Raw genomic sequence first — 144,179 nt, 5'->3', positions numbered from 1 at the left:
TCATTGTCTGTAGAATTGACCAGCATCTGCTGGTTCAATATGAATATGTTGTATTCACTCTTTCTAAGGTTATGAGCACACATTTTGATGGTATGAAATGGTACACAGATAGTCATTTGAATCCAAGGTTGTGTTTTCGGGTGAGGGGTCAATACTTACTGCGGCACCTTGGTGGTATGTAATTCCTCACAGCAATAATGTCTTGGAGATCTGGTATGACATAGCAAGTGACTGTTAGATCTCAATATTTTTTTTCTAAGCGAGTGAAATGAATACTTATTTTCTGGAGAGTAATCAGAGAAGCAGTGGAAATACCAAAAGCCAGACAGCATGAATCGGGAAGGTGGCTACACCCTTTCCAGCAATTGGAAACATATTTTTCTTGACCTCAGAAAGAGCTCTACCCCCTTTTCATGATTAGCAGATGGGGGACCAATCAGTAAAGGGGCACACTCGTTCTCAGTCTGGCATTACCTTTCAATATCAGACACCCTAGAAGCACACTTCACCTAAGCATAGCCTGAAGACAGTAGAGTACAGCAGTTGAAACGTCGCCATCAAAAAGACAACCGAGACAAAACCCAGAAAATCACCCCCTGAGGGATCAATACTTACTCTGGCACCTTGGCAGTATGCAATTCCTCACAGCAATGATGAGTTGGGGATCTGGTAATATAGCAAATGTCTTTTGGATCTCAATGTGTTTTATTTATTTTTCTGAGTGTAGTGAGAGATGTTGCTCCCTCTCCACCATAATCCAACAATGGCCACCGGTTGATGAAAGTTCTTGTATTTATGATTTTATCTGCTTAATGCTATTTCCTGAAATATCTGAAGTCATCATACTCATGGAAATTCCTTTAACGATATCAATATCATCAGTGGCGCAGCGAGGGGGGGGTTTTGGGGGATAAAACCCCCCCTAGTGCTCAGAGAAATTTTTAATTTAATCCACTTTTCTTAATTGGATCAGTAATACTCATAGCAAAGTGTTAGGAATTATCAAATATCCCTATTAAAGCCGTAAAACTCGCCATTTCGAACCATTATTCTTAAAAATTTTCTGGAGGACAACCCTTCAACTCCTGCTTACCCAGGCAGGTATACAACACCCCCCCACTCCTAAGTATTACTTGTGCCTAAGACCCTCCCTAGCCTTAATTCTTAGCTGCGCCCCTGAATATCATACCAATTATGGTATTCATTTAAATATGAGTCCAATCATAGAATTGGGTAAAATGCTACACATTTCTTTGCTAGTGACTTGTGATGTGCTGATTTTTTGCTATAAAATTGCCAAAAACCTATAGCAATCACCAATGAAAATAATATTACAGTTTTACCAATTTTTTCCTTACCCTGGCCAGCAAATTTGAGTTTGAAACGATCCTTTATTGATCGAAAGAACTGTTTAAGTGGGGAGGAATAAAACCACCTAGCAATGGTAAATCCGACATTTAGTGCACTAAGAAATGACTTGGGTTATATAAAATGATTTCAATAGTTTAATAAAAATTAAAAGCCAAGACAGGAAGGAAAAAAAGTGGAAAGTAAATATCTCACTATAGGAAAAATTAGCCACTGTTTGACATATCCTGGAAACAGTGAGAGCCTGGCCTGGCCTCTTATTTGAGTAGCATTACTGATGGTGAAGGAAGTTAGAAATTCTTAGCTAGGCGACATTGCTAGGCCAAAGGAGAAAATCAGTTAAGGAAAATTATATCTTGATTGATAGGACCATTTTCTAGGGATTTTAAAGCATGCTTCTTATATCATGCCTTAGGGGTATCAGAGGAAATTATAATTAATTATTCATCAGCACCAATTGAATTGTAGCTGATCAGCTTTAAAAATTAAAAAAATAATCTCTTATCCTAAAAATCCTGAAAAATATGTATTTTTCCCATAAAATCTTCATTTTTAAAATTAAAATTTATTGGAGTTGAGGGATAAAATTGATCAATTAGTGAAAAAATTAGTGGCAGCAAAATAAATAATATATTTTTCTTGACCTCATCCTTTATAATTACAAGTAATTTGTACAAGTCCAAATAAATTTTTCTATTTGCCTCATTCAATTCGGAAAAAGCTTTGGTACACTAATCTCCACCTACATAGGACAGTTAAACTATTAATATAGCAATAGTTTCTTAATGGCACAGATCAGCACAAAATATAGCTCACATGCTCCTTTTCCATTTCAGCATGGGGGAAAGGAACCTGAGCTTGATAAATAGCTCAAAGAAAATTAGGAAAATCGCACCACTACATGATTTTTACTCAATAGTCCAAAATCACGGTTGTTCATAAAATGGAATGAGATGCTGTTTAAAAAAAAATTCTGCATGAAACTCAAACGCAAGCAAAATATCCACGGAGGCAAAAATATCATAAATAGGTACATGCAATTGTTGATGTTGATATGTTTAACATAAGTTATAATAAAATATCCCTATATATACATATATATAACTATTTGCCAGGACCATTGTCTCTAGTCCACCTAATAGTATGGTATGGTATTTCGAGTAGGTGACCAACAGCTGAGATCATTTGCGCCATGAGAGAAGGGTATAGAGGGAAGGGTGATGAGAAACCTGGCATGAGCATTGATGAAGACTTCTAACGAAAGGTGCCAAGTGGACGTCCCATCTGATGGACAGAGTGTTGCACTTGAAATATCCTCCACACAACACTCAAGCTGGAATCAGACAATCTTTGAAATTTCTCTGCCACTGCCGGAATTTGAACCCGAGCTCACCAGGTGGGAAGCCGACACTCTAACCACCACAACAGCCGCATTCCCTACACCAAACAGTCCTTCAGACGTTTAACATACCCACACTTTCATAGACCATCGCATGTCAAGTGATTTAGCGGACTTTATTGAAACACCAGAGCAGAAGGAAGAGAGATGCACTGTTTTGGATGACAACTTGGGAGGATCCACCAACACAGTTTATGGTGACGCCTTTATTTATGGAAAATGGAGATATGCAAATATATTGCTACATCCCTTTTTGAGGGAGCGAACATTTTCTCTTGAGCAATGTGTGCCAGAGCGGGATCATGGATGGATTGCAGCGGAGGGAAGCTCATATCGACAGGAACTTGACTAGGTTCTCGTGGATGAGCCGTGGACTGATGGTGCCGTCGGCCGTGTAGCGCACGCCCTTGTCACCAAGTACGCCGTACTTGACTATGATGACGCCGTCTTCCGTCCTCTGCTCCACGCGGTACTTTCAGAAGTTATGGCCCTCCACCACGTTGAAGAACTTCTGACGAGGGTCCTGTGGGGTGTGCACGAGGTCCGCAGTCCTGTAAACCATGTAGGGTGCGACGGTGTTTGTCAGTTACGTTATCCCTGCTGTTTTTACCACTCCTTCCACAACTATGCACTTTTAATTTTTTTAGATACGTCTGTAGATACACCAGTTTTTGCATTCAATTCCATGGCCACGTCTTGTAGCACTATCGGAAGCTGAAAATTCATCTTCGAGTCCAAATATAACGCGCTGCTTCAATGGCCAAACATGACAATAACTAAAAACTCGTATAATGAAAGCGAAATTGCGTACAGTCGAGTAATCATTGGTAGGATTGGATGATCACTAACTGAAATCTCCGAAATTTTGTCTAAACTTAGGGAAAATTTTCCATCAATTCTCGAACGACATGCTCAATGCGATTCATGCTGGAGGCGGCACAAGGGCAGTCGAAAATAAGGTATCAGCTGATGAAATTGGCGCGAATTTTTCCCGCCCCTGAAATTTTTTTATCGAATCAGTTTCACTATATTTCATATAATATCATCCTTTGCACGACACATATTTTAGAAGACTTCTTTACTTGACTAGACAAACGGATGTCTACAACGCTAAAACTTATTCACTTAGAAGACATCATGTTAGAATATGAGAAATTTTCGACAAGATGACCGGTAAAAATATTATCGAAAGTCCCCACCTTCCCTCTAGGCGATACTCAATTTTAAGCGATCTTTTACAGCAAATTTTAAAATAAAACGTCAAAGAGACATTTAGGGCTAAAATATTATGTGAAGAGGTTTAGTATTGTGAATCTGGCATCAAAAAGCGAAAAACCAATGAAATACTCTGTACTCCTTCCTGCATTTTGGGTAAACACGTATTCACACTCAGGGTATTTTCGTTATAACGAAATATCTCTTACGATACGAGTAAAATCTTTATGACTATTTCATGGTTAATTTTGTACTGCATATCACTACATTACCTTGTTGAAGCGTACACGTATATATAAAAGGAAAATTGCACTTTGCGGAGTTACCTCTCAATGCCTCTTGCTACTTGTTTGAAGGATCTTTATATACCCAACTTCACACTGCACTATTTTGGCTGGTCCGGTGTCTCTCCCTTGGCGTGTGACCTGCTGATTGTCATGAATTCTGCCTGGCACCCCATGTCTTTCAAAATTCTCTGTACAATAGTTGAACCAACCACGTCGAGGGTAGAGCGACTACGACCAGCCACCTTTTGCCACTGTTAATTCATATTTTTTTCCATTGACTTTTAGTCGTTGTGTTATAGATCTATAGAATGCGTATGTCAGGTACAATAGTGATATCACATGCGAACTTTTTTTTTTGTTTTTGACACAAGGAATTCTTTTGTAATGAATTTCTGTATTCTAAGCTAGTTTTTATGGATCTTGTAAGTTCCTTTCAGAAGTGGGAAAAATGATTTCAACACAAGAGATAGATAAAAGAAGAATTCAGTTGATTCGGCTTAAGATAAAAAATAGGCGCTGCGATTTCAACGCACATTTTGGAAAGGAACTTACAAGATAGATAAAAGAAGGCGGTGTAATATTCTAACAAATATTACCTTTCATTGATGTATACAAATCATTGATTAATGATATCTTGGATTCAAGAAATTCATTTATTTTTCATTTTGTGTATGTTTTCAAAATTTAAAAAGTAATTTTTATACCGGGACAGGCATTACTGGCACTATATATATGGCCACTCTGAAGCATTCTTTTATTTTACTTTAGGCTTTTAAGGAGTTATCTATTGGCTGGTCCAACACATATTCCCTCTTTGAGTGACCTTCACTTTCAAATGTCTCCCTGACGAACCCACATTCAAACATCACCCAATATTGCGTGTACATCCAATGGATCTATAAATGTCATATGACTCTCTTCCAGCCACTTGGCAAATCTCTGCACAACTGAGTGATTTTTTTACGGTGTATCAATTTTGTGAAAGAGTCCATTTAGTAAAACAAGACTTGGAATTTTCTCTAAAAGGTGCATGTTTGAGTCCTTTTCGATGTTCTTAATGCCCTCAAATGCCACAAGGCATAACATTGTTTCCCATAGGCAACATGACTGCTGATTCCATTATCAAATTCTCGCAAAATATTTTCACCACTCGCAGGTTACGTGGGAGCAGTGGCGTAGCGAGGGGGGGGTTTCCGTGGTTAAAGCCCCCCCCAGAGCTCAGATATATCTATAAATATTTATAAATATTTCATTCTAATCCATTTGACTTAATTGGATTGATATTACTAATAGAATAGTGTAAGGATTAATCAAATATCCTAAAGAAAACAGTAACACTAACCATTTTGAACTGTTTATCTTAGAATTCCGCAATTTCATAATCTCGCACCTACCGCTTATCCTGGTGAGTATTCCATACCATCACACACCGCAGTATTGGTTGCACCTAAACCCCTCGATCCTTAATTCCTTGCTGCACCCCTGCGTGGGAGCAGTGTACCTCATACCTATTTTTACTTTTTCAATTTTAAACAATAAATAAAATGAAGAAAAGAACTTGCATTGAACAGAAGAAAAGCATTTTAAGTTCACATCATATTTTTTACCTTTCATTCTTATGTGGAAACAATTGGCCAGTAGATTGTGCTTACATGTGAACTTTGTGCGTACACCACTCTCCCTTTCCCAAGTTCTAACGGCTGATCCAGTTTCATTAACCTCACATGAAATTGATAAATTTTGTAAGGACTCTAGATTTGGTGGTATTAGGCTAAAAATAAAATTAGGTCAAGAACTCTTCATCACTTCCTAGTTCAATGATGGCATCACTTCTGGAAAATGCCTGATTTCTTCTGTGGAAAAATTAGGCCAAAACATTGCAAAACCACAATTGTAACTTTTTTATATCATAGTTAGCATTGTCTTGTATATGCATATAATAAATTTAGATTAAAATATCTTAAACTTAATTATTTTAGTAACTTGATTATTTGTTATAACAATAAAAGTATAGGTAGCTCAAAATATCATTTGTGCCCCCCCTTTGAGTTATTTCTGTATCTGTTACTGGCCCACGCTATGGAAACCTACCCGCCACATGTGACAAAAGCGCTCAGTGCATGGCAGGGAGGGTGTAATGTTGCGTTCGCAGCAGCCTGCCGTGCGAATGTACCAGGTAGGTTCGCAGCAGCGAAAGGGTTACTGTTCCTTGAATTCGGCTAGGACTCTAAGCCTGGTGAATTAGGATTTAATTCAAGTTAGGTCATGATCTAAAGAAAACTTCCTGGTTCTATGCTGGAATTGCTTTCAGATCAGAAGAGCTCTTTTCTCCCATGAAAAAAATAAGCCAGTAGATTGTGCTTAATGCATGCTTTGTGAGTACAGCTCTCTCCCCTTCCAACTGCAGATCAATTTTCATTAACTTCAAATGAATATTTAAAATTCTGTATGGGACCTAGTTCTGGTAGGATCAGGATTTTATTCAAGTATATAGATTTTATTCAAGGGATAACAACTCTTGTAATGAATGATGTATATGTATATTTTTATTAATACTGTTATTGATTTGACTTTTACGTTTAATTTGAAGTTTACGTATTGTAATGAAGATTGGCGTAAGGTTGCATAGGGGGTTGTTGCAGGATGAGAGGGGATTTTTTTTATGGAAGTCATTAAGAAAATATCTTGGAGGAAGGACAGAAGGAAAGAAATTGTATTTTTTATGAAATAAATAGGTTTTGGAAGGAAAAATTGTCTGACCTTACAATCTACACAACTTCCTGCTTCTATGATGGCATCGCATTCAGATGTGCCTGATTTCCTCTGAGGATATAGTAAATGAAATAAATAAATGGATTATTACTCCAAAAAGAAAAAAAGTACAAAATAGAACTGATTACATACAAAGAAGTAACTTTAGGTAGTCATTAAGGAGAACCTGTTTTAGGGCTACCTTCATTTACAAAAGGCCATGCTAACATAGAAACATTTTAGACACAGCATTTGAATTAAACTAGGTACATACATGCATTATATGGTATTACATCAAAGAAAAATATCCTCCATACTTTGCATTGTGAACAACCAAGACTGTATATTTTTCATAATTAAGTTATTATTTTTTTGATTTCAGACATGAATCAGGTAGTAAATTATACTCTTTTGAGCCTATAACCAAGAAACAACGTTTATATAGTATAAGGTTAGGTCTAGGGAAAGAAATACATGATCTTTGTAGGGTGAAGGAAGGACGGTTGTATAATAATAATAATAATAACAATAACGATGGCATTAATTTAACTTCTCATGAAAAATCGACGTAAAACCTTGTAAATAAAAAGATGTCTTAAGGGGAACAAGCTTTTATTGCAAAATAAAGGAAAGGAACTATTAAGACAGCTCTTTTGTAAAATCACTCCAATAAATCTTCTTTGCAGACCAACAATGGATCTTACAGAATTTTATAAGCTGCACCTCAATGGAATACACCGTAGTTTAGCCTGGTATTTACTAGAGTGTTATAAATGAGTATCAAAAAATATTGAGACATATCCATTTTGCTCATTCGGTTCAGTACTACTTATAGAATAAGGTAAGGACTAATCAAATATTCCTCAGAAAGCCGTAAATCTCGCCATTTTGAAGCATTATTCATAACATTTTTCTGGGCAAATCCTGCTTACCCTGGTGGGTATGCAATACCCCACGCCCGCAAGTATTGGTTGCGCCTAAAACCCCCCCCTAGCCTTCATTTTTAGCTTTTCCCCTTGCTCTAAGGGCAAACAATCTGAACACTCATTCATGTGACAACCCATTGAGTTGCAGTGCAAATCCCAGTCAGTTATATATGTACCTATAACAAATATTGTAGCAAATGTGTTTAGTTTTAATTACGTTAATTTTTAATTTATTTGCTTCTAACCTATTCCTAAGGTCAACCAAGTCAAATTGCATATTGTTATTTACAATATCCCAATTTTCAATATCATAACTTAAGGCAATATCATCAGCAAAGGCAGTGATGTGCCCTTTAACTTCATGATTACATAAGTCATTGATATAAATCAGGAAACGAATACTTCCGTAGGAATTGTTATTATTGATAGATTCATAACTATGAGTTAAGTATTTCTCTAAAGCGTCCACCATTCCCTTTCTAGATAATAATCCAAATTTATTTTTATTGGGGAAGTGTTTTTTTTTTCTAGAAATTTGAGCAACCTGTTCTTAACAAGCTTTTCCAGTATTTTTGAAAATATTGATAGCAGTGAAATAGGCCTATCATTCTGGATTAATAAACTGTCACCCTTTTTATGAAGTGATTTGATTACTGCTTTTTTTAGAACTTCTGGAAAAACACTATTTGTAATACATACTTAAATTATAAATATATACCAGAGTAGGCGCTAACTCATCAATGATTAATTTTTAAAAGTTTGCTCCTGATTTTATCAAAGCCGGGTGATTTATTCCAGGGAAGGGATTTCACTAACTTAGTTATCTCATCTGGAAGTACCGGCTCAATAGATAGGCTAGTAGCTCATGTTTACATGTGTGTTTTTTGCATACACCACTCTCCCCTTCTTCAGTTCTAACAGCATATCAGGTTCATTAATCTTACATTAAAATGTACAACTGTGCAAGCATTCTATGTCTGTATGTAGTTGTTTGTAATCAGTCGCAACATGCCTGAACACCATTCTGGCAGTGGTTAACAAAAGATATAATAGTCAAATAACACTTTTACCAATTTTTTTGCCTCAAACTTTCAAATAAAGATATTCGTTACCAAAAAGAAAAACATTGTGATAAAATGTAGGTAAGCAGAAACATGTAAAAATAACACATACAGTCAGGGGTGCAGCTAGGAATTAAGACTGGGGTGGGGTTAAGGTGCAACTAATACCGGGGGGGTGTGAGGGGTTTGGATTACCCATCAGGGTAAGCGGTATATGCGAGATTAATACATGGTGGAATTATAAGATAAATTATTCAAAATGGTGAGTTTTACTGCTCTCTGAGAGATATTTTATTAATCCTTAAATTATTCTATAAGTAATATCAATCGAATTAAGTAAAATGGATTGAACTCAAAAATTTCTCTGAGGACTGAAGGGGGGGGCGGGGTTTAACCTCTAACACCCCCCCATCGCTGAGCCGCTGCACACAGTAGGATTTCCCTTCTAATTAAAGTTATGGAAAGTGCATTGTGGCACCACTAATTTTGCAATCATGTTTGTGTTTCAAGTTAAGTGAAGAGCTTGAGTAAATTTTGAGTTTATATCACTATCCTCAAATATTTGTAATATCCTGACACTTTGGGTCTCACCTGCAAAGCAAAGCCCTCGTGCATCATCCTTTCAACCAGTGGCATAACTAGGAATATACTTTTGGGGGGGAAAAAGGGGACTGGGGGGCTACCCACCCCCAGTAAACAGGGAGTCCAGGAAAATTTTTTGAAAAAAGCCTGGAAAAGCATTTTACATCGTTTTGGCACTTAAAATTTAATGTTCAGCAGATGCAGTTATAAAACATAATATGTAGACAATTGTTTTAAAAAAATTTCTTTGTGCATACACCACTCTACCCCTCCCTAGAGCTACTGATCAGGTTTCGTTGACCTGGCTTGATTATTGAAAATTCAGAAAGGACTCTAGGTATGCTGATAATAAGATATAATTCCACTCTAAAAAACATCTTGGATCTATGGTGGCTTTGTTTTTGGGTAAGGCCTGATTTACTCATTGTCAGTGGAAACCATAGGCAAGTAGCTTGTGCTTTCATGCTCACTTTGTGCAAGTATCACTCTCAACTTCCCGAGTCCTAACTGTATATCAAGTTTCATCAACCTTTAATGAATATGCAATATTCTACAAGAACTCTATGTCTGGTTGTCTTCCAATTTAATTAGATTTATATCAAGAACTCTATAAAACTTCATCGCTTTCAGATAAGGCCTGATTTCCTCTGTAGATAGGCCAGTAGCCCCTGCTTACAGTCTAGCAGCTGAGAGTTGTCCGATGACAGGCAGAAGGGAAAAGGGGAAGGTTGCCAGGTAACAAAGGGAAACGCCCACCTCACATGTAAACAATAGGCTTCGCTTAAGGCAGAAAGGATGATGAGTGTGAAGGACCCAATGGAAGAATCCTTTGTTAAGGAGATTCGAAGAAAGTGCTTGATTTGGTGGCTCAGACTTATTTCGGTGCTCCATATGCATGTGACAACGTTGTATGACTGGGTGAGGGTGTGAGGCATGGGCGTACCAAGCGGGGGGCAGCAGACCCCCCCCCCCCAGAAGAAAAAATAAATTCATTTTAAATTGAAATTTTTGTACAAATTTCCTTCAATTCGAAGAAAAGTGATATGAGAATAAAACAGGTAATCAAAATAAAAATATTTTAAAAACCAATGAAGCACTGTTATAATGTTTTTGAAATTTTGGTTTCATAACCTTTTCTGTGTTACAACTTGCAGTGGTGCAGCGCGGGGGGGTTTTGGGGGATAAGCCCCCCCCAGAGCTCCGAGAAATTTTTAAGTTTAATCCATTTTACTTAATTAGACTGATATTACTAATGAAATAGTCTAAGGATTAAAAAGTATCCTGCAGAGAGCTGTAAAACTCACCATTTATCTTAATATTCTGCAATTTATTAATCTCGCACCTACCGCTTATCCTGGTGGGTATTCCATAACCCCACACACCCCAGTATTATACCATTTTTCTGAACTGATGGCGGCTGACCTTGAGCGTACTCGAAACCCACCCACCCTTCTACCCATTCACAGAAGAGCGACAGGAGAAAGTGTGGAAGAGCCCACAGTCTCTCTCCAACCTCCGTGCAGTGCACATCACTCTCCAGCTAGCAGTGTTGCCAAGCCCAATCTTATGAGATCGTACAGCACTCTTTCTGCCGCCCCGAAAGTACCGTCATTCCCAAGGCTGGCAACGCCGGTCGGCCGAATGGAGGGGAGCGGAAGTGAAATGGGAAGGGGATGGAAGGGAATGGAGAGGTGGAAGGGGCAGCGCTTCTCATTGGCTAGTTTCTATTTTCCACCCAGCCGCCGTCAGTTCGGAAAAATGTTATAGTTGCACCTAAACCCCCCCAGACTTCACTCCTATCTGCGCCCCTGATAACTTGAACAACCATGGCCGGCCCCCCAATTGTTTTGATCCTGGGTACGCCATTTGTGAGAGGTGCATTTGGGGGACAGCGATTGGCGACAAACCGTTCTGGTGCAGGGTGATCCGCCCCTCCTTTTGAACTGCCATCGGACAACTCTTGCCGGCTGGACAGTATATATGTACTTTGTGCATAGACTACTCTCTCCTTCAGGAATAGAAACTGCAGATCAAGTTTCATCAACCTTACAGGCATATCTAAAATTATGTGGGTACTCTCGGTCTAATTGAAACAAATGTTCAAGAGCCTAATTGACTTTAGTTAACTAATTGTAGATTATAGCCCACTGCAGTGCAATTACTACTCATTAAGTATATAACTCTTCCATTGTTCCTTCGCATGAAATGTTACATCCTGTAGTTCACAATAATATTGTGTTCCTTATATTTGAAATCATTAAAATAATCCTCTCATTTCTGTTACTTATCGGTTGGAGCCTATTAAAGGTCATGATGTTTGTTCCACTAAATGGTAATAGTGATTTTGGTCAGTGGGGTAGCCAGGAACTTGCTTGGGTGGGGGGATCCAAAACCAGGGTGGAAAATGTTTGACAAATGGAGAACTTATATGAGGGTATAAACTAATTTTAAACATTTCATGATTGCAAAAAAACTCCATTTGTAAAAGAAAACTGTTGTAAATGTATGAGTTTTTCAACATGGTTTTATTTTGTGGTGCAAATAAATAATTGTTCCTTTTCCTTCTGAATATCAAATAAATGCCTCATTGATGATTTTAGATTAATTTTAACACTTCTCCTAATCGACAAAACTTCATTGGTAAAATTTCTTTTGTAAATTCATGATCTTTCACCCTTAAATCCAGCTTCAGAAGATGCCTTTGATCGAGTGGCCCACTAATGACTGGCTACCCGCCTCCTAAGATAACACTCTGCTTGTGCCACAATTCATAGACTTTTTCTCAAAACAACAACCCCTTATTCCACTAGAAAGAGAGACCGCCACGTGGATCTTTGAATGTTTCTGTGAAAAATTTTGTTTATCCACATGACTCTGGATTCCCTTTACTGACCCCTACAGCACCTTCCCCTCCATTTCCCTCCTCACTATTCCCTTCGCACCTCTTCCCCCTCCTCACCCACTCTACAGTTCAAAAAGATTTGTGAATTGAGTGCACAACTCCATTTGGACCTTTTTTGTACCTTCAAGATGATGTGGTAACATCGAAACTAAGATCTTAAGTTTATAATGGTGGAATATAGCATTTGTTTCTTTCAACAGTCTTTTGAATCCTTTATTCTTCCTCAAAAGAGCTCATTAATGCGATAACTCTATGACAGTTTCTCCTACCTCCCTTTAGATTTTGAATAATTTTCAATATCCAGTCAAGGATTCTTAGACATATTAATTACATTTGCAATGAACAAGATTAAACCTATTATTTTAATGGGATGTAAAGGGCTTGGAATATATGGTGCTTAACCTTGCTTCGATTAAGTAAACAAAAAAACTTGGGCCATGTTATATAGATGGCAAGTGATACAATCTTTTTCTTTCCCTCAATGCACTACCAGTCTTATGCAGGAGGAAATCCTTTCTCAGACATTGTTTTGTGATTCTCTCATGCTGCACCTTCCTGGCACTAGGCTCCACATACTCTGGTGGCATCCACAGGGACCTTTGGGCCCCAGGGCAACAACCTCGGTCGGTCTGGTGGCTATCTCTGGTGGTGGTGGTACTTCAAACTAAAATCTCCACAACTGGGTGTAAAAATCATTAGCATTCATCTGAGACAGGCTTTATGAGTTCTAGTTCTTTGTTCAGCTTTAGTTCATTCAAGTGAGATATTCTTGGTACATATTTTCACACCTTAATTTTATAAAAAATGTCACAATATGTACTCTCTGTGCATTTTAAGTTTTCAATGCCTTGCCTTGCTTTAGGCAAGTCCTGCAAGAATGCAACTTTCTCCATACAAACCTTAATTTTTGGAATTCTTTAAGACCATTGTTTCCTTATTTAGCAGTTGAGCTTGAGCAAATGTGTTTCCCTTCATAGCAGAATGATTTCAGGCAGTTGGAGCACAATGAAATTATATAAGCCATTAATTGCACTGGACAGAAATAATAATGTTTGGAAAAGGGTGTTTTTTTTGCCATTGGCTGCAGCTACTTTTTATTCATTCATACCTGTATTTTATGATGGAGCACAAAACTTATCTGGCTGAGAAACTTTATTGTCTGATACAGCATCATTGTCTCTAGAATTGACCAGCATCTGCTGGTTCAATATGAATATGTTGTATTCACTCTTTTTAACACTAGGAGGACGGGAGTTTTGCGCTACCTAGAAGGACGGCTAGGGGTCATTTGACCCCTAAAATGTATTATGGAATAAAACGCCCAATTTTCAACCAATATTCAGTTTGATCGTAATAATTGTTGAATCAGTTAATTAAAAACACTATTTAACATTATTAAATATTATTTCCATCGTCAAAAATCAATAACAATTATTTTAAAGAATCATGAATTGAACCGTATGTAGTAGTCGATTGCAAATCAAATAATGAAAATTCATACACTCAATTCAAAAGTTGTGTTACATATTTAAACAATAGGGGTACTGGATTTACAAAATTTGCATTAAAATTTTTAAAACTTATTACTTTGTTGTAAATCTCAGACAGACAGTATTTTTTCAGCGCTGTTTCCACAAAATATTTTTTTGACCTGAATGCGTTCATTGGACGATTTATTCATCTACATCTAAATCTACACACTAACCCGCAAGCCGCTTAAAAGCGTTTGGCAGGGGGTGTTAAGACACCAGCCATTTGCACATGAAAAGGAATTTGGAAAATGGAAAGGAAATTGGTGCAATGATTCAATTTGATGGTATATATTTGGCACCTTTTTCTTTTTTGTGCCAGTGGAGATATGGCTGTTGGATTTGGAGACGTGTAAATAAATTTATACATGCTATCCATTATACCTACTCCCGCTTTGTTTTTATTATGAAATAGGATGGTCTCTGGTATTCTATTATTATTCGTTTCGGAAATGGTGTCGTCTGAGATCATGCTGCTGAGTGAAAGTACATTATTGTTCTAGTTTGCCTGATTCTATGTAAGAGTATGGCCTAAGGTATTTTTGAACACTTGTGTTGAATGGATTAAATGGCTATTTTAGGGGTCATGGATATTTGTGCGTCACGCCTGTATTTTTCAGATCGTCCATAAAAGAGAAGTTTTCCATTTTTTTATGACTTCCTGCCAGCTGGATGGATGGAAAATATTTGTTACAAGTTACATTTATTCCTGAATTCTTGTATGTTACGGTCACTTTAGTAACTATTTATTTCCCCAACGTTTGATTTGATAGCCAATCATCATCTTTGCCACAATAAGGAAATTCATTTAGGCTGTATTTTCATTTCACATCTGTCAAAACTCAATACTCGATTCCAAATTTGTCTGGTTTATTTGGAATTTACCTCATAAAAGCACAACTTTCTTCCTCAACTCGCTACTGATATACATGCAAAAAAATCTACAAACGAAAACGCATTATGGTAGAATCTTCTCTAGTTGCATTGGAGGTAAATAGAGCTGGAGAGCATTAGAAAATTATACAAAAGGACAAAATTTTCAGAAGTAACACTAATTGCCGTTCGAAAGGCAGGGACTCAACCACCAACCGTATCCTGATTCGTATCTTCCATGAACTTGCAGTAATGCTTCTTCTTCGACCTGACCTACGTGCGGATTCCAAGGGTAGGATTTACAGTAGAATTTTACAGTCAATCCAATTCCTCCGCTCTCTCAAAAAGAGACAGGATTTTTCCCCAGGACGCAGCGTGCAGTCAACCCGCCCCAAACCCTGACGGGGTCAGGTGGCACTAATGCTGGACACACGGCAAAGGGGCTAGGTCAAGTGACAGTGCCGTCAGGCCAGAAAAATTAAAGTTATTCGTAAACCTGATGAGTCGATATTGAAAATAATATCTCTAAGAGCTCTGAATCTTGGAAGACGGAAAACAATTCTTGGGATGCGTGACAATTTTCCGGTCTGGGTAATACAATAATCATTGAACAATAAAAAAAACAAAATTAAAATATCATAATTAAATGAATTTACGCAAATCAAGAATTGAAAAGGTTTTATTTCACTTTGCTGCCCAAAAAATATCGAATGATTGTGCACAACAAGTCGCTATGCCTAGTTTTGCGAATACAGATATGAGCCCTTGGGATGAAAGTGGCATTGAACCGGGTACTTACAGATTCAAAATGAAGCAAATCATCTAGCACACTAGCCTCTTGCTGGTTATATGACATACATGGCACTTAAGTGCCCACGGGCAAGAAAATAGCGCGAAAACAAGTTGTGGGTCAAATGACCCCTGGCCTTGGTATAACACGTCATAAAAATTTAAAACAAAACAGAATTGTGAAATTTTCACTAATTTATCAAAATATTGACCAAAATGAACAAAGTCAAAAAGTTTCAAAATTAAAAAAAATATTTTAATAAGAGAAAAATAAATTTGAATTCTGAAAATGTGTCAAATGACCTCTGCCGTCCTTCTAGTGTTAAGGTTATGAGCACACATTTTGATGGTATCAAATGGTACATTGATAGTCATTTGAAGCCAAGGTTGTGTTTTCCGGTGGGGGTTCAATACTTACTGCGGCACCTTGGTGGTGTGTAATTCCTCACAGCAATAATGACTTGGAGATCTGGTATGACAGAGCAAGTGACTTTTAGATATCAATATTTTTTTTCTAAGGGAGTGAAATGAATACTTATTTTCAGGAGAGTAATCAGAGAAGCAGTGGAAATACCAAAAGCCATACAACATGAATCGGGGAAGGTGGCTACACCCTTTCCAGCAACTGGAAACATATTTTTCTTGACCTCAGAAAGAGCTCTACCCCCTTTTCATGATTAGCAGATGGGGGACCAATCAGTAAAGGAGCACACTCGTTCTCAGTCTGGCATTACCTTTCAATATCAGACACCCTAGAAGCACACTTCACCTAAGCATAGCCTGAAGACAGTAGAGTACAGCAGTTGAAACGTGGCCATCAAAAAGACAACCGAGACAAAACCCAGAAAACCACCCCCTGAGGGGTCAATACTTACTCTGGCACCTTGGCGGTATGCGTTTCCTCACAGCAATGATGAGTTGGGGATCTGGTAATATAGCAAATGCCTTTTGGATCTCAATTTTTTTTATTTATTTTTCTGAGTGAGTGAAATAAATTGGAGTGCCACACAGTGGCGGATACAGAAAAAACTCGAGGGAGGGGCGCAAAATATATCTTGAGTTACCTTTACTTTTATCCTGACAAAAAACAATCAAGTCGCATGTAGAGTTTGAGACAATTTTAATAAAATTTATTACACACATATTAAATGCAATGCCATCTTATGATATAAAAAGTTATAATTGTGGTTCTGCAATGTTTAGCAATACGGGTGGCCCCGCAAAGGGGGGGCGCGCCCCCTGCGCCCCCCATCTGTATCCGCCACTGGTGCCACATTCAAAAATCCCATGTGTTCCATTTTTCAAGATATTATGGTGTGGGCTAGTGGGAGATTTTGCTCCCTCTCCACCATAATCCAACAATGGCCACCGGTTGATGAAAGGTCTTGAATTTATGATTTTATATGCTTAATGCTATTTCCTGAAATGTCTGAAGTCATCATACTCATGGAAATTCCTTCAACCATACATATATTGTACCAATTATGGTATGCATTTAAATATGAGTCCAATCATTGAATTGGGAATAATGCTACACATTTTTTTGCTAGTGACTACTGATGTGCTGATATTTTGCTATAAAATTGCCAGAGACCTGTGGCATTCACCAATGAAAATACTATTACAGGTTTAGAAATTTTTTCCTTACCCTGGCCAGCAAATTTGTATTTGAAACCATCCTTTATTGATCGAAAGAACTGTTTAAGTGGGGAGGCATAAAACCACCTAGCCATGGTAAATCCAACATTTAGTGCACTAAGAAATGACTTGGATTATATAAAATGATTTCAATAGTTAAATAAAAATTAAAAGCGAAGACATGAAGGAATCCAAGTCGAAAGTAAATATTTCATTATAGGAAAAATGAGCCACTGTTTGCCATGTCCTGGAAAAAGTGAGAGCCTGCTCTTATTTGAGTAGCATTATTGATGGTGAAGGAAGTTAGAAATTCTTAGCTAGGCGACATTGCTAGGCCGAAGGAGAAAATCAGTTAAGGAAAATTATATCTTGATTGATAGGACCATTTTCTTGGGATTTTGAAGCATGCTTCTTATATCATGCCTTAGGGGTATCAGAGAAAATTATAAATAATTATTCATCAACACTAATTGAATTTTAGCCAATCCGTTTTAAATCTTTGAAAAATCAATTATCATATAAAATCCTGATAAATATGTCTTTTTCCCTTTAAAGTCTTCATTTTTTAAATTTCAATTGATTGGAGTTGTAGGATGAAATTAATAAATTACTGAAAAAGTTAGTGGCAGCAAAATAAAAAATGTATTTTTCTTGACCTCATCCTTTATAATTACAAGTCATTTGTACAAGTCCAAATGAATTGTTTCTAATTGCCTCATTCAATTCGGAAAAAGCTTTGGTACACTAATCTCCACCTACAAAGGACAGTTACACTATTAATATAGCAATAGTTTTGTAATGGCACAGATCACCACAAAATATGGTTCACATGCCCCTTTTCCATTTCAGCATGGGGGAAAGGAACCTGAGATTGATAAATAACTCAAATAAAATGAGGAAAATCTCACCACTATATGATTTCAACTCAATAGTCCAAAATCACGGTTGTTCGTAAAATGGAATGAGATGCTGTTTTTAAAAAAATTCTGCATGAAACTCAAACGCAAGCAAAATATCCACGGAGGCAAAAATATCATAAATACATGCAATTGTTGATGGTGATATTTTTAACATAAGTAATAATAAAATATCCCTATATATACATGTATGCCAGGATCATTGTCTCCAGTCCACCTAATAGTATGGTATGGTATTTGGCGGAGGTGACCAACAGGTGAGATCCTTTGTGCCATGAGGGAAGGATATGGAGGGAAGGGTGGAGAGAAACATTGCATGAGCATTGATGAAGACTCTTAACGAACGGTGCCATCTGATGGGCAGAGTGTTGCACTTGAAATGTCCTTCACATAACACTCAAGCCGGAATCAGACAATCTTTGAAATTTCTCTGCCACTGTCGGAATTTGAACCCGAGCTCACCGGATGGGAAACCAACACTCTAACCACAACAACAGCCGCATTCCCTCCACCAAACAGTCCTTCAGACCTTTAACATACCCACACTTTCATAGACCATCTCTTGTCAAGTGATTTAGAGGACTTTTTTGAATGAGCAGAGTGGAAGGAATAGTGATGTACTGTTTTGGACGACAACTTGGGAGGATCCACCAACGCAGTTCATGGTGACGCCTTTATTTAGGGAGAATGGAGATATGCTAATATATTGCTACATCCCTTTTTTAGGTCGCGAACATTTTTTCTTGTTGAGCACTGTGTGCCAGAGGGAGATCATGGATTGCAGCGGAGGGACGCTAATATCGACAGGAACTTGACAAGGGCCTCGTGGATGAACTGTGGACTGATGGTGCCGTTGGCCGTGTAGCGCACGCCCTTATCGCTAAGAACGCCGTAGTCGTCCATGATGGAGCCGTCTTCCGTCCTCTCCTCCACGCGGTACTTTCAGAAGTTATGGCCCTCCATCACGTTGAAGAACTTCTGACGAGAATCCTGTGGGGTGTGCACGAGGTCCGCAGTCCTGTAAACCATGTATGGTGCGACAGTGTTGCAGTTACGTTTTCCCTGCATTTTTACCACTCCTTTCACAACTATGCACTTTTAATTTTTTCGGTTACGTTTGTAGATACACCAGTTTTTGCATTCAATTCCATGGCCACGTCTCTTAATAGCACTATCGGAAGCCGAAAATTCATCTTCGAGTCCAAATATAATGCGCTGCTTCAAAGGCCAAGCATGACAGTAACTAAAAACTCGTATAATGAAAGCGAAATTGCGTACAGTCGAGTAATCATTGGTAGGATTGGATGATCACTAACTGAAATCTCCGAAATTGTGTCCAAACATAGGGAAAAATTTCCACCAATTCTCGTACGACATGCTCTATGCGATTCATGCTGGAGGCGGCACAAGGGCAGTCGAAAATAAGGAATCAGCTGATGAAATTGGCGCGAATTTTTCCCGCCCCTGAAATTTTTTTATCGAATCAGTTTCTCTATATTTCATATAATATCATCCTTTGCACGACACATATTTTGGAATACTTCTTTACTTGACTAGACAAACGGATATCTACAACGCTAAAACTTATTCATCATGATAGAATATGAGAAATATTCGACAGGATGACCGGTAAAAATATTATCGAAAGTCCCCCACCTTCCCTCTTGGTGGTACTTAATTTTAAGCCATCTATTACAGCAAATTTTAAAATAAAAGTTCAAAGAGACATTTGGGGCTTAAATATTATGTTAGGAGGTTAGTATTGAGATTCCAGTATTGAAAAGAGAAAAACATATGAAATACTCTGTACTCCTTCCTCCATTCTGGGTAAACACGTATTCACACTCAGGGTATTTTCATTATAACGGAATATGTGTTACGATACGAGTAAAATCTTTATGACTATTTCATGGTTAAAAATATACTGCATATCACTACACTACCTTGTTGACGCGTACACGTATATATAAAAGGAAAATTGCATTTTGTGGAGTTACCTCTCAATGCCTCTAGCCACTAGGTTGAAAGTACTATTAATGTAGTGACATAGACAACTTAAAGATAGCAGGTGGTGATGGAATGCAACTTTCCTACGATTGCTCCATTCCATCCCACCTGCCCGCTTTTGCATCTCTCAATAATTTTTCCTACTTGGCTGAAGGTACTTAATTTTTACAATGACAAATAGTACAATACAGATAAAATATGGCATGGAAACATCTACTATTTGTGTTGTTCTCATGCCATGTTTTTTATGCTTATTACATTTTAACAACCTTAATATGTCGAATTGCATCTGTCGTATTACATACTGAATAGTGTAGTTAGATCATCTATCTGACAAATGAAATTTGCCATTGGAACACGTACTTTGTGTGCTCTAATATCGTGTGTAAACTGTGTATGTTCCAATTTCTCTGTACAATTTTCGAACCACTCCCTGTCGTGGGCTGAGTGACTGTGGCCACCTTTTGCCATTGGTAAATCTCATTTTTTCTGCTAAAACTTGTAGTAATTTTATTCTAAAATAAATTCCACAGGTGCAACTGCCGCAAAACTTGCAAATTTATTTTATAGTAAATGGTAAAGCAAATTTTTTGCAATGAATTTCTATATTCCAAGTTGCTTTCATGAATCCTGTAATTTCCTATGTGAAATGAGAAAAAATTTTTGAACGCAGCATTTGCAAAAGGAACTTACGAGATTGAAAAATGAAGCCGCTAAAGTCTTTTAAAAATTACCTTTTATTGATCATGTTATTAATAACCCTACAAACAGGGAAAGCATCAAATCTGTATTAAATTTGTATTTTGAAATCCACAACATCCCAGTTATATCTAGATTTAATCTCTTTCATAGGGGTTGCAATGTCCTCTTTTTGTCATATTATATTTAGACTAAATACATAAATTATCTCCTGCCACACGTAGGATTTTTCAGGAAATAAGTATGGATATCAGTATCTGGATTTTCGAGTGGTGCACTACAGTACATATTAAATATATTGAGGCAGTTTCCCCCAAGAGAAGACCCTCTTGTCACCATCATAAGGTCTACTTATCTCACCACTTATAGCTCAAATGAGAATTAGCTTTTCAAGCACCCAAGAAATAAACTCTCTTATTGAAATACACAAGCCTATCAAAAGAAAATTAAAAGAACCTGTCATCAGGTGTCTTACAGGGCATAATATGAAGGTCTTTGTAATGCAGCATTCAGGTCTTGACGAGATTCACACAATCGAGCTCAGAATTTTAATTAACTCAACTAGCTTTTAATGTGCCCTTATCACTTCTGTGCTCAATTTGCTCAATTTTAATGTGCTCGATGGTAAACCACTCAACATTACCACTGCCAAGAATTCATCTTCCAAAGGAGTACCAATATCAGATAGTTGCTGGGCGACCGACATAGCTTTCGTCACATATTCTTCCATGCTGGAAAAGCAATCTGATTTCACTCCGAACAGCATCCGAAGAAGCCCAAGGTGCCAGGGCAGACCTTTATCCTCGTAGGCGTTTTTCAAGTTCACCCATGCTTCCCTTGCCGTAGACGCATTCCTCACATGCGTGTATGCCACTGGCTTCACCAATTTGGCATCTTTTTGCCCGAGCTCTCCTCTCCTTTGCCCTGTCCATATTTACCACTGCACCCAATGCATTTGTTTCGATGCAGTCCCACAGGTCTTCAAGCATTAAATACATCTCCATCGTGAATTTCCAGTTGCTATAATTGGACATGCCTTCCAAGTTTTCGATCGCGGGTAGCGAACCGTTCCCCACCTGGCTCATCGTGAACTTTGTACTGAAAAATAGCTAAAGCGCTCAAACACAAACTCAAACCACCAAAAAAAAAATGTGGTCAATGTTTCAGTTTGGTCAATGGCTTTGCTAAGATGTCCGCTGTCATATCCTGGGTATTTAAGTAATTCAATTTAACAACATTTAATTTGACAGTTTCTCTCTCAAAGTGATAACGAATGTCAATGTGTTTCGTTCTACTATGAAACATCTAATTCATACACCATTTTTGGGCCGACTGGTTGTCATTGAACAGCACAGCTGTTTTCTCTTCCCCCAAAATACGTTTATACAGGCTGTGAAGGAACATACACTCTGTTGCTGTAGGAGGGAAAACAGTTGTGCTGTTCAATGACAACCAGTCGGCCCATAAATAGTGTATGAATTAGATGTTTCATAGTAGAACGAAACACATTGGCATTCGTCATCACTTTGTGAGAGAAGCTGTCAAATCAAATGTTGTTAAACTGAATTACTTAAATACCCAGGATATGACAGTGGACATCATAACAAAGCCACTGACCAAACCGAAACATGAAATTAACCAGCAGAAAACAAAAGAAATATAGATTAACTATACAATTTAACACTAATATTCTGTATTCAGAAGTGGACTCATCAACTGCATCCTGTTGGATGCAGGGGTAATTTTGGGGGAGTGTCACAGGGGTTATGATGATAATTTTTAATTTTTATTTGTTTAATAGTTTTTTATACTCTTAGAGGAGTAAAGGGAGTGTATATGCAAATGATGGCTACTAAGTATAATAGAAGTTATATGTATTTATTTATTGCATTTATGCTGAGCATAGTACTCCCTACCGTAAAAAAAACCCCTCTCTCTCATGGGAGGTATTCCTTACTCATCGGACCTGGGTCATGACCAGATTTGATGCTGAATCTATCCCTGGTTGTATGTACTCAATGGTTCCAACCTCTGCCTCAATATATCAAATGGGATCTGAAATAAAGTTACATAAACCCTCAAGAATTTCTAGGGCCAGATCAAAGGTCCGGGCCCTGTGTCACTCACCAACCCACAGCCACCCACCAAGCATGAGCCTTCTGCCAATATATGCCTATCTCTTGCAAAAAAGCTGCATACCAGCTCATTAATAACAACATCATCTAATATATCTAAGACTATCTGAAAAGTAGTAAAATGGGAAACAGAAAAAGTAAAATAACAGCAATACAATATCTAAAATATGTTATAATCGCACAACAATAACAAGTGTCCAAAAAATCTTGGACATTTTCAATGATTACTTTGCCCAAGTAGGTGTTAATGAAACTCCCAAACAGTACCCACTAGCACAGGTACTTCTACATTGGTCACCAATTCCTCCTCTATATATCTAGAACCTGTTACTAAAAATTAAATATTGAGGATAATCAATCAGTTAAAAAATAAGTATTCATGTGGCCCTGATGGTATATCTGATGCTGTTATAAAATGTTATGCCACCTTTATTGCTAAACCACTGACTGAAATTTGTAATCTTTCCCTAAGTGCTGGTCAATTCCCCTCCAAATTTAAAGTTGCAAAAATTAAAGCTCTGTTTAAGAAAGGAGAGGAGGAAAACAATGAGAATTATAGACCAATTTCCTTACTTTCAGGTTTCTCCAAAATTTTGGAGAAGGTCATGTATCTGAGATTGATTTCCTTTTTTGATAAATCTTCTGTCATTGACAATCATCAAATTGGCTTCAGAAGGAATAAGTCCATTAATGATGCCCTTTTCTCATCTACAAGGAATATATGGAATGCCTTGGATAGAGATATTCATGCTGCAGGTCTTTTCATTGATTTAAAAAAGCTTTTGATACAGTTAACCATGGAATTATTTTAAAAAAATAGAAACATATGGTATAAGAGACAATGCAAAGGACTGGTTTAAATCATATTTAACAGATAGGTCACAATATATTGAGATGAATTCATCTGTATCAAGTACAACTTCTGTTATTTGTGGAGTTCCGCAGGGCTCCATTCTTGAACCACTACTATTTTTAGTCTTCATAATTGATCTACCTGCAAATGTACCACTCTCTCATACAGTGGCGGATACAGATGGGGGGCGCAGGGGGCGCGCGCCCCCCCCTTGCGGGTCCGCATGTATTGCCGAACATTGCAAAACCACAATTGTAACTTTTTTATATCATAAGATGGCATTGTCTTTTACATGTTTATAATCACTTTAAATAAAAATTTCATGTACTCTGCCTGTGACTTGATCATCTTTTATTACGATAAAATTAAAGACAATTCAAGATATATTGCGCCCCCCCCCTTGAGTTTTTTCTGTATCCGCCACTGCTCTCATACAATACTATTTGCTGATGATAATAACTTAATTTTTAATAACCATAATCCCATTCAGGTAATGAACGAGGTAACAGAAACTACACAAAATTTGATGAACTGGCTCACGGATAATAAGCTATCTTTAAATGTTAGTAAAACCCATTATTTAAACTTCAATCTCAGGAAAAAGTTAATAAATTTTAATCCAATAATTAACAGTTGCCCCATAAAAGAACTAAAGGTTACAAAGTTTTTAGGTATTTCGATTGACTCTAATCTTTCATGGGAGGAACATATTAATAAATTAACTAAAAAACTTGCACGAATCTGTTATGCATTCTGTGTACTCAAGGAGATCACTTGCATTCAGGTATCGAGAACTTTATATTATGGCTATGTGCAGGCACTTCTCAATTATGGTATTCCCTTTTGGGGCTTCTCTATCTTCCTTCCAATATTATTTAAAATGCCAAAAAAGATTATTCGCATAATAACTATGTAATTCTAATAATAGAGCTCCCAGCAAACTTACTTTTGAAAAACTAGAAATCTTACCTCACCCTTGCATATACATTCTTGGAACAGTGTCTATTATTAACAAAAATAAAGACATGTTTATTAAAAATTGTGACCTTCATAGTCATAATACGAGAAACCAAAATGCATTCCATGTAAGTCAGCACAGAGTAAATAAAATGATTAAAGGGATAGATCATCAGGGAATACTTATGTACAATAAATTGCCTGCTTATATTAAAAATATCATAAGTTCCTTTAAATTCAAGTGTGCCGGAGACGTCACACGGAGATTTCCCGGCATTCATACTTACCCATCGTGTTTTCGGGTACTTGAAAATTTTCACTTTTCATTTAATCGCAAAAATAGATATCGTCGTTTAAAAATCTAAAATCGTGAAATATGTGCTCCAGGAGTGCATAATAATCTTTCGATTTTGGCAATAAAAAATAATAGGAAACCACCCTATTTTCCCTTTCCCTTCTGAAAATGAAATAAATACTTTAATATGCTCTTTTTCCTTGGCAGTTTGAAAGTGACCGCTGGAATTTTATCCTCTCCTGCATAACCCACAAGAAAGCTACCTTCTAGCCTAATCTGCTATGCACTAAAGGCAACCTCCCATGCACTAAATTCATCTGATTTTACTCCAAGTGTTCTCGAAGAGATTTCTTTGCCTGCCTGCCATTTAATTCTTCTCATCCTCAAAACCTCAGATGAAGTAGAGCCCAGAACATCATATCTGTCACCAGAACTGGTGGGTAAAAGTAACAGAAGCAGACAAGATATAGTGGAATGGCATCCTATGAGTATTGAAAGAACAGATAGATGGCACTTTTCCACAGGTTTATTTCCAAAAGTACAACATTTTTCAACCATCAGGTCATTATCAAGTACAAATTGATTGTACTTGATAATGACCTGACCGTCAAACACCCCAGTCTCATGCAGGAGTGAACCCTTTCCCAGCTGTTGTTTTGTTATTCTCCCATGTAGCACCTTCCTGGTGCTAGGCTCCACGTACTCAGGCGGCATCAACAGGGACCTCAGGGTCCCAGGGTAACAACTTCAGCCAAGAAGCTATCTCTGGTGGTGGTCCTTCAAACTAAATGGGCCACCGCTAGGTTTAAACATCATTAGCATTCACCTACAATAGGCTTTAAGACATATCCCAGGGTTCTAGTTCTTTGTCCAGCTTTAATATAATCAGGTGAGAAATTCTTGGTACTTATTTTCATACCTTCATTTTAGAACAGATGTATCAAAGTATTCAGGAAGCATTTGAAATGGGATCGGGTTGGTGTGGTGGCTAGAGTGTTGGCTTCCCACCCAGCAGGCTCAGGTTCAAATCCTGGCAGTGGCAGAGAATTTTCAGAGACTGCCCGATCCCTGCTTGAATGTTGTGTGGAGGACATTTCAAGCACAACACTCCGTCCGTGGGATGGGACTTTAAGCCTTGGTCCCCATGGCAGCATTCATTAATAGCGGGCTAATGCCGATGCCCGGTCTCTCTCCACGCTTCCTTCCATACCCTTCCCTCATGGCGCAATTGACCTCAGCTGTTGGTCGCCTCCTCAAAATACCTTACCAGCATTTGAAACTCTGCAATGTCTTACCTTGCTTTAGGTCAATCATTCAAGCATGCAATTTTCTTCAAAGAAACCTTGATTGTTTGATTTAATTATCACATTCTGTGTGGAGCATGTCAATTGATGTGTTCCCGTCCACGTCGAGATATGGAGCACGTCAGTGGCGCAGCGAGGGGGGGTTTTGGGGGTTAAAACCCCCCAGAGATCAGAGAAATGCTTAAGTTTAATCCATTTTACTTAATTGGATTGATATTACTAATAGGATAGTGTAAGGATTAAAATAATATCCCCCGGAAAGCCGCAAACCTCACCATTTTGAACAATTTATCTTTAAATTCCGCAATTTATTAATCTCACTTCCGCTTATCCTGGTGGGTATTCCTTACCCCCACACAGCGCAGTATTATACCATTTTTCTGAACTGACGGCGGCTGACCTTGAGCATGCTCGAAACCCAAGAAACTGCAACATCCATTACGAACATTCACTATAGTGTGAGTTCGTTGCCGCTGGTGGAGAAGTTGCGAGGAACAGCAAATTATGAGACTTGGGCCATGGATATTGAAATGTATCTCATCCATGAGGATATCTGGGACTTCAAGAGTGAAGAATTGTCTGCTAGTGCCACGGCAATATTAAAGAAACTAGCTCAAAAAGTGAGAGCAAAAAATTTATATGCTTCTCAAGTCTGGACCTAAAATGGAGGTGATAGGTCAGCAGATGGCCTACGATATGTGGATGCATCTGAAGGCCATGTATGAGAACAAAAGTGTTAACCGGCATATTGCTCTTATCGATCAGTTGTTCGATGTTAAGTTGGTGAATTTCTCTGGCATGGAGGAATATGTGAATAAGCTCACGGAGATAGACACTAAGTTAAAGAGCATGGGGAAGCAGATAGACGACGAACTCCTCGCAGTCCTGATGCTGAGAGGCCTGACAGAGGACTACTGGCCGTTCTGGATGGCTGTGGAAAACACCACGACGGACAAACTGAAGGTGGAGACAGTGAAGCAGAAGCTGCTCCAAGAGAGATACAGGATGTCAATTGACATGAAAGTGTCAGCTGTTGCTTTTGCCACAAAGCAAAAGAGCAATAAGAGCACCTTTCAGTGGTTTGGTGGGGAGAAGTCTGAAACAGGCTGACAAAAGAAAACGGGATTCAACATAAACAAGGTCAGATGTCATAAATGCCACGAGTATGGGCATTTTGCCCATGATTGCCCAGATAAAAGTGTGAGTAAAAATCTAAGTGCTATGAGTTATCAAAATATTCTAATTCTAAGGGTAGAGAGAAAGGTGCTGCCTGGCTCATGGTCATGTCATGTCATGTATGGGCTTAAAAATGGTATATCCACTCTTGTTCGTCTGTTCACATGACGAGGCATAGAGATTGGCTGACTGATTTGTATTCTAATGCTGGTACAGATATGCAAAACACTGTAGCAAGCAACAAAAAGATTGGTGTCGCAGGCAAAGGGGTTGCAGTTGCAAGACTGAGACAAGGTTGAATGCTAAACATTTCCATTGTATTTCATGTGCCAGATTTGTCAGCTAATTTATTGTCTGTAAGTTGCATAACAAACTATGGGGCCTCAGTTTTATTCACTGACAAGGGATGTGAAATCTATGAATCTGTTCACTTAAGTGTAAAGGGAAATTTAATGCAACAGGTTCTGTTGATGGCGGTGTGTACACCTTGGATGTCAGTGAAGGCAGGGAAATATCTGAAATTATGCTTGATAAAAATTGTTTTGCTACAGTATTTCAGAATTAAAACCCCCTTGAGTTGTGGGATAAAAGGCTAGGCCATTTAGGGCACAAGAATTTATCTCTCTTGGAAAAATTAGGTGATGGCATGAATTTGAGCCATCAGCTATTCAATTTGAGCCATGTGTGAATCCTGTGTAGAGGGTAAGCAGTGTAGGAAACAATTTCCTGTCAGCAGTCCTCGTCTAGAAAAGAAATCTAACGTGCTAGAATTAATTCATTCAAACTTTTGTGGACCAATGGACCCCCTCTCAATTCACAGTGATAGGTATTTTTCAACATTTATTGATGGTTTTACCAGGAAAACGCTTATTTGTTTTTGTGGTATATCGGGGCAAATCAACACGACCATTCCAGTGCCAGCGTGCAACTGCCAAGATGGCGGCAACACCACATTTTTATTCCAGGAACAATTGCCTGCCGTGAAGCGGCAGGATCAAGTGACAAACGTAATACATCACACTCCTCCCTTCCCAAAAAGAGAGGGAACATCCCAACCCGACAAACAAGAGACTAATTATATAATACAAAGGAATTAATTACATACACAGAGGAACAGCTGACATTAGCAAAAAAAAGAAAGAAAGAGAAAAAAAAAATCTCAATGATTGACATCACTCCCCCCCCACCAATGCTCACACATTCCACATTTCTTTTACTTTCCTTGCCCTTTTAGGGTACCGTGTTTGCATTTCCTGAACACATGGTTCACTATCCCCCCCTGTTTTTTTTATTGAGTCATTTTGCACACTCCCCACATTGTCACAACCCTTTCCCAACCCTGTCTGCCAGTACCCCACAGGCTCTGAACTACCACTTCTGCTGCAGCTCATAGCAGTTGCCTTCCCTGGAACGATTAACTCACTTTTCATTTCACTCGAAACCTGAGTTTCCTCAGCCCTACCTATCACCCCAGTCCCCACTTCCCTGAGCTGATCAATGTGGCGATGCCACACACTTCCATCTTTTGTCTCCACCCTGTAATTTCTTGATCCCAGCACTGACACAACAGTAGTTTCTTTCCACTGTCTTGCTCCTCCTCTGGTGTAAGCTGTAGCCCACACTTTGTCACCCACATTGAAGGTCCTCAGTTGGGTAGAGGTGCCATGGGACCTCTTTTGGTGCTCCTGCTTCGTGGTGACAGTCTGATTGATGCTGGGTTTGAGAAGTGATAGGCGTGACCTAAGAACCCGCCCAAACATCAACAGACTGGGTGGCTCCCCTGTAGTGGAATGAGGGCTTATTCTGCAATCAAACAGGAACCGTTGTAAGGCAATGTGCAAGGGTACATTTGAGTTTACTAGGGTCTTTATCTTGCTTTTGAAACACTTTACCAGGTTCTCTGCAGCCCCATTTGTAGCAGGATGGTATGGAGGGGAAAACCTGTGCCTAATCCCATTCATAGAGCAAAAGTTCTGAAATTCCCAAGAGGTAAATGGTGTGCCATTATCACTCACAATTTCCTCAGGTAGCCCAAAGATTGCAAACAGAGCTCTTAAGTGACCCAAAATTTCCTCTGAGCTGCTATTACTCAGCTGAAAAACCTCTGGCCATTTTGTGGAACTGTCAACTACCACAAGAAAGACTTTACTCATAAACGGACCAGCTAAATCTATGTGTAAGCGTACCCATGGTTTATCTGGCCTTTCCCAGCATTTCAAAGGGGCTTTATTTGGGAGGGGTTTATTTTCTGCACATGCGGTGCATGCCCGAGCTAACGCTTCTAAGTCCTCATCCAGCTTAGGCCACCAAACATATGACCTCGCAACAGACTTCATCTTTACAATGCCCTGATGACTGGCATGCAATTCGTTCAAGATAATGGGCCTCAACTTTTCAGGGATAACAACCCTATTACCCCACATCAGGCATCCCTGTTCCACACTTAGTTCCATTTTTCTGTTAAAATAGGGCTTTACATTCTCTTCCCCCTTTACCGGCCACCCGAACATGCAGTAGTCCAGGACCTTGGCTAATAGGGGGTCCCTTTGAGATTCCTGTCGCACTCTCTTTACAGTAACCGGCAGAAATTCTCTTTCTCCCAACTCAATATATGAGAATTCTTTGATTTCTACCTCCTCCTCTCTAAGTGGCAACCTCGAAAGTCCATCCGCAACCCTATTTTCCGTGGCCTTTATGTACTTGATTTGGAAATCATACCCTTACAAGATTATTGCCCAGCGCTGTAACCTGTTGGCTGCCATTTGGGGAATACCTTTCTTTTCTCCTAAAATGTAAAGCAGGGGCTTGTGATCTGTTCTCAAAGTAAATTTCCGCCCATATAGGTATTGGGTAAATTTCTTAACCCCAAAGATGATTGCTAGAGCTTCGCGGTCAATTTGTGCATAATTAGTTTCCACTTTGCTCAGTGATCTTGAAGCAAAAGCAATGGGGCACTCTAGTCCATTTGTATATCTCTGAATCAACACTGCCCCTACTCCATGCGGAGATGCATCGCATTCTAAAATGATAGGCAAGGAGGGGTTGTAATGTGCAAGGACTCCAGCTGAAGCAATAGAGGTTTTAACTGACTGAAAAGCCTCCTCACACTTCTCAGACCAATCCCACTTGGATTCCTTACATAGCTCATGAAGGGGGGCCAACCTGGTTGCTAAGTTTGGCAGAAACTTGGAATAATATTCAATTAGCCCCAAGAATGCCCTCAGCTGAGATACATTTCTAGGTGGTGGACATTTAGTTATTGCCTATACTTTGGAAATAGTTGGGTGCAGGCCTTCCCTGTCAATTTTGTGACCCAGATATTCCACCGACATTTCCATGAACCGACATTTACCTCTATTGACTTTAAACCCTAACCCGCAAAGCTTGTTCAGCACCCGGTCCAAGTTTTCCAAATGTTCCTTGTCATTCCTACCTGTTACAATAATGTCATCTTGGAAAGAAGCTGCTCCCTTTAATCCCTGCATGACTTGGTCCATTATTCTTTGAAATATTGCTGGAGCAGAAGCAACTCCAAAGGGAAGTCTACAATATCTAAATAAGCCCCTGTGGGTGTTGATTGTACAAAGCTCCTGCGACCCTTCATCTAGAGTGAGTTGCTGAAAAGCCTGGGCAAGGTCGATTGTTGAGAATTTTTCTCCCCCTTCTAATATTGCAAATATTTCATCAACCCTTGGCAAGGGATATCGCTCAATTTGTAAATTTGGATTGAGAGTAATTTTAAAATCCCCACAGATCCTAACACTGCCATCATTCTTAGCCACCGGTACTATTGGTGTGGCCCACGCACTGAAGTCTACAGGGTGCAGGATTCCCACCCTAACAAGCCTGTCTAACTCTTCATCCACCTTGTTTCGGAGCGCAAATGCTAATGCTCTCGGAGGGCAATAAACCGGTTTGACGTCAGGTTTTAGAATTAAAGCCACTTCACCCTTATTAAACGTGCCCAGTTCACCTTCCCATAATGCGGTAAATTTCTCTAGCACCCTCTCCAACTTGGGATCTCTGACACCCAAATGCATTACTGGTATGGTCACTCTTAAAATTTTTAGCCAATCCCTCCCCATGATTGGCGGCCCTCCATTTTTGACGACAAAGAGTGACAATTCATATACTCTACTCTTGTGGCGGACCTTTACCCCAATGGTGCCCCCTGGTTTTATAAGGTTGTTGGAGTAAGATTTAAGCCGTATGGCTGTTCTTTGCAGGGGCAACTCTGAGAAATATTTCTGGTAGCAGCCCTCCGATATTGCTGAAATGGCCGAACCCGTATCAATTTCCATATCCAGCTTGACCCCCTCTACTAAGATTGCCACTTTAAATGGCGCATCCCCGAGTGCAGAATTAATATTGAAAAGTGAGGGGAACTCTTCGCCATAACTCTCACCCCTAACAGAAGAAACCTCTAAATCAAAAATTCCAACACCCTTTTCTTCCCGCTCATAACCCTCCATACACCCTTCAGAAATCTCACTATGAAATACCCTTTTTTCGTACTCACCCAAGTGATCCTGTTTGCACATTGCCTTTAAATGGCCCACCCGTTGACATCGATCACACCTAGCACGCCGAAATCGACACTCCATTCTTGTGATGTGCTGATTTTTTGCTATAAAATTGCCAAATACCTGTAGCAATCACCAATGAAAATACTATTACAGTTTTACCAATTTTTTCCCTACCCTGGCCAACAAATTTGTATTTGAAATCATCCTTTATTGATCGAAAGAACTGTTTAAGTGGGGAGGCATAAAACCACCTAGCCATGGTAAATCCGACATTTAGTGCACTACGAAATGACTTGGGTTATATAAAATGATTTCAATAGTTTAATAAAAATTAAAGCGAAGACATGAAGGAAAACAACTGGAAAGTAAATATTTCATTGTAGGAAAAATTAGCCACTGTTTGACATGTCCTGTAAACAGAGAGAGCCTGCTCTTATTGGAGTAGCATTACTGATGGTGAAGGAAGTTAGAAATTTTTAGCTAGGCGACAATGCTAGGCCTAAGGAGAAAATCATTTAAGGAAAATTACTTCTTGATTGATAGGACCATTTTCTTGGGATTTTGAAGCTTGCTTCTTATATCATTCCTAAGGGGTATCAGAGGAAATTATAATTAATTATTCATCAGCACCAATTGAATTTTAGCTGATCAGCTTTAAAAATTAAAAAAATAATCACTCATCATAAAAAATCCTGAAAAAATATGTATTTTTCCCATAAAATCTTCATTTTTAAAATTTAAATTTATTGGAGTTGAAGGATAAAATTGATCAATTAGTGGAAAAATTAGTGGCAGCAAAATAAATAATATATTTTTCTTGACCTCATCCTTTATAATTACAAGTAATTTGTACAAGTCCAAATGAAATTTTCATATTTGCCTCATTCAATTCAGAAAAAGCTTTGGTACACTAATCTCCACCTACATAGGACAGTTAAACTATTAATATAGCTATAGTTTCGTAATGGCACAGATCAGCACAAAATATAGCTCACATGCTCCTTTTCCATTTCAGCATGGGGGAAAGGAACCTGAGCTTGATAAATTGCTCAAAGAAAATGAGGAAAATCTCACCACTACATGATTTTTACTCAATAGTCCAAAATCACGGTTGTTCTTAAAATGGAATGAGATATGGTTTTTAAAAAAATTCTGCATGAAACTCAAACGCAAGCAAAATATCCACGGAGGCAAAAATATCATAAATACATGCAATTGTTGATGGTGATATTTTTAACATAAGTTATATTAAAATATCCCTAAGTATATATATACATATATATACCTATATGCCAGGACCATTGTCTCTAGTCCACCTAATAGTATGGTATGGTATTTGGAGTAGGTGACCAACAGCTGAGATCATTTGCACCATGAGAGAAGGGTATAGAGGGAAGGGTGAAGAGAAACCTGGCATGAGCATTGATGAAGACTCCTAACGAAAGGTGCCAAGTGGACGTCCCATCTGATGGACGGAGTGTTGCACTTGAAATATCCTCCACACAACACTCAAGCTGGAATCAGACAATCTTTGAAATTTCTCTGCCACTGCAGGAAAAATAAACCTGAGCTCACCAGGTGGGAAGCCGACACTCTAACCACCACAACAGCTGCATTGCCTCTACCCCACAGTCCTTCAGACCTTTAACATAGCCCCACTTTCATAGACCATCTCATGTCAAGTGATTTAGCGGACTTTTTTGAATGAGGAGAGTGGAAGGAAGAGTGATGTACTGTTTTGGACGACAACTTGGGAGGACCCACCAACGCAGTTTATGGTGGCGCCTTTATTTAAGGAAAATGGAGATATGCTAATATATTGTTACAGCCCTTTTGGAGGGCGCAAACATTTTCTTTTGTTGTGCAATGTGTGCCACAGCGAGATCATGGATTACAGCTGAGGGACGCTCATATCGACAGGAACTTGACAAGGGCCTCGTGGATGAGCCGTGGACTGATGGTGCCGTCGGCCGTGTAGTGCACGCCCTTGTCGTTAAGAATGCCATAGTCGCCCATGATGAAGCCGTCTGCCGTCCTCTCCTCCACACGGTACTTTCAGAAGTTATGGCCCTCCACCACGTTGAAGAACTTCTGACGAGGGTCCTGTGGGGTGTGCACGAGGTCCGCAGTCCTGTAAACCATGTATGGTGCCACAGTGTTGCAATAACGTTATCCCTGCTGTTTTTACCACTCCTTTTACAACTACGCACTTTTAATTTTTTTAGTTACGTCTATAGATACACTAGTTTTTGCATTCAATTCCATGCCCACGTCTTGTAGCACTATCAGAGAATGAAAAATCATTTTCGAGTCCAAATATGATGCGCTGCTTCAATGGCCAAGCATAACAATAACTTCAACAGATTCAGGCTTCAATTGGTGGAAGTTAGACATATTTAAGTAAATGAAAGGTCGTAGCACTTTTCCACAAGAATTTTTAATTCGTACAACGCGTTTCAGCTCACTGAGCCATCATCTGGTACAAGACAAGTCTTGTACCAGATGATGGCTCAGTGAGCTGAAACGCGTTGTACGAATTAAAAATTCTTGTGGAAAAGTGCTACGACCTTTCATTTACTTAAATATAACAATAACTAATAAGTCGTATAATGAAAGCGAAATTGCGTACAGTTAAGTAATCATTGGTAGGATTGGATGATCACTCACTGAAATCTCCGAAATTGTGTCCAAACATAGGGAAAATTTTCCACCAATTCTCGTACGACATGCTCAATACGATTCATGCTGGAGGCGGCACAAGGCAGTCGAAAATGAGGAATCAGCTGATGAAATTGGCGCGAATTTTTCCCGCCCCTGAATTTTTTTTATCGAATCAGTTAACCTCTTTTTCATATAATATCATCCTTTGCACGACACATATTTTAGAAGACTTCTTTACTTGACAAGACAAACGGATGTCTACAACGCTAAAACTTATTCACTTAGAAGACATCATGATAGAATATGAGAAATTTTTGACAGGATGACCGGCAAAAATATTATCGAAAGTCCCCCACCTTCCCTCTTGGCGTTACGCAATTTTAAGCGATATTTTACAGCAAATTTTAAAATAAAACTTCAAAGAGAAATTTGGGGCTTAAATATTAAGTTAGGAGGTTTATTATTGAGAATCCAGCATTAAAATGAGAAAAACATATGAAATACTCTACACTCAATCCTGCATTCTGGGTAAACACGTATTCAAACTCAGGGTATTTTCGCTATAACGAAATATCTCTCACGATACGACTGAAATCTTTATGACTATTTCATGGATAAATATATACTGCATATCACTTCATCACCTTATCGTTGTGTACATTTATAAATGAAACGAAAATTGCACTTTGCGGAGTTACCTCTCGATGCCTCTTGCCACTGGTTTGAAGGATCTTTATATACCCAACTTCACACTGTACATTTTTGGCTGGTCCGGTGTCTCTCCCTTGGCGTGTGACCTGCTGTTTGTCCTGAATCCTGCTTTACACCCCATGTCTTTCAAAATCCTCTGTACCCCTGTTGAACCAAACCACGTCGAGGGTAGAGCGACTACGACCAGCCACCTTTTGCCAATGGTTATTCATATTTTTTTCCATTGACTTTTGACTTTTAGTCGTTGTGTTATAGATCTATAGAATGCGTATGTCAGGTACAATAGTGATATCACTTGCGAACTTGTTTTTTTGGTTTTTGACAAAAGGAATTCTTTTGTAATGAATTTCTGTATTCTAAGCTAGATTTTATGGATCTTGTAAGTTCCTTTCAGAATTGGTAAACAATGATTTCAACGCAACATTTCTGAAAGGAACTTAAAAGATAGATAAAGGAAAAATTCAGTTGATATCGGCTTTAGATAAAAGAAGGCGCTGCAATATTCTAACAAATATTACCTTTCATTGATATATACAAATCATTGATTAATGAGATCTTGGATTCCAGAAATTCATTTATTTTTCATTTTGTGTATGTTTTCAAAATTTTAAAAGTAATTTTTATGCTGGAACAGGCATTACTGGCATAAAATATATGGCTACTCTGAAGCATTCTTTTATTTTTTTAGGCTTTTATGGAGTTATCTATTGGCTGGTCATACACTCTTCCCTTCTCGAGTGACCCCCACTTTCAAATGTCTCCCTGACGAACCCACATTCAAACATCGCACCCAATATTGCGTGTACATCCAATGGATCTATAAATGTCATATGACTCTCTTCCAGCCACTTAGCAAACCTCTGCACAACTGATTGTGAGTGATTTTTTTACGGTGTATCAATTTTGCGAAAGTGTCCATCTGGGAAAACAAGACTTGGAATCTTCTCTAAAAGGTGCATGTTTGAGTCCTTTTCGATGTTCTTAATGCCCTCAAATGCCACAAGGCATAACATTGTTTCCCATAGGCAACATGACTGCTGATTCCATTATCAAATTTTCGCAAAATATTTTCACCACTCGCATGTTATGTGGGAGCAGTGGCGCAGCGAGTGGGGGGTTTCCGAGGTTAAACCCCCCCCCCCCAGAGCTCAGATAAATATTTCATTGTAATCCAATTTACTTAATAGGATTGATATTACTAATAGAATAGTGTAAGAATGTATTAATAAAATATCCCTCAGGAAGCTGTAAAACTAACCATTTTGAACCGTTTATCTTAGAATTTTGCAATTTTATAATCTCGCACATACCGCTTATCCTGGTGGGTATACCATACCATCACACACCCCAGTAACCCCCCCCAGCCTTGATTCCTGGCTACGCCCCTGCGTGGGAGCAGTGTACCTCATACTTATTTTAACTTCTTAATTTTTGATGTTTAAACAATAAATAAAATGAAAAAAATAACTGCATTTTTAATTCACATCATATTTTTTACCTATTATTCTTCTGTGGAAATAATTGGCCATTAGATTGTGCTTACATGTGAACTTTGTGCATACACCACTTTCCCCTTCCCAAGTTCTAACTGCTGATCGACTTTTGTTAACCTCACATGAATACTTAAAATGTTGTTAGGACTGTAGATTTGGTGGTATTAGGCTAAAAATAAAATTAGGTCAAGAACTCTTCATCACTTCCTAGTTCAATGATGGCATCACTTCTGGAAAATGCCTGATTTCTTCTGCGGAAAAATTAGGCCAGAACATTGCAGACCACAATTGTAACTTTTTTATGTCATAGATAGCATTGTCTTGTATATGCATATAAATTTAGATTAAAATATCTTAAACTTAATTATTTTAGTAACTTGATTATTTGTTATAACAATAAAAGTATAGGTAGCTCAAAATATCATTTGTGCCCCCCCTTTGAGATATTTCTGTATCTCTTACTGGCCCACGCTATGGAAACCTACCCGCCACATGTGACAAAAGCGCTCAGTGCATGGCAGGGAGGGTGTAAATTGCGTTCGCAGCAGCCTGCCGTGCGAATGTACCAGGTAGGTTCGCAGCAGCGAAAGGGTTACTGTTCCTTGAATTCGGCTAGGACTCTAAGCCTGGTGAATTAGGATTTAATTCAAGTTAGGTCATGATCTAAAGAAAACTTCCTGGTTCTATGCTGGAATTGCTTTCCGATCAGAAGAGCTCTTTTCTCCCATGAAAAAAATAAGCCAGTAGATTGTGCTTAATGCATGCTTTGTGAGTACAGCTCTCTCCCCTTCCAACTGCAGATCAATTTTCATTAACTTCAAATGAATATGTAAAATTCTGTATGGGACCTAGTTCTGGTGGGATCAGGATTTTATCCAAGTATATAGATTTTATTCAAGGGATAACAACTCTTGTAATGAATGATGTATATGTATATTTTAATTAATACTGTTATTGATTTGAGTTTTATGATTAATTTGAAATTTATGTATTGTAATGAAGATTTGCGTAAGGTTGCATAGGGGGTTGTTGCAGGATGAGAGGGGATGTTTTCTATGGAAGTCATCAAGAAAATATCTTGGAGGAAGGACATAAGGAAAGAAATAGTATTTTTTATGAAATAAATAGGTTTTGGAAGGAAAAATTGTCTGATCTTACAATCTACACAACTTCCTGCTTCTACGATGGCATCGCATTCAGATGTGCCTGATTTCCTCTGAGGATATAGTAAATGAAATAAATAAATGGATTATTACTCCAAAAAGAAAGAAAGTACAAAATAGAACTGATTACATACAAAGAACTAACTTTAGGTAGTCATTAAGGAGAACCTGTTTTAGGGCTACCATCATTTACAAAAGGCCATGCTAACATAGAAACATTTTAGACACAGCATTTGAATTAAACTAGGTACATACATGCATTATATGGTATTACATCAAAGAAAAATATCCTCCATACTTTGCTTGGTGAACAACCAAGACTGTATATTTTTCATAATTAAGTTATTATTTTTTTGGTTTCAGACATGAATCAGGTAGTAAATTATACTCTTTTGAGCCTATAACCAAGAAACAACGTTTATATAGTATAAGGTTAGGTCTAGGGAAAGAAATACGTGATCTTTGTAGGGTGAAGGAAGGACGGTTGTATAATAATAATAACAATAACGATAGTATAAATTTAACTTCTCATGAAAAATCGACATAAAACCTTGTAAATAAAAAGATGTCTTAAGGGGAACAAGCTTTTATTGCAAAATAAAGGAAAGGAACTTTTAAGACAGCTCATTTGTAAAATCACTCCAATAAGACATCTTTGCAGACCAACAATGGATCTTACAGAATTTTATAAGCTGCACCTCAATGGAATACACCGTAGTTTAGCCTGGTATTTACTAGAGTGTTATAAATGAGTATCAAAAAATATGTTGGGCATTCATTACGGATGAAATAAAAATTAGATATAGTTTGCCTCATACTGTTTGCAACATTTCCAACATGTTGATGCCATTTTAAACACTCATCCGGGGTTATTCCAAGATACTTGAAACTAGACACCCGCTCTAAGCAGTGGTGCAGTGAGGGGGGGTTTTGGGAGATAAAACCCTCCCAGAGCTCAGAATTTTTAATAAGCTTAATCCATTTTGCTTATTCGGTTCAGTATTACTTATAGAATTTCATTAGGACTAATCATATATCCCTCAGAAAGCCGTAAATCTCGCCATTTAGAAGCATTATTCATAAAATTTTTCTGGGCAACTCCTGCTTACTCTGATGGGTATACAATACCCCACACCCGTAAATATTAGTTGCGCCTAAAAACCCCCCCAGCCTTCATTTTTAGCTGCGTCCCTGGCTCTAAGGGCAAACAATCTGAACACTCATTCATGAGACAATCCTTTGAGTGGCAGTGCAAATCCCAGTCAATTATATACCTGTTACAAATATTGTAGCAAATTTATTTAGTTTTAATTATGCACGTTCATTTTTAATTTATTAGCTTCAAACCGATTCCTAAGGCCAACCAAGTCAAATTGCATTTTGTTATTTACAATGTCCCAATTTTCAATATCGTACTTAATACAATATCATCAGCAAAGGCAGCGATGTACCCTTTAACTTCATGAATGCATAAGTCATTGATATAAATTTGGAAACAAATAGGTCTGTAGGAATTTTTATTATTGATAGATTCATAAATATGAGTTCAGTATTTCTCTAAAGCGTCCTCCATTCCATTTCTACATAAAAATCCTAATTTATTTTTATTGGGGAAGTGTTTTTTTCTAGAAATTTGAGCAACCTGTTCTTAACAAGCTTTTCCAGTATTTTTGAAAATATTGATAGCAGTGAAATAGGCCTATAATTTTGGATTAATAACCTGTCACCCTTTTTATGAAGTGATTTGATTACTGCTTTTTTTAGAACATCTGGAAAAACACTTTTTGTAATACATACTTAAATTATAAATATAAACCAGAATAGGCGCAAACTCATCAATGATTAATTTTTAAAAGTTTGCTCCTGATTTTATCAAAGCCAGGTGATTTATTCAAGGGAAGGGATTTCACTAACTTATGTAATTATCTCATCTGGATGTACCCGCTCAATAGATAGGCTAGTAGCTCATGTTTACGCGTGTGTTTTTTGCATAAACCACTCTCCCCTTCTTCAGTTCAAACAGCAGATCAGGTTCATTAATCTTACATTAAAATGTACAACTGTGCAAGCATTCTATGTCTGTTGGTAGTTGTTTGTAATCAGTGGTTTCATGGTGTCAGAACATGCCTGAACACTGTTCTGGCACTGGTTAACAAAAGATATAATAGTCAAGTAACACTTTTACCGATTTTTTTGCCTCAAACTTTCAAATATATATATTCGTTACCAAAAAGAAAAACATTGTAATAAAATTTAGGCAAGCAAAAACATGTAAAAATAACACATACAGTCAGGGTTGCAGCTAGGAATTAAGACTGGGGGTGGGGTTAAGGTGCAACTAATACCGGGGTGTGTAGGGGTATGGAATGCCCACCAGGATAAGCATAGGTGCGAGATTAATACATGGCCGAATTTTAAGATAAATGATTCAAAAGGGTGAGTTTTACTGCTCTCGGAGGGATATTTTATTAATCCTTAAACTATTCTATAAGTAATATCAATCCAATACAGTAAAATGGATTAAACTCAAAAATTTCTCTGAGCACTGAGGGGGGGGGTTTAACCTCTAACACAGCCCCCTCGCTGCGCCACTGCACACTGTAGTATTTCACTTCTAATTGAAGTTATGGAAAGTGCAATGCGGCACCACTAATTTTGCAATCATGTTTGTGTGTCAAGTTAAGTGAAGAGCTTGAGTAAATTTTTAGTTAATATCACTATCCTCTAATATTTATAATATCCTGACACTTTGGGTCTCACCTGCAAAGCAATGCAAAGTCCTCGTGCATCATCCTTTTCACCAGTGGCATCACTAGGAATATACTTTTGGGGGGGATAAAGGGGACTGGGAGGCTACCCACCCCTCAGTTAACATGGAGTCCTGGAAAATGTTTTGAAAAAAAGCATGGAACAGCATTTTATATCGTTTTGGCACTTAAAATTTAACTTTTAGCACATGCAGTTATAAAACATCACATGTAGACAGTTGTTCAAAAAAATTTTCTTTGTGCATACACCTTTCTGCCCCTCCCTAGAGCTACTGATCAGGTTTCGTTGACATGGCTTGATTATTGAAAATTCAGAAAGGACTCTTGGTATGCTGATAATTAGATATAATTCAACTCTACAAAACATCTTGGATCTATGGTGGCTTTATTTTTGGATAAGGCCTGATTTACTCAGTGGAAACCATAGGCAAGTAGCTTGTGCTTTCATGCACACTTTGTGCAAGTATCTCTCTCAACTTCCAAAGTTCTAACTGTATATCAAGTTTCATCAACCTTTCATGAACATGCAATATTCTACAAGAACTTTATGTCTGGTTGTATTCCAATGTAATTAGAGTTATATCAAGAACTCTATAAAACTTCATCGCTTTCAGATAAGGCCTGATTTCCTCGTTAGATAGGACAGTAGCCTCTGCTTACAGTCTGGCAGCGGAGAGTTGTCCGATGACAGGCAGAAGGGGAAAGGGGTGAGGTTGCCAGGTAACAAAGGGAAACACCCACCTCACATGTAAATAATAGGCTTCCCATAAGAAAGGAGGCAGAAAGGATGATGAGCGTGAAGGACCCAATGGAAGAATCCTTTGTTAAGCAGGTTCGAAGAAAGTGCTTGATTTGGTGGCTCAGACTTATTTCAGTGCTCCATATGCATGTGACAATGTTGTATAACTGGGTGAGGGTGTGAGGCATGGGCGTACCTAGCGGGGGGCAGATGGGGGCAGCAGACCACCCCCCAGAAGGAAAAATAAATTCTTTTTAAATTGAAATTTTTGTACAAATTTTTAGTCGAAGAAAAGTGATATGAGAATAAAACATTTAATCCAAATAAAAATATTTTAAAAACCAATGAAGCACTGTTCTTATGTTTTTGAAATTGTGGTTTCATAATCTTTTCTGTGTTACAACTTGCAGTGGTGCAGCAAGGGGGGGTGTTTTGGGGGATTAGCCCCCCCACCCCCAGAGCTCCGAGAAATTTTTAAGTTTAATCCATTTTACTTAATTGGATTGATATTACTAATGAAATAGTCTAAGGATTAAAAAGTATACTGCTGAGAGCTGTAAAACTCACCATTTATATTTAAATTCTGCAATACCAGGATAAGCGGTAGGTGCGAGATTAATAAATATTTATTAATCTCGCACCTACCGCTTATCCTGGTGGGTATTCCATACCCCCAAACACTCCAGTATTAGTTGCATCTAAACTCCCCCAGACTTCATTCCTAGCTACGCCCCTGATAACTTGAACAACCATGGCTAGCCCCCCAATTGTTTTGATCCTGGGTACGCCATTTGTGTGAGGTGCCTTTGGGGGACAGTGATTGGCTAAAAACCGTTCTGGTACAGGGTTCTCCGCCCCTCCTTTTGAACTTCCATCGGACAACTCTTGCCGGCTGGACAGTATATATGTACTTTGTGCATAGACTACTCTCTCCTTCACGAATAGAAACTGTAGATCAAGTTTCATTAACCTCACAGGAATATCTAAAATTATGTGGGTACTCTCGGTCTAATTGAAACAAATGTTCAGAAGCCAAAATGACTTTACTTAACTTATTGTGAATTATAGCCCATTGCAGTGCAATTACTACGAATTAAGTATATAATCCTTCGATTGTTGCTTCTCATGAAATGTTACATCCTGTAGTTCAAATTAATATTGTGTTCTATATACTTGAAATCATTAAAATAATCCTTTAATTTTTGTTACTTATCGAATGGAGCCTATTAAAGGTCATGATGTTTGGTCTACCAAATGATAAGAGTGATTTTGGTCAGTGGGGTAGCCAGGAATTTTGCTTGGGGGGGGGGGTCCAGAACCAGGGTGGAAAATGTTTGACAAACGGAGAACTAATATGAGGGTCTAAACTAATTTTAAACATTTCATGATTGCAAAAAAACTCCACTTGTAAAAGAAATCTGTTAATGTATGAGTTTTTCAAAATTTGGTTTTATTTTGTGATGCCAATAAATAATTGTTCCTTTTCCTTCTGAATATCAAAGAAATGCCTCATTGATGATTTTAAATTATTTTTAACACTTCTCATAATGGACAAAACTTCATTGGTAAAATTTCTTTTGTAAATTCATGATCTTTCACCCTTAAATCCAGCTTCAGAAGATGCCTTTGGTCGAGTGGCCCACTAATAACTGGCTACCTGCCTCCTAAGATAACACTCTGCTGGTGCCACAATTCATAGACTTTTTCTCAAAACAACAACCCCTTATTCCACTAGAAAGAGAAACCACGACGTGGATCTTTGAATGTTTCTGTGAAAAATTTTGTTTATCCACATGAATCTGGATTCCCTTTACTGACCCCTACAGCACCTTCCCCTCCATTTCCCTCCTCACTATTCCCTTCGCACCTCTTCCCCCTTCTCACCCACTCCACAGCTCAAAAAAATTTGTGAATTGAGTCATAGAGTAAGTATTTATACTTACTCTATGATTGAGTGCACAACTCCATTTGGACCTTTTTTGTACCTTGAAGATGATGTGGTAACATCGAAACTAAGATCTTAAGTTTATAATGGTGGAATATAGCATTTGTTTCTTTCAACGGTATTTTGAATCCTTTCTCCTTCCTCACAAGAGCTCATTAATGCGATAACACTCTGACAGTTTCTCCTACCTCCCTTTAGATTTTGAATAATTTTTAATATCCAGTCAAGAATTCTTAGACATATTAATTACATTTGCAATGAACAAGATTAAACCTATTATTTTAATGGGATGTAAAGGGCTTGGAATATATGGTGTTTAACCTTGCTTCCATTTAGTAAACAAAATAACTTGGGCCATGTTACATAGATGGCAAGTGATACAATCTTTTTCTTTCCCTCAATGCACTACCAGTCTTATGCAGGAGGAAATCCTTTCTCAGACATTGTTTTGTGATTCTCTCATGCTGCACCTTCCTTGCACTAGGCTCCACATACTCTGGTGGCATCCACAGGGACCTTTGGGCCCCAGGGCAACAACCTCGGTCGGTCCGGTGGCTATCTCTGGTGGTGGTGGTACTTCAAACTAAAATCTCCACCACTGGGTGTAAAAATCATTAGCATTCATCCGAGACAGGCTTTGTGAGTTTTAGTTCTTTGTTCAGCTTTAGTTCATTCAAGTGAGATATTCTTGGTACATATTTTCACACCTTAATTTTATAAAAAATATCACAATATGTACTCTGGATGCATTTCAAAGTCTTCAATGTCTTACCTTGCTTTAGGCGAGTCATGCAAGAATGCGACTTTCTCCACACAAACCTTAATTTTTGGAATTCTTTAAGACCATTGTTTCCTTATTTAGCAGTTGAGCTTGAGCAAATGTGTTGTTTCCCTTTGTAGCAGACTGATTTCAGGCAGTGAGCACAATGAAATTATATAAGCCATTAATTGCACTGGACAGAAATATTAATTTTTGGAAAAGGGTGTTTTTTTTGCCATTGGCTGCAGCTACTTTTTATTCATTCATACCTGTATTTTATGATGGAGCACAAACCGTATCTGGCTGAGAAACTTTATTGTCTGATACACGATCATTGTCTGTAGAATTGACCAGCACCTGCTGGTTCAATATGAATATGTTGCATTCACTCTTTTTAACACACTCAATGCGGATGCCTTGAATTCAAGGCATCCCGCGCTAGCCTAGGACGCGGATGCCTTGAATACAAGGCATCGGTCCCATTAGGTTTCTCGGCCCGCCATCTGCCTCCGCGTCTTCTACTAGACCCTGCAATTGTGCCCAGCGTCTCAGTGTGTCTTCTCCTGTGACTGGATACAAGTCGTTTGCTTTCAGCAGATTTTTTGCCTTCTTTTTATTATTATATATTTATTATAATTTTATTATAATATTTAATATTTTCTTTATTAATAGCGCAAATTTTAATAATTTTGACCTATGTATGATTGTATACGATTAAGGAAGACATAATATCTGATATTATTGCAAAATATTTTTTCCGCGTGGCGGTGTGTTATGATAAATTTTCTCAGCATTGAGTGTGTTAACACTAGGAGGACAGGAGTTTCGTGCTACCTAGAAGGACGGCTAGGGGTCATTTTACCCCTAGAATGTATTTTGGAATAAAACGCCTAATTTTCAACCAATATTCAGTTTAATCTTCAGAATTGTTGAATCAGTTAATTAAAAACACTATTTAACATTATTAAATATTATTTCCATCGTCAAAAGTCAATAACAATTATTTTAAAGAATCATGAATTAAACCGTATGTAGTAGTCGATTGCAAATCAAATAATAATAATAATAATAATAATAATAATAATAATAATAATAATATAATAATAATAATAATAGATATGCAGGGTAGGTGGGAAATAAAATACCACCCGCGGACCAAAACGGAACCCAAAATCCAGGCGCGTCTGTTCCCAAATTGGGCGGCATCCTGGTCAGTGTCTGTTCCCATGTTAGGGGCGGCTGTTAAAACACCTGGCAGTAGGTATAAAATGCAACACCCATTTTATGGAGATGAGTAGACGGCATAAAGCCTCGGATGAAAGGTCGCTGCCTGGGGTTCGCCAGGGCACTTCTGGAGCCACTGCTGGAAGTGACAGCACACGAGCCAGTGGTGATAGTGGGCTGAACAGGCAGGCCCCTATCGGGTCACCCGAACAACCGATAGCCGAAAACAGAAGTGGCAACCAAGAACTCGTAGCCACAACTGCCTACTGTGCTTCCCAAGGTAACAGTCTTGGGACCACGCAAGCAGGACGACCCAGAGTACGCCGAAAATGGACTGTAGAAATTAACACGTTTATCATGCGTACATATTATCAGGTAACGTCATTGGAAACAGATCTAACTGGTTATCGCAGTAGCCTCAGGAATAACTTTGTTAATCAATTCCCGCATTGGGCAAACGTCTCGGAACAAAGACTTTCTGATCAGGTTAGAGCTATAATCAGACGAAACCTTATCCCAGAAACAGTATTAAACCAAATAAAAGAGGATATCCAGAGGGAGGCTGATAGTGGTAATGAGAATGATAATGGAATGGGAATGTCAGCCGAAGCCATGACCTTGGACATCAATGCTATAGACCAATCTGTACGTAATGCTCCTGCAAATGACACGGACATCACTGTTAATGAAACATACGTCTGTAATGCTTTTGAGGGGGAAAACGAAAACAGGAACCTGAAAGCTGAAAATGAAGTTGAAAAGGCGATTATAGAATTCTTTGGTCTTCATCCAACAGCAAGGCCCCGGTTACCAAAGCTAAAGACTAGCAAACAAACAGGAGAAATACTAAAATCCGTAAATTCCCTTATATCTAAGAAAGTTAGGCATAATGCATGCCTAGAAGAAATACATTCGATGATTTACTGTGCAGCTATTGCAGTGCTGCGTCTGCATTGCCAAAAAATTGACTCACCGGGAAGGAATAAAAAACATTGCGAGGAACGAATACCCCCGTGGCAGAAACGCTTACAATATAAGATTGCATGCTTAAGAGAAGAAATAGGAAGGTTAACAAAATATCATCAAGGAGTAAGAACAAGAAAACTCCTTAATAGATTGAATGGTGTATTCCAAAAATTGGACACAAAGGATAAAGAAAAAGATCATCAGGAAAAAATTGCCAAGTACTTAGATAAACAAAAACAGCAGCTCATGGTCACCAGCTCTAGACTAAAGAGATACTTACAGAGCTACAAAAGAAGATCAGATAATAGCTCATTTCATAACAATGAGAAAATTTTTTATCAGAAATTAATTAAAGCAAATGAAAAAATTTTGGAGCACCCAAACATTGCTGACCTAGAATCCCATTGGGCGAGTATATGGGCTGACGATGCTGATCTAAGGATAGAAGGGGCAAGTTGGATTAAAGAAGAGAGGAATAGGATGAAAGAAGTTGAAGAAATGGGTGCAATACAAATTACAGAAAATGATGTATCGGAGAGTGTAAGAAACACACAAAGTTGGAAAGCACCAGGGGCAGATAAAATCCAGAATTATTGGTATAAAAAATTCACATCCATCCACAAAAGTCTAGCGTTTGGTCTAAACGAGATCCTTAAAAACCCAGAATCCTCACCAAACTTCCTCACACAAGGAATAACATACCTAAAACCGAAATCCGATAATACAATGGACCCAAATAAATATAGACCAATTACATGTCTCCCCACAATCTATAAAATACTATCATCAATTTTGGCAAAAAAGATTTACAAGCATATCGAGACACATGACATCTTGTCGGAGGAACAAAAGGGATGTAGAAAGAAATCACAAGGCTGTAAAGAGCAATTGATAATCGACAGTGTAATTATGAACACTGCGAAAAAGGCCAAGAGAAATCTATTGATAGCATACATAGACTACCAAAAGGCATACGATTCGGTTCCACATTATTGGCTAAAAGAAATCTTAAAAATTTACAAAATAGATATTTCAATTGTGGAGTTTCTAAACGCAGTAATGAGCAAGTGGCAAACTCAGTTGGTATTGAATACCTCTCAAGGTCAAATTCAAAGTAGTATTATCCGAATAAAAAAAGGAATATTTCAAGGGGATTCACTGAGCCCATTATGGTTCTGCCTAGCTGTCAACCCATTATCAAATATATTAAATTCAACAAAATATGGATTCAAATTAAAAATTGATAGAAATCAGACACATATGATTAATCATCTGTTCTACATGGATGATCTAAAGCTATATGCCCACAATCAGAAGGAGTTAAATTATATGTTGAAATTAACGGAGAGCTTTAGTAATGACATATGTATGAAGTTTGGAATAGATAAATGCAGAAAATTAGAAATTAATAAAGGGAGATACGTTAAAGGGCAAGATATTCTTTTAGATAGCGGAAAAATCGAAAACATGGAAGAACATGAAAAATATAAATATCTTGGCATACTGCAGAACACTCAAATCCCACAGAAAGAAATTAAGGAAAAAGTCACAAGAGAATATAAAAATAGGCTTCAACTTATACTTAAAACGCAGTTAAATAGCAGGAATACAACAAAAGCCATAAATACATTTGCTGTTCCAACTTTAACGTATACATTTGGTGTAATTCATTGGACTAATACGGATTTAGAAGACCTAGATAGATTGACAAGGAAAGCATTAACAAATTACAAATCACATCATCCAAATGCTGCTGTCGAAAGGTTATACATTAAAAGAAAAAATGGTGGTAGAGGTTTAATACGCATTAAGAGCCTACATTACAGAATTATAGATAAATTTCGAAATTACTTTTTCCAGAAAGGCGAGACGACTAACCTCTATAAGTCAGTCGTAAAAAATGATGATAAAGCAACACCACTCCAGCTTAATGTCAGAGACAATTCAATAGATGAAGAAAAAATAGAGGAGCTAGAAGACACATGGAGAAGCAAGCAAGTACATGGCATACATCACAAATTTCTTCATCAGGAATGCGTAGACACCTCACTATCAAATGCCTGGTTACAAAGAGGTGAGCTATATAAGGAAACGGAGGGGACAATGGTAGCCATTCAGGACAGAGTAATTGGTACGAAGAATTATAGGAAATATATAATCAAAGACGGAAGCGTATTAAATGACTTATGTCGCAAATGTAATGCAAAGAGTGAGACGATAGAACACATAATTAGCGAATGTACGAATCTAGTAGGTAATGAATACACCAAAAGACACAATAATGTATGCAAAATTATTTATTTAGAAATAGCGTATGTTACCGGATTAAAAGTGGATCATGAACCATATTACCTTTTCACCCCTGTTACAGTGCTAGAAAATGAAAATTACAAATTATACTGGGACAACACAATTTACACAGACAAACCTGTCCAGCATAACAGACCGGACATAATCTGGATAAAAAAAAAAGAAAAGCAGACCTTTATAATTGAAATAGCAGTTCCGGCTGACCACAACCTTAAGAAGAAATACGAGGAAAAGAAACAAAAATATCAAGACCTCGCAAGGCAAATAAAAACTATCTGGAAACAGGACGTGGTCACCATCATCCCCATAGTAATATCATCAACAGGAATAATACATTCATCACTCAATTTTGGAATTGAAAAATTAAAAATTAAAAGAAACACAATATATAACATTCAAAAATCTGTAGTACTGGATACATGTAGAACAGTTAGATTGTTTTTAAATGAATTGTAACTTGAGGCAGCGTCTTGGCAAGGCCCGACGCTGGCAGACCTCCAAGTAAATCTTGTGGAATAAAGAATAATAATAATAATAATAATAATAATAATAATAATAATTTTTATTGTTCTGTTGGTCCAAGGAATAGAACATAGAACATGGTCAAGAGAATATTACAGATAAAAGGAGATACCAAACACACAAAAAAACGACACAGATCAATTATACATTATCACACATATATTCGTCTAGATTGTAATAGGCTTTGGACAAAAGCAGCCTTCTCAATTCGCGCTTGAAGGTTGCAATGTTGGACTGAGTTTTTACATGCGGTGGTAATTTATTAAAAATAAGGGAAGCTGAGTGATGAGTTCCCTTTCTAGATAAGGCACAGGGTTGCCTTCTCAGGTGAACATCATTTCTGCGCCGAGTGAAATAATCATGAATGGTAGAGCTCGGACAGAACAAATCAGGATACATTTTGACAAATAGTGCACAATAAAAAATAAACAGACATGGTAGTGTCATTATCTTGAATTTAAGAAACAGTGGCTTTCCTGGAGATCTGATGGAAACAGCAGCAATTGCCTTCAAAGATCTCTTTTGCATGGAGAAGGCCCTTGTGGCAGCACTGGTGTTGCCCCAAAATATCACACCATAAGACAGGTAGGAGTGGATTTTAGCAAAGTAAACTAGCTTTAAGATCTCCACAGAGGTGGTGGGGGCAAGTTTACGAATCATGAAGATACCAGATGAAATTTTTTTGTTGAGATTATCAACGTGGAATTGCCAGTCAAGATTTTCATTTAGAGTTAAACCCAAGAATTTAGTACAGTTAGATTGCTTGATTGAATTATTACTGATAGTTCGGAGTAAAGGGCTTGAAGTCGGGGGAGAAATTTTGTTATGGAAGTGGAGAAAAGATGATTTGAGGTCATTTAATTGTAAGCTGTTATTATGGCACCATTGACCTATAGTTGAAACAGTAATTTGAGCAGCATTCGTTACTCCTAACAGCGTATCGCTAAGGTTCAGTGTAGAAGTGTCATCAGCATATAGGGTCACCTTACACATAGGTAGGTGATATTTGAGATCATTGATGAAGATGACAAATAAAAGAGGGCCCAGGATTGATCCTTGAGGGACCCCACAGTTCGATTTGAGAGGGTTGGATCGAAGTGTGTTAGCACCAGCAGCAAAAGTTGTATTTAATTGAACCATTTGCATTCTATTGGATAAGTAAGATTGTATCCAGGCTAGAGCATTGCCATTTATTCCAATGTGGTTGAGTTTAGAGAACAGGATATTATGATTTAGGGTATCAAAAGCTTTCGATAGGTCGAAGAAGATCCCAAGTATTTCTTTCTGATTGGAAAGACCCCAAGTGATATCATTAATGAGTTGGAAAGCTGCAGATATTGTAGATCTTCCCTTGATGAAGCCATGTTGGGAAGAATTCAGCAAGTTAAAATGGGATAAATAATTCATTATGCGATTGTAGAAGAGTTTCTCAAAAATTTTTGAGAAAGCTGAGAGTAGTGCAATAGGTCGATAGTTATTGGCTTCAGTGGTGGATCCCTTTTTATGGATTGGAATGATGACAGCAGTTTTCAGGTAGGTAGGAAAATGACCATTGCAGATAGACAAATTAAAAATGTCGGACAGGGGAGCAGAAATAATCCTAGCCACTAATTTAATGATAGGTATAGGGACTCCATCATATCCTACTGACCAGGAATTAGAAAGAGAGTGGATGATGTTGGCAACCTCATTAGGGGTAGATGGGGAGAGAAAAATTGACGAGGGTGTTTTATCCCAACTAAGAGAAGGTAGATCTGTGTTATTAGCAGTTTGACAGAATTGGCTATTAAAACAATTTGCAATTGCAATAGGGTTCCAAACAGGTAGGTCATTAAATTTGATAAAAGTTGGTCTCTGTTCAAAGTTATTTTTAGTTTGTTGGTTAATAATCCTCCATGCAGCTTTGGAGGGGTTATTTGAAGAAGCAATGACATGGCTATGACGATTTTTCTTGAATTCCCTAATACTGCATTTGTATTTATGTAGAAGAGCTTTGTATTGATTGAGGAGGGATGGATCAGAAAACTTTGACAGTCTATGCAGTTCTTTAACCCTGGCATTCATATTTAGGAGCTCAGGAGGGAATTTAATAGATACTGATAATGAAAATACATGCACTCAATACAAAAGTTGTGTTACATATTTAAACAATAGGGGTACTGGGTTTACAAAATTTGCATTAAAATTTTTAAAACTTATTAGTTTGTTGTAAATCTCAGACAGACAGTATTTTTTCAGCGCTGTTTCCACAAAATATTTTTTTGAGCTGAATGCGTTCATTGGACGATTTATTCATCTACATCTAAATCTACCCACTAACCCACAAGCCGCTTAAAAGCGTTTGGCAGGGGGTGTTAGGACACCAGCCATTTGCACATGAAAAGGAATTTGGAAAATGGAAAGGAAATTGGTGCAATGATTCAATTTAATGGTACATATTTGGCACCTTTTTCTTTTTTGTGCCAGTGGAGATATGGCTGTTGGGTTTGGAGACATGTAAATAAATTGATACATGCTATCCATCATACCTACTCCCACTTTTTTTTTACTATGAAATAGGATGGTCTCTGGTATTCTTTTATTCGTTTCGGAGATGGTGTCGTCTGAGATCATGCTGCTGAGTGAAAGTACATTATTGTTCTAGTTTGCCCGATTCTACGTAAGAGTATGGCCTAAGGTATTTTGAACACTCATGTTGATTGGATTACATGGCTATTTTAGGGGTCATGGATATTTGTGCGTCACGCCTGTATTTTTCAAATCGTCCATGAAAGAGAAGTTTTCCATTTTTTTATGACTTCCTGCCAGCTGGATGGATGGAAAATAATTGTTACAAGTTACATTTATTCCTGAATTCTTGTATGTTACGGTCACTTTAGTAACTATTTATTTCCCCAACGTTTGATTTGATGGCCAATCATCATCTTTGCCACAATATGGAAATTCATTTAGGCTGTATTTTCATTTCACATCTGTCAAAACCCAGTACTCGATTCCAAATTTGTCTGGTTTATTTGGAATTTACCTCATAAAAGGACAGCTGCATTTTGTTGGATAGAGCTGTGCATTTGCTATCACGCCAAAGTCGCCATCGGATTCACTATCTTGGACTTCGTCGCTTCTGTCACACGCGGATGTTGATGGATTGGTCAGAATGTCCTTGAACTGATGTTTACGATTCACTTCCAGACTGATCTTCAATATTCCCTACAGCTATTTGAATGGCGACGATTCTCTTCTCTTGATATATTTCTCGACTTCTTACTTTCTTCCTCAACCCGCTACTGATATACATGCAAAAAAATCTACAAACGAAAGCGCATTATGGTAGAATCTTCTCTAGTTGCATTGGAGGTATAGAGAGCTGGAGAGCATTAGAAATTCATACAAAAGGACAAAATTTTCAGAAGTAACGCTAATTGCCGTTCGAAAGGCAGGGACTCAACCGCCAACCGTATCCTGATTCGTATCTTCCAGGAACTTGCAGTAATGCTTCTTCTTCGACCTGACCTACGTGCGGATTCCAAGGGTAGGATTTACAGTATAATTTTACAGTCAATCCAATTCCTCCGCTCTCTCAACAAGAGACAGGATTTTTCCCCAGGATGCAGCGTGCAGTCAACCCGCCCCAAACCCCGACGGGGTCAGGTGGCACTAATGCTGGACACACGGCAAAGGGGCTAGGTCAAGTGACAGTTCTGTCAGGCCAGAAAAATGAAAGTTCTTCGTAAACCTGTCGAGTCGATATTGAAAATAATATCTCTAAGAGCTCTGAATCTTGGACGACGGAAAACAATTCTTGGGATGCGTGACGATTTTCCGGTGTGGGTAATACAATAATCATTGAACAATAAATAAAACAAAATTAAAATATCATAATTAAATGAATTTATGCAAATCAAGGATTGAAAAGGTTTTATTTCACTATGCTGCCCAAAAAATATCGAATGATTGTGCACAACAAGTCGCTATGCCTAGGTTTGCTAATACAGATAGGAGCCCTTGGGATGAAACAGGCATTGAACCGGGTACTTCCAGATTCAAAATGAAGCAAATCATCTAGCACTAGCCTCTTGCTGATTGTATGATATACATGGCACTAAAGTGCCCACGGGCAAGAAAATAGCGCGAAAACCAGTTGTGGGTCAAATGACCCCTGGCTGTGGTATAACACGTCATAAAAATTTAAAACAAAACAGAATTGTGAAATATTCACTAATTTATCAAAATATAGACCAAAATGAACAAAGTCAAAAAGTTTCAAAATTAAAAAAAATATTTTAATAAGACAAAAATAAATTTGAATTCTGTAAAAGGGTCAAATGACCCCTGCCGTCCTTCTAGTGTTAAGGTTATGAGCACACATTTTGATGGTATGAAATGGTACATTGATAGTCATTTGAAGCCAAGGTTGTGTTTTCCGGTGGGGGGTCAATACTTACTGCGGCACCTTGGTGGTGTGTAATTCCTCACAGCAATAATGACTTGGAGATCTGGTATGACAGAGTAAGTGCCTTTTAGATATCAATATTTTTTTTTCTAAGGGAGTGAAATGAATACTTATTTTCTGGAGAGTAATCAGAGAAGCAGTGGAAATACCAAAAGCCATACAACATGAATCGGGGAAGGTGGCTGCACCCTTTCCAGCAACTGGAAACATATTTTTCTTGACCTCAGAAAGAGCTCTACCCCCTTTTCATGATTAGCAGATGGGGGACCAATCAGTAAAGGGGCACACTCGTTCTCAGTCTGGCATTACCTTTCAATATCAGACACCCTTGGAGCACACTTCACCTAAGCATAGCCTGAAGGCAGTAGAGTACAGCAGTTGAAACGTCGCCATCAAAAAGACAACGGAGACAAAACCCAGAAAACCACCCCCTGAGGGGTCCATACTTACTCTGGCACCTTGGCAGTATGCAATTCCTCACAGCAATGATGAGTTGGGGATCTGGTAATATAGCAAATGCCTTTTGGATCTCAATATTTTTTATTTATTTTTCTGAGTGAGTGAAATAAATTGGAGTGCCACATTCAAAATTGCCATGTGTTCCATTTTTCAAGAAATTATGGTGTGGGCTAGTGGGAGATGTTGCTCCCTCTCCACCATAATCCAACAATGGCCACCAGTTGATGAAAGGTCTTGAATTTATGATTTTATATGCTAAATGCTATTTCCTGAAATGTTTGAAGTCATCATACTCATGGAAATTCCTTCAACCATATATATATCATACCAATTATGGTATGCATTTAAATATGAGTCCAATCATAGAATTGGGAATAATGCTACACATTTTTTTGCTAGTGACTTGTGATGTGCTGATATTTAGCTATAAAATTGCCAGAGAACTGGGGCAATCACCAATGAAAATACTATTACAGGTTTACCAATTTTTTCCTTACCCTGGCCAGCAAATTTGTATTTGAAACCATCCTTTATTGATCGAAAGAACTGTTTAAGTGGGGAGGTATAAAACCACCTAGCCATGGTAAATCCAGCATTTAGTGCACTAAGAAATTACTTGGATTATATAAAATGATTTCAATAGTTAAATAAAAATTAAAAGCGAAGACATGAAGGAATCCAAGTCGAAAGTAAATATTTCATTATAGGAAAAATGAGCCACTGTTTGACATGTCCTGGAAAAAGTGAGAGCCTGCTCTTATTTGAGTAGCATTACTGATGGTGAAGGAAGTTAGAAATATTAGATAGGCGACATTGCTAGGCCTAAGGAGAAAATCAGTTAAGGAAAATTATATCTTGATTGATAGGACCATTTCCTTGGGATTTTGAAGCATGCTTCTTATATCATGCCTTATGGGTATCAGAGAAAATTTTAAGTAATTATTCATCAACGTCAATTGAATTTTAGCCAATCAGTTTTAAATCTTTAAAAATAATCAATTATCATATGAAATCCTGATAAATATGTCTTTTTTCCTTAAAGTCTTCATTTTTTTAATTTCAATTGATTGGAGTTGTGGGATAAAATTAATGAATTAGTGAAAAAGTTAGTGGCAGCAAAATAAAAAATGTATTTTTCTTGACCTAATCCTTTATAATTACAAGTAATTTGTACAAGTCCAAATGAAATGTTTCTAATTGCCTCATTCAATTCGGAAAAGCTTTGGTACACTTATCTCCACCTACAAAGGACAGTTAAACTATTAATATAGCAATAGTTTCGTAATGGCACAGATCAGCACAAAATATAGCTCACATGCTCCTTTTCCATTTCAGCATGGGGAAAAGGAACCTGAGATTGATAAATAGCTCAAAGAAAATGAGGAAAATATCACCACTATATGATTTCTACTCAAAAGTCCAAAATCACGGTTGTTCTTAAAATGGAATGAGATGTGGTTTTTAAAAAAATTCTGCATGAAACTCAAACGCAAGCAAAATATCCACGGAGGCAAAAATATCATAAATATATGCAATTGTTGATGGTGATATTTTTAACAAAAGTTATAAAAAAATATCCCCATATATACATATATATATATATATACCTATATGCCAGGACCATTGTCTCTAGTCCACCTAATAGTATGGTATGGTATATGACGGAGGTGACCAACAGCTGAGATCATTTGTGCCATGAGGGAAGGGTATGGAGGGAAGGGTGGAGATAAACCTGGCATGAGCATTAATGAAGACTCTTAACGAACGGTGCCATCTGATGGACAGAGTGTTGCACTTGAAATGTCCTTCACATAACACTCAAACCGGGATCAGACAATCTTTGAAATTTCTCTGCCACTGTCATAATTTGAACCCGAGCTCACTGGATGGAAAGCCAACACTCTAACCACCACAACAGCCTCATTCCCTCCACCAAACAGTCCTTCAGACCTTTAACATACCCCCACTTTCATAGACCATCTCTTGTCAAGTGATTTAGCGGACTTTTTTGAATGAGCAGAGTGGAAGGAATAGTGATGTACTGTTTTGGACGACAACTTGGGAGGATCCACCAACGCAGTTCATGATGACGCCTTTATTTAGGGAAAATGGAGATATGCTAATATATTGCTACATCCCTTTTTTAGGGCGCGAACATTTTCTCTTGTTGAGCACTGTGTGCCAGAGCGAGATCATGGATTGCAGCGGAGGGACGCTCATATCGACAGGAACTTGACTAGGGCCTCGTGGATGAACTGTGGACTGATGGTGCCGTTGGCCGTGTAGCGCGCGCCCTTATCGCTAAGAACGCCGTTCTCGCCCATGATGGAGCCGTGTACCGTCCTCTCCTCCACGCGGTACTTTCAGAAGTTATGGCCCTCCACCACGTTGAAGAACTTCTGACGAGGGTCCTGTGGGGTGTGCAAGAAGACCGCAGTTCTGTAAACCATGTATGGTGCGACAGTGTTGCAGTTACGTTATCCCTGCTGTTTTTACCACTCCTTTCACAACTGTGCACTTTTAATTTTTTTTGTTACGTCTGTAGATACACCAGTTTTTGCATTCAATTCCATGGCCACGTCTTGTAGCACTATCGGACGCTGAAAAATCAATTTCGAGTCCAAATATAATGCGCTGTTTCAAAGGCCAAGCATGACAGTAACTAAGAACTCGTATAATGAAAGCGAAATTGCGTACATTAATCATTGGTAGGATTGGATGATCACTCACTGATATCTCCGAAATTTTGTCCAAACATAGGGATAGTTTTCCACCAATTCTCGTACGACATGCTCTATGCGATTCATGCTGGAGGCAGCACAAGGGCAGTCGAAAATAAGGAATCAGCTGATGAAATTGGCGCGAATTTTTCCCGCCCCTGAAATTTTTTTATCGAATCAGTTAACCTCTTTTTCATATAATATTATCCTTTGCACAACACATATTTTAGAAGACTTCTTTACTTGACTAGACAAACGGATATCTACAACGCTAAAACTTAGAAGACATCATCTTAGAATATGAAAAATTTTCGATAGGATGACCGGTAAAAATATTATCGAAAGTCCCCCACCTTCCCTCTTGGTGGTACTCAATTTTAAGCCATCTATTACAGGAAATTTTAAAATAAAACTTCAAAGAGACATTTGGGGCTTAAATATTATGTTAGGAGGTTAGTATTGAGAATCCAGCATTAAAATGAGAAAAACAAATGAAATACTCTGTACTCCTTCCTGCATTTTGGGTAAACACGTATTCACACTCAGGGTATTTTCGTTATAACGAAATATCTCTTACGATACGAGTAAAATCTTTATGACTATTTCATGGTTAAAAATTTACTGCATATCACTACACTACCTTGTTGACGCGTACACGTATATATAAAAGGAAAATTGCATTTTGCGGAGTTACCTCTCAATGCCTCTAGCCACTAGGTTGAAAGTACTATTAATCTATTGACATAGACATGATATTGATAGCAGGTGGTGATGGAATGTAACTCTCCTACGATTGCTCCATTCCATCCCACCTGCCCGCTTTTGCATCTCTCAATAATTTTTCCTACTTGGCTGAAGGTACTTTATTTTTACATTTACAAATAGTACAATACAGATAAAATATGGCATGGAAACATCTACTATTTGTGTTATTCACATGCCATGTTTTTTATGCTTATTACATTTTAACAACCTTAATATGTCGAATTGCATCTGTCGTATTACATCTGAATAGTGTAGTTAGATCATCTATCTGACATATGATATATGCCATTGGAACACGAACTCTGAGTGCTCTAATATCGTGTGTAATCTGTTTGTGTGTAAACTGTGTATGTTCCAAATTCTCTGTACAATTTTCGAGCCACTCCCTGTCGTGGGCTGAGTGACTCTGGCCACCTTTTGCCAGTGGTAAATCTCATTTTTTCTGCTAAAACTTGTAGTAATTTTATTCTAATATAAATTCCACAGGTGCAACTGCCGCAAAACTTACAAATTTATTTTTTAGTAAATGGTGCAGCGAATTTTTTGCAATGCATTTCTATATTCCAAGTTGTTTTCATGAATCCTGTAATTTCGTATGTGAAATGGGAAAAATTTATTGAACGCAGCATTTGCAAAAGGAACTTACGAGATTGAAAAATGAAGGCGCTAAAGTCTTTTAAAAATTACCTCTTATTGATCATGTTATTGATAACCATACAAACACAGAAAGCATCAAATCTATATTATATTCGTATTTTGAAATCCACAAAATCCCAGTTATATCTAGATTTAATCTCTTTCACAGGGGTTGCAATGTCCTCTTTTTCTCATATTATATTTAGATTTAATACATAAATTATCTCTTGCCATGCGTAGGATTTTTCAGGGATTAAGTACGGATATCAGTATCTAGATCTTCTAGTGGTGCACTACAGTATTGCTTTTCATTTAACTTTGAGGAACCTTAGGACTTCATTGAGGAATAATGAAATATATTGAGGCAGTTTCCCCCAAGAGAATGCCCTCTTGTCACCATCATAAGGTCTACTTATCTCACCACTTAGCTCAAATGAGAATTAGCTTTTCAAGCACCCAACAAATAAACTCTCTTATTGAAATACACAAGCCTATCAACAGAAAATTAAAAGAACCTGTCATCAAGTGTCTTACAGGGCATAATATGAAGGTCTTTGTAATGGAGCATTCAGGTCTTGACGAGATTCACAAAATCGAGCTCAGAATTTTAATTAACTCAACTAGCTTTTAATGTGCCCTTATAACTTCTGTGCTCAATGTGCTCGATGGTAAACCACTCAACATTACCACGGCCAAGAATTCATCTTCCAAAGGAGCACCAATATCAGATAGTTGCTGGGCGACCGACATAGCTTTCGTCACATATTCTTCCATGCTGGAAAAGCAATCTGATTTCACTCCGAACAGCATCCGAAGAAGCCCAAGGTGCCTGGGCAGACCCCTATCCTCGTAGGCGTTTTTCAAGTTCACCCATGCTTCCCTTGCCGTAGACGCATTCCTCACATGCGTGTATGCCACTGGTTTCACCAATTTGGCATCTTTTTGCCCGAGCTCTCTTCTCCTTTGCCGTGTCCGTATTTACCACTGCACCCGATGCATTTGTTTCGATGCAGTCCCACAGATCTTCATGCATTAAATACATCTCCATTGTGAATTTCCAGTATCTATAATTGGACATGCCTTCCAAATTTTCGATCGCGGGTAGCGAACCGTTCCTCACCTGGCTCATCGTGAACTTTGTATTGAAAAATAGCTAAAGCATTCAAACACAAACTCAAACCGCCAAAAAAAAAAAAAGTGGTCAATGGCTTTGCTAAGATATCAGCTGTCATATCCTGGGAATTTAAGTAATTCAATTTAACAACATTTGATTTGACAGCTTCTCTCTCAAAGTGATAACGAATGTCAATGTGTCTCGTTCTACTATGAAACATTTAATTCATACACAATTTTTGGGCCGACTGGTTGAACAGCACATTGAACAGCACATTGAACAGCACAACTGTTTTCTCTTCCCCCAAAATACGTTTAGACAGGCTGTGAAGGAACATACACTCTGTTGCTGCAGGAGGGAAAACAGTTGTGCTGTTCAATGACAACCAGTCGGCCCATAAATAGTGTATGAATTAGATGTTTCATAGTAGAACGAAACACATTGACATTCGTCATCACTTTGTGAGAGAAGCTGTCAAATCAAATGTTGTTAAACTGAATTACTTAAATACCCAGGATATGACAGTGGACATCATAACAAAGCCACTGACCAAACCGAAACATGAAATTAACCAGCAGAAAACAAAAGAAATATAGATTAACTATACAATTTAACACTAATATTCTGTATTCAGAAGTGGACTCATCAACTGCATCCTGTTGGATGCAGGGGTAATTCTGGGGGTGTGTCACAGGGGTTATGATGATACCCACTAGCACAGGTACTTCTACATTGGTCACCAATTCCTCCTCTATATATCTAGAACCTGTTACTAAAAATTAAATATTCAGGATAATCAATCAGTTAAAAAATAAATATTCATGTGGCCCTGATGGTATATCTGATGCTGTTATAAAAAGTTATGCCACCTTTATTGCTAAACCACTGACTGAAATTTGTAATCTTTCCCTAAGTGCTGGTCAATTCCCCTCCAAATTTAAAGTTGCAAAAATTAAACCTCTGTTTAAGAAAGGAGAGGAGGAAAACATTTAGAATTATAGACCAATTTCCTTACTTTCAGGTTTCTCCAAAATTTTGGAGAAGGTCATGTATCTGAGATTGATTTCCTTTTTTGATAAATCCTCTGTCATTGACAATCATCAAATTGGCTTCAGAAGGAATAAGTCCATTAATGCCCTAATTAATGCCCTTTTCTCATCTACAAGGAATATATGGAATGCCTTGGATAGAGATATTCATGCTGCAGGTCTTTTCATTGATTTAAAAAAGCTTTTGATACAGTTAACCATGGAATTATTAAAAAAAAAATAGAAACATATGGTATAAGAGACAATGCAAAGGACTGGTTTAAATCATATCTAACAGATAGGTCACAATATATTGAGATGAATTCATCTGTATCAAGTACAACTTCTGTTATTTGTGGAGTTCCGCAGGGCTCCAATCTTGGACCACTACTATTTTTAGTCTTCATAATTGATCTACCTGCAAATGTACCACTCTCTCATACAATACTATTTGCTGATGATAATAACTTAATTTTTAATAACTATAATCCCATTCAGGTAATGAACAAGGTAACAGAAACTAAACAAAATTTGATGAACTGGCTCACCGATAATAAGCTATCTTTAAATGTTAGTAAAACCCATTATTTAAACTTCAATCTCAGGAAAAAGTTAATAAATTTTAATCCAATAATTAACAGTTGCCCCATAAAAGAACTAAAGGTTACAAATTTTTTTGGAATTGGATTGACTCAAATCTTTTATTGGAGGAGCATATAAATAAATTAACTAAAAAACTTGCACGAATCTGTTATGCATTCTGTGTACTCAAGGAGATCACTTGCATTCAGGTATCGAGAACTTTATATTATGGCTATGTGCAGTCACTTCTCAATTATGGTATTCCCTTTTGGGGCTTCTCTATCTTCCTTCCAAAATTATTTAAAATGCCAAAAAAGATTATTCGCATAATAACTATGTATTTCTAATAATAGAGCTCCCAGCAAACCTACTTTTAAAAAACTATAAATCTTTCCTCTCCCTTGCATATACATCTTGAAACAGTGTCTCTTATTAACAAAAATAAAGTTTATTATTTTATGTTTGTTAAAAATTGTGACCTTCATAGTCATAATACGAGAAACCAAAATGCATTCCATGTAAGTCAGCACAGAGTAAATAAAACGATGAAAGGGATAGATCATCAGGGAATACTTATGTACAATAAATTGCCTGCTTATATTAAAAATATCATAAGTTCCTTTAAATTCAAGTGTGCCGGAGACGTCACACGGAGATTTCCCGGCATTCATACTTACCCATCGCGTTTTCGGGTACTTGAAAATTTTCACTTTTCATTTAATCGCGAAAAATAGATATCGTCGTTTAAAAATCTAAAAGCGTGAAATATTTGCTCCAGGAGTGCATAATAATCTTTCGATTTTGGCAATAAAAAATAATAGGAAATCACCCTATTGTCCCTTTCCCTTCTGAAAATGAAATAAATACTTTAATATGCTCTTTTTCCTTGGCAGTTTGAAAGTGACCACTGGAATTTTATCCTCTCCTGCATAACCCACAAGAAAGCTACCTTCTAGCCTAATCTGCTATGCACTAAAGGCAACCTCCCATGCACTAAATTCATCTGATTTTACTCCAAGTGTCCTCGAAGAGATTTATTTCGCTGCCATTGAATTCTTCTCATCCTCAAACCCTCAGATGAAGTACAGCCCAGTACATCATATCTGTCACCAGAACTGGTGGGTAAAAGTAACAGAAGCAGACAAGATATAGTGGAATGGCATCCTATGAGTATTGAAAGAACAGATAGATGGCACTTTTCCACAGGTTTATTTCCCAAAGTACAACATTTTTCAACCATCAGGTCATTATCAAGTACAAATTGATTGTACTTGATAATGACCTGACCGTCAAACACCCAGTCTCATGGAGGAGTAAACCCTTTCTCAGCTGTTGTTTTGTGATTCTCCCATGTAGCACCTTCCTGGTGCTAGGCTCCACGTACTCAGGCGGCATCAACAGGGACCTCAGGGTCCCAGGGTAACAACTTCAGCCAAGTAGCTATCTCTGGTGGTGGTCCTTCAAACTAAATGGGCCACCGCTAGGTTTAAACATCATTAGCATTCACCTACAATAGACTTTAAGACATATCCCAGGGTTCTAGTTCTTTGTCCAGCTTTAATATAATCAGGTGAGAAATTCTTGGTACATATTTTCATACCTTCATTTTAGAGCAAATGTATCAAAGTATTCAGGAAGCATTTGAAATGGGATCGGGTTGGTGTGGTGGCTAGAGTGTTGGCTTCCCACCCAGCAGGCTCAGGTTCAAATCCTGGCAGTGGCAGAGAATTTTCAGAGACTGCCCGATCCCTGCTTGAATGTTGTGTGGAGGACATTTCAAGCACAACACTCCGTCCGTCGGATGGGACTTTAAGCCTTGGTCCCCATGGCAGCATTCATTAACAGCGGGCTAATGCCAATGCCCGGTCTCTCTCCATGCTTCCTTCCATACCCTTCCCTCATGGCGCAATTGACCTCAGCTGTTGGTCGCCTCCTCAAAATACCTTACCAGCATTTGAAACTCTGCAATGTCTTACCTGCTTTAGGTCAATCATTCAAGCATGCAATTTTCTTCAAAGAAACCTTGATTGTTTGATTTAATTATCACATTCTGTGTGGAGCGTGTCAATTGATGTGGTCCCGTCCAAGCCGAGATATGGAGAGATCAGAGAAATGCTTAAGTTTAATCCATTTTACTTAATTGGATTGATATTACTAATAGGATAGTATAAGGATTAAAAAAATATCCCCTGGAAAGCCGCAAACCGCACCATTTTGAAACATTTATCTCAAAATTCCGCAATTTATTAATCTCACACCTACCGCTTATCCTGGTGGGCATTCCATACTCCCACACACCCCGGTATTGGTTGCACCTAAGCCCCCCCAGCCTTAATTCCTGGCTGCACCCCTGGAGCACGTCAATTGAAGTGCTCTGCCAGATGGGCCAGGAGCACTTTCTCTGTAGTAGTAGTATTTTGTTTTTTAGGGTGCCTCGACAACTAAGGTCATTTGCACCACTGACAATCTATAAAATCAAAAATTTTAAAAGATACATGAAAAAAAAAACGTTTAAACATTTATAAAAGTTTTGAAATAAAAGGCGTTGTCAGATTATAAAAAGGTTGGAATTTAAACACTGTTAATTAACCCGGTCTCTATTAAAAACTTTATCACTCGGCTGACACTATCAGGGTCGTCTCCTAGGATGTGCCCTAGGTCTCTTCCGATATTCAGCCGATGGCACACAGAACGGTATTTCTCACATTCTGTCAGGAGATGTCTCACAGTAATGGGAGAGTCACAAACATCACATAGGGGTGGAATTCTCTCTTCAGTGAAGAGGTACGAGTGGGTGAGAGCGCAGTGCCCAATTCTCAATGGTGCGATTGCGACCTCCTCCCTGCGATTCCTCCTGACAGACGTGGGCCACACTGAGATTACCGGCTTGATTGCACGTAGTTTATTCCCGGTCAGAGAGCGCCAGGTCTCTTTCCACTTTTCTAAGGCTATCTTTTTTGTAGTCGCCTTCAAATCCTCGTATGGTACCAACACAGAATCAGCAACGTCGTCCTCGCTGGCTGCCTTCACGGCCGAGTTGGCCTTCTCATTTCCAGCAATACCCACATGTCCAGGAACCCACAGAAAACGGATTTTCACTCTTTTCCGATCAAGGGAAAGTAGTCTATTTTGAATTTCCTGGACGATTAGGTGACTGGGGGAAAAACTGGAAATGGACTGCAGGGCGCTCATGGAGTCGCTGCAGACCATAAAGGACGCGTTGCTATACTTAATACCATCCAGAGCCATCTTTATCTGCCTCCGTACATGACTAATATCCACCTCTGTGTCTTCTGATTGTGTGTATGGCCTTCCTCTTTCGAACCGTGTGCGCCGTTTGTAAAAAGCAGTATTTGAAAGGAATTTATGGCGTGGAAACCTCCCTCTATTTTTCTGTCTTATTTTAACAGCCGATTTTGATGGCTTTAATGAAAATCGGGCCTGCAATGAATGTGTTAAGACCATTGGTTCCTTTTCAGTAGTTGAGCAAGAGCAGATGTGTTGCTTTCCATTTTAGCTGAATGATTTTAGGCTGGTGGAGAAATATGAGATTATATCTGCCATTCAGTGCTCTGGACAGGCATTATAATTTTTGGATAAGGGTTTTTTTTTGCTATTGCCCACAGCTGCTTTTTATTCATTCCAATCTGTATTTGATGCTGAAGCACAAAAGCTTTCTGACAGAAAATTTTTATTGAAGTCTGATTCACTGTTATTGCCTGCAGTATTGACCAGGATCTATTGTTTTTTTATGAGAATGCTTTTACCACTTTTTTGAGGCTTTAAGCCCTGAGTTGATGGTATAAATGGTACATCAATAGTCCTTTGAAAATGGGGGAGGACCAACGTTGTTTTTTGGGGTGTTAGGTCAGTAGTTTCTGATGTAGATTTTTTCGGCATTCAGGTACTCAGTAGGGCAGATTTCTGGATTCCATCTCTGTTGTCATTTTGAAAAAACCATTTCCTAAGAATGAGAATCCTGATGCAGTTGCTTGTGCTTTCATCCTGTTTGTTAGTGTAACTACAGAGGGGACATCATGAATCATTGCTTAATATCATATTCAAACCAGGTTTGGATGTGGAACTATAATTGCCAGTTTACTTTGGCTGGCGAAACACTTCGTCCCACCTGAGATTCAAGAGGGTGCATACGAGGTGCAATGCAGCTGTGGGCAATCATACATAGGACAAACCAAGAGGACCATAATAAAGGAACATGCTCCAGCCTTGAAGAATAGACAGGAAGAGAAATCAGCAATTGCTGAACAAGTCTCGTCAGAACCAGGTCATGTTTTGACTTTGATAAACCAAAAATCCTGGCCAAAGAAAAACGATATTTCTGGAGAGTAATCAGAGAAGCAGTGGAAATAACCAAAAGCCATACAATGAATCGGGAAGATGGCTACACCCTTTCCAGCAATTAGAAACGTATTTTTCTGGACCTCAGAAAGAGCTCTCCCCCTTTCCCATGCTTAGCAGATGGGGGACCAATCAGCAAAGGGGAGCACCCTCAGTCTGGCATTACCGTTAAACCCTTTTGCTGCTTCAATAGATTTTTCATCGGTTCCATTATTTTGCCTATTATCCAGAAAAAAATGAATTGAATCATTCATTTGACGTCGCTGAATGTTGCCGCACGAATGGACGTAGTTCCGCTAGAATTTCGAGCAGATGACAGCACCTACGACCGAAGGGAGGGTTTTTTGAAAACGTAGATATTTACCCGCATGTCGTGTTGAAAGGAAAAGTTTTTTGAAAGTCGTGGAATATCCCCGCATGTCGCAGGCAATAACCATAATGTTTTTTGCGGGTATTCCCGCTTGTAGCAGCGAAAGGGTTAAATATCAGACATCCTAGAAGCACATTCCACTTAAGCATGGCCTGAGGATACCTATAGTACAGTAGCTGAAACGTCACCATCAAAATGACTACGTAGACAAAACCCAGAAAATCACCCCCTGAGGGGTCAATACATATACTTACTCTGGCACCTTGGTGGTATGTAATTCCTCACAGCAATAATGACTTGGAGATCTGGTCGGCCCTAGCAGGTGTTTTTTAGATCTCAATATTTTTATTTGTTTTTCTAAGCGAGTGAAATAAATACTTTCATTGGAGTGCCACATTAAAAATTGTCATGTGTTCCATTTTTCTAGAAATATGTAATGGGGTGGGGTAGAGGGAGATGTTGCTCCCTCTCCACCATAATCCGCCAATGGCCAACGGTTGATGAAAGCTGGGGTGTAGCTAGGAATTCAGGCTGGGGGGGGGTTTAGATACAACTAATACTGGGGTGTGTGGGGTATGGAATACCCACCATCCTGCAGGATAAGCGGTAGGTGCGAGATTAATAAATTGCGGAATTTTAAGATAAATGGTTCAATGTGTTTTATGGCTTTCTGAGGGATATTTTATAAATCCTTACACTATTCTATTAGTAATATCAATCCAAATAAGGAAAATGGATTTAAATTAAAAATTTCTCTGAGTTCAGGGGGGGGGGGTTTATCCTCGCTGCACCACTGGATGAAAGGTCTTGAAGGTATGATTTCACCTGCTTAACGCTATTTCCTTGAATGTCTAAAGTCACTCACACTCATGGAAATTCCTTTAACCATGTCAATATCATACCAATTATGGCCCTCATTTAAATACAAGTCCAATCATAGAATTGGGAATAATGCTACACATTTTTATGCTAGCAACTTGTAATGTACTGTTTTTTGCTATAAAGTTGCCAAAGACCTGTACCAATCACCAATGAAAATACTATTACAGTGTTACCAATTTTTTCCTCACCCTGGCGAGTAAATTTGTATTTGCAACCATTTGTTATTGATCAAAAAAACGGTTTTTGTTGGAGGCATAAAACGACCTAGCCATGGTGAATCCAACATTTAGTGCTTTAACAAATAACTTGGAAAATATAAAATGATTACAATAGTTTTATGGAAATTAAAACCAGAGATATGAAGGGAAACAAGTAGAAAGTATTTCATTATGGGAAAAGTTAGCTGGTTTGAATTGTCCTTTTGAACAAAATCCGGGAATGAAATGGTACTGTTCTTATTGGAGTAACAGTACTGATATATCAGGAAGTTGTAAATACTTAGCAAGGTGATATTGCTTGACTTAAGGAGGCACTTAGTCAGGAAAATTATTTCTTGATTGATAGGACCAAATTCTCGGAATTGTGAAGAGCATTTTTTTTATCATGCATAAGGGGTATCCGCAAAAATAATTAGTAATTATTCATCCATATCAATTGGATTTTAGTGGATCAGCTTTAAAGTATTAAGCTTATAAAAATACTGATTAAAAAGTCTTTCCCCCTACTGTGTATTAATTTTTTGAATTCTTAGTCATTGCTTCTTTTTCCTTGGGCTACAACCTTGTTGTGGTGGAAAGGCTTGCACATTCCTAAGACCCCTAGAGCTACACCAATCAATTCTAAATTATTCCCAATATGCCAGATCAGTGGAAGGGTAGGAGCCAGACAAAAGGTAGTTTAAGTGATGGTGTCATGTAAAAAACACTGTTGGAATGGATGTGGGAAAAAAAGTACACAGCATGTAGGGAAGGGTGGAATGATATTGAAAAGGGGGTAGTCAAAGTGGAGGAGAATTCAATTGGCTATGTTGATGTTATTTCTGTAGATAATCGAGCTGAAATAAGTTATTTGAATTTTGGTGCACTTGCTTACAATGTACCTTTTCATGTACTGTTAGTTTTATCGTAATAAGGAGAGTAGTCTTCCGGTGATGGTTTCTTAGGTCGGTGCATTCCTTTTTTTTTCTCTGTTACATGTCCACATTTATCCACTGCCACTTTAATAATCCCAACAGGTTATGGACCCAGGCAGTTGTCAAAAATTGGACTAAAGTCTGTGGGTACGTTTATGCCTAGTAATTCGTAAACATTTCTGTAAAATTAATTTTTTTAGCCTGTGTCACAAGACCATGTTTGGCAAACTAAGTGTTTCTAGTTTGTGTGTTGAAAATGGGGGAAGAAACTTCAATGCCCATTACAAACATTCACTATGGTGCGAGTTTGTTGCCGCTGGTGGAGAAGTTGCGAGGAGCAGCGAATTATGAGACTTGGGCCATGGATATGGAAATCTATCTCATCCATGAGGATATGTGGGACATCGAAAATGAAGAATTGTCTGCTAGTGCCTTGGCGATAGAAAAGAAGCTCAAAAACTGAAAGCCAAAAATCTATATGCTTCTCGAGTCTGGAACTAAAATGGAGGTGATGCGTAAGCAGACGTAAGACTATGTGCTGTACTGTAAGTGCTATGAGTCACTCAAAATCTTCTAATTATAAGGGTAGAGAGAAAGGTGCTGCCTGGCTCATGGTCATGTCATGTCATGTACGGCCTGAAAAATGGTATATCCACTCTTGTTCGTCTGTTCACATGATGAGGCATAGAGCTTGGCTGTCTAATTTTGATTCTAATGCTGGTACAGACATACAAATCACTATAGCAAACAACGAAAAGATTGGTGTTGCAGTTTCAAGACTGAGACAAGGTGGAATGCTAAACATTTCCATTGTATATCATGCGCCAGATTTGTCAGCTATTTATTATCTGTGGGTTGCTTGAAAAACTATGGGGCCTCAGTTTTATTCACTGACAAGGGATGTGAAATCTATGAATCTGTTAACTTAAGTGTAAGGGGAAATTTAATGCAATAGGTTCTGTTGATGGTGGTGTGTACACGTTGGATATCAGTGAAGGGAGGGAAATATCTGAAATTAAGCATGATAAAAACAGTTTTGCTACAGCATTTCAGAATGAAAACCCTCTTGAGTTGTGGCATAAAATGCTAGGCCATTTAGGGCATAAGAATTTATCTCTCTTGGAAAAATTAGCTGATGGCATGAATTTGAGCCATCAGCTAATCAATTTGAGCCATGTATGGCCTGTGTAGAGGGTAAGCAGTGTAGGAAACAATTTCCTGTCAGCAGTCCTCGTCTAGAAAAGACATCTAATGAGCTAGAATTAATTCATTCAAACTTTTGTGGACCAAAGGACCCCCTCTCAATTCGCAGTGTATTTTTCAACATTTATTGATGGTTATATCAGGAAAACATTTATTTGTTTTTTAAAGAGTAATGATTCCGTATGGGAAGCCTTTAAAATCTTCAGAATGAGGGTTGGGAATGAGATCAATGAAAAAATTAAGCGTTTGAACAATGTAAGCGTATGGACAATGGGTCTGAATATGTAAATGATGCAATGCTAAATGAGCTGAAAAAGTGGGGAATCAGGCATGAAACTACCCTTTCATACTCACCTGAGTAAAATAGTCTTGCAGAGTGGGCAAATAGAGCAATAGTTGAGAAGGCTTGCTGTATGCTTCAGGGTGCTAACTTGCCTAAGGGTCTCTGTGTGGAGGTATGTAGGGCATCAGTTTATCTGTAGAATAGGTCCCCCTCTAAGGCTTGGTCAATGCTTTACCAGAAGCGACATGGTCGGGAAAGCGGGTTGATTCGAATCACCTGACGGTTTTTGTATGTGTTGCATGTGAGTATGTTCCAAAACAGTTAAGCCTTAGGCTGAGGGAACATTTTTGAACGGTCTGCATGGTGAGTGTGTGGAAAATGTTTTCAATGTTTTACCAGATTTTCTAACCACTGGCAGCCTTTCCTTAAGATTTTATTGCCATCCTTTTCGCGGTTGCTTGAACTCAGCCAAACCCAATGGCAGAGAGCACAAAGGCGTCTTTGGAGGACTGGGCACCCTCACCACAGGGAGCGCTACCCAGATCATCCCTTCTTCGAGAGAGCGAGAGCTCCCTGCTCTCCACAGTGCGTTCATGATGAAAACAATTCCAATGAATCCTTGCATTTCCTAATCTTGCTGTTGTCCATTAGCCGGGGAAACTTATTTGAACCCATTGGTGTGTTCAAATAAGTTTCCCTGGCAATGCAACGCAACTTTCTTATACTATCAGTGATGGGTCCTTTGTCCCTGCGTAATTACCAAAGGCATTTATTCATGGTCTGTTGTCAGGGGATAGGGTGGGCAGTCCCGGATTATGAGGGCCCACTACTTGCTAGACACACGCCTGGGGTCGACGGAAAAACATCATCCCCGCTTGTGTCCCGCACACAGTGGCAGAAATATTTTGATGCTCCCGCAGCTAAAGGGTCGAAGAAGAAATTTGATCCAACCTCTAAAAAGCATTACATACTTTTTAGGGTATTGTGAAGAGTCCAAGGGTTACCTTTTAGTGGACCCTGATAAGGCTTACAGAGTTAAAAAGTCTAGAAATGTTGTATATTTCAAAAATGTTTTCAGGTCCCCTAAGGAAAGAGAAACCAGAGTTTCTAGCAATGCTGTGCTAATGCCCCTTAGTACCTCAGTGGTGGAACATCAAGATTCAGGTATTGATGTTGTTTTGCCACAATCTAATGAGTCGGATTGTGTAGACCGTAGCACGTCCAGTGAGGGTCAAGGTGAGTGTCAAACAACAAATGTAGGATTTGAGTCTAGTGAGGGTAAATTGGGGGTTTGAAGGAGTCAGAGACAGAGGTGTACTTCATAAGTCTCAGAGAGTTATCGAACCCACACAGTACCCCGATTTCATTCTGTTTCTTACAACCACGGGTGAAGAATCATGACGTGACCCCGTCAAAAGTTGTATGGATCCCCAAACTGTTGGAGAGGCACTCTCTGGGAATAGAGATAAGTGGTTGGAGGCCATGGAAGATGAATAAAAATTTTGAATGGAAATGGAATTCTTTGATTCAATAGGGAGTTTTTGAACTAGTTGACCTTCCCAAGGGGAAATCCACCGTAAACTGTAAGTGGGTATTCAGGGAGAAGAAAAATAAAATGGGGAAATTGTGCGATACAGGGCTAGGCTAGTTGCGAAAAGTTGTAGCCAGAAGTATGGGGAAGATTACAAGGAGACATTTTCTCCTGAAGTAAGTCATGGCGCTGATACACTTTTGATTGCCTTAGCGGTATAGCTTGATTTAGAGATTGTCATTTTGATGTAACAGCTGCCTTTCTAAATGATGAGCTAAGGGAAACTATTTAAATGAAACAGCGTGAGGGTTTTGTCAAACCAGGACCAGAGAGCAAAGTGTGTCTCCTTAAAAGAGCAAGTTATGGACTGAAATTGGCTGAATGGACTGAAAAGCATTTGAGAGAGTGAACTGGGTAAAGTAAATTCTAAAGAAAATAGGTGTAGATTCAGGGATGCCGACTTAAAAAATATATTGGGGGGGCCTGAACCGGGGCCTGAAATCTGAATCTTTCAAAAAATTTTCCCCCCTGGTTTTGGACCACCCCCCCTCCCCCCCGAACAAAATTCCTGGCTACACCACTGGAAGAGGGAGCTCTTGAAGGCAAGGGAGGCTTCCAGAATGCTTCTTAAGTACTCCATGGACACCTATCTTAGTCGGTAGAATACCTACTGTAATAATAATAAGTTATTGCTTAGCCCAGAATTGATTCATCAGAAGAAAGATTTGGTGACAGTTATATTAAATGTATTCAGTGATATATAATGTATTTTCTTGACCTCATCATTTTAATTTCAAGTAATTTATACAAGTCCAAATGAAATGTTATGAGTTTCCTCATTAAATTCAGTAAACTCAGAAAAGGTTTTAGTACACTAAACCCCAGTTACATAGGACAGTTAAACTATTAACACAGGAATAGTTTTGTAATGGCACAGATCAGCACTAAATATAGCTCAAATGCTCCTTTCCTATTTCAGCATAAGGGAAAGGAACCCGAGCTTGATAAATAACTCGAAGAAAAGGAGGAAAATCTCACCACTGTATTATTTTTACTCAATTGTCCAAAATCATGGTTGTTCATAAAATGGAATGAACACCTGTTTTAACAAAATTTCTGTATGAAACACAAACGTAAGCAATTTTACATGGAGGCAAGAGTATCAAAAATACATACAAATTAAAAATATCACCTCCAACAGTCATTGAGAAGGGCATGCAATTTTTTATGCGGCAGTGCAACAATTTTTCAGTAATTAAAGTTGGAATGTGAACCAAATATTACAGTATTTCATGTAGCCTGGTGGATAGAGCCTTCAACACATTCCTTATCTGAGGTCTGCTGAAATGATCTCAAGATGCATAGGACACTTAATACATTCAAAGAAAAAAGTCTGCTCATTCACTTGGGAGTGATTTAAGGCAATAGTTTATGTACCATCCACAGCCTAAAACCTCTGAAACTATATTCCAGGACCATTGTCTCAAGTCCAACAACTAGTCCTTCAGGCCTTTAACATAGCTGCACTTTCATACACCATCTCACATCACGGTTTCTCATTCTTTTAAACCACCCGCATTGCTGAGCATGGCAATATTTTCTGAATATAAAAATGGTGACCAATGCGGGAGAGACGGCACAGGACGGATAAGTGATGTACTCTTTTAGACGACAACTTGGGAGGAACCACCGACGCAGTTTATAGTGACACCTTTATTCGCAGAAAAGTGGGAGATGTGCAAATATGTCGTAACATCCCTTTTGCAGAGTGCAAACATTTCCTCTTTTGGAGCACTGTGTGCCAGAGCGAGATCATGGATTGCAACGGAGGGACGCTCACAGCGACAGGAACTTGACGAGGGCCTCGTGGATGAGCCGCGGGCTGATGGTGCCGTCGGCCGTGTAGCGCACGCCGCGCAACACGCCCTCGTGGCTAAGCACGCCGTACTCGCCCACGATGAACCCGTCCGCCGTCCTCTCCTCCACGCGGTACTTTCGGAAGTTTCGGCCCTCCACCACGTAGCCGAACTTCTGGCGAGGGTCCTGGGGGCCGTGCACGCGGCCCCGGCTCGCCACGCTCACCTCCTCTGCCACCTCGTAGTTCATCTCGGCGGGCTCGCCGCCGTGCACGACGACAGCGTTTTGGTGAGGCGGGTGCCGGAGCAGGTAGCGCCGACGCAGGCTCTTCTGGTTGCGGGCCGCCGCGGGAGGAGGCAGCAGGATGCCGAAGCGTTCGTCCGGCTGCGCCGCAGCGGCCGACACTCCGCTCTCAACGCCCAGCGGCTCCTCGGGAGCGGCATCGGGTGCTGCGCCCGCCGCCTCTTCCATCTCCTGCTGCTCCACTGACATCTGCTCCGACGGCGCAGTGAGTGGCTCCTCAGGAACTGGTGGAGCTTCCGTCTGTTCGGTAGGTTCTTGTACCAATCCTTCGGCTGTGGGTGGGATGGATTCTGGTGAGGGCTGGATGGTGTCAGGTGCGGGTTGGATGTAGTCAGGTGCAGGTTGGAAGGAGTCGGCTGCGGGTTGGAAGGAGTCTGGTGCGGGTTGGAAAGAATCCGGTTGGATGTATTCGGTTTCGGATGGGGTGGAGTCTGGTACAGTCTGAATGTAGTCGGGTGCTGGTTGAATGTATTCGGGTGCGGGTGGGGTGGAATCCGCTGCGGGTGAGATGGTGTCAACTGCGGGTTGGATGGTGTCAGGTGCAGACTGGATGTATTCAGGTTTAGGTGGGATGGAGTCCGTTGCGGGCGGTGTTGGCTCTTCGATGGGCTCGTCGTCTTGAGCGGATGCGTTGTCCTCGAGGTCAGCGAGCAGGGATGTCCCTGCGGGCGGGGCTCCTGATGCGTGCCGCACCCCCCACGGCCCCAGCAGCCTGGAAGGCATGCCGAGTGGTGCAGGGGCGTCGCTGGGTGCGGCATCCCGGTGCTGTGCGAAGCGCGTTCGGGAAGCGACCAGTACAGAGAGGAAATCCTTGCCGGAGAGCAGTGCACCCTTGCGGGCGTCGCCGCTCGCGAGGCGCGGGTCTATTGGCCTTCCGGCGGCCTGGTGTGGCGGCTGAAGCAGCCACAAGGTGCAGAGAACCACCTGCGGAAAGGAGCAGAGCAGTTAGTACCAAGAATCGTACAGAGGGGAATGGGACTGGTATTAGTCAAGTATTTTTTCGATGGGTTATTTTGGAGGATTACCATTGAAAAGAATTCGGGTGTGAGTGGAAATGAACACATCTGCTAAACAGTCATGGTACTCCTCGAATGTATGTATTTCTACGTAAAACCACGATTTTTGAGCCGAGTGCCATGCTCATTATCTGTACCATGTCCTAGATTTAAACGAGTTCAATTTTTTAGATGTAACAGATGTGATGTAAGCGATTCAATTTCACCTTAGCATTATATGTTGATCTTAGGAATGCTGTGGCATAAATATTTGGCATTAAAAGTCGTTACAACTATTGAATACAGCTTTAATTTTACTCTGTATTCTGACTAGGGATAGGAATAGGTTAATTCCTTGCCGTACCGTAAATTTATAGCAAGGGAATATGAAATTTCTTCAGTATTTTCCAGAGGGACATTTTTTTTTGCTTTAATGTTTTTATAGGAATTTCATCACCAATCAAGTATGGGTGTGTTTGACTCCCATTAGAAATCAATCCAATCGGTAGTCATTAAGATCTGTTGTTTACGAAGCAACGTGTTCAGCATTTGGTTACGTATTTCAAAATTTTCATTTTGACGACACATTACGGGGGCTTGTCTCGTCGTCGGAATGAAAACTTTAAAACATGTCGGAATCATTGCGATGATTGTCAAACAAACCTCATTCTAAATAAACCACTTTCAACCACGGGTTGCCTTCCCGAGCGAGGCGGACCCAGTCCTTGGAACTGCGACCGAATCTTTCTCGTCCCGCTTCGGAACGTCTATCGTCCATGAGATGTCGCATCTGGTGGGACGAGGGGTATACTAACAAGGCTTGTAAGGCCGGATTTAGTCGTTTGAAGGGCTGTGGAGAAGTAATCGCATCCGCTAGCCGAAATGCGAAGCCGGATGGTGGATAGAAAGAGGAGCGGAGGTCATTTACGCCTTTAAGGAGCGGTTTGGTTAGCATGCGTGGGGTGGAATGGAGGATATACGGTCGTAGCGGAGAGCAGGTTGTGGATGGGGTGAGCTGGGCCGTTTATTTTTTTTGCGAAAACACCTTGGAAAACCAAATGCTATCTCATTTGTTCGCTGTGTGTCATCGTGAGGTATCATTAATGGGAAGGATGGCGATAAAATCGATCAACCGTGTAAGTAATGAGGAAGTGCTCTGAAGAGTGGGACAAATGATACCTTATGTATACCCAAGGAAGAATAGGGGACAACTTCATTTGGCTAATCATGAGAAATCTTAGTGAGTTATCGTGTAAAAGTAATTGGATTACTTGTGACGATTACTTTAGCAGTAATTTTTACTTCCAAAGATTACGTGCGAAAATCCACAGAGAAAAAATCATTCGCCTTGACCGGGATTCGAACCCGGATCCCTCGATTTCCGGCCGAGTGCTTTAGCCAGTTAAGCTACCGAGGCGTCATTCTTCCCTGTAGAAATTTCTAGACGCCTCGGTAGCTTAACTGGCTAAAGCACTCGGCCGGAAATCGAAAGATCCGGGTTCGAATCCCGGTCAAGGCGAATGATTTTTTCTCTGTGGATTTTCGCACAATTTGTGCATTGCGGGTGACTCCCGTAAAGTTATCACCGTGGCTAGTCCCGGTATACTTAAATTCCAAAAATTACCTTTTTCGAAGTGTAATTTTGATTTGCAATTTTCCCCTTACGGTGATGGAGGAATCGTTAACTTTCATTGTAATCGTTATTTGGTCGTAATCGATGATTACTGATTTCACTTATTTACCTAGGCCTCCGGATTATTCGAGTCCCTGAGAACCATCATTAGCTTGTTTAGGTTCAGCCACCCTTATGTTGAAGCCCACTTATGATGGGTACAATATATGACTTCCATTGTGTTATTACAGCACTTATAATTGCACCTATGTATCGCAAGTGAAATTGCAACTTTAGCAAGTTCTATGACTCAATAATTCCACATTTTTACTCCAGGTTCCGGGTGTTCTCTAGAGTAGACAATTTTGCAAGAAGCAATTGTAACTATAATTTTACTGATTAGATTATAAAATCAGTAATTTGTGCTCGTAGTTAATTACTTTTTGAAAAAGTAGCTGTCATTGAGCCAGGTTACTTCTTCTCAGTACTTTTACCAAAACCAGTAGTGGATAAAGAAAAAAAAACTCAAGGGGGGGCGCAAAATATTTCTTGAGCTACCTTTATCCCTGTCGGAATGAAAAATAAGTCGCATGCGAAGTTTGAGAAAGTTTCATTTAAGATTATGCAAGATAATGATATCTTATTCTATAAAAAAGTTACTATTGTGGTTCTGCAATGTTCGACAATGCAGGCCCCCCATATGTATCCGCCACTGCCAACACTGATCATGATGCATGATGGTCTAATTAATACAATCATCGAAGGTAAAGGACGGGCTCGGGTGAGTTACATAAGAATACATTATAATGAATGTAAAAGAGAAGATATACGTAAATATAAAACGATTACCTGATCGAAGAACTGAGTGAAGATAATGATGAAGGTTTATTTGCATGGAAAATATACCGGCCTGTCCCCCTTTACTCATTACGCTCTCCTCTTTAATTGGCTACATTGCCATTCATGCCATCCAAGAACCCTATTCTCTTTTTCCACCTTCCTTAAGTTATTCTGTTTCCCATGTGACAGATTATTTTGTATCGCATCAAAATGGTGTTGGATTTTTTTCATCACTAAGGAGCCTAAGTCGGATTCACATTTACGTGATCAGAGTGTAGAAATTGTTCAGTATTTTCCAAGACGTTCTGTAGAGATAATTGATATTGCGAACAACTCTGAACATACATTATACACATGATGGTGGATACATTCGCATAATGGTTGCGATTAGTAGAATTGCGAAGGATGGGGTAAACCTTGCAACTACTAGGCTGCTAATTAACCCGCTTCCTTAACTTTTGGGTTCTGTAGATTTATTTTAAACAGTTTTGTTTTGGTAATGTATTATTTTGTGAGTTCTGAGAATTTTGATTCATTCGGCCGATTTTAACTTGAATAAAATATAATTTCTATAACAATTATTTTGAATACGAGTCTTCCACCTTCCATTTCTACTCCACCTTTATGTGTTTGTTGAAAGTCATTGTTCACTAAATGACTTATTATTTTGCTAAATGAATTAATGGAGAATACTATGCTTATTCTAAGAGTTAGGTTTTCCATATGGATGCGTTGTAGGGTTAGTGAGACGCTACGCAAATGGTGCATGCCTTTTTCACAGAGGAGACATCATTCGGAATTAGATGCTATGTGTCGAAGAGAGTGGGCTATTTCATTTGTTGATAATAAGGTGGTGAAAAATAATTGTTGTGACATTACCATTTTATCAAAAAACGACTCAATAATACGAGGTCATGCATGTTGTAACCATCATGAAATATGTACAATTGGTGTATTAAGGGGGGGCAGCCGCCCCCTTAATTTCTGGTATAATTTAAAATATTGTAATCGTAAACGTGGCCCTACAATGAAAGTTTTTTATTTCATTAGATCAACTAACCATGTTTAGATATAAGTAATCGATGAATACGTTTCTTTGCGCATATCGGACCTCAAATGTTGCGAGGTATTTCATACCACCATGGTGCCGTGGAAAGTAATGAACACCCCTGAAAGTATTTCATCCGCCCCTGTCCTACGCTCATAAATCACACGTCACTTTTAGGCAACCGTGATCAGTTCGAATGATTATGCCAGCCTCTCTTCGTCCATTTTATTGTCCATGACATGTGAAAACGGATACTGTCATTTTGACTGAAATACCTATCCTTAAACGGGGAATTTTATGGATAGACTAATCGGAGAGCCGTATTAAGATCCTTATTTTATGTTCCCAATTTTAGATTGAATGCAAAATCTCACACATCTTATCGCGAATCATAGTAGCAGTCAACGCATCCTAGATATCCCAAAATAAAAGAAACACAATTTTTCCTTTATTATATCAGCTAGTATTTGATTCTCGGATTTAATTTAATGCATTATTGGCCCTAGTTTATCGTTGATCAAATAAATTGAAGCGAAAATTATGGCATTAGACGTGAAACCTATTGGAAAAACTAAGTTATTCCTTTCATTGCTTTGCAATGTTAAAAAAATCCACCAAGTTTTGTCCTGGTGCATTCAATTCGCACACAATGATGTTGCTTTGTCAGGAAGACTTTTCACTCGATGAGCCTTAATTTATTTTTATTTATGAGGTTATTTATGGAATTGAGAGCAGAACTATGCTAAAATGTCTGGAGTCCATAGCTTAGAGTGCTCATAGTTAAAGATAGTGTCTTCAACTTCTCCGAGAAAATTTTCTTAATTTGGTTTCATCACGTTATCCTCAGAAGTTATGCGAAAATCTGAATTCTGTACAGTGTTTTCGGCATAAAATTCATTCGCGTGTGATCACTATAACAAAAAAATAATAATGGCGACCAGTGGGAGATCCAGAATAGGGACGGGGGGGCTAGATAGGGGTTGACCTCTCAGCAGTAGCGGGGGTCCGAAGAAAATTCTATCTAGTGTGAATCGGATACCCAAGGGGGGGCTATAGCCCCCTTAACCCCCCCCCCCAATAGATCCGCCACCGATGGCAAGCAATTATTATGGTATGATCTAAATGGGCCATACACAAAAAAGTATCCATCAAATTATTGGTAAGGATTCTTCTAATGGCATATGCAATGGATAGCGCCAAATTAAGCATGAAATTATGGTGGGAAAAGCATATTTCAGATGGATATTTAACTAAACATAAATAAATTAACTGTTCCCTTAATAATAATGAAGTAGCCATCAAGTTTTCCATTTGAGATAGTTTCATTTAAAATATTAATGGACAGGAAACCTCAAACTTACGAATTGAATAGGCAAGAGGTTTAACCCAAATTAAAAACATATTGCAGCAATAGGATTGTATCTTTAAGCCCTTATTGTAATTAATACGATTTTATTTTTGGAGGAAATCATGAAAACCCTCCTTGAGCGATATTACTTTTCTTCGCCCGAAGATGTTGTGAGAAATTTTACATGGAAGTTTGGAAAAATATTTAATAATTTCGAATGGATCAAAGCACAGATTGGTCGGCTGTGCTATGATTTCACGGGCCCGTTTCGAGAGTGAGAGGAGTGACTAAACTGAATAGCTTGTGAGGGTTTAAGTAATAGTGAGAGAATCGCAGAAAACCCAAATAGTATTGAAGGCCGCGCGACGCCGCGCCGGTCTTCTTACAATAGGGTAGTTTCCTTTATCAAAGAAAACGAAAGGCATTGATTGCGATTCGTTACCCACCATTAGTGTATTCATAGTAAACAAATTATTTGGTTTTAGAAATACCGGTTTAGACGAATGGCAAGGGTCAATTTTAACCTCATTTGAAATAGGCCAGATTGGCGCCCATATGATGCCACTCCACGTGATGTCACAGGGACCTAGTTTCTATACGAATAGATAGGAGTTTTACATCGTCTGAGATTACCAATGCATGCACGAGGCACAGAGTTCAGGGAAACATGTCTTAATAATCACCTATTAAAACTGGCTAAGGTCGGAAAGTTTTCCTTGTTTGATAAGGTATTAATAATCCTTATTTAAGCCAAAAGCTAAGCACTTGCGGCAGCGGGAACCAGAACGACGTCACACGGGAGTTTTCCCGGCATTCATACTTACCCGTTGCGTTTTCGCGCGCTTCAAAATTTTCAATTTTCATTTAATCGCGAAAAAGATATCGTATGTGTAATATTTCGAACCCTGCCGCGTGAACGGCGGTGAAATATACAAGAATTGCCACGAGAAAAAATTCCCCTGGACCGGGAATCGAACCACGGACCTTTGGCTTTCCGGGCCACTGCGCAGACCACTACGCTATCCAGGTTTTTTAATTCTCGTGGCAATTATACCGAGGCTCATGGCACTAGGTGTTCTCCCTCGCGTTGCCATCCTTGATGGACCGCGAGGGCCTAACACCTAGTGCCATGAGCCTCGGTATAATAGGGAAGTGCACTAATTTTTTTTTATTGCTGAATTTGAAAGTTTAGCCTAAAAAAGAAACATTAGTATAGTCACTTTTATTTTCTGCATCTGGGGTATGCACTTTAAAACGTTTTGAAAGTCGGAAAATTTCATGTTGCGCTGAAACACAGTGCCTCCATCTTGATTGAGATGTGACGTCACAAGGCAGTAGTCACCAGTGGAGTATCGCTGTATTCCGTCGCCTTCTTTAGCGCGGCGAGAGTTTCCGGGAATCGGTGGAGTTTGCTTCCTAAAAATATCGTCTAGTACCGAAAACATGAATTCAAAATAGAATTATAAATGATTTTTTGTTCCAAATTTCATCTCGACGTCGAAACAAAAGCCTGGAGAAGATATTCATTCCCGTGCCTTAAGCACAAGCTATACGGAATAAATGGTTCAAGGCTGCTCCTGACTCTTACCTATCGATGATATTCTGTTTTGAAGATCATTTTAAGGTATTGTAAGATCAAATTGATATTTATATTATAATAATTTAATTAATAGGTACCTCAGTCACATCAGAAAGTGTGTTGAGTCAAAATATAGCATCTTCCCCGTTGACCTACGTAATTTATTAACTGAAAGTAGTTTGGTTAAAGAATTATGGCGCGACTGTTTTTTTACACGACCGAGCAAAATGCGTACTTTGCCCATGATATGTGCATATATGATAACAAACGATTTTTGTTAAAGTTAATCTTTATTTGTTGAAATTAGTACATTTATAGGTGATACAGATATAAAGGTACACGGCAGGTCGCGCGGCGTAATTTGTACTCCACTGGTGACGGGTTCATCTTGCTGATCTAAAAAATTAGCTACAATACCTCGAACTTTGAAAACTCGCATTATAGGCAGTCAAAGTACATTGTAAGAATACACGAGACCATTATAGCCCAGAATGTACGTACAATGTCGAAATCCTTGGTTTTCAAAGATTGACGTATTTTATACGCCAGCGAGCCCGGTCCAGGGTTATCAACTTTTGTTTCATCCTATTTGTTAGTTGAAATTATATTTCAGAATGGTTCTTTTAGCACTGCTACTGAGGTAAACTGGTAGGTACTGAGTACAAGGTACTGAGGTATGTACTGAGTAAGTAAACTCCCTTTGGAGTATTGTGAATTAAAAGTGTTCGAGATATATGGCATTTTATATTCGCTTTGTGTTCTTATTAATTATGCCTGTACGCATATTGTTGCTTGCCGCGAGCCTTTAATGGTATGTGCTCTTGCAAGAGTGGTTTTCATTTTTAATGTGGAAGTTGGTCAGTATAAGCAAAGAAAAAACTAACATTTTAGCGCACACCAACCCTTGTAGTCATCGTATCTCGGCGTTTGTAATGACACCGCTAAAATACCTAAACGCCATAATGACGATAAAAAAATTGTCTCATGTCAATGATTGCTGCAATTATAATTAATGATAAACTTGACGCCGTATGATCACAATGAAGGCAACAAAAAAATTATGCCACATCGCAGACTTGAACCACGGTCCTTCGGGTATCATCTTTCCTATGACTCGTGCACTCTACCACTACACCATCCGACCCATTAGGAAATTAAGGATATTTTGAATTTATATACATAACTTGTAAAAAGTAACGCATGAAAATTAATTAATTACAGCCTAACTAACGCCCTAATTGAAAAAGATGCAGCAAGGTACGCGGTCTCCCCTTGTTAGCCTTAACGTCTCGCATTTCTATGGAGCGCTGAACCTGTCCTCCTTATTCAAAAATTCAGTAACCATAAATACATCAAAGTTTGGTATACCATTTATAAATCGTTGGAATTTTCCTTCTCCCAACCAAGATTATCTTTTCTTGAACCCATCCTGGACAGCGAACCATTGCAACAACCAGCTAGCTCGGAAATAAGGCTAACATCCCATGATTCTAGTAGCGAAGGGCGAACGTTCCGGCCGGCGTGAATACATACGCAACGAATAAGTCTTGCAGCAAACGTCTGAAATAGGTTTATTAGTTTGACTCGGTTCTTACAAAAAAAGTTTTGGCATGATAAACGGCATTGTGCCAAAATATACCCAGCGAAAAATAAATGCCATCATGCATTTATTAAATATTCAATGTGCTATTCGTACTACTCTTTCCAAACTTGAAGTTGACACGTAAATGAATATTAATATATTACGCAATGATGAAGTCGTTTACTCAAAAGAGAAGCAGCCGCATATATAATCTGAAGATATTTTATGACAGCAAAAAACGGATACCCTCAAATTCTGTAATTTTTCTATGCAATAATAGTGGTAGAACTAAACGGTGTAGAAGCTGCCTTCTGCTACTGCCTTGTGACGTCACGGCCAATATTCAACATGGACACCCGTTTTCGCGGCCTTTGAATTTTTCCATATTTCAGACGGTCATCTCGAATCAAGTATTCACTATTAGGATTTAAACTGTGGTTTTACAACATTATGTTATTCTGAACTCTAATTTAAAAAATGTGTTTGGTGCATTTGAAACACTAGTGCACTTCCCTATTGCCACGAGAATTAAAGAACCTGGATAGCGTAGTGGTCTGCGCAGTGGTTCGATTCCCGGTCCAGGGGAAATTTTTTCTCGTGGCAATTCTTGTATAAAAGATATCGTAATTTAAAAATCTGAAAGCGTGAAATACGCACTCCAGGAGTAATAATCTTTCGATGTAGGCAATAAAATATTATAGGAAACCACCCTATTAGTGTTAATAGGACGCATCAGTCTCGCTTCCAACGGTCTTCCTTCGTGACGTAATGCTCATTTAAAATTTTTCTATCTTCTTAAGAATTTCAGGATGCATGCAACATGATCTTGCCAACATTGGGCATGGACTTCAAATTTGAAAAATTTTCCTCAATATTTTCTCAGAGGGAAAATTTGGAGGCAATTATTGGAAAATGTGTATTCTATAAATAAGCTGAAATTTCAACGTGGTGACGGGAATTTTAAATTAATAATTCGTCCCGAAAGATAGAAAAAATACAACCTGTGGAGAGTGAGGGGTTCCATTTATGAGGAAACGTACAAACGAATGAATGTCAAATTTCAAGATGATAACATAATGATGTTTTTAATTAAATTTAAATAAATTTAATTTTAAAATTAATTTAAATGAAGTGTCTGGGAGTTACGATACCTTCCAATTATCGTGGGGAACACGTACAAGAACACATAATATAAGAAGCATTCTGGCAGCCTCCCCTTCCTTCATGTCCTTCCCTCTTTAATTCATAACAATAAGGCCTGTCCCCTTTCATTCTATCTAAAAATCCCAATCTCTTCCTTCCTCTCCCTCGTCTACACAACATTCTACCCTCTAACACTTCTTCTCCTTTATTTTTTCGAAACTATTTTCTAAACTAAAACTAATATTAAAGTAACAACTATTCAAAAGTGTGCACGTCAACTCTGTACAATACTTCCCTACAAATGAATAGATGTGTAAATTCAAATATCTGCTCAATCACCATAATATTTTCAGTATCCAGAATGATAGTCGGAAGCGATATTCTAAGTTTCTTCAGTTTAGCCTCACTGTTGAAAGCACTATGTAATTATTTTAGTAAATAATTAGACTGAGCAATTCATTCGAAATTTCTATCTAGGATTAGCAGATTGATGAAAAACTAAGGAAAGAGCTTCATTCTATCTTCAGAAACGTACCTAATTTCTTTCCATCCGAGAAAGTAGAAGGTCAGTTTAGTAGGAGGTAACGGACAACTGAAATAGTGTTTCCCACCAAGTGAGTGGGCTGAGACTATTCGTGAAATGGGAAAAAGGAGAGGAACATCTGGCATCTTCTGTAGCCTATTCTTGATGAAATAATACGGAGAAACGTCCCAAACGAGGCACCCACTGCTGCAATCTTGTTAATCTCATAGTTTCATCTGCTGGCAGTGAATGAGTATCACGGGAAATGGTTAGCCCCACCTGGATCCCAACCCGGGCCTCCGAATGCGGCAACCGGCTCAGCAGCCGGCCTCCGACCCTCGTGGGTAGAGAAAGGTTAGTGATCCCTGTGGCAGGTCGCTGCGGATGTCTGGAAGCGGGCGAAACCAGTTGCTGTGATGGGGCGGGTTGGATGTAGCCTGCCCAGCCTTCTTGGAAGCGCCGTTTATTTCACAGCAAGCATCCAATTCATTTTCCTTTCACCCAAACGGTTCATGCTATCATTTTTTTCTTTTAGTACTCCAAGGCAAATGCTCTGTTCTATTTCTGGCGATCTGCAATTTATTTTACCCTCCTCACCTGATTTAATTATAGGCAACGACTTTATAAACAGTACATATGTGTAATACCTTGGCGTTATTTGAATTATGCTATGCCCAATACTCAGTAGTTCCATCGTCAAGTAGTACTTAATCCAATACTCTTTATTCCTCGTTATCTTTACGCATCAAACCTTTTTTTTATTAATTTTTAAAGTTTTTTTCATGAATTTAATTTGTTTTTTAATTCTCATAGTCTCATCGAATTATAAAAATTTCCATCCTTTTCCTGATTGGCGTTACTAGAAGATTAATGGTTATGTTTATTCTGAATTAATTGGAATGTCTAGCTATAAATAACACATTCTTGAGAAATATGAGGGATGAAAATATTTTAGTGGCTTTGCATGACTGGGGAAATGCTTGATATTATTACGCAAAAATATGACTAGAAATGAGTGCCAGGAATCTGGACTGGATGTCGTGGTGTAAAAAGAGTCATTACTGGTAGATTATCTCGGCATTAACCGTTTTATACTGACATATTTCAGGGACTGGAGACCTTGAACTCTATTTTTATGCCAAGCCCGTGAAGTTATGTCTACACGACAGCAAAATGAAAAGTATCACACTTACTGGGTGCGCATGTCGCAAAGCGTTGCGTCAATTTTTCCTAAGGCTGTAGGTGTCCATTGACTTGATGGCTAGCTCATTAGTATGCGGTAACGAGCTGTAAACTTATTTGGAATCATTACGTTAAAGGAGGAAACTCCCTAACATATAATTCTCATAGAAATGCATGTAAGGCGTTAGGAGTGGTGTCGGAAAAAGTTTACTTGAGGTAGAACTGGATTTAATCCGAGAAAAAAGGCTAACTCTCATTTTGCACCTATTTTTGATGGACCCGAAAAGTTCGGGGCATATTCAATGCTTCACCCCACTGTAATATTTTACGTCTCCAATTATCTTTCTGCAGCTTATCGATACATTTAAATCGCTTTGATTTAAAACCGAAGAAGTTCCAAATCCCACGTATTTTAGTGTATCCCACATTGTTTCGGAAGTTATTGATCGGAAGGAAGTTTTGTGGGATAGGTATCTTATCGGTCATTTTTTATTTGAAATAAAGTGTAAGTAACTGTCTTTAGAGAACCAAAAATTCTTTTCATTTACTTCTATGATATTATTTCTCAGGATAACACTTTTCTGAACCAAAACTAATATTAGTCCCACAATTATTCAAAAATGTATCCACCAACTTCTCAACAAATTCATCAATGTTCAAATTCAAACACTTGCCTCATCAGCATCATGTTTCCTTTATCCATAATGAGAAGTCGGAACCGATATTCGAAGTTCATCTTCAGTTTATCCTCAATATTACAAGTGCTTATTACGATATTATTTTATGATCATATGGGTCCGGCAGATACGACGAGATACAGAGAAATAAAAAGAATATTTTGCCGAACGCATAGGAATAGGAAATAGTTCTCCTCCGAGCTGTAAAATACCTCAATAAATGTTAGATGCGACTTGGATTTCAAATGCTTTTGGCACGAACCTTTTTTCTTTTATGTTTGGCAAACGGCTAGTGATGCAGCTTGCGTGATAGTATGAGTTGCATCATTTGTTCATCAAAGTGACTTTAACATTATTATATCGTATAGTCATATGCACTTAAAAGAATGCGGGTTTTTAGATGCGATTCCTACAAAGTAGTTGCATGGGAAACCTTATTTTTTACTGACTGTCGTTGAAGTACATTTTAAAGAGCAAATTTTTAACTTAACCCTTCTAGTGCGACGGGACGATACTTATATTGGTTTTTGCCGCTCGGGCGAAAAGTGCGGCGGGCCGATGTATCTGATCTTATCTAGTACATTATTTAATTTGCTATAACTTATTACGTTGATATTTTTATTTCAGGAAACGTAAGAATATTTTGTCAATATTAATCAGTTTAACATCAATAATAAAAAAAAACTGCTTATGGATATGAAATATTCTCTTTTTCTCGCCAGTACCCCAGGAAGAAGGATAGAACTAAGAGGTTTAATAATGGCTTTAAATTAATTCTTTCGTGAAATCTAAAAAAAGCTAGAATGAGGTGCACTCTAAGGATTTGAATGCTGGCAGACTTAAGTATTAACTTTACACTTCAATTCTCTGGTAAAAAGTTGGCCACTGGCCACAATCGTGATTTAGTTTTCGCTGTCCTTCGGTATTTAGCCAAGTAGGTCCGCAATTTGTCATTTACTCTTGATCAACTCACCTTTCATTAGTTAGTTTGGCAAATGTTTTGAGCAATCGTGGTCACCGCTTATGGTAGAGTTTAAGAACTGACTGTGATCTTAAGAAAAAGATCAAACAATGATCGTTATTATCGAGAATAGTATCTTTATGAATAGTATAGTATCTACTGTGCTAGGGCACACAAACAGGATTTATGTGGTGAAAGTTGATTCCAATTCGCGTTCGATTTTCGCTACTTAAAGGTAGCATTTGATTTCTCGAAGTCTTAATTTTAATTTCTCCTTTCGATGAATATATTTGTCTTCTGAAACGTTTCAAGTATGCATTTAGAATTTTAAATGTCCCTTCTCCAACTTTTTTTCTTTCAACCCTCCGGGTGGAATTTTACAGCATAATTTTTTGCTAGAAGGCTCTCATTCCTACGCATGGTCAATCCGTTCGAAGTAAAGATTTGGCAAATAATTTTTTACGCAGTCTGAGGCACAAATGCAAAGTATTACCCGAAATAAGTGAAATTTTGTTTAAATTCAGCTTCTTAAAAATTCTTAAAACTTATAATTTCAAAATTAGTCTGGCCTATTCCATTTTCACGGAAACGTATGAACGAGAAAATCGAAGAATATTTGCTTTCCTATGCCAAGGAAGGAAATGTTTTTTTGAAGGCTCTCTTATCCGTGGATTTCATCATAAATTATCATTCTAAATACATCTGTATAGGTTATTTTTTATCGCCAATGACGTTACATAGGTCAGTTTATAGCTTTAAGTCGCAGTTAACGCAAACCTTATTCGGAGAGATGGCGAAATTTGCGAAGAACCTTGCTCGTGAAGTCGTAAATATGTATTAGGATGAGGAGGAAGATCGCTCTTCATTTGGGGACAACTGTAATAAAACTATAACGGCGGTTCCGTTTGGATACGATTTAAATGTCATTTTCTGAAAAACTCAATTGATCCTCATCAATTTTTCTATTTCCATTTTTGTTGATGGATTAGGTTTTAATTACTACTTTAAATGAAATTACGATTAAAGAAATCGTAAATAGCGCAAGCCTCTGACACAGATGCTCCTCATTGTGAGTGAAAGACATTCATTATAGTAAGAATATAATTTTCGATGTAATATAACAAGGATAATTGCGTCAAAACATTAAAATAATGCTGAAAATGAGACAAAGGCCCCTTACCATTACGATTTGTGAGTTTTTAGCAGTTTAAAGTAGTGACTTACGTCGAAATACGTTAGTTGAATGAAAATAGTCCCACATTTGGCTCAAGCTCTAAAAAATTGCCCATTGAAAAATATGATAATTAAATAGTACATGTTATAGACCATAATTTTGCTTTGAAGCATACAAGAATTTCGCATGTTGAGCTAGAAATATTTAAAATGACGATGAAGGAAAATTTGTAAACTAGTAGTAATTTTGAATGGCAAAGTCATGTTTTCTTAACATCAGAACGGATGAACATCTACATTCCTGGAACGCCAAAGTGACCGACCGAAGTTGATAAAAAAGGAGGAAACTTTTCTTTTCATTCTTTATAGATGAATGGTTTTCTGAGAAACGATTCATTGCCAAACGGCCCGCATTTTTTCAAACTTTTACCTGTTGGGTTGAGGTCAAGAATTCGATGTTTTATGAAGGACAGTCGCGGTTTATTTGCTAAATTTCCTTTTTGGTAGATTTTCTGAAGTAGCAATGATAGGAAAACACGCTATTGAAAACAAAAACACTCCTATATCCAATTCCACCTCAACTCCTCTTCACGACCAAATTATCGTCCACCCAAAATATTAAGAAATTGACCTTTTGGATGACTACAGCAAAGGAAATAATTTTGATGATAGAATATTAATATAATCGATTTAAACGCATGTTATTTGCCTTTGCAGTCAGTAGCATTCATCAAAAAAACAATTGGATTCGGACTTTAGCCTGGAGATCAGCAATATTCTCATAGAATGACATATTTATTAGAAATTACTCATAAATCAATATTTAAAAAATGGCGTAACTTTGAGATTTTGTTTAAATTTACGTTAAAAATGAGAATCTTGTTGTAGCTAATGGTTTAATTCCTTGAGCTTGGCAGAGCGAAGTTAGTTGGATTGAGGAAGACGTAGCGCGTCGCAGCTTTCGTTGCAAAAATAGCGCATTGCCGCTGCCAACCTAAAATGCCGCCACTATACTTACTAGTGAGCATGATATCCCGAAACTTCATACGACTGGAGTGAAAATATTTAGCTATAGAATGTGCATAGGAAATTTTCATATCTAAGATTGCTTTGATGCTACTGAGCCTTGAACGCGACGCATCTGGGCGGCAGGAAGAAAAAAATCCACAGGATTCCGTTTCTTGGTGCACAATGACATAATAATTGGAATTAAATTAGCCTGCCGTCAATCACCTGAAAATATTTTTTCCTGTCTTCAATTCATTAATAATTCTTGACTTAAAATGTGAAAGTAAATAATGCTGCTGCTGAAGTCAAGATAACCTTAAGCTTGCATTTGGAGTGTAAAAGTTACGTTTTGCACATTTACCGAGATATCTCATCGTTATTTCTTCGCAATAGCCCTAAATAAATATAAACAAGCATTCTAAACCTGAATAAACAGACCAACTCATATAAAGTTTATCATATGAAAACAGGACTTCGAAGCGCAAGTTCCCCCTCAAAGTCATGCTCTTCCTGTTAAAATGCAATGCACAGCCTTTGAGATATTGGTTTTCAAACCCGGTGATAGAATTTTGCAACAGAATGTAGGGGTCACAGATAGAAACGGCAAACGGCATAAAAAAAGTTTTCTGCCGTCTGTAAGTGTAGTAGTAAAAAAGCTTTAACGTGATGTACTTTTCGTTATAAAATCACAAGAGAGGTCTATGAGAAGCTAGTCTTCAGACCCGGACGGCAGAATTTTGCCACGGATTGTAAGGGAAACGGCCAACGGCATAAAAAAAGTTTTATACCGTCTGTAAACGTAGTAGTGAGAGAGCTTTAACGTGATGTACTTTTCGTTATAAAATCGCAAGAGAGGTCTATGAGAAGTTAGTCTTCAGACCCGGACGGCAGAATTTCTCAACGGATTGTAAGGGGTCACAGATGGAAGCGGCAAACGGACGGCCAAACTCTCCGCTCTCGCGCCACCCGAGGGAGTCGAAGCCGGGGCCGCTGGGGGGAGGGAGGGGGGAGGGCAGTGGGCGCGGCTGCGCGGCCTCGGCCGAGAGGGTGGGGCCAGGCCCAAGGTCGCGAGCCCGCTCGACGGAATGCCAGGGCGACGCCCAGGCGGTGGAAGCGGGCTCCAGAGGTGAAAGCAAAATTTAAATGATGAACGCAAAGGCCGTTTTTACACGAGGCGTTTCAGTCTACATTCTGATGCACGTGCTGGCCAACAGTGAAAACTGCAAGGGACAGTGAAACAGGAACAGTTCGTCGGAAAATATCACTCGAATCAAAGGCGGATTTGGGGGGGTTGGGGCACGGGGGTAATTGCCCCCCAGACGCTTAAAAAATAGACATGATTTTTTTTACGGTAATAATTACGTTCGTTTTGCTCGGAGCCTCAGTCATTTAATTTCATACTAATAACTTTTATATTAAAATAAAAAGAATATTTCGCACAGTAATTACTCGAATCAAGGGCGGATTTGGGGGGGTTGGGGCACGGGGGTACATGTCCCCCAGACGCTTAAAAAATATACATGATTTTTAATACGGTAATCATTACGTTCGTTTTGCTCGGAGCCTCAGTCACTAAATTTTATATTAATAACTTTTATATTACAATAAAAAGAATATTTCGCACATTAATTGCTGTATGTTGTTTTTATTCTAATATATCAGAAGACCGTTTGCCAGTCAGGTCCTTGCGCCCCCCAGAAAAGGATTCTGGATCCGCCCTTGATTCAAATGATAAAATTTTCGCAACTATGCGTGAACAATTTTCATGCTCAAATTTTTAATTCAAAAATAAACTTCATTTCTATAATTTTCATCAAGGGACTGCATAGAGGAGGCCCAATTCCATCACATATAAGGCTGATTTCTGTTGCCATTTCGGTCGTATTTTAATCGGTTTTCAAAAATGTCCACGGTGCGATGATAAATGCATTGTCATCCACTTCGCCATTGAAAATCCAGACCCAAAGAAAATTGCAAGGGAACTGAATAGAGGCGGCCAAATTCCATCCCATAGAAGGATGATTTCTTTTGCCACTTCAGTTGCATTTTAATCATTTTTCTAAAATGTCCTCGGCGCGACGATGCAATGCGATACACTTTTTTCCTATAATTTTTATTTTCATGTATTTAATTGCGAGGAAGGGTATTGGAAAGTTATGAAGTGGGTAGGACATAGCATCTTATATAAATATTTCCGTTAATACCCCTAATTACACCTTATTTCCTCATGGGATTCGGATCGCTTTGTCCGTCAGCGACGCAAGTGGCGTTTTTTGTAAACCCATTGAAATGCGCGGTGGGTGACAACACATTTAGAGGACGACTTGAGGATCCTTTTCTGTAATATTCGTGGAAAATTGCATCATGTAACGCGGTGGTCCCCGACCGTTGGTCCGAGAACTCAAGGTAGTTCGTGAGAATCTCAGAAATGGCTCGAAGGGCACATATTTTAATGAGGGGTTTTAGAAGCGATGTAAGCGTGCGATTTTCTACACATATGAATCTCAAAGCAAATACTAGTAACGAATTTTCCATGAAAAACTGTTTTTATAAATGGCGACCATTGCTACCAAAAAAAGTGAGCAATTGAAGGCTGAAATCCCTTTGAAGATGTTTCAGCTAATAGTAGCACCGTTTTCAAGTAAATAGCCTCGCCCTACTTCAATTACGGTATGAATTTGTTAGAGGAATGATATGCCCATAGGCGGAGTTAAGGGGGGAGACGGGGGCTTGTGCCCCCCCCAAGGCTTAAAAATAGACTATATTTTTAATACGGTTATCATTACGTTAGTTTTTTTTTGTGTATAACGGAGGCTCAATCATTTAATTTCGTATTAATAACTTTCATATTAAAATTAAGTGAATATTTCGTACAGTAATTGTTGTATCTTGCTTTTAATCTCAATTATGAGGACATCGCTTGTTTGTATATTTAATGAATCGAAAAATATTTCTTTTCCGATGCAATAAATTGGTATGATTTTTTGCTTCACTTAAACAGTTTTTTTTAGTCATAGCGCGGTTATTGTACATTCCTCCGATGTATTTTTATATATTTATTATCCTCCGATTAATATATTTATTATCGAGAAGAAATTCCAGCCGGCATTTTAAATCTGCGTTAAATATTTGCAAAACTTATACGGTGAAGAATATTTGCAAAACTTATACGGTGAAGAACATATTTTTCTGTTTTATCCTGGAATATCCCGAAATAAGCACAGATGGAAATTTTTACCCTAATCTACGCATTATCGAGAAGGCATTCCAGCCATCTTAACGTCCTGAGGAGGGGATTACTATTAAATCAAACAGCTAAAAGTAGCATACGAAGAGGAAGTATTCGTGGTTAGGAACCTTCCAAAAAACCCGTGCGGATTTGGAGCTCTGATTCCGTTTAATCCGGTTGTTCTTGATGCTTGATCGCGCGAAGGTTGACAAGTCTTCCTACGGGAATGCGTGGACGTCAAGATTGCGGCTGCGAAGACCCGGGCTAGGCCGGGTGCAGCCTTGAATATTACGCTTCGTCGACACGTCTTTGATTCCAACGTGGAGCCATTGATACCGTTTTGATCAGGTGGTTCCCATGAGGAAGTGATCAAGACCAGTGATCGCTTCCGCCATTTGTGGTAGCTCTCAAAAGGGGACATTAGACTTGGTGAGTGACTCTATGTGGGAGAGTTGTTGCACGAACCCTCAATGGGGAATTTTAATGTTTTTCCTACAGCCTTTTTAACCTATACGTCTTATATATAGCCAACACAGTTCCATATATGATAAGAATGGCATTTTATTCGATATATTAAATTGGTATAATGTTTTTGCTCCTTATTATTCATCATAAAGCTTACAATAGTAGCAACAGATTTACCACAGATCTGTTAAGTAATAAACTATGGTACAGAAGCCAATCTTGCATTTAAATCCTGGAAACCTAATAAATTACTAGCAACTATTTCAAATAGAAAAAAACCCTAAGCTTCTGGTTTATCAAAGGCATTAAAAATACTTTTTAGTCATTCTACAGGTATTGTATATTCCTCCGATGAAGATGTACAGGTTTATATGGATTAATGTTGCAATTCATGCCATACCGCATAAGACTGCATTTTAAATCTGCATTGATTATTACTATGTATAATCTAATGAGAGAACTGTATTTATTGAACCAAGTTGAATCAAATACACGATATAGTTTCGAATGCAACTATCCACGCGCCATTTAGAAGGCCTGTGCGTGACGTCAAAACTGATGTTGGGTTCCAAACCCGCCCGTTTGCTGCGCGGTCTGATTGAGACGTACCGAAATTCTAAGATCTCTCCAGAGGTCTGACTGAATTTTTACTTTGTGCCCCTTTTCGTTTTTACAACTTAATTGAAGTGTTGCCGAGGAGTTTCCAGAAGGAAATTGCTATACGTTAAAATTTTTGTAGCTGGCTTATCCGTACGGTGAAAATAGTAATAGTCCGTTCGTATCACTGTGGCAAAGATTGCCTCGTTTTTCGACAGAAGGTATATACTTATGTCAAATCAAACAGCTAATTTAGGATCCAGAGTGTAGATGGTGAGAAATCGAGAAATCAAGGTCGTTGCGAGCTGGGAGTGTGGGGTTTTCATTCCACCTTCCTCCGATACGTTTAGGAGATGCGTTATTTAGTCAATTTTTTATGAAAAATTCACCCCAGAAATTAACCCCCTTTTCCTAATGAACCTCCTCCCAAAACTTTTTCTAGCCGCTACCAATACGCACTGCTGACAGGACTCGAACTCCGGACATATGGATGGGACATTAATCCCTGCACTGAATGGCCTCATTAAGCCATTTTAGCCATATTAACCGTATCATCTCTGAAAGCAAAAAATAATAACGTAATTATGAAAAATATTCAGTCTTGGCTGTTTAGAATGCAAAGTGTGGAGGATTTTTTTCTATGATGTAATACCATGTAATATATGTACTTACTTGTTTCAATTCAAATGTTGTGCTAGCTTCAATTTAAATGTTGTGCTTGCTTCAATTCCGATGTTGTGCTTGCTTCAATTTAAATGTTGTGCTTGCTTCAATTCAAATGTTTATATGTCAGCATGACCCTATGCAAATGATGGTAGCCAAAAAACAGGTTGTCCTTAATGGCTACCTAAAGTTACTCCGTTTTTTGTAATTAATTCTATTCTGTACTTTTATTTTTTGGAGTAATAAACAATTATTACTATTTATTATTATTATTATTATATTTCCTTGCTTGAAATTCGTCCATATACTGCAGCTATACTGTTTTACTTCCGTATCGTGTGAGACTGCCATGCAGGTGACAGTATTAAGCCATTTCTCGGGGCTACAGAAGCTTTGGAACTGGTTTTTTAAATGTCTTTAATTAACCAGAAGCTCAGGGTTGTGTTCTATTTGAAATAGTTGCTCGTCATTCATTAAGTTTCCCGGAATCGAATGCAATATTGGCTTCTGTATCTTAGTGTATTGCTTAACAGGTCTGTGGTAAATCTGTAGCTACTATTGTGAAGCTGGATGATGAATATCATTTCTAATAGTTCCTCTTGACGATTTATTTTCATAGATATTCCATTATTGCGGCTGTATCGAGTTTTCGAGTGAGTAATATGAGTTGAGCTGCTATAGGCGTGGCATATTTCTTAGGAATGCTCAGATTAAAGGTCAAAGTAGTTTATGCACATGTACCCACGCATTGAAGTCTCTTGCTGCTTATGATCGAGCCGGATTCATAGATATATCCGCCGTGGAATAAAATTGCACTCAGGTTTTTCGAAGATACCTTCACACTCGTTGTAAGATGGGAGCAATGTAGAAATAATAGACGTAATACGTTATTTTATGAAGGTATTATGGGAGTACAATATAGGACTTCTTCAAAATGAAAAACAAATTTTTCATTAAGGTTCTATAATCGAATACAATTCCCATAATGATTTTAGCGTTATTTGTATAGAAAAAAAGGTAAGATTAATTGTACAGAGGTATTAAAAAAATAAATTCCATAGAAATGTGCTAGTTGTCCATAATATCTACCCAGTATTATCAATATACGGCGCAGCAGTGTTCCACCATGCATATAATCCATTTTTCTCCCATCATTAAGAGATGTTGCCATATGATGCTGGACAAATAAATATCATAGAAACGTAACGGTTACCCTAGCGTAATGCATCCATCTAGTTTTATCAGCATGCCGCGCAACAATGTTCCACTTTAGTATCATTAGTGTATTTTCCCCTTGATAAAGACAGGCAGATACCAAGATGATGATGACTTTCTCACAGTGCTCGTGCCTTTTATAACAGCGCGGCGTTGGCTGCAGCTGCAAGGTACCTAATATTGGTACTAAATACTTCATCAATCCTCCCCTCCATAATTTAAACTCCTCAAACCAGCGAACTGAAATCTCGAGCGAATGATTCATCTCGCCTCCTCAAATGGCCGTTTTATCTAGGTAAGATTGGTAATAAGGTATGGATATCGTTGATCTGAGATAAATTTTATTTCTTTTGTTTGTGTTTTCTTTTATCTGGCGGAATTAGGACTGTTTATTCCGCTCCAAAATTTACCTAGCAGGGAAATCCAAGAATCTTTGCCCGGGTGGTGAAAAACCCACTCAGGCGGGATTCGAACCAGCGCGCTCTAAGCTAGCGGGCGAAGTGTTATTTGTACCGCCATCGAGGCCAGCAATGGAAATACTACGGCAAAGAATGCTGGGAAATAAGTTTTCTGGGTGTAAGTATATTATGCCCACTATAATATCATGCGAAACCTTCGCATTAGTGGCCACTGATTTTATTGGGTAAAACGATTTCAAACTGGTGCAATTATTTTTGGCAATGGTGTAGATTTACTCCAAACTACGCTATCCTCGAAAATTAATGTATTTAAATTGATCTAAATCGGATAGATGCCGTTTCTATGTCACAGAAATTGAGAGGCTGCAAAAAATATGAATTCTCACGCTCTTTTCTCACAATAGCACTCTCAAAACATTTTGTTTCATAAATGGGTATAGAGTTAAAATTTTGCGAAACTCTGTAAATTTGCCCAAACATGCTATAGATCAGCTGCGCAATGCATCCATTTAATTTTGATTATCGATTCAAATGTAAATACGCTGTGCCAAATATGTTAAAGGGTAAATGGGACAGAGAAAATGTTAAAAAATTACATCGATACAATGTGTATTTTCGAATATGGACTGATGCTTGGGAGTTAACGCGTATCTATGGTCTAAGCAGTTATTGAATTTAATTATTATTCACATCCTGAATGAAACTGTTTTAACAGATGTGAGGTTTTTATAATTGCCGACAACTACCTCGAATGAGCGTATTCACACAAATATTCCTCTCATTCTTGCGGAAATGCGTAGTGGTTTCAAAACTAGCAAAGTGAGGGCAAATAATTGGTTTGGCGCCAATAAAATAGTATGGATGACAATTTTTTGCCTTGTGCGTACGGTTTTAATTGAAATAACTATGCTTTCAGCAAGACACCATAATCATGGCGAGGCATGGGTACTATGTTTAGGAGGTTATTCTTTTTATTAATGGTGGGGAAACCAGGAAATCAATGCACTGCATGAACAAGTGACTTTGTACGCAGTCACGCGCACGGGTGCAAAGTTAAATACACCAACGGGTGAAGTTCGCCATGAAAAAATATTTGACTTAGCCGGGATTCGAACCCGGATCTCCCAATTGCCGGTCAGGTTTGTTGACACGCACCTGACCGGCAATCGGGAGATCCGGGTTCGAATCCCAGCTAAGTCAAATATTTTTTCATGGCGAACTTCATCCGTTGGTGTATTAAGGAATTCAATATTTAATAGCATGCATGACAGTTTTGCCTTGTGCGTATGGTTTTCATAAAATGTTCTATGCTTTCAGCTAGACACCATAATCCTGGCGAAGTATTTGTACTAGGTATAAAAGGTCATTTTTATTATTAACGGTGGGAAAACCAGGAGCTCAATATGTATTTCAGACTCCAGATAATGGTCGGCCCGCGAGCGATATCTATGGCTGGTGGAAGAAGCTCTGTGAGGCGGGTCTTTTAGCGTCCCCCCCGTGCATGTGATGAAACTCAACATCGCACTCCCGCTGAGCTGTGGAGCGATCGAACGTAAATTGCTTGGGTCGCCCACGAATGATCCGCTCCATTAAGTGGGGACCAGCTAGCGGGACAGCGAGGTGGTGGCGTGTCCTTGGACGAGGCATTTCCTTGACCAACGCTCACCACCTCAGCTCTGCAGCGTTCCTCATCGATAACCGTACACTGCACGGCTCCCTGCCGCTATCCGAACAAAAGTCATAATCCATTATTGGGTCGGGCGCTACTGGGAGGTTACGCGTAAAGCTCCAGTACTAGAAACTGTTCACAATCACGCTCTGCGCATGTTCAAGTAAAATTCTATTGAAAATTAAGACTTTTCTATCATTCATTGAATAGTCATTTTAACAAAATGGACGTCGCTTATTTGTAGAATACGATATCTGTCGCGGTTGAAACGAAGAATTGCTAAGTTTAACCCATTATGACCCAATGTTGCTTTGAAGTAACATCAAAAACATATGCTTTTTTAGCTCATTTTAGGAAAGATATAAACTACCTGTTCTTTTTTGCTGCAAAGTTAATGGCGAAATGTGTAGCTGCCCCAAATAATAAATTTTCGCATTTTTTAAAATGAGAAGTCTTGAAATTTAAATTCTCCCAGAAGCAGCTCTGGGTTAGATAGGGTTAAGGATGAAGTTATTGATATCTAAATATATAAACCTCAGCATTCGTAGGATGGAAATGGGGATGAAACTTTATATTAAAGGTTAGCAGGATGTCACATTTTGAAATGGCGCTTTGGATGACTCGAGCATTTTCCTTTATTCCAAAACCACGCTGAGATATAAAAAGGAATCCCTTAACCCTGCAATGTTTGATTGAGCATGCAGGTACTTAATTATATAGGTTAGCTAGAAAAAAACTCAGAAAAAGACAGGCGATCTACAGATTTTTTATGCTGATTCCAATAAACCATAAAGAAAATTTCTGTCTCCCAGTTTATGCAAAAAAATTTCTTTTATAGGTAGTATATGGTATTCGACGAGCCACGTCAATGGTGTTGGACACATCACTACCATGGGAAACGTACTCAGGTCACCCATATCTTTCACAGCTGCGTGTAGCAATTGTATCTTGGGACGTAGTAAAGAGTCCACTCCCTTTGCCAATTACGCTTTATGGGAAAAATACCGATCACTGTCAGTGCACGTGCTGTGACTCATTACCGTACATACCAGAAGTTTAAGGCAATTCGAACGAAGACTTAATGGATGACGCTGGTATTTAACTATAACGAAATTTATGGCTTATCGGTTTAAAATATTTTGATGTGTTATCATTTATATAGTTATATAAATAAAGCTATGATTTCCTATTTCCAATAGGTCAAGTAAGAATAACTCACTGAAGAATTATTCAACCGTAGCCGGTTCAACCTTGTGGAATTTCTCCAAGATTATTGGAATGATAACGACTTAGTAATTTTCCACATAAATTTAATTCAACTCGATTCAACCTAACCGGTTTGTGTACATACTCTGTCTGCCATTATCAAGGGTACAACTCCCTTGTTGTACCCTTGATAATGACATATTAAGCCTCGAAACCGGTTTGGTGATTACTCGTTGTGTGGAAAATTCCTAGGTCGCTATTGCTAGCATCATCCCCGTAGAATATATTGCGTCTCACGGAGAACTTGGAAGAGAGAAATAACGCGGCGGTGCAAAGGATGTTTCAGTTATTCGAAATATCTGGGGAGATGGGATGTAATAATGTAGGGTTGACAATGGGATCATGAGGTTCTGAGCATCCTCACACCCAATGCAGATTATATCATCTTTCATCAACAATTGATGCCAAGCAAAAGAAATTATTATGTTGCGGCGCAGCAGAGGATCTAGGATAAACCAAAGGGGAAGAGTGTAGGGTGCTCTCCTCCATTGTACAGGGTGTCCCATGTATCTTGACCACCCAAAATAACTTTTTGTCCAGATGCAAATTCAAAAATGTGTCAAGCAAATGTTCATTAGCCGTCAGGGGGACATTAATCAGCATGATTGCCTTCCCTGTAGCTTTGTTATTTACAAAGATATGAACAGCGGTGTCTTTTTTAAATGGCACCCTACATTTTTTATTCGGCAATTCATTTAATCTCCTAAAGACTTATTCAAAAATGTAGCACAGTGGACCATTAACATAAACACAACGTTATGAAAACATAAGAAACTCGTCCACTTACCGGAGTTAGGAGTAAACAAATGACGAGCAAGTCAATACATGACACAAAAGTCACTTTGAGCCCGGGACCAAAACCGCGACCACTTACTGGAAATAGCAGTAAACAAATGACAACCAAGTCAAAACATGGTCCACTGTGCTACATTTTTGAATAAGTCTTTAGGGGATGAAATGAATTGCCGAATAAAAAATATAGTGTGCCATTTAAAAAAGACATACCGCTGTTCATATCTTTGTAAATAACAAAGCTACAAGGAAGGCAATCATACTGATTAATGTCTCCCTGACGGCTAATGAAAATTTGCTTGACACATTTTTGAATTTGCATCTGGACAAAAAGTTATTTTGGGTGGTCAAGATAAATGGGACACCCTGTATATATTCGACAAACGAACAAAATTACCCTATTATCTAGTGTAAATTGGATACTCAAAACTCCCACTCTAGCCGCTCTCTGGATCCGCTACTGCTGCGGCGGTTGTTTTAGTAATTGGGTAAGGTATAATGCAGTTCAGTTGTCCTCATTTTCGTGCAGCGACGGTGTATCACCTGTTATTCTACTTCGAGGCTCCCTAAGAAGCTAAATAATATCCATAAATAATTTGAAAATGCAAGCCCTATAATCGCTAAGGTTTTAGGAAAAACTCTCACCTTTTAACTCCCATTCCTCTATGGCCTATATTTATTAACATTTTTACTTGGATTCTAGACAAATTTTTATTCAATGCTCAGAATATAAGTGCTTCTATAAAGTTGTATTGAGGCTAGTGTTCTGATTGACATATTGGTTCCAACAGATTAAATAAATAAGTTTTATTGGCTCTAGGAAACTCATTTGAAACCAAAACAATACATAGACACTCAGACTGCAATGTTACTACATTAAAAAGTCATGAAACCCTAGGTATAAATTTGGTGAACAGGAAAACGAAGATAACAAATTGTTATTCCAATGCAAATATCAAATTTCATCAAAAACAATTGAAGAAAGCATTTTTTTAAATTTCCAACATCATGCAATAACAATTTTTCGAAGAAAAAATTTAATTATGTCAATTGACATTTGATTTCGCATAACTTTCTGTTACTCGATAGTCACCTGTCTCTCTCACATGATCTGACAAAAAGTAATTGTATCAGAATAAAAATCTAGCTGGAAGAAATCCTATCGGGTTTCAAACCGGGTAGAGGATCCAATATCTCCGACGTTTTAATGGATTCTCTCACCCACTTTGAAACCCGAGAGCACTTTATCCGGTTAATTCGCCCGAAAAGCCCCTGGAAATTCTCATAGAAAAATGAATTGGGTAAGAGGCTTAGGTATTTACGCTCAGGTTACAAGGGGTATTGCTCCAATGAATTACTATTGCCGCAAGAGCAGGATACTTCTTCTGACGTCACCGGTAGTGAGAGTTGCGACTGCTATAGTTACGGGACTCGTATTGCATGGGGTCCTTGTCGGAAAGCTCGAATTTTGGAACGCCTCGCGCGGTTACGTAGCTCTAATGACTGATTCTGTTCAAATCGCGCCTCCGGAAAATGGGTGCTCCATGGTGTACCCAAACGGTTTCCAAGATGGTTTCCTCCAATTAGAATTTTTACTTTAAATCTTAAGCCAGTGGCTTCTCTACTCAAAGGCACAACTACAAACTTAATTTATCGTCACTCATACGCCGTCAAGATGTTACAAAAGGGGAGAATAATGCTTTTAAAATCTATTTGTTGGATCAAAATTACCAAAAACCTCCATACTTGTTTAGCATATTTATGTGTAAAACACATGCTAATCGGGGAATTTTATCGGGATTGTTATAGAGGTTATACCTTGAGCAGATTTTAAAATATGTGCCTCCGAATAACCATTTTTTTTAGCTCAACCCATACTTTATAATACAGCCGAAGCTCTCCAGCGGTATACTTTTCGACAGTGCATTAATGTGAATACCGGCAATGTATTTATTATATCCCTTTATCATCTCTCCTTTATACATTCGTGGTTTTTATCCTGTTTGCAATTTTTTTTGAGTTCTGAAAATAAAATCATACAGTTATTGTTTTGTGCACATGGAACTGGAAGGCCGCAATTCGAAATAGAGCCGCATGCGGCTCGCGAGCCCAAGGGTGCCGACCCTTGTCCTAGTGGGTAGAGCCCTTGTCTACTCGAAGGTACCCGGGTTCAAATCCCGAGTGAAGACTCGGGAGAACCTCAAATAGTATCCTCGAAGTGCGAGATGGGATAGGTAAACGATATTCACACGCCTATGGCTAAGTCTCAGGTAACCGCTACCCTCACCTACCTAAACCAACCTTATGGTTGAATCTGTGAGTGAGTGAAGCTCTGTTCCAAGCGGAAAAGAAACCATCGCGTACGAAAACAGCTGATAGTCTGGCTAACGGGCAAAACCGTGACGCAACTTTCACTTTTTAAGCCACATCTACGCATTACGTGACCATCATTGCGTTGTGTCTGAAGTTTCCCACGCCCCACGGCAATCCACACTGCATTCCAACCCGCTTCCTTCCTCTTGGGCCTCCGCACACTCGACATCTTCAACATTTCCTCTACTCCCATCATATAGTACCTAGTTATTTTGTCCTGAGTGTTTGCCGTCCAACGTTGGTTAGCAAAATATTGCTAATAGTGAGAGTAATGATGACAATAATAATGATAAAATTATTATTATTCTTAATTTATCAATTAATTTAATTATTTTATTATGATAATAATAATTATCATTATAAATATTATTATATGTCGACCATTCGGTCGAGTGGTAACAAGGATTGGTTTTAATCGCGTTAATGAATAACATTGTAATGAAAAAATACACATGTACACGGTGAAACACATGAACATGGAATAAAACTTAAACTTTACCCTAAATATGACACACAAAAAAAAATGAAAAAGACCTTTGCAATTCAATTTTATTTAAACTTCTCATGAAGGTCTTTATTGCGAGAAGGTTTAAAAAATTAACTTTGGTATACAGTTCCAATCTCTTATGCCCCGATGTAGATAAGAACGTTAGGCTTAACTTTATGATACCACCTATGCATGAACGAAAATAAGAAGATTGCCCTCCATAAGGTTCACTATATGTGTTTTATGGAAAATATCCGAGTTTCGTAATATTATTACTTCTTCAGTAACTGTTTGATCATCCGAATCTATACAAAATAAAGTGTAGAGGGGAGAGATTTGGGAAAGGTCCTCCTGTAATTGATTTTGTAAAAACATGAATGAAATCATGATCTGATACCTGACGAAGTAACTGCATTACCACACCCCGGTTGTCTTCAATAAACTTCTAGTGAATCTTAGCGAGTGTACCATTCTTATCTACCATTTTGGTGAATAAATTCAGTACTTTATTTTGGCTAAGTTGATCGTGCTAGGTGGAAGCGAATTCTCATCCGTGAAAAACTTCATTAATTTTAAAAAAGTAGTTTTTGATACCAAGCGTATTGACGCTTCGGTAGTTAAATTGGATAAACACTCGGCCAGAAATCGATGGATCCGGGTTCGAATCCCGGTCGAGGCGAATGATTTTTCCTCAGTGGAATTTTACACGCTTAAGAAAAATAAAAATATTATCCTTATCATGGTTCATTTTTTAACGTTTTACAAAAACTATCCCTATTTGGTAATGCATTAACTTCTTCAGGCGTCTGATCATGATAATATCCGTTTTCATACAAAATAAAGAGTAAAAGGGAGGGATTGGGGAAATACCCCCCCCCGTAATTGATTTTGTATAAATCCGTGATATCTGCTAATACTTTTTAAAAGTAGTTTTCGATGGTGATATTGGTGGCGAAGCCTTTTTCCCTGATTTCCGCATGAAAACACTTCAAGGACTAAATTCCAGTATCGAGGTTCTTGCCGAGAATGACTAAGCTAAAGCTGAAGGAGAGATTTTCTCTGCTCGGAGTGGACCTCTCAATTACGCTACCTGACTTCTGTGAACGATTTTATTGATTGATCACCAAATGAATTGGCCAACCATTGTTTGATTGACACATTATAATATATGCATTATAAACATCATTTCTCCAATAATGAGACGCAAAATATTAAGAGGACGTAATCGGTCTTTTTTGACTGAAATTACTTCTTTAAAACTTAAGCAATCATCTAGGCATTTTAGGGCATACAAATTTCACCCTTGTCGACTTTTTCCAAAGACGAAACTCAATATATTTATGGTTTTGTCAACTGTAAATATTTAGTATATTTTACTTGATGTAATCAATATATTTATCATTTTATATTTTATTAATATCTTTCCAAAGAAAAAATCGCCGAATCCCTGTAAACGTATCTTGCCTACGGAGAAATTAATAATAATAATTATGTGTTTCGTTGCTCCTCAAATTGGGAAACTACCTATGTACTTTCTTGTAAGATGTAAAATTTTTATATGAAATAAATAGGCATATGTTGGTACGGGCCCTTTATACATACCATAAAATATTCAAGGTACGAACGGGTACGAACCGTTATTCGAAAGTAAACTTTTTTTACCGATTAAACCGATAATAAACCAATTAAATGCCTATCGAAAGCTGGAAGTCAATATACAGGCGGCAAATTTGATTGCCCTCGTGCCAGAATATCGAAAAATGTTCTGGAAGTAAACCTTAATATCTTTAGTTGTGCGATTCAAGTAAGTTTTTGCACTATATATATAATTCTTGAAGGGTTGAAATGTTTTTGAATATATTTATGAAAATTAAACTCATTACAGGCATACCATAACGCTATGAAATGTATTTTTGTATTCACGCTTACATACTATCTAGGCCACTACGTGGGTAACTAAGCTAACCAGTTTCCTGAAAATAGCCATTTTCATGGAAATTAAGGAACCTGAATAGTGTGGTCGTCTGCGCATTGACTTAGTGAGACAAACGTCCGTTATTCGATTCCCAGTGCAAGGTATTTTTTTTTACCATGGAACTTAGAATGAGCCTCAGTGATTAACTAAAGCCTCTGGTCACTACACCACCCGTTTCTTTACGCAATGAAAGGAAATACAAAGAATAATGATCGAATTTGTTTCATCACATGTATTTGATAATTCCATATGATTATATCACGAAGGACTGTGAATATACTTAGCAAAAATATCTGTTAGTACAAAAGCTAAATTTTATTAGAAGTCGTTTGAATGTTATCTCTCAATGAATTTCAAGCCATTTACAACGTTGGAAGATCCAATACTTAAGGATCTATCATTTTTCATGGACCTCATCATGCTGTCTAGACTGTCATTTGGAAGCGAGACATTAAGATGATAAAGTTGTCTGAAGCGAGTGTTGTTGATGGGACACGATATCAAGTGCAAGCAATTGCGCTGCAAATGCTATCATCATTAGAAGTCATCAATCCTAAAAGTTAACTATCGTCCCGATTTCATTCAAAGCTAATAACTAGGTTTATCGAGTCACATTTCACATGTTGTCAACGTCCATCATCCACTCTAACAATCTTGATGCCACACCCTAATGCCTATTATTTTCTGTTCACTAATCCTCAAGCTGTTCCTGCCAAGAGGCGGAAACAGTTCATGTCTGGCAAGCATATATTTCCTGATATTTTCGTTGTTTTGACTTTCTTCTCACTTCTTAGCAAATTTTTTCTGGGCCTCCCTCAATTTTTAACGGAAAAATAATCCGAATTACTTAAAACGTAGTTTTTCAGATTTTATTGAAACGTTTAGTTTTTCTTTAAATTATGAGTGAAAAAGTTACTGTGAATGTATAATTTCGGTGTCCAAACATCCCAACCTCGATTGCTACAGCATTGAGACCTTGCCTTCCACTATCGGGGTCGCGGATTCGAGCACCATAATTCCTCAAATCCCTCAATCAACGCGGGTAACATTCATAGATTACGTGAATATTTTCAGTTATTATTTTCAGATATTATTTTCGTTCGACAAGCTTTTCAGGAGATTTTTGCTTAAATGTGTCCTGGATGAGTGCTCTGTATGAATAATATCTCTCAAGGATTTCCAACATAAATCATATCGTTACTTTAATGTTAACTTTTCTCCAGCTGCATTATCCCCCTCTTCTATTTTTTCGTATAAAGGTGTATATTTCCAAAATTATATCAATAATAGTCTCATTTATAATTTTTCTAAAGTTGCATTAACTTTCGGATAATATAATGTTGATGCATACGCAGCTGCATATATGAAGTGAAGGCACAAGATGACCGCGCGGAAAGCAAAAGCTGAGACCGAAACATTGTGTGCTTGACGGGATGCGTTAGTACACCAGCCGTTAACACAAATTGAAAAGACGACATGCGTTGGAGATAATTAACTACTTAGTCCCATTTATTATTTAATGATGTCCTTCATTAGGTGGGAAAGAATGAATTCCTATGCCTATCCATTCGGCAGTATATCTCTCTTTATTCATCGTTTCTGTCCGACCATGAAACGTAGATACACGGTGTTCTCCGTCTCCATCTCTGGCGGTACCCGTCCTAATTCGTACTGTGTGACATTCTGTTCACTTGTAGCAGTTTTGGAAGAATCCTGCTGCTTTGTCTGTTATTAAGTTCACGGATAAAGTCTTTCTGAGTCGGATTTCATATGTTCTTGCGCATTCAAGGTACAGCAGTAATCATAAAAAAATATAACTCTTTTTCTTGGACTTCTAATAGTATTCATGTATTAAAAAGTTGGTTAAACGGGAATGTACAACAGCATGTCACGGAAGACCTGTGCAAATTCAAAACTGGAACAGGCACTAGAGATACAATTCTACAACTTTTACGGTGTAGATACTCAAATTTCAGGCTGAAATTCCGTTACTTTGGTCTGACGAATGCGAAGTAGTGCCTCCCTTTTACTTTTTCATCTGGAAACCTACCTAAAACGCGCTTGACGTATCTTAGTTCTTTCAGGGCTCAATCACAATCTATTATTATATACATAAATGAGGATGTCTGTTTGTCTGTCCACTATGAGTTTCTATACGGCTGCACAGATTTGAACCAAAGTTGGTCCGTAGATGGATCTAATGCTCCCAAACCCCGTAGTCCTACTTTCGATTGCGTCCTACGGGTCCTTTGCGTCGTTTTTTCAGTAGCGTTTGTTACGTAACGTCATACAACTTCTGTGGTTGTACATCCTGCCAGGTAGGCACATATCTTGATTATCTCAAAGGGAAAACATAACTCTAAGGATTCTGCACGTAATTCTTAATCCTCTCGGTGCAAACCTTTTAGTTGAGGTATGGGTTCATATTACGTTTTTGGTCTACTAATGTACGGAGACAAATAGCGATCAATGTTGTGGAGTAGAGTAATTATAGCTTATATCCCGTGCGCGTCACAAAGGTAATCGTTTTTCCATTTTTTGCTGTTCAGCATGCCTAAAAATCCTGCCGTGTGACCATGAGTTCCAAGTTCCAAGTTTCTTACTTCTGGTAGTACTATCCTTCCCGAGCAACGCCTGGTGGCCAGCTAGTATCTCATAAATGCCATACTGTTGTAGATCTCGATTTCGTTGTGTTTTGGCTGCAGGGTGGTGCTCATTGTTTCGTCAAAAATCTCCCGTTGCATGGTAGCCTTTCTTCACGAGCTGACTCATGTTGACGCCATGTTTATCTTCCCCTTTGCACCGCGGCCATGAACAAGTCAGGCATTGCTCCAATAGCCCCCGCGCCATATCCACCCACTCGAGTAGTGAACGGAAGGGTGACCCCACCTTTCTTCCTGCGCCAGAGTTCTTTCGTTCTAACTGATGAAATGAAAAACTTTTCCACCTCTTATTCCAATGGGGATACATAAGAGGAGGTCACACTCTGCATCGGAACTTTATATTCGTTTCCACTCAGCGCGCATTTTAACCAGTTTTCAAATATGTCCGGAGCGCCGTGATGAGTGGGTAGCGACCCATTTATTCTCAACATTTATAAACATTTAATGCGTGCACTCACATGAAATAGCATTGGAGAATTTTGAATTTGAAATATTACATCATGAAGAATATGAATGTCAGTGAGCACCCCTAATTATAGCTTATTTCTCTGTGAGATTCGGATTGGTCTGTCGTCAGCGACGTGTGTGGCGTCTTTGGAATATTCATTTAAATTCGCTGTGAGTGATAACGCACCTAGAAGTTCTGGAGAATGCTCTATATTGTAACATTTGTGTCTAATCCCTCAGAATTTTTCGAATGCAGCTATCAGTGTCACCAGTATTTCATACAAGATTGGTGTTAAAGAGAGGAATAGATGCTATGATAGACATTCTTTCAAATGTGGGGCAGTTATCTGAGTTATTACTTTATTACAGTAACTGTGTGAACAACAGTGCCGTAAAAAAAGCTGAGGCCAAAGAAGAAACCCCAGCTTCGGAGTTATTATGGAAAATGGAGAAAGTTAGCGATTGAAACAATATTAGATGGATTTTATTAAAATCCTAATGAATTTTATTCTTTGTGAGTATTAAGTTAAATAAAACTAAAAAATTCCATTCGAAATAAAACAAATTTCAAATGGATATCGGAATTAGCCATTCGACCTAACACGAGATATCGTATTTTGCCAATTCGATTTTAGCCGAACGTGCAGAAGGCTACTATCTCTCTCGTTCATATTCACTCTGAAAGTTAGACATAACCACGTTCAGCAGTACTGTATTATTCTCTGCCTTATAAAAATTTGTTTTTGAAGACATTTTTGGTGAGAATATTATGCCCCAATTCATCTGATTATCCTAGCAAGCGAGGTAGGAAAGGCGATTTTTCGGCAAAAAAAATCTCTGCCGTAGGGCTTCTTTCAGGAAATTGCGGCTGCCGCAATAATCCGGTCGTCCATGATAAAAAAAGCGGAGAGAATGACGGGCACTTCAATTTGCGGTGAAACATCCTTAGCGAGCCCACGACTGCTGTGGCCACGTGCACTGCGGTAAGGAATGCTGAGCCCAAGGTCCATTGTAGACAGTGGTCGCTCAACTGTGAATCTGATTCTGGATCGTTAGTGCTGCCAAAACACCCAGCTTCTCGAATATGACTTTTAATAACAGCTTCTTTTTTCAGATAGTGACTTCCAAATTGCTCTTTTTCCCGTTTACGCTTGTTTTCATGCGTTTTCACACGCTTTTTCTTAACTTAATTCGTCTTTTTCATCGATGGAATCTTGTAATTGGTTTCCAACCCACTTTCCATTGTCGGATCGGCTTGAAATTTTGCGCTCTTGCGTGCTTCTGATGACAGTAAAATATTTATTAATTAGGAATTTGATATTTTGTCTGATTGCACTCTTATTAATTAACCAGATTATTATGTGGAAAAATAGTTTTTAAATATCTCAATGGATGACGTTAGTTATAAATTTTTTGTTAGAAATGTCTTTAGGAGCTCCGGTTTAATAATTTATACGATTCACTATTAAAAATTAGAAAATAAAAATATATTAAAAAAGGAAAAAAACATGCTTTTTCCAAAAAGAGTATCATATGCACTAAAAAGTAAAAAAAAAACTCTTCATCACTCGGAGAACAGAGCGTGAGTGATGATTAGGTTTAGATATTAATATTGCGCGACAGTCCTTACCCACCTGTCAGACTTGTAAATTCATTTCTACTAAACCCAATCAGCAGCCACGGTTTATTTTGAGACATTAAAAGCTTAATTTTAAGTACATTTTATAGTGTATTTATAAAAATCGTGTTTTTTTTTAAATAACTTTAAAATTATTATTTGAACCTACAAAGAAAAATGGACCGTCGAGACTGCAAAGCTTTTTCCTAAATCTCCATATGAACACGAAATGTCAAACTGCATTGACAAATATCGGTAAGAATTATAGAAACGTATGTTTGGCGGGTTATGAGCGGGTCGCCGCTTATTGGCTACCCCTTCTCCGCGTCGGACTCACGTGGATCATTGTTTGTGACTCTTCTCCTCAGTGTATGGGGCTCCGTGAACTAATGAATAAACTGGTGCTATGATGACGTCACCAACTCATCGGGACCTTTTTTTATTTAAAATTATGAAAGATTGGCCGCATGACGGATTTGTTTGTGTCATGCTCCCTTCCTAATAGCATAGTGATATCAAAAACATGTCACCATCCTTTTTGGAAGGAAGAGTTGTAGTCTCGTGGATAGAGCATTTGGCTGCCGACCGGAGGGTCACAGGTTCAAAACTGTTGAATCCCTCAGACACCCCTTAGTAAAATCCTAAAAATACGAAGCGGCCAAGGGAAAGAAATTGGCCCCAATACCCTGAATGTGCGATATCCATACGCCAATGCAAGGGCGTACCCAGGATCAAAACTAAGGAGGGTGGGCAAGCCATGCTTTTTCAAGTTGTAGGTAAGATATAAGCATGGAAAAGGTGAATGAAATCAGTATTTTAAGGAAACTGTAACAGCTCTTTATTAGTTTCTAAAATTATTTGCTTGAAAAAATATTATTTTCCTTAAAAAATTTGCGACTTTTACTTCTGGGGGGGGGGGGAAGCTGCCCCCTCCAGCCTCTCGCTGGGTACACCCATGCGACAATGGCTTTTTGTGGCGTGAACTATGCCCTATCCTATTGAAACTAACCTTTAGGCTGAATCATTGAGTCAGTGAATGGTGTTTCGTAGGTATTTACTACGAGGATTGGACGAGGCGGCTGTTTGTTGGCTTCACACCTCACCTTCCAGTAAGAATTTGATCACGAAATGCACGAGCTATTGGTACATTCTCTCACCGACCCACTCCTATCGTCACTCTACACCATTCACACCACACTCCAAGCTCATTGTTCCACTATTTTCGTCCACATATTCCAATACAGTGGCACCTGGATAATTCGAGCTACTTTAATTTAAAATTTTCTTTAATTCGAATATTTTTATTGGTCCCTAGCCATTCGTATTCAAACAATGCTAAAAAATGGTGAATAATTCAAATTTTATTTTAGATAATTCGAATTTTTGTTGTGTCAAATTAAGTTATAAATTATAATCTGCCACACAAAATAATTGTGAATCTATCGTTTAGTGCGTGTTGCAATCATCATGGCATCAACCTCGTCGACAAAAACCCGTGTCCATAAAACTTTGACTTGAGCTGAAAAAGTGGCTGTGATTAAAGCAGCGGAAAAGGCGTAAAGAAAAAATCAGAAAACGCGAAGGAGCCAAGTGCAGCTGACGCCATGAACCACGTACAAGAACTTAAATGTTTTTTTTTGTGACAGCCGAATTAATGGAAGTGATTCGTACTTCAACCCATTGAATATGTTAGAATCTTATATCAAATCCGAGAGACTTATTCGAGAAAACAGGCAAAAATATCATCCTTTTTAAATAAAACAGTTGGATTTATTTTATGGTTGCCATCCTAGGAGCGTTATGTTTATTTTTTCAATATTCTGTTAGTCAATAAAGAACGTATTCAACGTTTATAATGTCTTTGATTATCATGATTCTATTGCAGTTTATTCTGCTATGACATTTTTTTATTGATTGATTTTTATTGATACACAAATTGGTTGTGTAGTGTGCACAGCCGTTCAGATGTTACCTAAGGACATCTTAAGATTAGAATAAAAAAGATAATATACTCCACTTCGCAGTTTGTTGAAATAAATATTCTTGTTTTCAGGTTACTTTAATCTTGTTAATAGTCGTTAATCAAATTATTTATGCTTCAAGAGTGTCAATTTAATAATGAGTTTTGATTGGAAATAATAATTTAATTTTTTTGGGTCTATTTATGAAGGACTTCTTTAATTTGAATTTTTGGATAGTTCGAAGTTTTTAACTAATTCTTGATGTTCGAATTATCCAACATCCACTGCAGGTACTTTGATTACTACTCAAGGTTTAAATATCCGTTTTTCATTCTTGCCGCATACTTAACTAATTAATCCATGCTTTTCAACCTAGTTTGGTTGTGTTTTAAGGAAGGCGCATTAAAGATGAGTTTCTTAGCATCGTGGAGTGGATTCATAGCCTCTGCTTCCTCTGCTCCCTAAAAACGTTTTCGTGCCAGAGAACCAGGTTCTCCTACAGCCCACCGATTTTAATTCAGAGCAAATAACTACGGAGAAAAGCAGTAAATCAACTATTCAAATCGGAACAATAGATATAAAGGAATCCCGCACAGCATTGGAATTAATTCTCTATTCGACTACCAATGCGATTGGTAGGGGTGGTGAAACGTTGAAGAAAGCATTGAAAGTTCATGTTTATCTTATATTTAACGGTATGAATATCAAAATCTCCCACATAATTTAGAGTCGTTCATTCAGACCCAAAATCGCAAATCATTAAAAGAATTTTATATCAATTACCATGAGAAATAATGCCCCTGGACCGGGAATCGGACAACGTACTTTTGACTACTTGGGCTACTACGCAGAACACTAACAATAAGATATCCTGGTTCTTTAATTCTCATGGCAATGCTACCGAGCCTGATGTTACTAGATATTAGCCATGATCCTCGGTAAAATAGCGGTGGGAATTGAAGTACCAGCATATGGTAGTGGTTTGCGCAGTGGCCCGGAAAACCAATAGTCTGTGGTTCGATTCTCAGTCGAGGGGAGTTTTCTCTCATGGAAATTCATGTGCATTTCACCGCCGTTCACGCAGCAGGCTCAAAATATTACACAATAAAAGAACTGGGTACATGTAAGAGAGGGATAATTTACGAAAAAAAGCAAATCTTCCTCATGCAACCATTCTCCTACTTTGTTTCAAATAAGGAAATAGTAATGTTGTCACCCACTTTCCAAGAACTAAAGTTGTCATTACTATACCGGTTCGTTCATTCGTTCAGAGAAAACCGCTCATTGAAAGTATGAATCTCTCGCGGGAGTGTAAGCAACGATGAACTACCTGAGGCCGTGGCGAGAGGCCTAAGAGCAGCAGGTGGCTCGTTCGGCAGGGGTTCGTGACGTCAGCAACTTTTTGCGAGAGGGTTAAGACCGTCGATATTTTTGCCACAAATAGATCGAGAAGTAGGTGAGGGGTCGAAAAACGGAAAAAAATATGTGTCTATTTATTTTAAATACAATCAAAATCGAATATTTTTAAGAATTGGTGGACCATCTCATTGGGTTTACAAAGTAATTTCATTGACTCCACAACCTCCACAGATGCAATTTAAATTCGGCCGACCCGTTCAGAGAATATCAAAATGCTCTGGGTAAACTTTTCTCGGGATTCCACCGGGTTAAAAACTCCATTTCTGCTGACGTTTCGAGCTCCGATTCGGGGATCATCCTCAGAGCTGCCGAATGTTGTTTTATTAGTTTTATTGGCAAAAAAGCAAATAACAAAGTCATTCAGAAGCCCTGAGGATGATCCCAAGATGGACCTTAAAACATCGCCAGAAATGGAGTTTTTAACCCGGTGGAATCCCAAGAAAAATGTATCTATATAATTCGCCGGGAAAGCATCAATTCCTACTTTATGAGAATGCACCATTTTTTTAGTTTCCGAATCAACTGTTGTATCTCTAGGATTAAATCGAAACTTGAAGCACGTACGTGGTGGAAGGGCTCCATATTAATAATGAAAGACACTTTTATAATTTGATAATAGTGTAATAGCCGAAACCGATCATAAAATGTAAATTTTTATAAACTTGTGGAGGTAAAAAGTGTCTTTCATTATTAGTATCTCTAGGAATTCATTTTCCCAGGCATCCTGTGGCCTTCGAGTGGATCGTAGTGAAAAGAGCCAAATAAGGGTAAGTCAGGTGTAAGGGGAAGCTCGCAATGACAGGTTCGTGATATGGGTAAGCATGTTAGGCTTGCGCGGGACATGAAGGATGATAACGTAAGATATTGCAGCGATATCAAAATGATGAATACAATCACAGAACGCGACAAGGGTATGCAGCTGTCGACGGCTCTCACTAGTTACACTATTTCTGTTAAAATCTTTCTTACACGGGTAATCATTTCCGTAACTAATGGAACTCCGTCTAGATTCGCTGTTAAATAACATCATTCATGTGACTTAGTACACTCGCGTGTTTATTCACATCTTATAGCCGTCCATTCTATCGTTGCTGTACATGCAGTACAAAAATTGGTCTTCTTAACAATGGCTATTGTTCTGCATGCTTGAGTGTAGAATTCCTCCATGTGTTTGTCACCATCAGTCTCGAGAAGTTATGTGATACCTACGTCATATACTTGTTCCAATGTTTCAAATCATACCTATGGAAGTGGGAAATCGATAATTCGTCTAATTGTCAACTGTGAAGTAATATGCCAATTGCGGAGGATTTGCATTGATTCTGAAATGGAAACGCTATATCCGCATTTTACATTTTTATTGAGAATCGTTAAAGCTATCTACGATAAAAGGACAGTCTTAAAAAATAAATACAAACGATGGGATTTAAATGCCTTTTTCTTGTCAATAATCACATTCTTAAGGAATGAAATACTAAGTGAAAATATCGCCCTCAATTCCGCTCATTGTTGTAAACAATATTTTTTTATTTTACCAGAAAAATCTGCTTTCAGACCTGTTTGTGAATAAGACGCGTTGACAGGATGACATGAAGACAAAGATGATAACAAGGTGACAGGACAATGAGGACAGATGTCATCACATTTTCCATTGTTTAATGGAAACGCTAGCGATTTCACTCTTGCCACTGATTTAATTAAACCTCGATGTCCTTGCGTCATCTTCTTCATTTGTCCATCCTCTCTTGAATCTAAAATTAATAATCGCGAATGATGCCGCCCACTTTTCGTGAGTTGGTGACGTCATTAGAGTTCTAGTTAGTTCACTCGTTCAGCGAGAACCACTCATAGAGGGAAGTAATCGCTCACAAGAATATAAACGACGTATTTGAGGCCCATGCACAAGCCCGAGGAGCAGCTGGGAAGCTGCGACGCCCTTGCTATGAGCTCGTGACATCATCAACTTATTTGCGTAAGGGTTTAGGTAGCCTATTTTCGGAGATGGGAAGTATATGAGAAAAAGTAGCTCACTTACTGGTAACGATTATATTCCAGGTATTATTTACTTGTAATCGTTGCATCTGAACAAAGTCACTATTACGTGTAACCTCCTCATTGTTTTCTAAAAGCAAACGTTACTTTCCCATTTCCCATGCACCGACTGGCGTATTCCAAGAACTTGTTAATGTGTGTGTGTGTTAATTGTCATATTCCTATGCGCGTTACTCTGCCTCAAGCATCAACCAAAATCTATGTGTTCGGCTTTTATTTAAAGAAAAATTCAATAGATCCTCCAGCATGAATCTTGTAGGTAGTTTTCGAAAGGTTTAACGAAAAGTAACGACAACTGCACTTGCTACTGTAACTGTACTTGTAACTGTAACTGTGATTATGACTGTATTTGTGTCGGCAACTGTGCTTGTAACTGTAACTGTACTAATGACTGTATTTGTGTCGGCAACTGTACTTGTAACTGTAAGAAGTTACTTTTTGAAGTTACAACTGTTAATTGTAACCGACTAAAAATTTTGACAAGTCAATGTAACCAAGCCCAGTTACTTTTTTTGGTATTCTACCCAACTCAGTTGATTTTTCGTCGTCAACAGCTCGCAAAGTGGTCCAAGGATGAAAAAAACGGGAAAATGCGTGTCCCTTTACGTGTCAAACTCTTTCTTAAAAGAAAATTAGTGATCCCATTTGCGACCGAAACAAAGCATGCTCGCCCAGGGCAGACGGAAAGAGGAAAAAGCCTCGCCATATGCGGATTTAATCCCTAAACGAACGTTTTCGTGAACAACACGCAAGGATAAGACCACCGGACGCATCTCTGTCGTTCAAGAGCAATCCCAACGGAAGAATACTACCTAGCGCATACCCAGTCTTCTTACTTCCTTTCCTCGGCTTAAACTTCATCTTCATCTGCATACTACAGGTGCGGGATTTGCGTATTAGTTACCCCTGCTATATCTTAGGGCCTCCAATTTCTTTTGAGCCCCAACGAAATTGTCATTTACTAGCTATATCCACTTTCACTATCTATATACTTTTTTCACCACATTTTTAATCATATAATACGTCATATTTAATCATATGATACATCGGGATTATCTTCCGCGTCAGCTTGTTGTAGACAACGGTTTCGCTGGCTATCCTGCCAGCGTGTTCAGGTAATCGCTTAAAAACTTAAGACACACAATAAATTATTAATAAACACACTCAAGAACAAATATCACTTCAAGACTTTCACTATCACTGAATGGATGCACGAATTACTTAATTCAACACTGCGGGCATTTAGCACAGGTTAAATAAAACACAAGCTGACGCAGAAGATAACCCTGAAGAAATGCAGAGATCAAACCATCGCCGCGGAAACCTACGTTCTAACATATGATACATCATTTAAAACTTACGCTACCAACTTTAAATTTTCAGGTCAATTAGAATAGACCTTGGTCAACAATTTCTTGCTCCTGAAGAAATCTGAGATATAATTTTGTAATTTGAGAAAAAATAATAAGCTGCAAAGAGTCTTCATAAAATACCCTGAAAATTTTATGGCTATTGCAAAAGTTTCAAATGAGATATGCGTAACAAAACAGATTCTTCAAGCAGGAATGATATATCTTGTTATCATCTCATCCGACTGGTGGAAAATTTTATTCGATGTGAGGTGACTAAGCGCCCAACGCAAGGGATTCCGTTTGCCGGAAGTGAACGCTAGAAATTAGTGGCTAGCATTCTCGCTGTCACGTCAACATGACATCCCATCATTAATCCGTCCCCGGGACTTGCCATTACGGTGTTCCTTGCAAGGTCACCATTCATAATTATCGAGTCCACCGTTTTATCGTTTGGTTAGTTTCCCGTGTTAGTGGCTTTTATTCTAAAAACAGAAGTATGTCGGCTAAGATTGACTGAGGTTATTCTTACAAATATAAGGATGCAGGTTAAAAGTTAAAAAGCAAAAATAAAACGAAATCAAATATGCATAGAAAAATATTAAAATATGGGTGATAGATTTGTGTATATTATAATGTGTTCCGTCATTAGGACACTTTCCGTAGTTATTACGCCTCATATTTTAAAGTTATTCGATATTAATTGTGCAATACACGCACTCAATGGCAGACCGTTTTGAATTTCTTCTTCACTTACACTGGAAAGGCAGCATTGGTTCCTAACAGTTCAATCGTTCTATTTTCCCTTTGTGCCTACGAAGCGCGGTTAGCACCACTGGAGAGGTGGAAAGCATCTCACCGTGTCAGCAATACGATTCCGGATTTAAAATTCGCAAACAAGGGAGGATTCCGAGATTTTTCTATGATTTCGGCTAATTTTTTGTAGCAACCAATATGTCCTTTCCTACTTCTCTTTACGGGTGGCAGTATGATAAGAAATTCTGTTTTCGTTCTACACTTATATTTCTGGCATAAATATCTCCTCATTTGTGATCTGAGAGAATTAAGAAAATATAACTTCCTTATCTATGAGCACTATTTTTTATTTTAAATAAAGATATGGGATGCGTATTTTATGCTTTTCTACCTAAGCGAAATTAATCTTAGATTTATTCATTATAATAGTTAGAAATCTTGTCGCTCTAACAGCCAACCGTTGAATCAGCTACCTATTTGATTACTCGACCAAGCGTTGGTCTCTGTAGATAATCGTAGAAGGACAAGTGGAAGGGAAGAAGTGCAAGGGATGGCCCCGGAATAGTTAGATAAGACAGGCTATAAAGGATGTAAAAGAGAAGAAATACGTTGCTATGAAAAGGCTAGCGGATAGGAGAGAGAAATGGAGAGCTGCGTCAAACCAATCTTGGGATAGTTGACTAATGATGATGACATTGGTGTCCGTTTCATTCTAGCTTAGTTTCCATTGAAAGACTAATTAAAATCATTCTGTAAGAGCTAAGAGGGAGTCATTATTTTCTCATAAATATATTGTTCGAAATTGGATTACTTTACATAGTTATGTTCGATAAATATTAAATTATTTGACAAAGCCTATTGCATTGGGTTGGGTACACAATTTACCTATCCAGCCATTATTACCACTAAATTCGTGTTTTCCTTCATTAAAATCTTTGTAAATGGCGTTTAATTTCACATTTTTAGCCATAATAATTATTATGTTGAAACTCTATTATTAGTATTTATCATATTCAGTTCCATCGAAAAGTTGAGGCTAAATATATTTTGCCACATAATTTTACAGAATTATAGGGATGAAACTGTTTGTGTTTGGCCGAGAGCGATGGTAATTTTATTGCTTGGTCCCCTTCATCAGAGGAAACGGAACAAGATAAATAATAAATTTCGGAAAACATGACATGGATGAGGAAAATTGCTCATTCAGTACTTAGAAGTGATCAATAGCTTGGAGGGCCAATTTATATGGGATTTTTCCAAGGAAGCTTCTGGAAGGACATAATGTCATGCCCACTGATGATGGCTTTCTTTCCTTCCTTTAGACGGCCAGTAGCCTATTGGCTCTATTAGCAAATAAGTCTTTAGAAAATACTTTTTATACTGCGGTGTATTTATTCCCTATTCTCATTATAAGGTTGGGTTATAAATTTATTTCCCATTTTTGTATCCCTTTCTCCTCTGATGGGAGTGAAAACATTCATTTTATCCTAAATGACAAGCCTTGTAATACACCATCCTAAGACTTTCCAGTCTTCCTTAAACACCTTAGAATCGTATCTATCCATTCTTTGCTCTATCATTCACGTTATCATTGAAAACGAAGATATACCAGTTACGGGTAAGGTTTTATTCAGGATATAGCTCGCCACTTAATTAATGACTTTATGTTAACGTACGTTATGTGCTTGTATTCATTCATCGGTAATAATATGTAAAGCTGTGATGCTGCATTAATCGGTAAGGGTAATGGCTAGACAAATTTAATCGACATTGACATTATTTTATCGAAAATAGATGTTTGCATTGATCAAACATCGTTATAAGGAAAGCCATGAAGCACTTACCCCTAAATTTCAATAACATCCGCATGTGATATCACACAAAATCCTTATCAGGAGTAGGGTAGCTGCAGTTTATGAGCGCTTTGAATGGGAAATACCTCAAAAGTTTGAGCGATATATACCTTTCCTTATATTAACACTGAATCTGTTGATGTTACATGTTGAGCGTCTCAAAATATGCCTCTCAGATGGCTCAATTTACATTATTTATGACAATCGAGAATTAATGCAAAAGCAAAAGATATATCAGTCGAATGGACCTTTTGGTCTGCAACGCTATAAACGCATTGCTACTTAAATCATATGGCAAATAGGAATGGAACTGAAAATTAATTTGAAATCATATGTAATGGATTTAGTTTGACGTATTTTATGCTATGGTTATACGAATATGTTTATATTAACATTCACTTTCCACCCTATTAGCCGTCCTTAGGTCTTAGTACGGTGAAATTATGGATGCAAAGTGAATCATTCATTATTCATTCCGGCAATGAGGACGTTGATGAGAGACATTTCAGCGCTCAGCAGCGAATCACAGTCGTAACGCCCATGCCACATGAGGAAAATACAGGCATTGAAATCACTGAGCTAGATCTACTTCCTTTCCATTCGGTCAAGGTATTTAGGACAACGTTCTAGAACAAGCCTCGGAACCAAGTTTTTCAACCTATTGCAAGAATCCATAAATGTGAATGATTCCCCTAGAAACAGAATGGAGTGAATATTAATTTGGAGAGAAATGATAATATTCTAACGCCTAGATTAAAAAAACCTAAATTAACAGCTTTTATAATCTGGTCCTAAATTAATTATAGACTTGTCTTTTTATTTTCTTCATCAAATAGCTTTAATTATTTCGAGAAAAATCCTGTCATTAACTACTTTTGTAAATCAAATGTGTGCGCATTCATACTAAGGAATTTGTTGAACACAGAATTTGCTTCGTCGGGGAAAGATTGTGTCGAGCAGAATTTACAAGGTGATATGGCATAGATCATTCTATTATTTAATGCATAATGATTATTCTCGTAAACTGTCGCATAAACAATGTTAAAATTTTCCGCAATGCTTAACCTTCAGATTCAAGCTAAATTAAGTGAGTGAACAGTGGTCACACCCCGAGGTGAATTGCGCAAAACCGTCGAAATTACGCGAACCGGCAATGGTTGGAAAATAAATGGAAGTGAAGGGTTGCGTGGAGGGCATATACCTACTACGCGTCGCAGAAAGTGGTCTGGCTAGCTCTCGGAAAGTAAAAGTGGTCGTGGGAAATGGAATCTGGTTTCGCGACACGTCCCTGACTCTGGTGTTCCAGGTGACGAGAGCATCTTCTGACCTGTGGCTGCTATCCACTTCTTTTCCGCCTACTCATTCTTGGCCTAAGGATGTCACTCACCTCAGGTCCGATAGAAGCGATAAATTACGAGAGATGTTTTGCCGAACGGATAGATGTGGGAATTCGTTTTCCCCCGAACCATAAAGGACTTTAATAAACGCTAGTCCCAACCTCGTTAGAGCCCTTCATTTTTTTTCAGTTGTAAACGGCTGGTGACCTAACACCCCCTGCCAAACGCCTTTTAGGCGGCTCGCGGGGTATTATGTAGATGTGATAGCAAGAACGAACGAAACGATGGCAGACAAAAGATTTACCTACACTTTAAGAAAGAAAGCAAAGAACTTTAACAATTACAACTTTAGAACAAAGAAAGAAGAAAACAAACATACTTTAAGAAAAAAACACTAATTTGATACCAATACCGTAACAAAAAGAACAAATTCATCAATTGTTTACGCCTAATTGGGGGTTATTTCTCCATGTCATCATCATCACTAATTAACAATTCGGAGAATTGTTAGAAGAAGCTTTCCATTTTATTCTCCTATCAACCAATCTTTTCACACCTGCTCATTTCTTCTCTTTCACATCCTCCTTTAACAGCTCCATATATTTTGCTCGAGGTCTTCCTTTTCCGTCCTTGCTATATACAAGTCCATCCTGTTTTTTTTCATTAAGCTGTCATGTCTTAAAAAATGGCTGGTTAGGTTGTTCCAAATTCCCATCACCTTGCTTTACATAAAAATTCACGACCGAAAAATATAAATCCCGAAAAAATGTGCGCAGTAGCGAAATCAAATACTGATCTTTAGGAATATCTTTTTGAGGGCGCGGGTACTTCATAGGTCATGATTGATCAATTGGGGTTAGTATTATATGGACGAAGTTAAAGATTCATAGGCGTGTCAAAATTTAGAAATTCCTGTCTAGAAAACAGATTACTTAAAACTTTTAATGCGATGGAGAAAATGTTTCCTTTTCCAAAGAGTAAAATATTTAGGAAATATAAAATAAATCGTTATCATTCTCAGACCAATATTGCTGCCGTACTCATAGACTCAACCGATACTGCTCCATTCGTGGCATACGTAACGATTAGCAACGAAAGGTGCGAAGTTGAATTGAAGAGGTTTTATTGTCTTCAAACGTAAAGTGTACTGAATTTGGAACGAAAATGAAAAGTTAAAACTTGTGCATAGAACGCAAATAAGTCTAAAAGTTCATTCCAAGGAGTGGTAATTGACATTTAAAGAGAAATCGGTTTGACATTGACAGGGAAGGAATAAGCATTTCATGAATCCAGAGAGTGGATATGGCCTTAGGCATTCCCGTGGGTATTCTTCCCTCTCTCTTATGCAGCTCAATTAATTCAAGGTGTGCTGCATTGCTTCATGTTTATCTTTCTTGTGAATGAATTAGAGGCGTGATACTCCCTTGCATTAGTTTTTTAATCAAATTATTTTCGTGGATAAGCATTTCACGATACGTATTTGTTGCAATTTTCCTCATTAAAAAAATAATAGAATGCTCTATTTTATTTCACCTTGTATATTATGCTGTACAAATCTTTCTCAGAAGAAGAGAATTCTATTGTTTCGACAAATTAATTGGTGTAAATGCGCACTCATTTGATTTGAAAAAGTAGTTGATGAGAGGATTCTACTCCCGAACATTTCGCTTGAAATATTTTTGTCAAGTTCTTTACAATTAAATTTCTTATTCCTGCAAAATTTTCAATTTAAAATTTTATATTTTATTATTATCAAAAGAAAAGGAGATAAATGATGATGCAGGAACTTGCATCACATATGAACGCAAAATCTCAATATTTTCTCAAAACTACCGTAGGCGTATTTCATTGGTCTCAACGGTGCCTAAATTATCCATATTTCTGGAATTACGAGAGAAAAATTAGACTTTAGCAAAATAAGAGGGTATTTACCATTTAAGTGTACGCGTAAGTTATCCTTAGCGTCTCACCACGATAAAAAACTTCCCCGTACCCAAATCTCTAGAATAACAACAGTATTGTTTCATCAGGAAGAGCCTTAAATAAAGCCGAAATCAAAGGCTTTAGTAAAGAGGCTGTTTTTTAGTTCAATATATAAATTTATAGTTAATATAATTTGCCAGTTTCCAAAAATATAGTATTATTTTTCACTATGAAGTATTTATAGATAACGAAGCACAGACACACACTAGCATGACAATAGCTTATATATAAAAATATGGAATGAAATTATTTTGCAATACGCCACTCATAAAATTTATTTTCAAGATCAACATATTCCACTGCATTTCGTTCAAATATGTGTACCGATGACGCTGCAGGATATTAAAACATGTTGACTTCTTAAATGCATTTTACGAGTAAAGCAGGGCGAATTTTTTTCACGCTATATTTACCTTGGATATACACCGAGCATCAGCCTCCACCCTTAATGTCAACTGCGTGTATTGAACTACCATCGCACACTGAAGGCTAATATTACATTACGTGCCCACATTGAATGGTGATAAGGATTCCTCGCTCAATATCGACTTCACGACGCACGAAAGTGCAAGTTCAAAGGGACGTCTCCGTGCAAAACCAACCTTTCCCAGCTGCGGAGGCAGGGAGGTCCGGTCTGGGCGGAGGAATGCTTCCCTCGGGCGGCCGCAAGGGGGCAGGACAAGGGACAACATTGCGGAGGCCCCTGTCCGTTCCGTTAAAGCTTGATTTATCTTGCGACTTTGGACACACTCTGATCGATTTTCAAAATGATCCGCGGCGCGACGTTGAGGTTAGAAACACATATTTATTGGCAATGAAGTATTTGCACTCGCGGGGATTAACAATGGAAAGTAATGGAATCGATAGTTCACTCTCTATCGTATCAGGCTTAACTTTGTGAAAGTTCATGTTTTCGTTAATGAAATGAAAAACTTTGATTTATTCCACTAATTTATCATTAGGCACGTCTAATTTCAACGCAGAGGCGTCATCCTCAGGTACAAATAATCAAATCTAAGGCATGATTTTATATGATCCATGTAATGATGATGGATCACGCCATCACGAATATTAATTTCAGCTAACAGCCTTAATTACAGCTTAGTTCCCTGTGGAATTAGGATCAGTCTGATTATAAGCGGCGCGAGTGTCGACTTAATGAAACGAAAAACTTTGTTGTACTCCACCAATTTATTTTTAGGTACTACTAATTTCGACGCAGAGGCGTCATCCTCAGGTACAGAGAGCAAAATCCAATGCGTGAACCTCATATTAGGTCCAAGTTAGGTTGATAGATCACGCCATCACAAATATACATTTTGGTCAACAGCCTTAATTACAGCGTAGTTCCCCGTCAAATTCGGATCGCTCTTCCTATCAGCGACGCAGGTGTCGACTTAGGCGAACTCGGTGTATACCCGCGGGTGGCGGTTTGACGGCACATGCAGTTGCGAACTGGATGGTCCCCTAATGAAACATCGGTGGGGTAGGGCTTGGGGGGTGGCAGCACTTACCAGCGGCAGTAAACCGCGCTCCATCGCGTCTTCTCGTCAGCAGCGTAGGCCTGGTGATCGCTGCATCACGAGCTGGCCCGGTCGCGGGGCCGGCCGATCCGCGCGTTGGCCGCTCCACAAAGTGACTGGCGGTCGGCTGCAAGGCCGGCCTCCGCCCCAGCGCCGCCGCCGCCGCCGCCCCCGGGGGCCGACCTTGGCAGAGGACGGATCGCCCAAGATCAAGTTCGGCCCCTCCCCGCCCCTCGGCACACGCGGCGTCGGCGTGGTCGCCGCCCTACGAGGTGCCGTTGGACGGTACGGGCGTCCCTGCGACCAGGGTTGACTGACCACCCGCAACTCTCACGAGGGGGTGGTTTTTTTTTCGCGTGCAAATTAGTATTCGCGAGAGTCGGTGATGACAACAATGAATTGCGCCCTGGATCGCTGGGGGGTGATTTTTGAATGACGTCGCAGGTTTTTGCGGCGATCCGACAAACGAGAACTCACGGAGCAGAAAACCATTATCTAGGATCATCACCCGCGAGTCACTCCAGATGGATTTCATTCTTACTGATTAGTGCTGAAATTTTCTAATATTTCCAGGCATTTTATTTTAGTATTGTACTTTGAAATCGTAATTTTATTTATTCACCAAGTTTTATTGTTATTATTTAAGTACTATTGGTATATTGTTGGTGAATTGCTCAATATTTCGAAAGACGCATGAGCATAATGGTTAATTCGTTAATTCGTGTGGTTGATTAGTTGATTAGCGTTCCTGCAACAATTACACTTCCAATAGCATGAGTACCTGGCTGTTTTATCTTATTTTTTATGCTTTTGATTTGTTCCGAGCTATTCCCGTTTTTCCATCCTTTTATTTGATGTTAAGCATTTTTGCAACCATTGTATTTTCAGCATTTAAAATATTTTTGGGTACCATATTGTAATGTTATACTTAAACGTAGTGATTTAATTTATTTTTCATGCTTGATTTGTGTATTGCTGGTGATTTGCGCAATAATTAGACTGGCGAATGAGCCTAACGGCTAATTCTCGCGGAGTCATGTTGAATTTCGCGATTTCCTCCAAACAGTTATGGTGCTAATGAGGAATTGCCTCGGAGCAACGGTAATCAACTGGATTTGCCCGCCACGTGGCATCCACTCGTGGGGCACGCTGTCCTGATCAAGTGTATCCAGTCGCATGAGAGGTGGCTCTTAAGTTCCGCGTCCGATGACCCCCCCTCCCCTGCGCCCAAGGTTTCCTTTGTCATCAGGTTTTTCCAGGAGATGTATCGCAGGAATGCCGCTTATCTGAGCCCGCCTATTCCCGTGCCTTATCTCCTAGCCGAGTAAAAGAACCTACATCTGTCTATATATTTCGCACATTAAAAAGGACGCATCAATGCCGCACGACCGATGTTTTTCGCGACGTTTTTTTGTTTAAAAATTAAGATATATTCTTGAAATTTTCAGGGCATGTGGAGTAGAGCTTGTCAGCAATTGCCTTTAACTCAAATTTTATCTTGGCTTTCTTTTTGGTATGCAATTTTTTTTTGCTTGAGGTGCACGTAATTTCCACATATTCTGCATATGCCCTGAAACTTTTTAAGCTTTAAACAAGCAATACGGCATGAATAGGGGAAAAGGGCTGTGGCGGAATGTGGCGGGTGGCGGGTGAGTGATGAGTCCGTAATTTCCACATATTCTGCATATGTCCTGAAACTCTTTAAGCTTTCAACAAGCAATACGGCATGGATAGGGGAAAAGGCAACTAGTGGCGGGATGTGGCGGGTGGCTGGTGAGTGATGAGTCCTCATAAAAGTTTTTGTTAAATAGTTACTATGACGTGAATAGGTTTTGCGATGCATTGCTAACCTCCAAATCAGTGTGCCTTTTATCTGTCTGCAACGGTTGGCATAAATACGAAATACTGTTAAGGTTGGACCAGAATTAATTCTTCGTTATCTTTTGTAACCCTCATAGTGGCAATGTTGCGTCGCTCTATTCCTCCTCTTGAGTCATGTCATTAGTGATAGATATTAGCATCCCTACGCATATGACACGAAAGGCTGAAATGATTCACCCGCTTTTAAGTGGATTTCATTTTATTATAAATTATTTTTTTGATTATTCTATGGGTTTCTCTCGTTCGATGCAGCCTTGTATTTTATTTTCCGCATTCTCGCAACAATATCACTTCCAACGACACGAGTAGCTCGTTGATTGGTATAATTTGTTATAATTTTGATATTTTTTTCTGAATTGATTCTCGTTCGCTCCGGCCTTTATTTTGTGTGAAGAATTATTGCAACAACAGCACTTCCAACACCATGAGTACTTCACTGTTTTGTCTAATTTATTATAATTTTTTCTGGGCTATTCTCGTTTACTACATCCTTTTATTTTATGTGAAGCGTTCCTGAAACAATTGCACTTCCAATAACATGAGTACCTGGCTGTTTTATCTTATTTTTTTATGCCTTTGATTTTTTTCTGAGTTATTCTCGTTTTTCCATCCTTTTATTTGATTTCAAGCATTTTTGCAACCATTGTACTTTCAGCAGCATATGCACCTCACTGTTTGGCCTTATTTTTCATAATTTTGATTTTACTCTGGGCTATTCTCGTTCACTCCAGCCTTTTATTTTATTTGCAGTATTCTTGCAACAATATTACTTCCAACGACAGGAATACCCAGCTGTTTGGTCTTATTGCTTATAATTTTGATATTTTTCTGCTAAATTCTCGTTCAATCTTGACTTTTATTTTATTTACAGCATTCCTGCAACAATATTGCTTCCAACGACACGAGTAGCTTGCTGTTTATTTGGTCTTACATATTTTGATATTTTTTCTTGGTCATTCTCGTTAACTTCATTCTCGTTAACTTTCATTTTATGCGAAGCCTTCTAGGAATAATTTCACTACCAGCAACATGAGTACCTCACTTTTTTGTCTCATATGTCATAATTTAGATTTTTTTCTGGATCAATCTCATTTTCTCCACTCTTTTGTTTTATGAGAAGCTGTATGGTCTTATTTGTTATAATCATGATTTTTCTGAGTTATTCTCGTTTACAACAGAATATCATTTAATTTTCAGCATGCTTGCCACAATATCACTTCCAGCAACATGAGCACTCCGCTATTATGTCTCATTTGTAATGATTTTGATTTTTTTTCTAGGTAATGCGCGTTCTCTTTAGCCTTTTTATTTTATTTACAATAGTATTGCAACAATTTCACTTCCAAAAAGACACAATTACCTCGCTGTTGTGTCTTATTTGTTATAGTTTAGATTTTTTCCTGTCTTACTCCCATTATCTCCATTCTTTTATTTTATGTGAAGCATTCTTGCAACCATTGTACTTTCAACGACGTGGATAGCCCGCTGTTTGGTGGATGATGTAAAACTCGTCGCTTTAAAGAGGCCTTCTGAGAGCTCTCTTCACCTGTTGTTATTTCTCCGGCCCAGAACACCTCCAGCCCCAGCTCGGGAACAGTTTTTTACCCCCGACGCCCTCTCGCCAGCATTCCCAAACGGCCTTCAACATCCCGCCCCCCCTGCCCCCGCCTCCTGCGGCTTCCTCCCCTCACCTCAATTACTGCCCCCCTCTCCTTACCTCTAGGATTGCTGCCCTGTCAACAGAATTGGCTTCCAATCCTGAAATCTCCACCATAGCACTGATTCACCCTTTGCTATGCAATAAATCTCATTGCTACATCAATTATTCACGGTTATATCCTTAACGTTGTCTTAAAAAAACTTGAGAAGTTTTGCTTGAATTTTTAATCGGTTTTCATTTTTCTCTGTAATTTTTAGGCGATGTTGCATCATTGCTTGAAATCAAATTGAGATTTAGGGTTGAATTTCCTTGAGAAGAAATAGTGCGTGAATTCAACTGTACTAGGAGGGATATGGAGAAACATCATGGTTAATTTAAGTAAACAGTATTACTGTCACATTTTTATGGCTAAAATTGGTTGGTTTTAACGCGTTTTGAGGCATACTGTCTTTGCCAGTTCGATTGAATAATCAATAATAAAAATCGAATATAAAAGTGTATATAATTAACCAAATGATGACGCTGTGTGTCGATACACATTATAAATAACAAATTAAAAAGTGGACGTTAAAAATGTTTTTATTTGCTTCAATACTTGTATGTGAAAATTGAAATTCTTCACTTAAACATTTTGCGAATTCGCAGTTCTACGTTCTATTCCGGATTTTGAGTCGTCATTTGTGGCGATCTGTTCAAGGGACTGGGGAATCATCGGCGCGGTAAAGCCTCAGGCAAGGCCGCAGCCATAAGGGGAGGGGGAGGTTGGAGGAGGAGGAGCGAGGGGTTCAAACACCCCAGAAATTGTTGAGGGGTACCGTCCTAAGTGAAGCCACTCCGGACGACTCCCTCCGCAAATGAAGCCCATTCCCCCTTCCAAAGCATTTCCTGGCTCCGGCCTTGGCCCGAGACCCATCATTTGATCCACGGTCGATTTTTTTCCTTCTCTTGTTTTACGAAAGCAATTTCTTCGCTTCTATAATTTAAAATTTCGAAGGCTATTTTTAAATAATCAACGAACAGCACGGAATAGAAGAACACAACAACGAGAAACCCGTTATGAGTTTTCTCCTGCTAATACGTTTTCTCTCGTGTCATAGGTGGAGCCAGATGTAAATTATCGGGGAACTACTGTTCACCCTAAAGAAATTTGCGAAAGGATAAATAGATTAGGGGATGCGTGGAGTACCTAGAGTTAAGTGCTACACTAATAATGAATTTCGGTCCTTCGGATGATAAATTTTGTATTTTTCGGTAACTATAACGTTAGTAAATACTGATATAGAGATGACTCCATTATCTACAGAGAATGGAATATTTGAGTATAAATTCCTTCGCGTGGGCCGAGATTAGCCAGCTATCTGTTTCCCCATGTTCTGGATCGGAATTATTGGAGCTCATGGAAATATGCTGATTTTAATTTTTAAACTAACGGCGGAAAAAAGGCACCATAGTAAAAAGATCATTGAATCGATAATATGAGTCTTATAATTGCATAAATCTTTTAGTTTAGTTATCTAAATTTACCAATGATCTTTTTTTATGTCAAAGTCTATTTATGTTTTTTCACATTCTGTAAGTCATGAACACCTCTATTCTAGCAATTGTTCAATTGTAGAATTATTTGCAGTCATAAAAATGTGCTGTAGATTTTTTCGATTTTTCTGGTTGTTTAGATGTGGATCAGGAAGCAATTCCAATAATTGAGATACAGAGTTAAACACTAAATTATCTTCCAAAGCAACACAGTTTTAATGACTACGGAGTTACATGCGCAATTATTTACCTGCTACGAAGCTATTCTGTCGTTGACCCTTGCGTAATTTTTACTCCAACCAGGCAAGCATCTACTTCCTCTCATTTATCTCTAGAATATTTCATTATTTTAGTATTCATCCGATATTTTGCTACAGCAAATAACATGTAAAAATTTAGTACATTATAAGTAACGTATCCAGCAGCTTATTGTCACATTGGTTGCTAAAAGTGCTCAATATTCATCATATTGGTTGATTGTATGAAGGTCACAACAGCAGCGGATACAAAAAAATCTCAAGGGGGGCGCAAAAGATATCTTTACTTTAAAAATATAATCAAGTCACATGCAAAGTTTAAGAAAGTTCAATTAATGGGTTTAAAAGTAATTAATACACTTCCACAAGACAATGCCATGCTATGATACGAAAAAGTTACTATTTTGATTCTGCAATATTTGGCATTACGGGCGGCCTCACAAGGGGGGGGGGCGCCCCTGTATGTATCTGCCACTAGGTTACGATTAATTTTTATTACTTGATATTTAAATTCTAGTTAGTGCCGGCACATTCGTTTCCTGCATGAATATGGTAGCATATTTTGAACAGTGTGTCCAAGACAGATTTTATTCTCATAGTCCAGCTCTCCTGTAGATAGCTTCCTGGTTGTAATGAAAATGCAAATTTTCCTCCTGTGACAATAAACTCTTAAAGAGACTTTTGGATCTTCTAAACGAGATGTTCCGTGCTATACAATCTAAAGTCTTTTTAATGCCAAATATTCCATTGCTACCTTTTTATTGAATGGCATAATATTTTGTAAGTAATCAAGTTTACAATATCCTCATCTTCGTCTCCGTTTCAAACGCAACCAAATTGAGCGTTCTATCGGTTTTTTCCATATAATTTCATATGTGGTGATATACTAATCTTGCCATTATTTTTAGATACAAGACTTGAGATCTTACGGTAATTTCTTTGCCCTGCTATTCTCTTAATAGTAATGCATAACATTCACTTTTTCTTAAAGTCACCTGGCCTTGTTACTTATTTAATCAATATATTTCATCAATCCCATCAAAAATAATTTAATTCCCAACATATAGATTTTAAACTATCCCAAAATTCCGCGAATACATCTACTTTTTGGTCTTTTGCCACTTTTTGTTCTCTGTGAAAACTTGTTGTCTTATTCGTGATTCAGGCTACATCCTCTGCCATGCTTTCTTCGAGCTATTTTTACATAGCATTCTTGCCAACGTTCGGTAATCTATTCACTGCCTAGTCTTTATCAAGTCTATCGAATACTTAAAACTTTTCCTAATATCATCCCGAGCAGATAAGGTTCTCGATCTTCCCGCACTGACCGCATGCATCGTTTTATTTTTGGCTTCTGAAAATGTGCTCTGGAAAGGACAAGGCTATACGCTGGGCAGGATTCTTCCTCCTCTCGTATTACTCCTTACAAGCCCGTGCTCCGCCATCATATCGTGTTCCTTGTCTTCTCCGGCCAAAAAATTCATGTTCCTGAATTTTTAAGGTTGTCTTGTTCGTATGCTTTCATTAGAATCTCTAGGTTTAAATTTTCTTATTTTCTGCAAGGATAATTTGTGGTTGGCGTGTAAACCTGAATCAAAAATGTATCCTTTGTATCACTGTAATTTCAAATTATAATTCATGCAAAATATTTCGCAAAAAACTTGTTTCTTGGTCAGTATCGTTGTTGCCTTTATTTCAACCTTTTCCCACTGAAAGTGACTATCTACACCATACAATTATTAGAGGCGGTGCATGATCATAAATAAATTGCCGGGTACTTATTGGCCCAAAGGATTTGAGACCTCAGAGCATTTAATTTTGATTTTGTTCTTTCCTAATATTTAGGTCTGCCAGAATGTGGGTAATCAATTCATGGATAAAATTTACTCTTTTATTTAATGCTGATAATATTATCTTTTAGTCAAGCAAATCATACTTGAACATGTGTCAAATACCTCTGATCAACCGCACCTCCCTAATGTTGCTTTTATAGCGTATTTACAATCCCCAAACAAGGTTAATCCGTTTCTAAAGAGGTGCTGAAAAACAATTTATTTTCCTTTTTTTTCCACTTCTTCTGTCTTTTCTGCGTACTTTAACCTCCTAAACGTCTTTCAAGTGGAAGTGATATGCTTTCGTGAACTGTTTTCGATGAGCTGCGTTGAAATAGACGACTGTGCTTACTTCTCTTTTTTCGACTATTTTATGATTGACCGATCTTTACCATTTTATTAAAACTTGGGACTGAAAAAAGGATTGCTGCATATGTTCCCTATTCTTTTATTTCTTTGATGTCAAAATGGCTGTCAATATTTTTATTCTAGTCTCAGACTGGCTCAACTTATTCCTCCATTTCTTCCACAATAGGGTAGTTTCTTTCATCAAAAAAACGAAAGGCATCGATTGCGGTTCGTTACCCACCTTTAGTGGATTCATAATATACAAATTATTTGGTTTTAGAAATAGCAGTTTAGACGTATGGCAATGGTCAATTTTTATCCTCAATTGAAAAAGGCCAGATTAGCGCCCATGCGGTGCCACTCCATGTGACGTCACGGGGACTTAGTTTCTATACGAGTAGATAGGAGTTTTACATCGTCTGAGATTACCAATGCATGCATGAGGCACAGAGCTCAGGGAAACATGTCTTAATAATCACCTATTAAAACTGGCTAAGGACGGAAAGTTTTCTTCGTTTGATAAGGTATTAATAACATTATTTAAGCCAAGCGCTACCAGCTAGCAGGGTACTCTGCCACCTACTAGCATCCTGCGCCATATCAGCGCTCAAAGTCTCGCACGCAAAGACGTCACACGGAGTTTTCCCAGCATTCATACTTAGCCGTCGCGTTTTCGCGCGCTTGAAATTTTTCACTTTTCCTTTAATCGCGAAAATAGATATTATCATTCAAAAATCTAAAAGCGTAAAATACGTACTCTAGGAGTAATAATCTTTCGATTTAGGCAGTAAAAAAATAATAGGAAACCACCCTATTAAAAATTACAACCGATATCGGCCGTCACTCCATTGGTGGCAGCGGGGATGAGCCTTCGCCTGTCAAACCGCAGGGCGCCTGTCAAACTGTGAAGGTCGTGGGTTACGGTCCCGACTGTGTATCTAGGGCATGGAATATTTTAAATGTGTTTGTTTCAATATAAAAGTAAAAAATAGGAAAACAGCAGAAAAACAGAAGGGTATTTATGTATTTCATTGCTAATAAGGTTTCCTTCCACCTCGCACAAGATTCAAATATCGATATAATCTAATTTATTCCGTTAAATATATGTAGGAATGAGTGCTCTTAATTTTTATTTATCCAATAGTATGAGTTTATTTTCCTTAATGGTTGTTCAAAGAATTTTCTCATTAAGATACCCAATATTACTTCCAGCTCCATTGTTCCATTTTTTTATTATTGTGGATCGATAGTAATTTTGAATTTTAGTTGATAAATGAAAAACTGACCCCTATATACAACTAATTTCTCCCTTCATTTGTGACCCTCTGTATTATAAAGCATTGATATACCACTATGGTATATAATTTTCCTTTTAGACTGCATTATTTGGTTTCATATTTTCTTCGTCTCTTGCGTAATTCACAGCCTCCTTTTTTCATTTGCTATCCCAGTAGATATTTGCTCATGATTTAACAATCCACAAAAATTTCATCCAACCACCATCTTGACTTGCTCCCGTGATAATACTAATAATCGAAGCTGAACTTTATTTTCCCAATAAAATTTTTAATTTTCGGAAATTTATTTGGCGATTTAAAACATTGAGGTTCATTTTTCTATTGCTGAAATAATAGTCATAATGTTTAGAAAGAAGGCTTTTTCATATTAACGTTGAAAGGTGCGGAATCCTGATTCATTTGATTCGGTTAATGTCTTACAGTAGTACAAAACCAAGATTTTTAGCATACATTCAAATAAGAAGCGTAACCTTTGCTGTCTGTTTCGGCTGACATTTTTACATTTATTTTACGTGATGAGTACTCGGAGTTAAGGTTCGGCTTTTGATAACATTGATGAATAAATAGTGTAGAAATGTATATTTCTATTCATTAGTGATTGATAATTGCATCTAGTGTAACGTGTTTCCACCGGAGGACACTTTCCGGGATTATTTCGTCGCACAGTATTCAGCTTTTACGTAATTTAGCATGCATTTCACGCGTTCACTTGCCGACTGTCTACAATTCCCTCTTTATTACACTGGAAGGGCAACTCTTGTTCCTTATAATTCTTTGTCATGTTTCCCTTGGCGCTTGTTAGCACAGTCATCATCGCATAAGAGACGAAGGAATTCTCGCCGTGACAGCGACAAGATACGAATTGGAAAACCCGACTATATGAGTGGTCAGTCAATCAGCTGAGGAAGTCTTACATTCCAGTTGTGTAAATTAACATTGCGGGTTGCGTTCGCCAGGATGTCTTCTGCCTGGGAGCGCCTGCGTGACCACTGCCCATAATGGCGCTACCGTTTGACCAATGACCCACCAGTAACCACATCGTAGTTTCCGTTGTGGTGATATAGAGGACTCTGACAGGGATTAGAGAGCAGAGTCCTCTGGTTAGTCTTTCTCAACACTACTTTCCCGTCGGATTCCTTCCCTTCATTTCCTTCGGAAGAAAGGGAGGGAGCATTTAAATTCTTTAGACTCACCTCCTACAGATACCACCTGTAGCGGTTTCGAACACTAGAGTGCAAAAGTTCAATACGCAGCAGAACCCTAAAGCCTGTGAAGGCATTGTTGTCGTCAGTTAACGATCGATTCAGATATTAATAGCATCGAAGTTAAGGATATTAGTTATCGAAGTTATCAGGTGCGTGTTCCTTCGAGGCTGCCTAAAGCTCCGAATTGTTTGTATTAAAAGAATGTATTCAACTATAGGGTAAAAAATATACACATTAATGAGTACTGCAGGATCATGGGCGTACCCAGAGTCAAAACTGGAGGGGGGGGGCAAAACTAGCTGTGGTGGTTTAAGTTGTAACTTTTTTGCACAGAAAAGGTTAATGTAACCAAAATTTTAAGGAAATTATAAAAATTTATTAGTTTCTAAAGTTATTTGCTTGAAAAAATAATGATTTTTACTTTAGTTCCATGTCTTATACTAGTATCATTTTTCTTCAAAAGGAAAATTTGTTCATAACTTTTGTTTTGAACTAAATTTATTTTTGCTTCTAGGGAGGGCAGTTGCCCCTCTGGCCCCCGCTGGGTACGCCCATGTACGGGATACAGAGTATCTGCCGTTAAACAGTGACGATTACTACTCGCTATCCTCCGGAGGTTGTTTAGAAGTTTGTGCTGAAAAAAATGTGCTTTGACTCTAATAATGCTATCCAGTTCACTTCTTTACGAGCAGAAGAAATAAAAATACAACATATTCGACCATAATACTTCAAACTCGAGTGCAAAAACTCAATACGCATCAAAGTTCGAAAATCTGTGATGGTATTGTTGACGCTAGTCAACATTCGATGCAGATATTAGTAGTGACGGAGTCTACGAGATAGAGAGTAACGGCCGTCGCTCTTTAGCGGCCGCTAATTTCTATTCCACGTAGGTTATGCGGTAGCATTTGCTGAATAAAATTGTGATTTGACTAAAAATACCATTCAGTTCACTTATTTTCGCGTTGAAGAAATAGAAATATAACTAATTTGATAATAATACTTCATACTCGAGTACTAAACTCAATACGCAACAGAACTCAAAAGCCTGTTTAGGCATTGTTGCCGCCAGTTCGATGCAGATATTAGTAGTATCGGAGTTAATGAGTGACGTAGTATACAGGATAGAGAATAACTGCCGCTACTCTCTAACAGCCGCCATTCTCTATCCAACGGAGATTATGCCGTAGCGTGTCCATAAAAAATGTGCTTTGACTCTAAAAAAATACCTTTCTTTTACTCCTTTTTGAGCTGAAGAAATAAAAATAAAACTAATTTGATAATTATGGTGCACATATCGCTTTTACAAAACCCTAAAATCCAAAAACAGTTATTTCCTGTTAGTGAGAGGTAAAAAATTCGACCTCTTCCGTCCCGTTTAGGAGGGAAGAAGGAAGGGGAAGTGAACTAGTTTATCGAATATTTATCAAGGCTGAAGGAGCGGAGACTTTCACCTTCACCTTTACTGTGTGGATCACCTGCTTCCAATTTTTCAAGCCTCTGGTCACTTCGACTACGCCTTATTCGCGCACGCATAACTCCAAGACTTGAATTATAGGTCTTTCAATACTATGCGATACAGAATATAGCGTGTTCATTGAATGTACGCTAAGGGTGGATTCTAGTTTTCCCACTTTTTGTTGAAGCGAATCACAAAACCCGGAGAAGTTGTGAAATCGTAGTGATATTAAATTTGTGAATTTTCCGTATTGGTTAATATGTAGTCAGAATCGTTTATCAAAGTCAATAAAATTTGGACAAAAATGGAGAACAAAGAGCCTTTGAAGTTCTAATTTCTATTTTAAGTCCCAGATAATTGTTTTCCTTTGCAGAAATTTTTTTTGGTGAGAGGATGTGAATTTTGATTGAAACGGACGTTGAAGTCTCCACATGAAAGTCTCCATGGATGAATTAATGCCCATAATTGTAGAGCTCAGCCTCAAGATAGAAAATTTTCTTTACCATTTCATTAGTGACTTGTAAATTTTAACCGAATCTTGTGAGCCCTTTTATTATCACGAACAGCCATAGCATATTCAAATAACCTCTTTGGCAATTCATTACTTCGCTCAGCAAATTTTTGCCATGATCTCAGTGAGGTAGTGAATGGAAAAAATCGGATACTATTAGACTAAAATAGAGAAAGAATTGGCGCATGTGAATTGCAAGTTGCGTTCAATGAACGGAGGTCATTGCGGAGAGCCAAGGTCCATATTCCCGTGTACCCTTGCGCATAAGGACCTTGCGGAAAGCAACCCAGGAGGCCATCTTATCGATATAAATATTTTTTGGTGAAAGGGTGTGAATTAAGATTGAAATGGACGTTGAAATCAAAACGGACATTAAAATCAGCATTTATGCGTACCATTTGTATTGCTATGTATATGGTGGGGGTTTTACTGCAGATCTTCTTCGATGATCATAACGGGTTTTAATTGCTGGTTGCATACCAAGTGAAGGAAGAAGCATAATTTACTAGTATGCGTAAGATTTTTATGACCGTATGACGTGCATTTGAAAGTCCTTTGCATGTTGCATGCTGGGGATTGATCACCCCCTGCCAAACACCCTAGAGGTGGCTTGCTGGATATTATACAGAGATGTATTAGTAGATGTAAAAATATGACTTTGAGGGCACGGCTGTCTAATTGATAAAAAGTGGCCATATCAAAATGTCATTGCCAATTTTACTTCTAATTGATGCATAAAATTTAAAGATATGGTTAACCTGTTCATATGCTGTAGTTGGACGTAAAGCTAGCTGTATCCTGAGATGTAGGCAAAATACATTTTGAATGCAAAACACAATTGCAAATTCGAAATAATTTTGTAACCTAAATGCAACATAAATTTACCTTTGAGTTATGAATATGATAAATTTTAACCCTTACGTTTTCATGACTAATTCTATTTAATTCCAAAAAAGCTCAAGCTCAAATCAATAACACAGAAGAAATTATATAAACAAATTCCTATGTAAACAAATTCTTTTGTTCATATAAAACACCAAATAGGTACTGTACAATGTATACCATTTCATCAGAAGTGATTAATATTTATCTAATATTGATTATAAAGTTAAACTAACTATTATAAACAAACATTTTTACATGAGATTAAATCTGGGGCCACCATATCAGCATCTGGAGCATTTTAAGGCTAAAAACCAAAGGCTTTGATGTTTCTAGTTGAGCATTGACAAAAATAGTTTTTGGCATTGCAAGATGATTTGGCATTGATGTGTAATACCCAATAAATTTGGAAGATGAAGGCTTAATTATTTGAAGTCATCATCACTAATACATCAAATTTTTTTCCAATTCCACAAAAAATAAAATTACCACCCAGGTTTTGCATGTAACAGCATTGTCAGGCTATATGATTACAGGCTATACATTGATGCGAATTCACAAAAACTAGCCAGTTTAAACTCCATATTCTATGTACTCATTAATAGACCTATGCCAAAAATCCACTATAAAAAGAGCTATACACACCATCAAGATAGCAGCTATCAACAACTTCCAGAAGAGTTCATGACTGATTCTTTGCTGATACAAAAATGGAAAGAGATGGCAATAGCCTGCCGTTCTTCACTCCAACCAGAAGACAACTATGATATAGGAAAGCAGTTTAAAATCCCATTTTTCAATGAGCTCTCATATAAATTACAAATTTGATTCCAAAGGACAAACTGAGGGCATCATGACCTCCATGATAGCTAAACATTTAATGGAGACACATCACCAGGGAAATTTTGAATAAATAATTTCCCACTTGTAAGGGAAAGGATATCAATTAGATACTCCTGAATAGATCCAAATTTTACTTCAATCAAAGAACAATTTCTGCTCCCAAGCAAAATTTGTGACAGGATATCTCCCCTCACATCTATAAATTTCAACTGGCCCTCTCTCCCATCTCCCCACCCAATGTGGATCCATTTAAGATTTCCACAGGCATTCAAACGAGGTGTACCTACTGAAGATAGGAGCCGCTAGAGACTCGGAGGCTGTGCGCTAGATTGCTTGAGCAATTGAGAATGGATATCTTTAAAAGCGATGTGGAGAATATCATATTAGAACCCAATCTCCTCCTCCTCAATCATCTCCATCACCTCCAAGTCTGACAGAAACGATAACTGAACAGAGATATTTTACCAAATGGGTATGGGAATTCGTTTTTCCCCCGCACGATAAAGGACTTTAATCTATACACTAGACATGATTTTGTTAGAGCATTTCATTTTTATATGTAAATGGCTGGTGTTCTAATACCCCCTGCCACATGCATATTGCTTGTGGAGTAGTGTGTAGATGTAGATGCCAATGAAGACAGTCATCTCACAAGATGTCTTCTCACAATGCCCACCCATGATCATCATCAACAGGGATCCTCTCTCTGACTGTAAAGAAAATGCTGAAATATCTCTCATTTGACCGGAGAGTACATGTCTCTTTACTTACCTTCCCCCTCTCTCAGATTCTATCCCCTTGGGCCCATTTTCAGAGTGGAACATCACAGAACCCTAGCAAAGGAAGTCCTAAATGACTAATAAAAGACATTGATCTCGAAATCCATTCCCCAATATTATGACTTCCTGTTAGTTGAAATTTACGGATTCCTCCTGCCTAAAATCTTCCCCTTCCCAGCTTTCCTCCTGTTGACCAGGGAGAGGGTGCACAACGAAATGTAACATTTGAAGGTGCGTGTGGTGTCATTGACACCCCAAAGATAATTAGATAATTTTTTTCCCTTTCATTGGAATGATATAGTTATGTTGTGTTCTTTTTATAATAGGTCATCCAAATTAAATTGATACCAACTACTATTTACTTTTACATAATAGAAATTTGACAATGGGAGAAGAATATACAACTGAAGTTTTCCATGTAGGTTATTTGACATTTGGTAACATATTTGATGCTAACTTTACAACTTTGGGTTTCAAGGCATTTAATATCTTAGTAAGCATGCTGAATGTAATGTTCTGCATGCTAAAAGAGAAAAAAAATAATTAGCTCTCAGGTAAGGAAAAAGCTGCGGAGAAGTCCAATGGCTTGGAAGAGGAGCGTGGAAGGGCACGTGGAGTGTAGGTGACACCCCAGGACACTTTAACTTGTTCCGTTCCCAAAACAGAATGAAAATTTTATGGGATGCTGGCAGTATTTTGTCAAAATGTACGAGACTTGAAGGTATAAGAACTAACAACGCTGTAGATACAACAATGGACATACAATATGTAGAAGAAGAACCATGGGGTGTCATCTACCCCGCATGCCCTTTCCCAGGTTAATACTTAAAGTAGGTATAAAAACTCCCGCAACATGGAACCATGAGGATCACTTGAAGATGATGCATGACTGGGTCGAAACTAGTTGTATGTGAAAACAATAAAGTGGACATCCTTTTGCACATTTCATTTACAAAGAAAGCACCTTTGCTGCTGAAGCATAGGGGCTCCTCAAATATTGACAGCTCAAAGGGAAGCTGGCACTTAAGGTCTTCATAAAAAAATATGTAGAAAATATACATCACAACTTTTAATGCTAAATGATAAGCTAATTCCAACAAATAATACCAAAGAATGCCTATTTCTTAGATTTGGGAGACTTACCTTTCTTACCTGTATTCAGAAGCAAGATTGTGGTTAATGAAATAATTAAGACAGTATACATTTTTTATCAAAGTATTGTTCAAGAATCAGTTGTGCCATTTCCCATTTTAGTATAGGAAAGTAGTAAGCCCACATTGAACAGAAATCCCCATTTTCCTTACCATTTTTTTACCTTTAACTATGAGAAAATACAAGGATAAGATGATGTCGGAGCATGAGACTTTATTCAGATGAGACTGACCATCAGTGAATATGTTACAATTTCTCCAAAAAAGATCAAACGGTAATTGAGGCTGATTCAGTTCAAATAGAAATTGAAAACAAATTCATCAGCATTTTCATCTTTTATGACTAAATGCTACTTCATAGTTTATAGTTTCCTCCAATGGGGGAAAATGAATATTTGCAGCATAGCACATTGGATATATGCAACAGGTAATGTTTCTCCCTTTCTCTATTCAATGCCCCTAGACTTTAAGAACACTAGTATAGAAAAATAAATGACGAAAGATATTGATTAACCAACAGATTGTATTATGATATCATTATGATTTTTAATGACCAACTCAAGAGCAAGAAGGCAGTTCAAAAGGAAATGGGCTTCCTCACTGATTTTATTTTTAAATTGTGTTAGTGAAATAACGAGACCCATAATTTTCCATCTTTAGATCCATTCCTCACTTCTGGAGCTATTTGTAGCAAAAATTGACAGCATTAGCACTTTTGTAGGTCATTTGATGATGCCACATGCTCTTGCCAAGAAGATCACCATTCCTCAGCTACTTCTCTCCTCCTCGCACCTCCCTCATGAGCTTTAACATACTTCAATGTGCTACTGATATAACAGTAGTTACACTAAAATCAGTGGTGAGCCTATTAAGCCAAGCTGAAGTTCAGCTGCTCAACTATGACAACGCAAGGCAAAATAAGTATCAATCATCAGTAGAGGGTGCAGAGTGCCCAAATCTATTCTTGATGTGGATAATATGTTACCAAGTTTGACATACAACTGTCAAATTGTTGTAATCTATAAGTGATTTTTCGGTAGAATTTAAGTACAATTGTTAATATAAAAATGGTTTCAAAGCAAATTGATATCAGTTAAATCAATATATGCAGTCATATTGGTGATTGATGCTTACTTTTAGAAAATTTTTACGGAAGAATATATATGCATAAAACTTTCCTGTGACACTTTTATCAAGTTATTTACCAGAAATCTCCCCAGCACCCACCAATAATTAAAATTAAGTCTTTGTTACATCAAGTGTATTTAGAACTATCAGGCCATCTCTAATAATGTACTGTCTGCCATGTACAATTATGCCCAGTAAATTCCATCCAGGTGGGACTCAAAACCTTAGCCTTGCACTTAGCTAGTTGAGATTGACTATAGTTAAGTAGTTGGAGGGTCAAGAGTGAGTTCTCTCGTGGAACTGAACCTCTACTGCAACATATTAACAATTTAAGGTCAGCAAGTTATTTTAATATCATTGACAAAAATTAAATCAACTCCTAGGCCTTAATAATGGTAATACATATAAACTTCATCATCATCAGTCAGCAATCGGAAGATGGTTTTGGTGTTGCTCTCCACTCAATTCTCCCATTAGCTGGTCTTTTGGCTTGCAAATCTCTTCAAATCAAACTATTTTGTTAAATATCTTTCATCACCTGCTCTATGTACCTCATTTAAATCCTTCCTTACTGTTGGGTAAATGGTGAAAGCCATCCCCCAATAAATTCTAGAAAAATGAAGAGATTTCTATCTTTAAGGTAGCTCTTTCATGAAACTTTTTATTTCACCAGCTTAATCTTAATGAAGAACATTAAAAATGGTTTATGGATTTCTAAAAGCCACTTGGCTATGCATGGCAAACCTCAGGTAAATTTATTACATATGTACCACCAAGGTGATGCAGAAAGTGATGAACCACTCCCCTCACAATACAATGACTTTAATCCATCTCTGGCCATCATCTTTCCTTACATTTGTCCTTCAATGCTTATTTTCATCAGATCATTGTGTGTCATGATGTTGCCAATTAAGATGTCCCTTCTTCCTCCCAAGATCTACTTGTATCATTTGTTACTCTATCATGATGATCATTTGATTGCCTATCTAAGATATCTATGGAAAATTGTAGAGTTTTTCATCTACATAGGAAAATCCTTCCTTTCCATAGAAACATTAAATCATGATATAACTAGTATTGGTCCCTGCCACCCTGATGTCAGCACTGGGATTTCCCTATCTCTTCCCTTCCAACCCTATCCTCACCTCAGAGACATCAGCAGGCACTCTTTCGCGGCGTTGCTTCCTTCCTTTTTCCTTCCCCACCAAACCCCTTCCAAGGATGACTAGGCAAAAAAGTCTCGGACTTGGTTCCTGACCCCGGTAGGTGTACCCTTCTAAGGGCCCACCCTGAGTCCTCATCCGCTGTCCATTCTTCCTCCCAAGATCTATCCATTAGATCATCTTCATTCTACAGTGGCACCACATTTTGAAAGCTTACAAACTTGATTTCCCTGCTGTTCCTATTATACCACATGCCACATTTATTATACCATATATGCCACACTACCATAAAGAAGCATATTCTAAATCTAAGTCCTGAAAATTTGCTTTGCTGCATCAATGCTTATGTCCCCGGCTGTTAGGACACTTCTCTTTTTGAGGAAATTGCTCTTTGCTTGGGCTCTTCTAATCACTATTTCCATATTGCTTTATCCATTGCTGGTCACTTGGGTACTCAGGAAACAGTATTCCTTCACCTCTTTGAGTTTATGGTTTCCCAGGTTAACATTGGCTTAAGCTTTTCTAATTTACTGTAAACCGATTGGTTTTCTTGGCAATGATTTTCAGCCAACACACCTAGCCATTTTCTTGCTATGTCATCGCCAAATGACGGCAGGCTAATTTCTTCAAACGGATTTAAACTTCTGGTGCTTACTCTTTGATTTCATTAATAGCATCCTCAAAGAAGAGATTGAAAATTAAGAGGGACACAGCACACCCATCTCTTACGGTACTCGCATAGTGAGGAGGCAGAGATGGAGGTGGAGATAGAGGTAGAGATGGAGATTGAGGCGGAGGTAGAGGTAGTATCGCATAGTAAACAGGTTGACACACGCAGCTTTCCCATTGCCTCGACCACGATCCAGTGTTTCACCGTGCGGCCTCAAGTATAATGGTTATTTGCTTATTTGTAACATTTTTACAATGTTAAGCGATAGTAGTGGTGATGGTGACATGACATCGGCATGTAAGTGGTGGCTGACGGGTAGATAAGTTATCTTGAATTCAGTGCTCATCCCATAAATCAAGCGCGACAAGATCTGGGAGAATACCACCATCTGTATTTGCAACTTAAGAATTACCCAGACAAATTTTGGGAAAACAGGATGTCACATGAAACGGGTCTTCAACGCACCAATCACGGAGAAGCCTCCCGATATACCTCGCTACGCACCACTCAAAAGACAAACTCGTTTGTCTTTGAAAGCGGTCCTGTGCGACCTCCTGGTGAACCGCGACATACACCTCTACCTCGACCTGCTCACTATGCGCGTGCCCGTATCACACAATGTATCTGTGTTACCTTGAGGTACCGCGACCTCTACCTCTATCTCCACCTCCACCTCTTACCTCCTCACTATGCGAGTACCCTTACTCCTTTCCTTATTCTTTCTTACTTGCAGTGGGGCCTAGGTATAGTCATAGTTACTTAATAAAAAAATTAATTATTGATTATTCTCCTGTTAATGTTGAACGCCCCAATTTCTTTAAGGCTTGCAAAAATGGCATTCCAATCCATAGTATCAAATGCTTTTCCTATGCCCACAAAGGCATTGAATGCATATCAGCTTATGGTCCAAAAATCTTAACACTTCTCTGCTCCCTTTATTTTTAGAAAGGGGATGATGATCTTCCTTTGAAGTCCCTTTGAATGTGTCCTGTTGGCCACATATTGCTGATTGTTTTGCAGAGCTGAGTTATCACTTTGAGAGTGGCCTGTTTTAAAGGGGTTCCTCAGCACTGGGTGGGCTATCTTTCAATAATTTTGGAACTCTATTTCTTACATCTGGCTTATGCAATTAGGTTGATTTTCATTCTGTGTTTATATTAATTCTTACTCATTAAGGATATGTGGGATGACATAAATTAAATTATCTTTTCTTCTTAAGCCAAAAAAAATTTAAATTTTAAATGGTGGGGAGGTATGATATCATGTAAGTATCCCACTGTTGTAGCTGAAATGCATATGGACTCATAATGTCTTTAAACCTCTATGAGAATCAATTCTTGCATACTTTTTTAGCTGTTAGACACTTGAAATTCCTCTTCCCTGTCCACAGCTGAGGGAATAAAATTGATCCCCTTTTAACTATTGGCAAATAAATGCAAATGGAGATGGATATTAACGGTATAATGGGAACTTCCCCTGATCCACTAGATTTGTAATTATTGCCAACCTACAGTCTTCATATTTTAGATAATATGAAGAAAACACCATCATCCCATTCACTGTAGTCAATTTTGATGGCTCTCTTATGATATCTTGAGGAGAAAGGCAGTGTCTCCATTCCATTTTAGAGCCTCGATAAAGTTCTTGTGCTGGTGGTGACATATTGTCTAGCTGAAGGCAATTCATAGAGGCCCATGGTGGGTGCCTGGAGGTTAAAGCCATGAGGGCAGAGAACCAAGTGCACCAGACTTATTTGCCCAGTCATCTTGGGAGGGGGTGGAGAGGAAGGGAAAACAGGTACAGAGGTGCCTCTGCAAAGTGAGCTCAACAATGACTCCAGGGTAGGGATAGGGAAGGAAGAAATGAGATGGAAGAATCCCATACCATCATTAGGTCAATGTAGGCTACCATTACAACTGAAGGCAAATGGAACGAAACCCTAGGGCGGGCTCACGAGGATACACTCCCGGGGCAGGGTCTATCAGCGCGAGCTTTTTACCTCTGCACTCAGAAGGGGGAGGACAGGAAGGAGAAGGGAAGGAGGCGCCGCCGCGATAGGAGCCCGACGACGCCTCCAAAGAGTGGATAGGAGTGGAAGGGAAGGGACGAGGAATCCCGCACTGTCACAAAGGCGGGCGGGTCCTACTACTAACGAAACCAAGCTTACGCAATTAATGTTCTAACAATCTTGGAGGACCATTCTATGAGGAAGAAGGATCGAACGATCAAATCGTTAGATTACAACTGAAGGCAGTGTGAGTGAATGGAAAAATAATGGAATGAGGGAAAAGGCTGTAGAACATTCATATGAAGGCTGTGGAAATTTTTATAGGATAAGCCATTACAAAATTATTGCCATGGTGGAAACTCATGAGGCTGTCTCATTTTCCATACCATGAGCATTGCTGATAGATCAAACTGATCAGATTCTTGAGGCAAAATGAAATTATCTCTCAAAGTAATGAATTCTGATGGTTGTGCCCATAGAGTAACTTGAGTAAGTATGAGGGGCATATGAAAAGTAAGGTCTCCAAATTATTTTTCATTGTTGTAGAGATTTTTTAGGAATGCATATTGTATGGTTAGAAACCTTGAACATTAAGCTGTTATTTGATCTAGTTGCCCTCCCAATCAATGACTTTCTGCATCAGTGAGACGAACTTTTGTGATCC

At 38.4% G+C, this 144,179-nt stretch overlaps 2 protein-coding genes across 2 annotated transcripts; both read right to left on the bottom strand.

The window, feature by feature from the left end:
• Window positions 1-28,856: 28,856 nt before the first annotated feature.
• Window positions 28,857-29,999, bottom strand: LOC124171176 (uncharacterized protein K02A2.6-like). The gene has a single exon (XM_046550316.1). It carries the CDS (start codon window positions 29,997-29,999, stop codon window positions 28,857-28,859), a length of 1,143 nt encoding a protein of 380 aa, XP_046406272.1.
• A 41,732-nt stretch (window positions 30,000-71,731) lies between these two features.
• On the bottom strand, window positions 71,732-123,032 carry LOC124170967 (extensin-like). Its single transcript, XM_046550054.1, has 2 exons — window positions 122,899-123,032; window positions 71,732-74,049 (listed from the first exon to the last, which is right to left on the bottom strand). Exons 1-2 carry the CDS (start codon window positions 122,920-122,922, stop codon window positions 72,802-72,804), a joined length of 1,272 nt encoding a protein of 423 aa, XP_046406010.1. The 5' UTR covers window positions 122,923-123,032; the 3' UTR covers window positions 71,732-72,801.
• Between the last annotated feature and the right edge of the window lie 21,147 nt (window positions 123,033-144,179).

Source organism: Ischnura elegans, chromosome X (genome assembly GCF_921293095.1).
Source record: "Ischnura elegans chromosome X, ioIscEleg1.1, whole genome shotgun sequence".
NCBI lineage: Eukaryota > Metazoa > Arthropoda > Insecta > Odonata > Coenagrionidae > Ischnura > Ischnura elegans.
This window is presented reverse-complemented; position numbering and strand designations above follow the sequence as displayed.

What these genes read in the sequence shown, in the direction of transcription:
- LOC124171176 (XM_046550316.1), bottom strand. Translation starts at nt 29,999, where the DNA reads ATGAAGTCTGTTGCGAGGTCATATGTTTGGTGGCCTAAGCTGGATGAG.
- LOC124170967 (XM_046550054.1), bottom strand. Translation starts at nt 122,922, where the DNA reads ATGGAGCGCGGTTTACTGCCGCTG. An exon ending in AGCGCGGTTTACTGCCGCTG is followed by an intron (nt 74,050 to 122,898) that starts GTAAGTGCTGCC and finishes TCCTTTCCGCAG; the next exon opens with GTGGTTCTCTGCACCTTGTG.